The 121,896-nt window shown below is 34.5% G+C and overlaps 8 protein-coding genes and 1 long non-coding RNA gene across 14 annotated transcripts; 7 read left to right on the forward strand and 2 right to left on the reverse strand.

Moving 5' to 3' along the window:
* The first annotated feature begins 16,851 nt into the window (after positions 1 to 16,851).
* LOC144572172 (uncharacterized) lies at positions 16,852 to 21,107 on the forward strand. 2 transcript variants are annotated; one of them, XM_078321610.1, is made up of 6 exons: positions 16,852 to 17,029; positions 17,537 to 17,738; positions 17,923 to 17,999; positions 18,362 to 18,680; positions 19,166 to 20,059; positions 20,293 to 21,107. In XM_078321610.1, exons 2-6 carry the CDS (start codon positions 17,621 to 17,623, stop codon positions 20,928 to 20,930), a joined length of 2,046 nt encoding a protein of 681 aa, XP_078177736.1. In that variant the 5' UTR covers positions 16,852 to 17,029; positions 17,537 to 17,620; the 3' UTR covers positions 20,931 to 21,107. The 2 variants fall into 2 exon arrangements, with proteins under 2 accessions (XP_078177736.1, XP_078177737.1); XM_078321611.1 differs by lacking the exon at positions 16,852 to 17,029 and having other exon boundaries at positions 17,701 to 17,834.
* A 14,767-nt stretch (positions 21,108 to 35,874) lies between these two features.
* Positions 35,875 to 37,261, forward strand: LOC144572611 (metallothionein-like protein 1). Its single transcript, XM_078322252.1, has 3 exons — positions 35,875 to 36,035; positions 36,297 to 36,377; positions 36,931 to 37,261. Exons 1-3 carry the CDS (start codon positions 35,971 to 35,973, stop codon positions 37,022 to 37,024), a joined length of 240 nt encoding a protein of 79 aa, XP_078178378.1. The 5' UTR covers positions 35,875 to 35,970; the 3' UTR covers positions 37,025 to 37,261.
* Positions 37,262 to 48,937: 11,676 nt separating this feature from the next.
* LOC144572612 (DNA-directed RNA polymerase II subunit RPB1-like) lies at positions 48,938 to 57,678 on the forward strand. The gene is made up of 14 exons (XM_078322253.1): positions 48,938 to 49,175; positions 49,418 to 49,681; positions 49,881 to 50,183; positions 50,800 to 50,958; positions 51,053 to 51,214; positions 51,310 to 51,530; positions 51,626 to 51,767; positions 52,091 to 52,426; positions 52,583 to 52,869; positions 53,075 to 53,333; positions 53,740 to 56,774; positions 56,875 to 56,946; positions 57,041 to 57,097; positions 57,357 to 57,678. The coding sequence occupies exons 1-14, from the start codon at positions 49,092 to 49,094 to the stop codon at positions 57,457 to 57,459; spliced, it is 5,484 nt and encodes a 1,827-aa protein (XP_078178379.1). The 5' UTR covers positions 48,938 to 49,091; the 3' UTR covers positions 57,460 to 57,678.
* A 2,775-nt stretch (positions 57,679 to 60,453) lies between these two features.
* PRT6 (proteolysis 6) lies at positions 60,454 to 75,059 on the reverse strand. 3 transcript variants are annotated; one of them, XM_078322256.1, is made up of 19 exons: positions 74,628 to 75,059; positions 71,686 to 72,243; positions 70,823 to 71,317; positions 69,275 to 70,332; positions 68,676 to 68,816; positions 68,009 to 68,252; positions 66,987 to 67,715; positions 66,456 to 66,659; positions 65,465 to 66,111; positions 65,203 to 65,254; positions 64,316 to 64,901; positions 63,701 to 63,909; positions 62,864 to 63,399; positions 62,161 to 62,265; positions 61,992 to 62,058; positions 61,810 to 61,887; positions 61,338 to 61,406; positions 60,979 to 61,109; positions 60,454 to 60,674 (listed from the first exon to the last, which is right to left on the reverse strand). In XM_078322256.1, exons 1-18 carry the CDS (start codon positions 74,682 to 74,684, stop codon positions 61,035 to 61,037), a joined length of 5,910 nt encoding a protein of 1,969 aa, XP_078178382.1. In that variant the 5' UTR covers positions 74,685 to 75,059; the 3' UTR covers positions 60,454 to 60,674; positions 60,979 to 61,034. The 3 variants fall into 3 exon arrangements, with proteins under 3 accessions (XP_078178382.1, XP_078178381.1, XP_078178380.1); XM_078322255.1 differs by having other exon boundaries at positions 65,203 to 65,245; positions 69,263 to 70,332; positions 74,628 to 75,056; XM_078322254.1 differs by having other exon boundaries at positions 69,263 to 70,332; positions 74,628 to 75,056.
* Positions 75,060 to 88,842: 13,783 nt separating this feature from the next.
* LOC144572608 (uncharacterized) lies at positions 88,843 to 91,300 on the forward strand. 2 transcript variants are annotated; one of them, XR_013517758.1, is made up of 3 exons: positions 88,843 to 89,144; positions 89,662 to 90,102; positions 90,625 to 91,300. It is a non-coding gene; the product is annotated as an uncharacterized LOC144572608 (long non-coding RNA). The 2 variants fall into 2 exon arrangements; XR_013517759.1 differs by having other exon boundaries at positions 89,667 to 90,102.
* A 2,561-nt stretch (positions 91,301 to 93,861) lies between these two features.
* On the forward strand, positions 93,862 to 96,719 carry LOC144572614 (triosephosphate isomerase, cytosolic). Its single transcript, XM_078322257.1, has 9 exons — positions 93,862 to 94,016; positions 94,351 to 94,426; positions 94,555 to 94,678; positions 95,083 to 95,167; positions 95,321 to 95,453; positions 95,822 to 95,916; positions 96,023 to 96,101; positions 96,185 to 96,267; positions 96,514 to 96,719. The coding sequence occupies exons 1-9, from the start codon at positions 93,978 to 93,980 to the stop codon at positions 96,559 to 96,561; spliced, it is 762 nt and encodes a 253-aa protein (XP_078178383.1). The 5' UTR covers positions 93,862 to 93,977; the 3' UTR covers positions 96,562 to 96,719.
* Positions 96,720 to 98,264: 1,545 nt separating this feature from the next.
* Positions 98,265 to 102,333, forward strand: LOC144572429 (ternary complex factor MIP1 leucine-zipper protein (Protein of unknown function, DUF547)). The gene is made up of 9 exons (XM_078322013.1): positions 98,265 to 98,575; positions 98,874 to 98,990; positions 99,375 to 99,684; positions 99,870 to 100,257; positions 100,456 to 100,555; positions 100,636 to 100,695; positions 100,768 to 100,854; positions 100,929 to 101,036; positions 101,873 to 102,333. The coding sequence occupies exons 1-9, from the start codon at positions 98,459 to 98,461 to the stop codon at positions 102,185 to 102,187; spliced, it is 1,602 nt and encodes a 533-aa protein (XP_078178139.1). The 5' UTR covers positions 98,265 to 98,458; the 3' UTR covers positions 102,188 to 102,333.
* Positions 102,334 to 103,749: 1,416 nt separating this feature from the next.
* LOC144572615 (TCP-1/cpn60 chaperonin family protein) lies at positions 103,750 to 109,469 on the forward strand. The gene is made up of 14 exons (XM_078322258.1): positions 103,750 to 103,908; positions 104,506 to 104,567; positions 104,656 to 104,728; positions 105,293 to 105,358; positions 105,474 to 105,545; positions 105,629 to 105,697; positions 105,784 to 105,855; positions 105,946 to 106,019; positions 106,435 to 106,712; positions 107,089 to 107,473; positions 108,054 to 108,179; positions 108,540 to 108,644; positions 108,850 to 108,924; positions 109,010 to 109,469. Exons 1-14 carry the CDS (start codon positions 103,878 to 103,880, stop codon positions 109,196 to 109,198), a joined length of 1,677 nt encoding a protein of 558 aa, XP_078178384.1. The 5' UTR covers positions 103,750 to 103,877; the 3' UTR covers positions 109,199 to 109,469.
* Positions 109,470 to 110,181: 712 nt separating this feature from the next.
* On the reverse strand, positions 110,182 to 116,139 carry LOC144572617 (factor of DNA methylation 2-like). 2 transcript variants are annotated; one of them, XM_078322259.1, is made up of 8 exons: positions 115,451 to 116,139; positions 114,819 to 115,061; positions 113,893 to 114,169; positions 112,990 to 113,171; positions 112,565 to 112,654; positions 111,971 to 112,258; positions 111,122 to 111,337; positions 110,182 to 110,680 (listed from the first exon to the last, which is right to left on the reverse strand). In XM_078322259.1, the coding sequence occupies exons 1-8, from the start codon at positions 115,886 to 115,888 to the stop codon at positions 110,453 to 110,455; spliced, it is 1,962 nt and encodes a 653-aa protein (XP_078178385.1). In that variant the 5' UTR covers positions 115,889 to 116,139; the 3' UTR covers positions 110,182 to 110,452. The 2 variants fall into 2 exon arrangements, with proteins under 2 accessions (XP_078178385.1, XP_078178386.1); XM_078322260.1 differs by having other exon boundaries at positions 114,819 to 115,058; positions 115,451 to 116,026.
* Positions 116,140 to 121,896: the final 5,757 nt, after the last annotated feature.

Consider the following 121,896-nt stretch of genomic DNA (forward strand, 5'->3'; position numbering starts at 1 on the left):
AAAGTTCTTCTCTATTTTAGATAGGAAAAAGAAAGAGAGATTTTTATCTCTAATTAACTGGTGTTGGCAATGCAAGTTGTGACAACAATGTGCTCAAAAGTACCATTTCTCAGTAATGCAATCATGAGAGCTAGTCAATGTGGTATGTTTTGCTTCTGAAATGATGTTCTTGTCAAATGTATTATCTGGAACTAAACATTTCTAATTAATGGTATGCTTTGCAGATTCATTTAATTTTCTGGTCAACAATGGAAAACCTTGTATGCTCTCTCTCTCTCTCTCTTCAATTTAAAACCTCAATGCTATCTTGACAAAATAATGCTCAAAATTACTTCAAAAACCAGAAGGTGATGAAATAGATGTCTGATGTTCAATAATTTCTCCTCGCACGTGACTATAACCACATCAGTTTCAGTTTTTCATGCCGGTAAGGTAACATTAGAAACCAATCTGTGGCAACTGGGTAGAAGAGAAAAACATATAAACAAGGCGGAGAGAGGGAGGGAGATTACCGCCATTCCAACACCATCTCTGCACCAAATTCTTATGCCTCACATGGCCGATAGCTACGTCTCTCGGTGCTGGAACCCTAGCTTTGAAGCTCTTCGAGCGCTGGATTTCATTTTGAAAAAGAAGGCGAGCGGAGTGGCTGGCCGGAGAAGAGGGGATGTAGCTGAGAGGAAGTGGGGTGTGGTGTAGGGAGCGGCTGATTGGGGCCTGACAAGAAATGGCTGGGCGTGGGATCTAAGGGTTTAGCGTATGAGCGGGGAACGAAAATTTTGTGACGAAATATGAGAGGGAAATTAACAAATAGGAGGGAAGGTGAAAAAATTGGGGGAAAGATGAAACTCTGGATATGGAAAACCTAAGTTTGGCGGCTGCTCAGAGAGAACGAAGGAAATGAAAAGTTAGAGGTCAATAAAAAATTCATATACTCTTAGGTAACATAATATGTGTGTTTAGATTGGACCATGTGATCATCTTTATGCACTAATACTAAAGGATCCTATGCATTATCTACCGCCGGATCTGAATAGAAATATTATGTTACCTCAGAGTTTTGAGACTCTTTACTCACAACTATCAAAATGAATAAATCAAGACCATTCTTTACTTATCGGACGACATAGAAATTTGATATATATACTAACCACCCAATGTATGTACAGCAGTACGTATAAAAAAAAGTCAAAATTTTTATTTTTATTTTTTTTATATTTCATATGGTCAAATAATAATTATACATGACATTTTTATAAACTTTCATCATTATATGTCCCTTCAAATTAAGAAAGTATTTTTCGGACCGTTCATTTTCATGTGAAAAATTAACGGTCGATCTGCAATAAAATAATTCCAAATCTGTTTTAAAATGATCAAGGAAGAACATTGAACGTGACCAATATAAAAGTTTGGAAATTTTATTACCTATGAGTTTTGATCCAACACAAAATGTTTATGGCCATACGATGCTTCGATTTTCGATCAACTAGATGGATGGGTAAATAAATACATAATTTGATCAAACTTGAGTACAAGACAATAAATATAGTGCTCTTTAATTTAAACGGTTCCGATCAACTAAAAGACAACATATTTTCGTGCGTCTTCATTAACTCATGAAGCAAGAGTTTATGTTTCATATTTATACATAGAAGATGTGAGTCATATATGCAACATGCATGTAATACTATATAATGTAATGTGTCAAAACTATTTAATGAAGCAATAAACATGTCATAACATTAATTATTACATAAATTTCATTAATATAAATTCCGTCACAAAAATATTTTCTAAAATTAAAGTGGAATCTCAATGTTAATTGACTATATTTCACTAAATATTTTGACAAGTATTGACACATGTTAGAGGGACAAACAATGATGAAATTCTATAAAGTTAATAATTATAAGTATGGTTTAGTAATAAAAACCATTAAAAATTTGAATTTTTTTCATATTATTTGTAAAATTGTAAATAGTTACATAATACAAGCTATAGTTGTAATTTCATTATTCTTTTCTCAAAATACAAGTTAAATTTATTCCACTTGTACTATAAATTTTATTTGAATTTTTTCAGATTATTTGTAAAATTGTAAATAGTTCTAGAATACAAGTTATAATTGTATTTTCATTATTTTTTTTCCCAAAATACAAGTTAAATTTATTCCACTTGTACTATAAATTTTTTTTGAGATAAGATTTTGTAATACAATTTTGTTTTTTTGAGATAAAACTTTGTATTATAAAATATCCACAAATTTTACACCTTCATACATTACATATAATTATTATTCACATAACTTTGTTTAATTTATGATTAACTATTGTAGTTTTTCAGAAAATTTTCAAATATCCATACTTTACTACAAATTTTATTTAACATAAAACTTTGTCCTACAAATTAATTTTATAATTGAAGATAAAACTTAGAATACACATCTTATTTTGGACTTCCCTCCTAGTTTTTCAAGTCACGCACTCAAGATGTTTGATGATATGCTTGAGCTAACATATCCTCACTCCTCCCTCCAAAATTTTGGCAACATATCTCCTCATTTTGGATTCCCTCCTAATTTTGGTCACTTCCCTCCACCTCTTTTAGCTACCGCCACACCATTTTGGACTCCCACCTATTTTTTTGAGAACAACGGTGCATCTACTTGATCTCACATTTTCATTCAATTAGAAGGGCTTGCCATTGATCAACCTTAGAGGTGAGGCCGCACTTGATCTCAATTTATTGGAGAAGTCTGCCTCTCTCTCTATCCATGGTATGCTCTCTCTCTCTCTCTCTCTCTATCTCTCTCTCTCGCTGTCTCACAATTTGTGTCTTACACTTCCACTATGCCACGAGGTGTTTGATGAAATGCCCCATTGAATCACGTGCATTCGTAAGTTTGAGTAAATTTTGTTGCATTGATGCATGCATTTAAAGTGTTTGACAAAATGCCTGAACCAAAAATAAATTGAAGAAATCAGCCATCATCTATGTACTCTATTTCCAAAGCCCTTAATACCAACATAGACCAAAACTCATACCAAAACCAGAGAGGCTACATATTACACACGGAGTTATAGCATGTGTTATGTAGTTACTAGTCAACTAGCCCCAATATGATTATCCTAACTCATCTTCCATTGTCCTTAAACAAAATCATTTTTGCAAATGAAAACCAAACATGTCGAAAAAAGGATAAAACAAATGGAAGGTACAAGTATCCTAATGCTTTGTTTTAACTGTATGCTAGGTGAGATGCCCAAAAGATAGGAATTTTATTTTATTTTATCCTAATGCTCAGTAAAGTCTGTCAAACAGATAGGAATTTTATTTTAATTATATTTTGTTTAACATTTTGCACAATTTTATTCAGCTATCCTAATACTAGTGAAAAAAAGGTCCACATGAACATGACTTGCAATGGAAAAAAAAAGTGCAGCTAACTTCAAGATGGTCACTACCCTTGTTTCATTAGAGGGAACTCTTTACCAGATGCCTAAAGAGGTACATATTATTTTCAAGAGCTTTTGGTTCTTGGAACTACTTTACATCACTGGGCTATTTTGTAATTAATGCAAAAATCATTGTAAGTTAGTAAATATTATTTCTGAAGGTGAATTAGATGTTCTATTCTTGTCCTGTGATACGGTCCAATATATAAGCTTGAAATTGTGCTATCTTCTTTGCATCTCCTGTTAAGTGAAGTATTAGCTTGATTTGTATATTGATGACAAGGTCTGATTTGTATATTGATGGCAAGGTCCAATTGTGGACTGATTCAATCAGAGTTAAATTGTTGTGTTTTCTTTCAGCTAGATTATGATGGACTCAACAAGGTTTTTCCAAGACGAAATGCCGGATCATTCACTTGAGGTTTCAATTGATCAAGAATTTGATTGGAATGGTATGGCCCCTCAAATAGATGAGTTTGAGCTAGTAGAGGATACGATATCGCAAGGTTAGGAAGAGTTGGAGGACAACCCAATCGAGGGAGGTGACGAAGAGTTGGACATGGATCAAAGTGAGGAAGAGGAGGACAATCCAATAATCGTAAGTGACAATGAGTTTGGCATGGACCAATTAGGTGAGGATGAATTTGGTTTCTAGACCTCGATGTTTCCCATCAAGAGTTTTAATATTAGTGAATCAATATTTGTATGCGTGTTCTGTCAATTACTTTTGTATTGTTTGTACAATTTTTTTTGTTTCTCAATTGTTTTGGAATGTTTGTTCTAACTTTCAAAATTTAAGTTATCAAAATATTGAATTCTTATAAACTGTTGTTATTCATGTTGTTGTGATTTATACTAAATATATTCATTGAAAAAGGAGATATAAAATAAACAAAAATAAACTTGTCTCCAGGAATTAAACAGTTACAAGGGTAGTTCCATGCAATTTCATGAGAACAGCCAGTCCAACCTTTTGCATGCACATGGGGTTAGATAGTTGCATGGACCTTCAATAAAATATAATATAACTAGGGGGTTAACTAGTTGCAAGGGCATGGGGTTAAGTAGTTGCATTGACCTCTAATAAAATATAGTATCTTACATGTGGTTAAGTAATTGCAAGGCAATGATTTGGGGCTGTTGCATGGACCTCCAATAAATTATAATATCTTACCCTCGAAATGTAGTTGCAATGGTAGATATAAAACAGTTGCATGGTTGCATATCATACATTTGCATGCGATACATGTTGCAAGGGACTACCCTTGCAACAAGTTCCAGTCCTGGTCAAACACCATTTCTATTGCAAGGACCATCTCTACCTTGCAACAAACAGGTGCTCCCCTTGCTATAAGTTACGATTCTAGTAGTGTATGAAGTATCTGTCGAGAACTCTGATCATCCTTCTCTTTGGCAACTATCAAAATGAAGCTTCTCAAACCAATGAAACAATGAATGAAAACGAAGACCTTCGTACGATCATTGAGAATAATGCTATATGCTTAATTTAAACAGATTTTCTATTTTTTTAAAAGTTTGTAGTTCTGTTACTAAAATAAAGTTTTTTGTAATAATAATTTTTATTTTATGCTTGTATTAATATATTACAACGGCTATAATTTGTGACATGTTTAGCTCATATTTAATTATTTTGCCGTGCTATTTTATTGCTATATTCAATTGGTGGTCTATTTTTTTTTTTCTGAGACAAGCCCGTAGGCATCATTGCGTAAAAAAATTATAATTTGTTCATGCTCCATAGTACAAGAATCAATTTCTAGTATATACAAAAATACTATAGATTTTATACAATGTCATCCGTAAAGAATCAACCATTGAAAAATGTAATGGTCCGGATACAAATTCTCCCGATTTTTTTATTTATATCCAAAAAATAAATAAAATTTTAAAAAAATATCCAAATCCCGATTGAAATTCGAAAACTACCCAAACCAGTTATCCAATAACCGGATTTGGGATAAATGTCCGGTTAATCACTAACCGGAAAGTTGTGTGTGTGTTTTTTTTAAACAGAAATTTCTAATTTTTATTTTTTTGTATTAAAATATTAGAAATGTTGAATATATTTCTTTGAAAATAGATGGAATACAATATAATTTGATTTATTAGAAAGACTGCAACAAATAACCCGGATCAATATTTTTCAGGCCGGATTTTTCACGGCTGTAAGAAAAATTAATATATTTCTTTATGTGTTATTGGAAAAAAATAAAAATGCTTAGATTCTGAGTTATTGATCCCGGTTCAAAAGTCACTTCTATGTAATCTAGAAAATATTGTGATCCTTCTAGGACATTTAATTTATGAAAAGTTGTATCTATTTTTGAATAAAAAAATAAAAACTTGAAGTTATTTAATAATTGTTATTAAAAAAGAATTCTCAAAATAGATACAACTTTTTATAAATTAAATGTCCTAGAAGGATCACAATATTTTCTAGATTACATAGAAGTGACTTTTGAACCGGGATCAATAACTCAGAATCTAAGCATTTTTATTTTTTTCCAATAAAGAAATATATTAAATTTTCTTACAGCCATGAAAAATCTGGCCTGAAAAATATTGATCCGGGTTATTTGTTGCAGTCTTTCTAATAAATCAAATTTTATTGTATTCCATCTATTTTCAAATAAATATATTCAACATTTCTAATATTTTAATACAAAAAATAAAAAAATTAGAAATTTCTGTTTAAAAAAAAAATACAACTTTCTGATTAGTGATTAACCGGTTATATTTGTTGAGTTCGGGAATCCATTGACCGGTCATTTGTCCCAAATCCGGTTATTGGATAACCGGTTTGGGTAGTTTTCGAATTTCAATCGGGATTTGGATATTTTTTTAAATTTTTTTTATTTTTTTTATATAAATAAAAAAATCGGCAAATTCTCTCTCACCTCTTCACTGTTTGAAGCAAAAAAATTGCTGTTAAAATCTACGCTGGTTTACACCAATATTTTTTTTCATAGTAAGATATTTAATACCTTTTTGTTTGTAAATAATAAAATTTATATCAAAATAATTGTGTAAAAAAAGGTATAATATTTACTGATGATCATTCGATAAAATTAGTCTTTAAAGACCATTTGTAGAACCAACTAAGATCTCCAATTCAAATCACAGAGATCTTAAGAAATATATTTAAGTGAGTCACAATAAAGCTTTCAATTGATTCAATTTGGTTTTCATGACCGTTAGGGAATACAACAAGATTTTTCAAACTTGGAGCATCTCTATCCCAATTCCCAACTATTATATCCAGTCATTCAATTAAATCTAACACAAAATTCATGCATTAAAATTAAAGATTTTTTTAATCCTCGGAAGGAAACTATTAATCATTTTAAATCATATTTTTGACAAGTAATAAGATGAGATATACGAGAAAGATTATCAACTACATGCACTGTAAATTGATATGCACTAATTCAAAGATACGCCAAAGTGCAAATATTCAATTGAAATTCATGGATGGTAATATAAGATTTTAATAAATTTGGTAAAACTTAGACATCAGTCTGAAGGATGCATGCATGCAAGTGGGTTCTACAAATATTATTTTTCTCCTAGATCTAACATTTTAATCACACCATTTCATACAGCTTAGATCAAATTGTGTATGTGCACAAATTTGAATAGAATATATCAAACTGGTTGGAATTGTTGGTTGATGAATAACATGTATAACACTTTACCTACTGTGATTTTTTAATCGGCTGACAAGTCAAAACATGCATAAAAATATTATCTTTTAACCGTTCACATACTATCATAAAATTAAATAATTTAGATTTTATCTGAATGTACTGCTCACACAGAATAATAAAATCAGATGTTTAAATCCGTCATTTTAAATTAAATTGTACAAAATGAATTTTTAACTTTACATGGCGCTTTGACTTTTGTTGTGGAAATTGATTTTTAAATTACCGACGTCGAAGTACTTTTTGCAATATAATATAACTTAAAAAATAGAGTGAGAGCTAGAATAGCTAGAAAAGTAAATGAGAATAGAAAAAAAATAGTGATTTTTAGAGTAGTATGAAAATAATGTTATTTGAATTAGTAAAAATATTGTTTGGATTGTACATTTGGAATAGTGAATAGCTATAACCGATAAATAATAGTGTTAAAAAGTGCTAATTAAGAGGAAAGACAGGCAAATGGGGTCTTAAACAAATTGTCACGACATGGAGATAATAGAAGTGGTGTCAATTTTGTCATTTCAGGTCTGTGTTGGCAGAAATCCGAAAAAAAAAACATTTTTTTTCTCTCTCCACACTTTTAAATAGTAGCTATTCCAATATTTACAAGGAATAGAGAATAGCAGCTATTCTAACTATTATGAATAGCAAATTATTGTTTGGATGCACATTGCTATTCCGAATAGCTATTCTCGATTTTTTTTTATAAACCATAATTAATTAAATTAATTTTAGCAAAACAACATGATTACTTTTTTTTTTTACAAAAACCACAAGGACTGAATCTCCAATTCAGTCTCCAAATTTACTTTTTGGAGAGACCGAATTGGGAATTTGGTTTCCACATTTTCCTATGTTTCGGCCCCTGTTTCTGCCAGGAACAGTCCCTATTTTTTCGCATTTTTCTCTGTTTCGGCCCTTGTTTGGGCTCTGTTTCTGCCAGGAACAAGCTGTTTCATCTAGGGACAGCCCCTGTTTCTGTCAGGAACAACCCTCTGTTTCAAAATAAAGGGAGACTGAATCCCCAATTCGGTCTATAAAATAGTAAAATGTGGAGACTAAATTGGGGATTCGGTCCTTGTAGTTTTTGTAAAAAAAAAAGTAATCATGCTGCTTTGCTAAAATTAATGTAATTAATTATGGTTTATAAAAAAAATTCTCTATTCTCGAATAACTCCCTATTCTAATAATTCTGAATAGACATTTAATTTTCTCCAGTAATATCATACCGAAAGAGAAATGATCTGATCCATATAAAAAAAAAGTGATATCATCAGTTGCTTTCTTACAACGAGTACTGGCTACTTTTCAGCGAGGAATGCCTCCTTGATTTTTTTTACGGGAGATTTTTATCTGTTTCAGTACGGATGTCAAAACAAATACATTCTGCCTATTATTTTTCTTCAAACTTTTATTTATATTATAAATGATTTTTTCATTTTGTAAATTTTGAATTCATGACTTCTCATGTAAAAACTATATGTCCTTGATACTAAATTAAAAATTAATTCTCTCAAAACAAATATATTGTTCATCGTATCTGGCAAATTCAACGAGAAAAGGATTAAATTCTTCATTATTGCCTTTGAACTATCTATATAGTCACATAAAGTTAGACTATACTTAATTTAAAATTAATTTCAGAAGCACTGAACTTATGTAACTAATTTTGGTTGTTTTTTAGCGTTAAAAAATTTAAAAAATTCTCATACATCGCAAAAAAATAATTTCTGAGATGAACAAGAATTAATTTTTGATTTCGCCAAAGTGACGTTTTTTAAAAAAATATATTAAAAATATTTTTATTTATAAATTTGTAGATGAAATGACACCTACAATTTGAAATTGAAATTAAATTATCAATCTTATATCTCTCTTTGAATTGAATTTCTGCATGGACCGGAATATTTTAATTGCCATCATTCTCACTTGAGCAAATTAACATCAGAAATGGCCCCAAGAGTGGGAGCAAATCTTGACCGATTTGTGAGAGTGAGACCCAACGAGTCAACTTTTGACCGGTCTAGTCGAATTCATATTTCCTAAAGTAACTCAAATTTTGTTTTTAAATCCACACCGTCAGATCTTTTCTTGTACGAATATTGAAGAAATCCGTGCATTTCAATTTCACCTCGAGTCATATCATAACTCAAAATTTGAGTTACTTCAGAGAATCTGGACTACAAAGTCTGCAGTCTGCTCTTTTAGTCAACAATGGCATCCAGATCAACGAATGCTTTTCCAGAATTTATTCAGAAGCAACAGTAAAGTTCACACTTTTTAACTTTAAAATCCCCATTAAGATTTGTCACACTTTTTAACTTTAAAAATCCCCACTAAGGTTTGTCAGGGCCCAGTGTTAAGTATGCCGAATTTTTTATTAATAGAAATAAACTAAATTAAATATTTAAAAAGAACAATGATTTTAATTTTTCTCGAAAACTAGGTAGATCGGGCCTTTATAACCCGTCCCACCGGACGGGATTATATAACCCGTCCCGGTTAATTAAAGGCTTAACCAATATCACGGGAAAAAAAAAAACAATTGTCGGCCGGGTTTAAGCATCCCGTCCCACCCCGAAAAAAAAAAAAAAAAATTTCGCAGGCCGGGTTGAAGAATCCCGTCCCACCCCGTAAAAAAAAAAAAAAATTCGCAGGCCGGGTTGAAGAATCCCGTCCCAACCCGTAAAAAAAAAAAAATTTCCTGGACGGGTCCCGTCCACTAATTAACGCCCCGCTGAGCATCTATTTCTCATTCTCCGCGTAGTTCTTCTTCTCCACGCAGAAAGCAGAAGCGAACGTCAGAAGCGAATGTCAGAGACAGAAAGAAGTTGTTAATTGCAAAATCAAATTTCAAACAGGTAACTCAATTATATTTTATGTTATATTATTCAGTAATTTTTATAAAATAATTTAATTAATATTAGTTTTTATTAACATAATAATAATAGTAATATGTAATTTATTCATTATGGTGTAGGTTATGTAATTTTTATTTAATAGTATCACTAAAATGTTATCAAACTTAATTTGTTTTTACGTAACTATTGAACTTTATGTTTGTTCAATTAAATGATTTTGTTATTTTCTGATATGTCATTTAGTAACTCTTGTAGAATAATTTAATTAATATTAGTTATTATAATAATAATAATAATAATAATAATATGTGATTTATTTATTATTGTGCAGGTTAATTTATAAAAATAATTAATCATGTTGATGTTGAGAATTTATTTTGGTGGTGAAATACGACAGGGTCGTAAAGGAGTAGAGTATAGTATTAGTCCTCAATTTTCATTGAGTGTGACTGATGAACACGGTTGGTATGATGTGAAAGGTGAAATTTATCGCCAACTTGGATATTCCGAGAATGAGTATAACCTAAAAGCACATGCACGGGTTAATGTGGGTACAACAACCCGACGTTATTATGAGAAAATTGAAATCGTGTGCGATCAGAGTTGGAGAGGTATTTATATCCAAAGTATGCGTGCCCAAACCCAGTATACTTTTCTTGATTTATACATTGAGTTGGTTCCAATCATCGGTGAAATACAACCGCAGTTATTTGTTAATAGTATGGTACCAGAACCAAATTCAGAACCTCGACAGACCCAACATAGTGATAACTATGCGGGTCCCAATTTCTTTGAACCTTATCAGACACAACAAACACCGAGGCAAGACCCTCAACAGACCCAATATAGTGATAACTATGCGGGTCCCAGTTTCTTCGAACCCTATCCAACACAACAAACACCGAGGCGAGACCTTTATCTACATCCTTATCCCAATATGAACGAGTTGTCACCGTCTGTTCAGACAGAATACAGTAATCAGAATAGCCCATGGATCGATCCACCGGAGGCAGCTGATCCTAATGCTGATTTTGATGATGTGCCGCAAAGTGATGATGAAGAGGACGCTGACTCATGTGAGGATGACGCTGACTGGGATAATGAAGCTGATTCAGAAGGGGATGTCCGAGATGATACGTCAACACAATCACACCAAACACCACGCGTTCAGGCTGAACATTTTCCCATAAGTGACCGCGGTGTAAGTCACCCTGTGGCAAGCTTTAATGACACCTCAGCATTTCAACCCGCAGATGTCAACTTCTTCAGTAGGCCGAATCATGTTCATGATACACTTGCTGTAGGTAATGAGTTCTCTTCAAAAGAGGCCCTACAATTGAAAATAAATAGTTATCACATCAAAAAGAATATTGAAGTAAAAATTACGGGGAGCAATAGAACTAGCATGGTAGTCAATTGCAAGGACACGAGGTGTACGTGGCGTTTGTATGCTAAGTCTGGATTATTTTCATCTAAGTGGGAAATTAGAACAATTTCAGGACCACATACATGCCATGCTGATGCTTCTCGTACCGATCATGCACAATTAACTGCAAAAATTGTCGCCGATGTTATACGAGAAGATATTAGGGAGAATGTTGCCTTAACCATTAAAAGCGTTAAAGGGCTAGTCCGTAAAAAATACAAGGGAATCATTCCCAAATATAACAAGTTGTGGCGTGGTCGAGAGCTGGCAATCGCACAACTATTCGGTAGTTGGGAAAAATCTTACGACCTTCTCACTCCATTGTTGGAAGCAATTAAAAAAGACAATCCAGGAACAAAATTCGGAGTTGCGCACGAACCCACAGATGATCCAACAGAAAGGTTGTTTAAGGCAGCTGCGTGGGCTTACGGTCCGTGCATTGCTGCAGTGCCTCATCTCAGGCCAATCATTAGTATTGATGCATGCTTCCTTTCTGGTAGGTATCAAGGGAGATTGCTGATAGCGTGCGGTTACGATGCTGAGAACCAGTTGCTTCCTCTGGCTTTTGCATTAGTCGGGGAAGAGAGTTTCCAGACATGGGGATGGTTCATGAGGTGGTTTCGTCTGGAGGTAATTGGTAATAAGTTCATGTGCGTTGTTTCTGATCGGCACATGTGCGTTGTTTCTATCCATCTCTCGTGATAGTTGGGATTTATGTCTTGTGGCAAGTCAGGGATGTGTTCTGGATTATCACCGTCTGAGATGTCATCGATATTGTCTGGAAGATCGGCCTCCCTCAACATACTTTGCAATTTAGCTTCCATACCGTTGTCTCTGAGAAGGCCACAACTTGCTTTCAGAAAAAATTTTCCTATTTTCTTGAGTGCCCTCGATTTCGTCAATCCCACAGCTGCTGATATTATCTTTATCCCTCGTAATGTCTACAAAATAAAAAAAATGATAAGTCCATTGAAAGAATAATAACATCTCATTAATATCTTTAACTTATAAAACTTACATCACGTGTAGATTTCGGGGCACCGGGAATGTACCCTACTTCGCCAATCTCGTCTCTGTATTCTGGAATGGGATCATCAAGACCCTCTATGCACCGCTTTCCTAAGAAGATATTGAACATGCCATTTTCCTGGAACCAACTTCGATATCCCAATATGTCGTAATGACTCCAATACCCGGTTGGAACAACCAAGTGGTCTCCTGGATTAGATGCCTCATTTACGTAATTCTGGTGCACATTAGACCAATTTACTATGCCCACATTGGAACTGTGAACAAATTTATGTAACCGGCGTACCTCATCCTCGGGGAGCGGCAGTGGTGGCGGGAGCGGCTGTGCATACCCAAATTGCCTCATCACACGATCTGGATAATAATGCTCAATTATCCAAAAGTGCACAAGTGGCACACGAGCTAGCCATACACCCCTTTCGGCATTAACTCGTGATGGCAGCTTACACGGTATCTGATTTAACAATGCGTTGTAGGGCTCCCAATTTACCATGTAATCTTCGAGCTTCTGCAGTTCGTTGCGGAAGTAACTAACTCCACTCCGATTGTGACCTTGGCGATAATCATGGAGACAACACCACTTATCTCCGAATGCTGGACACTCTTGCTCATTTGGATTGGACCAATTTGGACTCCAATCATTTAAGGGACGAGGACGGCCGGTCGGTAAACGAGACCAACACCAATGTTGTAGAAGCACAGTTGGCCCTGACATAAGCTTTGTTTTACGCTGAACCGCAACACAAAGGCTTCTGTAGAGATAAGCTAGAACAGCCCCACCCCAGTTGTACTGTTCCGGGGAATCAAGATTTTCTAGAAATTGCAAATACATTGCCGGAACCGAATCTCCCGACGAATCAGCAAAAAACATAGACCCGAACAAATCGAGTACATACGCCCTTGTGTACTGCCGTATCTGCTCCTCTGTCGGCTCACCCGGGTTCGTATTTGGCATTGCAGCAAATCGAATACGCAACTCCTTCAAACTTATAGCATACCCAGAAATTGTTCGAACCTCTTGCGTTTCGTCTGGCCCCGATCTCTTTTTCTTTTTAAGCACCGCACTTGCGGTTCCATTTCCAAGAAGTCGATCCACTAAGATAGACCAAGTACGGTCTGAAGGACCTGTCACCGGTAACCCTACGATCGGCAGCGCCCAGAGACAAGAAACATCCTGTAGCGTAATTGTCATCTCTCCCACGGGAAGATGAAAACTGTGGGTCTCTGGTCTCCATCGCTCCACGAGACCAGCGAGGAGTGATGGGTCAATCTTTATGTGAGCCATTTGAGAAACCTGATACAAACCGAGACTAAGCAAGAATGGTTTGCAAAGGTCGTTGTACTTAATCTTAGTCCAGATACCTCGAGGGTCCACTCCTACATCTCTGTAATCCTGTCAATGTCATACAATTTAATTAAAGTAAAATATTGTAATTCAAATAGTTATATCATTCTATAAAAAAAAAATTTATATGATTCATGGAGTAACTTACAACATCATGGATTCGTGAGACCTTATGTTGGTCATGCGGCATCCATAATAATTTGCTAAAATTATTTGCTGACCATGCCGATTCAAGACCAAAATCATCATGTGCAGCTGCAGCATGTGAAGGGCCACCCGAATCACGACTAATTGACATTCTGCATGCATGATATTTAAAAAAAAAATAATAACAATCTAAATTTACTAACCACTAACATTATTAAATAAATTACTAAATTAAGCAATTACCTATGAACTCTAAAACTCACAAGAATAAATAAATTGAGAAATAAATAAAATACGAGTTGAATAAATTATCTAATTTATCACTTCTTGCAAAATACACTTACCAAACTAATAAAATGAAATCTAATTAATTCAATTTATTTTCATAATAGATTAGAAAAATAAGTACCTACATTACCTAAATTACTTGTATTACCAAAAAATCTAAAATTAATGAACTATGAACTTTTAGCCTAGAATATTGTCCAAATAATCCTATGAATTATTCATATCTAATAAATTGCAACTAATAATTGAGAGTAGATAGTTAATCTCAAGAATAATTAAAATAATGCTATCAACACTAGGGGTGTTCATAAACCGGGATATTAACAAATAAACCGGGGTGGTTCCGATCAAATTCATATTATATGAAAGTTCAATCGGTTCATCTATTTCGATTTTAAATTTTTACCATTTGAACAACCCTAATCAACACTCTTAATTCTATGCTATGAACTAATTTAAACTAAATTAATTTATACCATATCAAATGAGTTTAAAAATAAATCAATTTTTCCAAATTCTAAAACCCTAATTTATTAGTTTTTTTAAAATGCAATTAACAAATTAATAAAATTTACTATAATTCATAATTTGATAACAAATCAAAATATAAATTATTATTAATTAACAGATTTTAACACTAATTTATTTTAGTTATATATAAAAAAAAAACAAACCTTTAATGAGGAATTGAGGAATGGAGAAGCACAGCAGCCACCAAGGTGAAATCCGGACGGATTGTGTTAGTCCGTCCTTGAGCCTCGTCCGGTTTGGTCCGACAGTTCTTGCGGTTTGCGTCGCTGCTGGCTGGGTTCGACAGAAGGAAAAGGCAGAGCAGCGGGTGAGGAGAGCAAAGCGAAAGCGAAAGGGAAGGAGGGGGGTTTTACGCGCTGGGGACAGGACGGGGTCTCTTAACCCGTCCGGGTTATTTTTTTTTTTTTTTTTTGCGTCTGGACGGGACGCCTTAACCCGTCCGCATTTTTCCTTTTTTTTTTTTTTTTTTCCGGGACGGGTCTTCTAAATCCGTCCGGGTGTCTTTTTTTTTTTTTTTTTTTTTTTTTTTTATTACGGCAAAGGGTATTAGGATTAACCGGGACGGGGTATTTGGATCCGTCCGGTAGGACGGGTTTAGGCAACCCGGTCTACTTAGTTTTCGATAAAACTCAACAGTATTGTTGTTTTTAAATATTTAATTTCTATTAATAAAAAATTCGGGTTAAGTATGAATTAAGGAACAATATAATCACATTCACAAATATAATTTTTAAAAAAATACGCAGTTAAATCATTTATTAATTTTTAAAAGTTGCAGACTTAAAGTACAGATGAGCTTGTAAATATCTTTATAATTCTGTTTTATGCTGTCACGCACACCAGAGATGGCTGTCAGCACATGATTATGACCAAATCATGACTTGTCAATATCATGAGAATCTTTTTAAAGAAGAAAGAAAATTAAGTTCTCATCTTATACAAAAGTACGATGCATGTATATATTCCATGTCCAGAAAAAACGAAGGAAATTTAGATATATTATATGAGATTAATTATCAAATTCCAAATTATAAAAAGGTCGCCGTGCGTAAAAGATAAGGGTACGTTTGGGAGACACATGAATAGCTACTATTTCTGACGAGTTATTCAAAACACAACATGTTTAGATAAAAAAAAAAAAACATTATTCTCAACAAAAAAATAGTTCAAACTAGCTACTATTCCGTTATTCCTGTAAAATATTGAATTAGCTGCTATTTCGTCTTATTTCTTGATTCATCCGCACCTCCGAGAATAAAGAGAAAAAGCAACTCTGTCGTTGCTGACAACAACGGATCATATATTCATATTGCTCCCGTAAAATCTGAAAAGTAAATAATTGGATTGGCAAAAAGAAAAACAGAGAAAAAGCAACTCTGTCGTTAATAATCAACACTGGGAACAATTAATTAACGGAAAAGTCATTTGGGTCGTCAACTTTACCAACAGTCTTCTAGAAATGCGAATTTTGAGGTGATTTGATTTTTTTTTTTTTTTTTCCATTTGTTAAACACCAAACATAATGTCTGCATGCTCTAAATTCAAAAAAGAAATCAATAAACAGCAGATGCTCTCCATTTCTTTCCCACAAGAGAGCAACCAATCAGCGCATGTAAAGAAATGTTAAATTCTCCGACCGGAGAGGAAGAGATCACTAGCTGCCCACTTGACAACGGTCCAGATCCCCTGAAGTAACTCAAAATTTGTTTTCTGATTCTGACCGTCCGATCAGATCCAACCCAATCCGGCCTGAGGTAAAATGCACGGTGAATCTTTAAATTCGTGCAAATTCTAATCGGACGGTTGATATCCAAACTCAAGTTTTGAGTTACTTCAGGGATTCTGCTCTAATTGACAACTGAGCGGCGGGTTGTTGCGCGCCAAAGGATCATAAATCTATACCAACACCAATAACCAATTTAATCAAAGTATGTATATGTATTGACTACTAGTATTTGTTAATCATAAATAGGTTTTCTTCATTCATTAATTAAGCTCGTCGAAATGGACCAGTCGTTAGCCTACTTTTCAATTAAGGGGGAATCCACCATCGGTGGAATCATTCAAACACATGTTACACATCACCGTACGGCACTCAAGAGGAGGTAAAAGAGAGAGAGAAAAAGGAAACTAGATTAGAAAAACCTAAATTCCTCCAGATTATAGGAAGTTGTATCCCAATTTGTTGTTTTCTTGCCTCCTATCTTCCTCCGAACAAGGTACGATGCTTTCTTTCTTTTCTCTCTCTCTCCTTTTTTATTTGGAATAGACAGCTTTTTGTGTGTTTGACAAGTTATATAGGCTTGGTTTTAGCTATGACGAAACAAGGATATGTTTTAGTGGGTTTCAATCTCCCTTTTGATTCGAATTTTTTTGGAAATGACTCAAAATTATTGATCGGATGTACTTTTGGAGGCAAGAAAGCTAGAGGTAGATCGTCTATGATTCTAAACCACTCCCCCCTTTCTCTCACTCACACCCGCACATATTTAGTTCACAATGGATACCTATTTTGGATAATTTTTTTTGCCAAACAATTAGCGGATGTTGTATTTTGGTTGTTGGGTTTTTTGGATTAGTTGGTACGTTTTTTTTTAATTTTACTCTATAAATGGCAAAGGATTTCCGACCTTTCCTTCTTGTAAATTTGAAATATATTTAGATCAAAGGATTATAATTATTAATATTATATCTGTCTTTTTGCTGCTTGCTCGATCATGTAACAGGTTGGATAAAGTCGACTAAGATATATAAAAAGAAAATAGAAAAGGAATTTGGAATTAGTTTCGTGTGAATTAGTTGCTTATTTGATGGCGGGGCCATCATTACGACACCAAGAGTCACATGTGTATATGAGAGATTTCAGAGGCTGTAGGTGGGCCCTCCTTCAGTGGTTCGATTTTCAGCACAGACTCAAAATCATCTCAGGTACCGGATAAATTTGGGTTAGCTCAAATTCAATTAGAAAACCTTCACAACTACTGGCTTTAAAGTTTAGGGTACCAGTTTATAACCAACATGAAGGTACAGTTACAGTGATACTTGGTAATTATGAAAGATTAAAACATACAAAAACGTTATTGTGCTTATTAGAATGAATATAATTTTTCAGGAAGTAAATTTAAAGGCTCGGAAGTTCCTTTGCTTAGTCAAGAAGGCAATTCTACGGATATGGATAGTGACTCGAGTGTAAGTCTGACCATTTTATCTTTTCTTTAATTGGTACCAGTTGGTCCATACCGGTATGAAGAACTACTGGTTCAGTAACTATTGCTGGTAATGCATGTAATGTATGTATTTTTCCTGGTTTTGGTATTCACACCTGAAATATAGACTGCCTAACTAGACAGAAAAACAAATCTAAAAATTTTATTTATTAAAAAACAAATCAAGCACAAGTTCGGTCCCATTTATTATGTACTGGCAAACAATGAACTGGAATTGAAACACTTCAATTCATTTGTACCTAGAAGCTGGCTTAAATAAAAACAAAAGATTCTTGTACCTATTAAGAGCTGACATCTTCTCATGCTTGTTTTGCATTGTTTCAGACATCATCGAAGCACAGTTCCAGGAAAAAACCTTCTGGAAAACCAAAATCCCTCTTGAAATCCTTCATTCCAAAGAAGTTCTACCGGAAACAAGATCAAAAGCAAAAGATTCTTCCTCTGTCACCCCAGCTGTTGCGTACCATCTCCATACATCACTTGGAACCCAAAAAATCTAAACTATCTAGTACCTGTACCAGTACCAGTACCAGTGATAGTGTGAGTGGTAGTTCTCATGGCAATGTTGACATAATGGCAAATGATTCGTCTTCTAGGAATGAAGATGATTCTCTCTTACCAAGACACCTAAATGTGATTCAAGGTATAAATTCCTAATGATCCTTAGCTTGTACTCTAGTATTGTATTATTTCATGCCTGTCCCACCCAGTCATGTACTATTTGGTCTCAAATTTCGAAGTGTTATTAATGAACTTTATTTTATTGTTGCATGTTAATGTTGTTGTGGCATCACACTGGTACTAGTAAATACTAAGACGACCACATTAATCAGGAAAGCAATAGACTGGTCAATTTGTTGCTACTGAAAGCATTAACTAGAAAGTGTCAATTCAGTTGTCAGTACCAAAATTTGATTCCCTTATTTCAGAATAAGATCAATTGCACAATACCTTATTTCAATCCTTCTTTACGTTACCAGAATACATCACTTTTTTGCCTCAATGAATCACAAATTGTTTATTTGGTCAGTGCAATGTGCATACTAGTTCCAGAAGGTACCAATATGGTGCAGTTAATTTGAGATTGAACCAATCGCTGATGCTTTTCATTTCCTTCTCTCATTACAGAGAAAAATAGTAACAGGTCTTCCTCAGCACTATCCAAAATACACCCTGACTCGATGTCACCTTACACGAGCAACTTGGATGATGCAACCCGAAATGCCGAAAGCAACCAAAATAGGCCTCAAGTCACCAACAAAAGCATTAAGCAGATGATTACAATGGAGAGTGTGCTTCACAAAATCCCATACGGACAAAAGCTACCTGAACACTCGAAATTTTCATCAAATTTAAATCTCTTCCGATCTGTTTCAGTCACCTATGACCGAGAGGGCACACACAAGGTGATGAACAGATCGAGATCTCTCTCTGATTCAGTGGGTCGGTATTCTCAACTCCTGGAGTCTCTCTCAAGAGAAAGCACACAGAAAACCACACAACCTCGTTCAAGGCTGGCCACAGATCAGTCCTTCAAAGAAAACACAATGGCTAATAATACATCACAAGGGAAGGATCCTAGCAGCACACTGGAAACCGTGCCATCCGGTACCAAACTGACTAAAGACTGGCCCTTACAAAAACAGAACAGTGCAGTATTTTCATTACAAGCAACTGACTCTATCTCGAATGCATCAGAAACCGTGGTAGATGACACGAGGTTGACTAAAGAAGAGTCTTTCGGAGATTCAAAAGGTGCAACATGTGCATTGTCGAATGGGGTCAAATCTATCTCATTTGTACAAGATGTTGCAAAAGGAGTTGGTTCTGGAAGTGAAACTTCGGAGAGTTATGAGTGTGAAAATTTGAACTTGGTGAAAGAGAAAGAAGAATTTGCTGCTGTGCAAGATGAAGTAGGCCGACACATCAGTGATTATGAGATATTTCAAGAAAGCTCCTTGTCCGTTCTTGATTCTGAATTTTTGGATGATCCCATATCTTCGAAAATTCAAAACATGGAAGGTTGGTTTCCTGAGTTATTTCTATCCACTGGGTGGGCAAAACATTTCATATGCATTAAAGTTACTATATGCAATTATTTGGCTTATCATATTTAGGGCTCTTTATATAACTACTTTACAATCTCAAAAGATAAAATCAAATACGTAAGAACGTTTATATAGTTCCTGAAGTACTTTTCATTTCAGTATAATTTACTGAGTGCACTAACCTAAATCATATAATCTTGTATGCAGGTTTATATAATATAACAGGCCCTAATCTGAAGGATATTTCAGATGATTCTGAAACTTTTGGTGAAAGTGCAAATCCTGCCCTTGCCAATTATGATATTTTACCATCGCAATTGGTTCAAGAGAATGATGTTGAGCTCGACAACTTGGAGGACCTATTTGAGAATTTCGGGTTCAGTGATGGAGATTTCCTTGAAATAATTAATGTTCTTCTCCAAGAAGTACACCAAGAGAATGATAAAATACCTTTCGGTTATGATTTCACAAAATTTGATTATGATTTTGGGAGATTTGATTATGATGAAAACATGTCACTTGATCAAAACATTTTATATGCTCTAATTCACGAAACATTGCGTGAAAATCTTAACAAATATCTTGCAAATGGTACACTGGTATCATCTTACACCATTGTTCCAAAATCAAATTCATTGCAGAATGGTTTGATCAAGGATTTGGGGAAAAAACTTAGTTGTTATGTTAATTCAGAAATTTCTTTTAGTGGGAAGAATTTCATTGACGGTTCATTGCAAAATGATGGGTGGTTAAATTATCCAAGAGAGAGGGAACATTTAGTGGTGGAATTGGGAGATGAGATTTTTGATAGTATACTAGATGAGCTAATTTGTGAGGTTTGCTAGTTTCTTTTTACATTAGTCCTTTTTGTAATTATTGGGGATAAAATTCCCATTAGTTGAGTGGATTGTTTTGCGTTTGTATATAGAATTATAGATTATGTCATCCCAGGTGCTTGAAGGTGTATTATTGTATTGTATAACTTGTACATGAAATAAGCAATAGAAAAGGTTTGTTGTTTCTTTTCCTTGAATCTTCATGTACTTGTTATTAATTTTTTATTTTTTGTTGAGTTTGCTTTATTTTTGGATGAGAATGGGATGGGGGAAGCCTCCTAGTTGCTTTATATAGATTATGTCATCCCAGGTGCTTGAAGGTGTACTATTGTATTGTATGACTTGTACATGAAATAAGCAATAGAAAAGGTTTGTTGTTTGATTGTTTCTTTTCTTTGAATCTTCATGTACTTGTTATTTATTTTTTTATTTTGGTCTCAGTTTGCTTTATTTTTGGATGAGAATGGGATGGGGAAGCCTCCTAATTGGTATATCTTATTTGCCTCCTGCAGCAAAACCATGAAAATCAGAATTAATACTCCTGAATTGCCATTATCAATTAGTAAGATATTGGCAGTGCTGTTTTGACTTTGTACAACATACGAGTATGTTTTTTTTTTTGTTTTTTTTCATTTTGACTCGATTATTTGTGTGCTGCATGAAATCAAAACATCATTGTCAATATCTTTATTTACCCATATAGTGCCATTCTTCACTTTTGCTTTGTGGATTGTTATACTTTTGCCCAATTAATTTATCATTTAAGTTTGGGTAATTTGCCTTAAAAAGAAAAGCAAAAATTAAAATCCAGCGCTGGCTAGGTCGTCATAATAATCCAGCTCATTAATTTCAATCTTATGAAATCAAACTTATTAAGTACCGTCATAATATTCGCATGGGCCCAAATTTATGAAGGGGGCTGATAAGGAAAGGATTGCAATAAAATTTTCTAATTTCAGACGAGTCAATGATATGTATCACACTTCGGTTCCAAATCTTGTGATTATTCAATTTTTAAATCGTGGGACAAAAAATCGAACAATTTAAAACCTTTTCACTAATGCTAAATTGCTAATGTCGGATTTGAATAGAACTGCCGAGGATCAGTCCTCTTCTTCCTATCAAACTATTGCTATATAGAGCTTACAAAAATAATTCATAATAATTCGATAAAAAATATGTTTATTACAATTTCTAGCTTCTTTCTAATATAACTTATTTTAGTTCTCAAAAATAACATTTATATCTAAACATCAAAATTAACAAAAATTTATTACTACATAATAATAATAAATTTGCGAAAATTCAGTCCTTTAAGGTGGTGTTTGGTTGTGACTTAAAGCTTTTGAAGTCTAAATTGGTTATTCTAACTTAGGCCGGCCTATATTATTCATGTTTAGTTTATGTTTAGTTGAGGTCTAAAACTTAAAGCATGACTTAAGCAAGGAAATTTGAAGTTAAGTCATCATTTAAGGTTTTTTTTTTTTTACTTCCTTTACGTGCATATTTGATATTAATGAAAGTAAATTTAAAAAATTTCATCTTAAATATGAGACAATAAAATCAATTACCAGGCCAATAAGTACAATGCAGTCTCAATGCTATATGCTCAAACTTAATATCTGTAACATAAAATGGATTTCTTAAACTAGCCCTAAAGATATAAAAAGTAATTATATATATCACAACATATTCAATGAAAATTAATAAATTATACATTATTCTGATCAGATTTGTGCTTGAATTCAATTATCTAATCAAAGTTGAGAAAAATGTCATGATGCCAAAAAGGAGATATGTATTAAATTACCTAGTGAACAACTATAAAATCAAACTGGTATACCATGTACTAGTATATGGTTGATGTTGGTACCATACAAATACATCATATCTATCACACTCTAAGACAATTCGTCACGTATTGTTACGTAAGACATATGCACATCACATACATTATCAATAACAATATATATAAAGTCACATTTATTTCATAAGAAAAAAGTTTAAACAAACGATCACTGCCAACATGGATAGTAACACAAACACTGTCATACCGGTTCAATTTATTAATTATTGAATAATGGAAGAAAAACTACACAGCATGTGGCAATTTAGTTCCAGCCCAGAATTTTAGTTCCATGATTTAGTTCCAGCCCAGAAAAACTACACAACGTAAAAGTGAAACGGGTGAGAGATCGAACCTTCTCTCAGTGCATGATTTAGTTCCAGCCCAGAATTTTAAACCTTTATCTTTTTCTCACAAATATGAAAAGAGATAAAATGCATATGTTTTCTCTAATGCAAATGCATGTACTACTATTACGTTTATTTTCATATTCTTTTCATTTTCTTTTCTTATTTTCCTTGTTTCTCCGACCGCGGAACTCCTGCCAGACGCCGGAAGAAACCACTTAATTTTCTTGTTTCTTCGACCGCGGAACTCCCACCCGATGCCGAAAGAAACCGCCAACCCAACCGCGGAACTCCCGCCAGACGCTAGGGTTAGACCCGTGACAAGACCGCTTTCGCCTACAGTCACGTTAACGAGGGGTCCAGTCGAACACTAGACCCAATGTATACATCCCAATATGCAAACATATTGGCTCTTGTTCATTTTCCTTATTCGTTCATTTCAAAACACATTGATTCAATCACACAATTCATGCCATGTCAACACATCCTATTCATGCAAGTCCATTGGACAATATATGAATCAATTTATGTAATTTATTTATGTCTACTCAAGTCATACGAATGGTTTGAAAACAACATGCATAAATCTAACTAATGACATAATAATAAACAGTTGAATGACAAGATACAAGTAAAATAGTTTTATAAAGTCTAAGAAATCCACACCTAAGATCTGAATAAATTATTGACCGTCTCTTAAGTCTCTTAAATCTTCAAACATCCAACCTAATGAATAAACATATGTCTATTTAGAAATGTTTACTTACTCTCGTATTCTTATCATTTCTTAATACTTCTTATATTTATATTAACATGTTTATTATTTCTAACTTTTATTTTTCAGTTAATGTATTCATTAATTCAATATATAGTAAATTTGGGATTCTAATGTAGTAATATAACTTTATAATTGAACAACTTAGTATAAACTATTTGCTGGATTTATTTTTAAATAAGGAAGTTCTTAAATTTATATTTCTGAAATCTATTTTTAAACCAAAATTTCTACATTTATATTTGCTAAAAAAATAGTTTTCTATAAAATAGTACTGAATAATTATAGGTATTAGCTATTGACTTCAAAATTTTAATAAGAAAATATTTCTATTTTAAACATCGTCATGTATATAAATAAAGATCAAAGTATCTTATCTGTTTCCTTCCAATAAACAAAGTAGTTTGAAATTATTATAATGTTAATAATAATAATTAGTGAGTTTATAAAAAAAATCTACTTGGAGTTATCAAATACAAAAACATACATCATAATTAATCCGATCGACTTTGAAATCAGATCTTCATAACTTGATGAAAGGAACACGTTATAATAAACATGTGTCAAACTATATAATCAGAAGTAAATAATAAATTAAAGAGAATAATTCTAGATTTTATTATAATAAATAAATTATTATTAAAAAATATTTCAGATTATATTAGAGACATACAAATCATAAATTCTTACAATCTAAGAACTATAATTTACTCTAATTAATATTTGTTTATCATGTCTAAATCGATGAAATTTATACAACAATTATAATTAAAGTATCATGATTTTAGATTACCTTAAAGCATGAATATTTGGACCATAGAGGGAACTTCAATCAAATTTGCAAGAGTAAGATTTCTTTGGATTTTCTTGGGTCGGCGGCTGTGAAGAAATGGAGGAGAAATATGGAAGGAGGAGGGGGGTGAGAGAGATAAGTGTGATAGAATGAAGAATGAGTCTTTCTTTTGTCCAGTGTTCGAAATATAAATTTGGACGGCTTCTCAAAATAAATAGTAATTAGATTAAAATGGAATGAAATGAATTTTTTATCCAGCTTTCATGGGAGAGACGTTGGAATTTAAGTTTAATTGCTAAATTAATTATATTTAAGAAAGTGGCTAGCTGTATGTAGTTGAGGAATGGGAAAAGAAGTTTCTGAATCCTGTGCCTAATTGATTAATGCATGTATATACTTTCCTTGTTCGCTAAGGTATATAGAAGAGGTATGAGGCTGATACTAAAAGTAGGGTTGTTTCTCACTAAATGGTGTAGTGACTCGGTCTTTCCTTCCTGCATGCATGATCCATCACTTGTTGGCTCCAGATTTGAATTCGGGTGAGAAGAAGGTTGTGCCAGTGACAATAGTGACTTGAAACTGTGATGTGCTGTGTTTCGGCGTGTTCTGCCGTGCCAGCACATCAAAATTTTGAGACGTGCCGTGTTCTTAGCCGTGCGTATTAGCACGCGTTCCGGATACGCCGTGCACTATGTACCAGGTGGTCTTTCTCCTCCGGCAACACTCACAAGTTCACAACAATGTAACAGAACTCCATGCATGCAGTTAGTAAGTAGTATATGTACGTGGAGCTAAAAACAATGATTCTTTATCTTCTACCAAGTAATTAATTAAGCCACTTACTATGACTCTTTTTAAGTCCTGAACAAATCAGAAGTATATCAAAGTCTACTTAATATCATCTTCAAAAGTCATTGATCAATCGTTAAACTTATGAATAACATCCTCTTTTGTTCTCCAGAACACTGACATATTACACGGTATCACTACTCTTGTGTTTGTAATCTACCCATTTTCATTTTTATGTACAGAAGAGCAATTTGGAATCAAAATGAGATTTGAAGGAGATAATAAAAAATATTTTATTAAGAATGACGTGCCGATTAGTGTTATTAATTGTAGCTTTAAGATTATTACTAAATTATTAACTAATAGGCTTTTTTTAGTTTTAGATCCTCTTATAGATGATTCTCAAGCTGCGTTTATTAAAGGCAGATTAATAGGAGATAATATTATTAGTGCACATGAAATCCTTCATCAAGTTAGGTTATCTAAACAGAAAGGCATCCTTCTCAAACTTGACTTTGAGAAAGCCTTTGGTAAGGTTAATTGGATTTTTTTACTTGAGGTATTAGCTGCTAGAGGTTTTGGTAATCTCTTCATTAATTGGATTGGTGATATCTTACGAAGTGGACGGACTTGTATTTCGTTTAATGGAGAATTAGGTGACTACTTCCATTGTAAACAGGGTCTTAGGCAAGGTGATCCTTTGTCCCCTCTTCTTTTTAATCTTGTTGCTGATGCTCTTAGTAGGATTTTAAGTAAGGCTCAGTCGGCTGGCCTACTATCTAGCTTAGGTACTAACATTAAGGTTTTGAATTTACACTTTGCCGATGATACTTTATTATTTTTAGAGGCTAATTCCCTTATGGTTGAACGTTTGAAATTTCTTTTATTAGGCTTTGAAAATTTGTCTGGTTTGAAAATTAACTTTGATAAAAGTGAACTTATTCCCCTTAATTTATCCACTCAGAAAACTTCTCTTTTAGCTAGTCAATTAAATTGTAAAATAAGTACTTTGCCAATTACATATTTAGGAGTTCCTTTACACTGGAAAAAATTAGTTGTTTCTGATTGGTTTCCTTTAGTTGACAAAATAGAGAAAAAATTACAAACTTGGAAAGGTTCTTTATTATCTCTTGGAGGTAGGGTTACGTTATTAAATTCTGTTTTGACATCTATGCCCTTGTATTGGTTATCAATTTATAGAATGTCTGTCACCATTAGGAATAAAATTGATATAATTAGGAAAAGATTTATTTGGTCTAATGGTACCCCTGGAAGGAAGAGATATCATCTCATTAAGTGGTCAATTGTTTGTTTGCCTAAAATTCATGGGGGCTTAGGTGTTTTAAACCTAAATTACATGAATATTGCCCTCTTAGCTAAATGGTGGTTTAGATTTAAAGATCCAACTGTTGATGGGAAGTGGAAATCAATTCTCATTGCCAAATATAATCTCAATGGTTTAGATTCTAATAGTTTTTCATCTTTTTGGTATAGTATTTTAGATCTTACTCAAATATTTGATATGGGTATTAGTAGGGTTGTAGGCGATGGTTCCAATACTTCTTTTTGGTTCGATAGATGGCATGGCAATGGCAGTTGTGCTTTATATTGTTCTTTCCCTAATCTTTTTAGAATTATTTCTAACCCTAATATCACTGTAGCAAATGTGTTCACTAATTTTCCCTTTTCATTTCAATTTAATAGACAATTAACTGGTATTATATTTTCTGAATGGTTACAACTTTTAGGACTTTTTTCTTCTTATTCATTAAATTCATTATGTCCTGACAGATTATTATGGAGATGGAATTCGTCTGGTCTTTTTACTGTAAATTCTCTCTATAAATGGTTGTCCTTTCGAGGTGTTCCAACTAGTATTTACAATACTCTTTGGAAGGCAAAGATTCCACTTAAGATTAAGGTTTTTGTTTGGTTACTTAGGCACGATAAAATACTTACTAAATGCAATTTACAATCAAGGGGTTGGCATGGTACTGCTGATTGTGTTTTCTGTGGTGCCCCAAAAACTGTAGATCACCTCTTTGTTACTTGTCCTTTTATTTCTTCTTTATGGTCTTGGATTGGTAACCATAACAACTTTCTTTTTAATTATACTAAGGTGTCTGATCTTTGGTATTTCGATTATTGGATTCCATTAAAGGATTCACTATTAGTGGAACTGATTAGGGCTGCAACTCTTTGGATTGTGTGGTTAACACGAAATAAGATTTGTTTTCAAAATTCTCCTATACCTTCTATTAGGTCTATAGCTGCTTCTATTATTGCTTTAACTTCATTTTGGTGTAAGTCGCGCTTAGATAATTCTTATTTCAAGTTATCTATGATTATGCCTTTTGATGTTTCTTCTTTGCCTCAGATAGGGCCTCTGATAGTATTATCCGACACGGATGCACAGGACCAGGACAGCTCCCTGCTGGATTTAGACGAGGACCCTGGTCTTGGTTTAGAAGGGTTGGACCTAGCTGATTATTTGAGTGACAGAGCCGTTATTGATGCTATTGATTGTGCTGTTGGCCTTCCGCCCAGTATTTCATCTTCATCAGCTAGTGCCTCCTCTTCTAATGATATTGCCATTTTTGATTCCATTTAGTATTACTATTTCATGTTATGCTAGTATGCTTTTTGTTGTTAGTTAGTTTTTATTTTTTTTTAACTTTTTTGGTTATTAGGTGTCAATGGATTGTATGCTAGCACTTTATTTTGGACATGTTGTATAAATTTTTTGTTTCGTAATGAAACCGGTGGTAAAATACCACTTTTGTCGAAAAAAAAGAATGACGTGCCGAGCAATGTGACCTCACATATCGAGTTGTGGTGTAGTAATGACGTGTCGCACGACACAACTCAACATCATATATGGGACACTGCATGGGTTGTCTGTATGCAGGCACTATGGTGAGAACATAATCGGAGAATATTTTCCAACTCCAAAATTATACAAATACTGGTGTCAGAGACTTAGGCTGAGATAAGGCAGTACTAGTGGTGCAAATACTGTTGATTTGTGACACATGCAAAGGATGGAGGAGTTAGAAATTGACTTGAATTAATTGTGAAATAAGAGAGAAGTATACAATTTAATTTCTTTACTTAAGAGTACAAGTTAAAATTTTCAACTGAGGATACGTATTTCACTATTTTTTATTCGGGTCAATTAGGAGAATAGAAGGTTACTTAAGAGTACAAGTTAAAATTTTCAACTGAGGATACGTATTTCACTATTTTTTATTCGGGTCAATTAGGAGAATAGAAGGTTACTTAAGAGTACAAGTTAAAATTTTCAACTGAGGATACGTATTTCACTATTTTTTATTCGGGTCAATTAGGAGAATAGAAGGTTACTTAAGAGTACAAGTTAAAATTTTCAACTGAGGATACGTATTTCACTATTTTTTATTCGGGTCAATTAGGAGAATAAAAGGTTACTTAAGAGTACAAGTTAAAATTTTCAACTGAGGATACGTATTTCACTATTTTTTATTCGGGTCAATTAGGAGAATAGAAGGTTACTTAAGAGTACAAGTTAAAATTTTCAACTGAGGATACGTATTTCACTATTTTTTTATTCGGGTCAATTAGGAGAATAGAAGGTTACTTAAGAGTACAAGTTAAAATTTTCAACTGAGGATACGTATTTCACTATTTTTTATTCGGGTCAATTAGGAGAATAGAAGCAAGTTACTTAAGAGTACAAGTTAAAATTTTCAAGTGAGGATACGTATTTCACTATTTTTTAGCTAGGGCTCACTTCATTCTTAATTAAGTCGGAAGAATGAGTAAGGGCAAAATTGAAATTACAAATCTCAGCGCTCAAAAACTCAATTGGTGCGCTTAATATAGTAGTCCCTTAATCAAATCATATGCGTGAATTGGTCATCCTTTAAACAGTGCAACATTCCAATGAAATTAAGCCGATCAGTTCCCTTAATTGGGTTAAATAAATCTCTCTTCAAGTATAAGAACTCTACTATTTCATTCTTTTTTTTATAGTAATAATTATATTGGTTTAGAAATATATATATTTTTTAAGAAACATACTAGTGTTTTCAATATAAATATAATATGTTACGAAAAGACACATAATCTTTATTATTATAGTATGAAAAGAAAATATAACCGTAATTAATAATTACTCAATTTTTTTTTTTTCTGAACGTGACAGAACGTTACAATATCAGTACCTGACACTATCGAATTGGTACAGTATTGCTGGTCAGAAACAGCGACCTGCCGAGCTACATCAAATTAGCAATTTGAAATTCTCATCTAGATGTCGATTATTTATTGGTACAACTTTTGGATATGTATGTAAACATCAAATAAACTTAATACGACGCACGCAAGAAGGAGAAAAATCCAAAGAGAGATAGATAATAGATAAACAATTGACAAATGATTTTTTGTCTTGGAATAAAATACACATGCAATGAGTATGCAATCGGAATACTATCTCCGCAATTTAGATTTTTTTTTTCCACTCAATTTGCTAAATATCTCTACATTTTATTAAAATTGATAACAAACAACTACACTCACAAAATTTGACTTATCAGAAAAAAATAACGAAATACACTAACTCAATTTAATATAACAATAAATAAATAAATACACTAACTAAACTCAAAAATGCATTCTCCTGAATAAATTAGAGAGATTCAATTAGTTTAGGTTTGTTTAGACCGAATTAATTTTAAACCTATTTTATAATAAACCAGTCAGTTTAAATCTTATTTGGCAGAATAGTTGAGGCCTAAACATGAAGTGAGCGATCAAGATTAAAGAATAGAGAAATGTTATGGCCCCCGAGTCATCATATTCGAGCGCTTCTCCCAAGTAGTTTAATAGAAAAAAAAAATCTTTTAATGTTGTCTAACTTTCATTTCTAGCACTAATATCCAAACATTTAAAGTTATGTTTATAATATTTTAAAATATTACTCGCAAGCATTAAAACATCTATCTAAAAGTATTTCTAGATAGTTTTAACTCGTAACTACTTTTGTCTTCAAGGAAAATATATATATTCACCCACTTTTTTTATTTTTTCTCTGATCATTCTAATTAATTTTCTCAATGATCCGTGATGAATTTTACGAATATAAAAATATGAACGTTTTATATTCAATTTTATCTTTCAAATAAGATCTATAAAAAATACTTTTGAGTAATTTTGAAGTCATTTGTTTTTTTTTTAAATCCTCATGAGCACTTTAAATTTTCAAGTTTTTAAATTTCAGTCTACAACCATTAAAATTTTCAAGGCTTTGTGCATGCAGTGTTATTGTTGAGGTTTATATGCTTTGAAGTGTTATTGTTGAGGATTAAATTTTTTGTCCATGAGATTTATATGCTTTATTCTAGATATTTAAAGTGTTATTAATGAGATTTATACGTTTGTATATGTGGTTTATATGAAAGATTTGAAGGCTTATAGACAGAGGTTTAAATTTTTTTGAAGCAAAATAAAAAAACTGAAAATCAAAGAGATTTAAAGTAGTAAAAAAAATTACAACACAAATATAACTCAAAAGTTAATGTTCGTGGATCTTATTTGAAAGAGAAAATCAGATAAAAAATGTTCGTATTTTTAAATTCACAAAATTCATCACGGATCGTCGGAAAAATGGACGAGAGTGATTATAAATTTTTTTAAAAAAATTTGGTGAAATGAATGTTTCTGTTTTTGACTTGAAAACAAAAGTAGTTAGGAGTTAAAACTATATCGATTTAGAATTTTAATGCTTACAGATAAAGGTTTAAATGTTTGCAAGTAGCATTGTAAAATATTATAAATAAAGTTTTAAATATTTGAATATTAGTGCTGAAAATGAAATTTAGATAATATGGGATGCGCTCGTAAATATTTTTGAGGTCTAATTATGATGCTCCTAAAAGAATAGTTTTTCAGGCGGAGCGCTGCGCTCCTGTGCATTAATGGCAACCGCCTATCACCTTTTGAAGTGCTATGGACGAATTTGTTGTTGACAATTGCATCAGAAGATACTCCCAGACAAAGAGATACACCGACTGTACTGGGAAATTAATATGTATGACGGTTATTTTGGTACTTTCTGTTGCCGTAAAACATTCGATAAATTAAAAAATATATATATATATATGCCTGAAAACCATTTTTTATTTCAATAACATGTCACTAAAGCTAGGTGCTCCGTGCTCCTTTTGCAATTTTAATTTTTTTCGAGTAATGATTTTTTACAAATTGGCCTTCGGGCTGTGAATCACAAAAATAACACACGTAACACATGTCCAAGTTTGTAAAAAGAAGATGAAATTTTGGTACAAAATTGTCTGCGTCCACGTTGCAGGTTTAAATTAGATGAAAAAAATTATTTGTGAATATCAAAATAGTCGAGTGACTTAATCTCTCACTTTTACTTAATTAAAAAGAATTGTCTGCATCGGTAGCAAATAAAATTTATTTTCTTAATCACTTATGTCTTACAAAAATTAACAGTGATAACTACAATTTCTCATTATTTAATCAGAATTGTCGGGATCAAAACTAAAAATAGTCAATATTATATCTTGACGTTTTAGAAGGTGATTTTTTTTTTAAATTTAATTCAGATAATTCGTTCTTGGTCGTACAACTTGCATGTGATAATGATAGAAAGATCGCCATCACTTCTATTATTATAGGCTATAGCAGATCTAAAGATGTGTATAACATTAGGCCCCAATTAGAGTTGGCTTTTCATAAAAAAAATAAAAAAATAATAATAATAGAGTTGCTATTGAGTCGGATAGAGTCTGGGTATTTATTCTGTTCGGATCCGAATTTGAATCCGGTTTCATTTTAAATTGGAATAAAATTGATATTGGAGATTATGTTTTGTAATAGACTCTTCCGATCTATTAGTTTGGAAAATCTCTCTTCTTAAAAAAAATAATATTTTTCTTATTTTTCATAAACGTCATACATCAAATATTTTATTATAATATACATTAAAATGTTAGTTCTAAATCAAAATTAAATTCTTGATCGTAATAACATAATTATGTAGTACAATTATAAGATTAAAATAATAACTCTAGATTATGTTGGAATCTATCTAAATTAAAATAATATTCCACTCTTCCTCTATAATCCTCACTAATTATGTGTAACTTGTACTCATCTCCGCGTCAACTTTATAGATATAAATACTTTAAAGATAAAATATTAACATTTGAAAAATAAGATATTAATATTTTAATGTGTAACTTGTTATGATTATCTTTTTTTCAGTCCCCCAATCGTTCTCACATCAACCTTCCTCTAATGAAGTAGTGGGACCCCGTATCACTGCTACATCAACGTTCTCCAATTCTCCCTGTGTTAACCTTCCTCTAACAAAAATACTTGACTACATAGGTATAAATACTTCAGTACATAGATATAAATACTTGCAATACTTGATATTAATACTTTCATACGTCATTCAGTGTCATTTGTATATAATTAGAATATAATCGTAATATTACTGTGTAAAGTGTAAACAATGTGAATTTTATTAATTTTATTTTCAAAATTTATAACTTTGTCTGTGTTATTATTAGTTTAGGATATTTCATATTTTTATTTAGAGAAACTTGTGTTTTCTTAAACAAGGTTTTTTAAATGAAATCCGTCGAATTCATAAAATCCGATTGTCTAACTAAGACTAAAATTAAATGACTTTTATATTGAATTAATTACAATTAACAATTATAATGTAATTGTTATAAATCGGATTGACACTCTTAGTTAAATCCAAACCCGATCCGTTTTAGAAGACCTTGGCCCGTGGCCCGTGGGCGGTGGCCAGTGGTCCCCTCTTTATACAAATCTAACCCTATCCATCAAGTCATTAACAGTAATAAGTGCAAATACGACAACTGAATTCCTTGTTTTCTTTGAAAGTTCAAACATTGATCATTGCTTTTTACTGTTACTTTAGTCATTATAAATGTACGGATCATATTTTTTTCCAACAAATTAATGTTCAATTATTTTTGTCTCCTTTCGTTGATTAAAAATTTTAGGGTTTAGGGTTTATCTATCAATTATTTATCTATCAGAGGTGGATCTCTTTCAGCAACTCAAATAAATTTCAAAATAATTGTTAAGTACTCTTTATAAATTAAGATCTATAAAAATTTTAACTCTTATATTTCTGAAATTAATTTTAAAATTTATATTAAGTCACTTCAGTGATAAAATTAAAATGAGAAATAATTTCAGTCAATCATTTGACCATGATAGAGTTTATAAATGAGAAACTTTTCTGTATAGTTTCCAAATAAGAAACTCTTTCACATCCATAAAATTTGATTAAAAATTACCGCATCATATTAGAAACTTTCATAATACCAGAGATGTAGATGCTCTTATAAGAAGGGATTACACACCTCCAATTTTTTTGTTGATGTATGATTGATGCATAATTAATTAAATGCTTAGCATAATTAATTAAATGCTTAGCGTAATAAATTATTATCCGCATATAACAGTAGGCTTCACGAATTTAGCTCAAACATAAGATGTTTGGTCGGCGGGCTATTGAGAGTATAATGGCATGCCGTGTTATCATTTCGAAAACTTATTATATAGGCTTCAAACAATAAAGCTAAACATTTGTAATTGATACATTTTTACAAATGATGTGTTTACATGTAAAATTTATGAATTTTCAAATTCATTCAACATGAAATCAAGCGATCAATTAAAATTAATAAAATAAACAAGTATATTAAAATTAACTTATAAATTTATATATGAGGAGGGATCGAATGACACCCTTTTTTGATGATATCGGATGACACAGTGCATTTTCAAAGTCCAAACAGTCGATCCAAACCGTTCAACTTGATGGATATGTTAAAATGTGCTTGCAGATCAAATTTTATATTTTTCTGAATATTTTTACTATTTATTAAGATGGGTACAAAAATTCAACGGTCTGAATATAGCAATTTTGTTAAATACTTAATAAATAGTAAACAAATTCCAAAAAATGTAAAATTTGATCTGCAAGCACATTTTAACATATTCATTATGTTGAACGGTTTGGATCGACTGTTTGGACTTTGAAAACTTTGAAAATGTACAATATTATTCGATGTCACCAAAAAAGGGTGTCATCCGATCCCTCCTGTCTCTATATATATATATATTTTAGGCAAAATATCACTGCTATATAGCATTTGCATAGCAGTGTTATTTTATCACAAGTTTTAAAATAGTTTAGAATATCATTAGACGGTACTGTTACTATTCTACCAATATGATGGGAAGTTGCAATGTTACCAAACAACCTAATAAAATGACTTTTTAAAAGTGTGCCATACATTAGTAAAAGTTTATCCTAAAAATTTAACCCCTTCACAATTATAAGTCCTACAGTAATCATGAAAAAGATATTTCATAGAAGAAAGCATTGACAAGTTTTCTATCCTAATCTGCTAACTCTAAAGTCAAAAATAACAGTGAGATAACATCTTATCCTTTGACAAAGATGAATAACGTCTTTTTGTTGATTTTGATTTTTGGCGCACACGTTATCATTTTTTTTTTCAAACAAAAAATGTATATTTATAGATGTGGATGGATTGGAATAAATTCAATATTCAATGACTTATAGAGATGGATAAACTATAAGTTCACTCATCATTTTTTGTGAGAAACCAAGTTTAGAGACTTTATTCAAAAAAATTTATTATTTTTAATTTAATATTATGATTTTGTTATTAGATCGAATATTGGATTGGTTTATTACAGCATTATCTCGTTATAACAAATATAAATTTTCAAATAGCCATACTTTTTTTTAAGGTCGGTGGCAATTAAAATAGCCAAACTCAAGAGAGAGAAAACAAAAGGAGAGTTACACTATCATAGAGAATTCGTAGATATTTATTTTATCAATAACATTAAAAAAAATTATACTACTGCACGGAAATTAGTAACTTATTTCGTAATTCTTCTGATTATTTAGCGGTACAGATCAGGAGGAAACTGCTAGAATAATCAGGGGACATTATTGGAGACGTATATTATTTTACTTTTACCCTATTTATCGTGAGATATCTACCATCTTCTCGGGACACGTTTCAGGCAACCCGCATGGAGTGCGTATCCTCTGAGATATCTCAACTTTTGCGTGACCGACGTGTCCGGTGCCTATTCGGAGGTGACGTAGGGGGTCAGTATTATGTATTCTTTGAGATTCGTGCAGAACGTAGTTAAACGGTTGAGATTTACCATAAAGTCACGTAAAGTTTGAGATATCTCAGAGGATTCGAATTCACCCGCATGGACCCGACTGGATTAGAATTACACAATGCACCAAATCGTGACAAGTGGACGGTGGAGAATCTCTCTCGGGACCTTTGCCTCTATAAATAAGTAGTTCCCTTTCATCTCTCCATCAACAATCCGAGATCGATAATATTTATCAATTTGATCTATTCGGGTTTTGAGAAAGCAAGCAAGAAAGAATGTCGTGCTGTGGTGGAAACTGTGGCTGTGGCTCAGGCTGTAACTGTGGCTCAGGCTGTGGAGGGTAAGTTTGCAAAAATTTATAAATTTTGTTTGTTATTATTATTCCTATGAAAGAAATTCTGATCAACATTGAATAACCTTTTTATGTGTAAATTTTTGTCCCGATTAATTATGATGAATCGATACTGTGTAATTGCTAGATCTGATTGTAACATTGACTAATATTTCTAAACAAAATTTGTGCTTTTATAATGCTAAAAAATAATTGCATGTTTTGCTCGGTAAACTAAAAATTGGGAAAATTTGATTTGATTAATTGTAGATGCAAGATGTATCCGGATTTGGCTGAAGAGAGGAGCACCACCACTCAAACCCTAGTTCTCGGTGTCGCACCCGCCAAGGAGTACGATCTCTCTCCCTTTATTCCTCTAAAATTTGGGGAAAAGAAAATCCCCTTTTCTTGTGCTGGAAAAAGAAAAAAAAAAATTGTTCCTTGTTGTGTTAATTTTTGCATGGTAAAATGGCTCTGCCCTTTTGAACATACAACCAAAAACTTGTGGGTGGGGTTTTTCATGCAGCTCATATATTATAGAATTAAAATAGTGATGCATATGGTTCGTGTGCTGCATGAAACCAAAATTGATCTGTTAAAAATTTTACTCCTTGTCGAAGGGCCTTGGGTTTAAGGCGGGTTTAAGCCGTCCGATCTGTGTTAAAATGTGCACAGACGGTTTAGATCCACGATTCTGTTTAAATTTATGAAGTTTTAAATCTGTTTGTACAAATCTTAACGCATATCGGACGGTTTAAATTGGATACTTGATCCTACTGGTCAGACAAAAAACTGATAAGACGGAAAAGAACCAAGGAAACCTTTTGTTTTCGCTAAATTATGAGAGTAAATCTAGAAATTAAAAAGAAACAATGGGTTGAAGTTGCTGTATTTTGACTTGCAGGCAATTGGAGGGGTTCGAGGCTGTTGCTGGAGCTGAGGATGGCGGTTGCAAGTGTGGTCCCGATTGCAAGTGTAATCCTTGCAACTGCAAATGAGGATCAGGAAGAATCTAGAGACAGCGAGACAGCGAGACAGAGAGAGATTTTAACTAATGAACGAGATTGAGAGGAGTATGTTGGGTGTTGCGTTTCGTGTTTCGTGTTTGTGAGCGGGATTGTTGTAGGATCAGATGTTGCAATCCGTTTCTCTGTCGTGTGTTTGTTTGTGTGTGTATGTATGTATGTATGTTCGCGTGTTAGAAATTAGAAATAAGCTGTCGCCTGTTGGCTGTATACTCCTCTCTCGTTTTATTAAAAAACAATATGTGAAATAGTTATGCTGTTTACTATTGGAAGGTTTAAAATGAATGTGTTCAAATTAATATATAGTTTTTTTTATCACTTATATTATATTAAATTAATTTGAAATTTTAAAATGAATGTGTTAAAATTAATATATAATTTTTATTTTATTTTGATCACTTATATTATATTAAATTAATTTGAAAGTTTAAAATTTAGTATAATTTAAAAGTTCAAAATTTTCATATGTAGACTTAAATTATATTACATTAATTTGAAAACTAAATTTTAAAAGCTTAAAACTTTTATATGTAGACATTATGTAGATGAAATTTAATAGTTTAAATTCATTATTTGAAAATCATTTGATAAATTTTAAAGTTGAGTTTATAAAAAAATTGATAAAACTGAGAAACACTAGTTCTTCTCGCAATTATTTTTATTTATATTTTTAGTAAATTGAAAAACATAATATGATTAAATCTAACCTAACAGTTTAGGTAAGTTTAAATTATTAAATTTAGCAACTAGAAAATTATTGAACTTGCAAATATTGTTTGTTGACAATGAAAATGTCTAGCTTCTGTTTTTATTGCGCAACAATATCTCCTTTTCTTTTGTTTATTAGAAATCGAGCCTGATAATTATGACAAGTATTAATTAGTATCTGTGGGCTGTAGCTACTGTGTCATGAAATCGATGTTTGATTCAAATGTTTAAATTTTTTTGGAAGTCATCACTCGGAAAGTAATGAGAAAGTAAGTAGTTGTTTCTTATTTATTTTATCTCAGAGATTCGTATTTTTGTTATAAATATGAAAGGTGTTAGACACCGCATTCATCCGAAATAAAATTGGTTTTTACTAAGTTTGTTTTTAAAAAATATATTTCAACGAAATTACAAATTACAAAAAAATATATGAAAATATCAAACAATAAATACAGTGATTGAAAAGTAAGCCGAAATCAAATGAAATTTTTCACCGCATAAAGATTTTCATTCTTATTATCACAATTGCTTCTTTAATATTTTCGATGATTAGTTTTATGAGTTGAAAGACTTGCTTAACGGAAAAGTATGTCTGGTCCGTCTCTTATTTTTTTTAAAAGCTCTTAATATTGAGATTCATTTAGAGTATTATTGGAAAACATCTCTTTTTCTTTTCTCTTTGTGGGCTGTTAATGTCAATATTTTTTCTTTCTTTTGTGGGGCTTTATATATCCTAACCAACCATTGAATTTAAGTGAGGATGTAGAGGGGTATTTATAGGCTGATTTGGGGAACTCTCTGTGGGTGTTCGGTAACCCCTTCTTAAGATTCTTTAGACTCCTTAAAACTTTAATCTATCTGAACAATCTCTCCTTAGTGAGGATTAACTTTTACTCATTTTGCTCAAATTCCCAAGCTTAAGTCCCTCTTGCCACAATTCTTAAGGCACCATTTCTCTTGAATTAAGTCTACTTAGCACCTTTTTCTTAATCCGATTCTACCGAACAAGTGCTCCTTAAAACTGCTGCGCCACGACATTCTTCTCATCCAAAACTATTTTGACATATTAAATTACATTAGATTAAAATATGCAAAGATATCATTCAATTGCAATGTTCTTGGACAAAAATAAAAAGACCAAATGGTGAATAAAACTCTTTAATTGATTTATTAACCATTGATATTGTAAATAAATAAGTAGAAACATTGAAGCGAGAATTCCGTTGCAATCTCACTTCAATTCAGAATTTTATAAGAAATACTTTACCTTATCTCATGATTGTTTAAATTCGTTTGTAAAAAAAATATTTGAATGTTTAGATTTCCAATTCGATGAAAATTGCATAAACTCTTAAAATTTCAGCTTTCTGGTGTTTCGCAAGATCACAACTTTAATTTACTATGTTTAGAACTCTTACTTATAATGAAAATGATCAAGATGTCTTATTTTTTTTTTTTGAAATTTCATGGTAGAAGTTATTAGGAGTATTTGCATTAGCAAGTGTACCGATTTTTTTATTTATATCAAAAAAAATATATAAATTTAAAAAACTAACCAAACCTCGCATCCATTTCAAAAACTAAAACCGGAAAAAAAAAATTCGGTTTCAACATCAATTTCTGGAAAAAAAAAAAATTCCGGTAAATGGATATTAAAGCCAGAAAAAAAAATCCCGGTAATGAATTTCCGGAAATTTTTTTTCCGGTTTTAGGATTTTTTTTTTCTGAAATTTTTTTTTTTTAGGAAATTTTTCTTTTAGGATTTTTTTTTTCATTTCTCAATTTTTATAATTTATTTATTTTTTGTAATGAAGTATTGCAAATATTTAATATATATATTTTTTTACAATAGATGGAATACTATATAATTTGATTTATTCGAAAGACTACTACAAATAATCCGGATCAACATTTTTCATGCCGGATTTTTTACGGCCGTAAGAAAAATTAATATAATATAATATATGTATATGTATATATAATATAATATAATATAATATATGTATACGTATATGTATATATAATATAATATATGTATATATATGTATATATAATATAATATATGGAGATAGGCTAATGTGCTTCCATAAGCACTTGGCCCGAAGTGCTGCCACCCCATTTTCGATTTTTCAAAATCCAAAAAGTCGATCCGAACCGTTCATCTTGTTCTCCATATTAATATCTGCTTGGAGACCAAATTTTACATTTTTTGGAATTTTTTTGCTATTTATTAAGCCACTTTGAAAATCGCTGATCCAACGGTGGCTTTCCAAACAGTAAAATCAGGGGTTCACCGTTGGATCAGCGATTTTCAAAGTGGCTTAATAAATAGCAAAAAAATTCCAAAAAATGTAAAATTTGGTCTCCAAGCAGATATTAATATGGAGAACAAGATGAACGGTTCCGATCGACTGTTTGGATTTTGAAAAATCGAAAATGGGGTGGCAGCACTTCGGGCCAAGTGCTTATGGAAGCACATTAGCCTATCTCATGTATATATATGTATATATAATATAATATATATGTTAAAATGTGCTTGAATATAAAATTTTATATTTTTTTTGAATTTTTTTACTATTTATTAAGTATTTAACAAAATCGCTATATTCAGACCATTGAATTTTTGTACCCATCTTAATAAATAGTAGAAAAATTTAGAAAAATATAAAATTTGATCTGCAAGTACATTTTAAAATAACCATCATGTTGAACAGTTTGGATTGACTATTTGGAATTTGAAAACTTTGAAAATACCGATCGTTGAATGCCTACTGCTGAACGAAAACTTAAACTGAATTTTTGAGGCACTAAACGACGTTTTTTTTGAAATTTTGATGCTCCGGATGCCTCTCACGATGTCCAGGGATAACCCCCAAGGCAAAATTCAGATCCCTCTCGTTCTCCCCTTTCCAAAAAGTGGTAATTCGCGCAAATCCGACTTTCCTAGCCCAAGTTATAGCTGTTTAAAGTTTTTTTTAAAGCTGAACTTTGAAAATTCATAACTAACTGTAGAAAAATCCAAATAAATTGAAATTTGTGTTAATTCATTGTATTTTTTAATGACCTACATGCTAGTGTAATCACTTTTGTAGTTTGATTCTTGCATCGGTCCAGATTTGTTGATTTACCAGCAGAGGTCAAATTTGATATACACACACATATGATACATATATTATATATACATATATATACATATATTATATTATATATACATATATATACATATATTATATTATATATACATATATACATATTTTATATTATATATACATATATATATACATATATTAATATTAATTTTTCTTACGGCCGTAAAAAATCCGGCATGAAAAATGTTGATCCAGATTATTTGTAGCAGTCTTTCGAATAAATCAAATTATATAGTATTCCATCTATTTTAAAAAAAAATATTAAATATTTATAATACTTCATTACAAAAAATAAATAAATTATAAAAACTGAGAAATGAAAAAAAAAATCCGAAGAAAAAAAAATTTCCTAAAAAACAAAAATCCTAAAACCGGAAAAAAGTATTCTGGTTTTGGAACTTAAAACCGAAAAAAAAAATTCCGGAAATTCATTACCGGAATTTTTTTTCTCGGTTTTAATATCCATTTACCGGAAATTGGTGTTGAAACCGGAAAAAATATTTCCGGTTTGGGTAGTTTTCGAAATGGACGCGAGGTTTGGTTAGTTTTTTAAATTTATATTTTTTTGGATATAAATAAAAAAATCGGCAAGTGTAGCACAACACATCGATCAATATTTATAATTACATCAAACATAAGACTAAAACAATGCCCTACTAAAAATGCGTAAAAATGAGATAAAGTCTTTCATAAAAAATCCATATTAACATAATATAAGAAACAAATACAATAAACCAAACTACCAATTAATCTACTGAATTTGGTTTACCAGAACTTCCTCCAGATGAAACTCGTAATCCTTTCTACCAGTTGTCACTCATATGTTACGCATTCTCTTTTAGAAGAAAAGGTTATGGTTTGTAATGAAAGAAAAATAGGCGAAGTTACAAAAACATTCGTAACAAAATAAATCATGAGTGCAAAGAGTTGTGCATTGTTTTTTTTTAATTATTCTAATGAACTGTAATTTTGTTCTAAATATTTTTAATTAAATTATGCTCATTTCTCTTAAAAAATGAATTGACGATTTATTCATGGTGGCTATATATCAAAGAAAACTACACTAAATATTTTGAATTCTAATCGACATTAGTTTCCCAAGGCAAATCATTTTAAAATTTGATTCATAGAATGGATGCTTGGTGCAAATGTGAGTGCAGTTTGAAGTACAAGAATATTGACGACATTATTTTTTTTTCTTGTGCAACAAAAAATAAGTATCCATATGCATATGATTAAAATGTAAAAGTGCCCTAAGTTCAGTTTCGTTTTTCCCCCCTTTATTGCAAGTTGATGTGCCAATATAGATATGTTAATTTATTCTTAAAGGGTTCATTAATTGAACATTCTTTTATCTAGATGTTATCATAATGTTTCCTTCTTTTTCTACTTCAAGATCTTAAAAAGATCTTGAAATTAATAGTACTTATTAATGCAAATAATATCTCACATTTATTTTGCTTGTGCGGAGATAAACCAAGTTATTATTTATTTGCTTGAAGCATTGATGACAATATGATTCTAGGGGTGCTCATATAGTCGCGATGTATGATTACAAGCATATTCCTCAAAACAGATGGATCAGATACAAAGATGGCAATAATAAATGGCGCAAATGTGATATCTAAATAGTCAGTAAGCAATTTGATAATCAGAACATCATACAAACACATGGTCAAATTAACTGCCTAGCTTAGTTCACGGGCCATCAATAATAGTCAATATAAGCATCCCAACTCAAAATTTCATTTATTCCTTAATTGCATTGTTTTAGTAATCATATTTTTTTTTTCAATAAGTAAATATATCTGTAAAATTGGCGGTTATTCAACATACTCTGTACATTTATCTGTCAAGATCTGAATAAAGAGTGGAGTCAGACTTTCAACGGCCATTTTTATTAATAACCAAAAAAAAAAGTTTTTTACAAAAGTAACCCCAAAATCTGAGTTTTTTCAAATATAACCAAACCGCCAGGAACGCTGGCGGTCCACTTCTATAGCAGACCGCCAGGGACATGGGCGGTCTGCTAGGGACCAGACCGCCAGTGTTCTGGGCGGTCCGCTTTTTTTTTTTTTTTTTTTTAGAGATCTGATTTTATTTCTTAATATTTTCATTTGTGAAGTTTTAGTTTTTTTTTGCTTAGAGTATTTGCCAAAAAATAAAACATTTGATATATTTATAAGTGATGTCGTAACTCTTTATAACTTTCAATTGATTTGTCAGTTGGATATCACGAGTCTAAAGATAACACTAATTAAGGACTTGACCTTGATTCAAAAAATTTCAAGCTCTGACAGCTTGTTGATCTTCTTCTCTATATTTATGGTACTAAAACAATAGTTTAGAGATACCGAGGCGTGTGCAGCCGGACAGGGAGCTCAAAGGCAAAACAGCTGCTAGGTTCAGTCCCTCGGGGAAGAAGCATAAGAAATGATTGCAGTTTTTTTATGATGTATTTATTATGATTGCAGTTTTTTTATGATGTATTTTGGACTGTAGTATTATTATGATTGCAGTTTTATTTTATATTTCATGTTGGTTTTTTAAGGAACCACTTCCATAGCAGACCGTCAGGCACCTGGGCGGTCCACTAGGGACCAGACTGCCAGTATCCCTGGCGGTCCGCTAGCTGTCTTATAAGCACGCTTTCTCTCTCTCTCCAGCACACAGTCTCATTTGTTAAACCACAGAGAAGAAAGAGAGAGCGATTTTGGCGATTTTGAAGCGGTTTTAGGCGATTGCTACAGGTATTTTATTTTTTATTTAATTATTTTCTGTTTAATTTTTAATTAATAATTATTATACCGGAGTATGTAAATACTATAAATTACTCTTTAATTAATATTATAATTAACTTTTAAATTGCAAAAAATAATGAATCTATTATACTGTAATTCTTATGATTTTTTTTTAAAATGTAGTTTGTTAAGGAAAAAATGCTGGTTGCACTGTACGTGGGCAGTAAGCTAACTAAGGGTGTAGAGGGCGTGTATTACTCGAAAGATGCCTCATTCGGCTTGCAGGTTAATGAAAGAACCACATTTATTGAACTTAAGCAACTAGTATACGAAAAGACTGGTGTAAACCCCAACCGGTATGACTTAGAATTGGCTACCCGAATTGACACACAACGGGCTGGGGCGGGTAGACCTTACTTTGTGAGTTTTCCTATAACAGATGAGGAGTTGTGGAAGGCTGTGTACCAACAATTTGAGTCTAGGGGGGTCGCGATGATAGACTTATATTCCAGGAGGGTTCCCCAGGCCGGGGATAGACCTTTTAGTGCGGCTGGGGTTGGACCTTCTAGGGCTCCCCCTGCTGGACCTTCAGGTCATGAATTTTTTTCAACAAAGTCATCGTCTGAAAGGGGTGGATTTTCAATGGGACATTTGACACCAACTCTTTTCAAAAGAAGTACTGCATTACAGTGACATTTGGCAGCATGAGTACCTTTTTTGCTATTGTCCATCCTGTTCAACAGAACCACAAACATGGACTAATTGTACAGTAAACATATACTAATTATAAAATAATTACAAAGGAATGAAAAAAAAAATTACCTGTAGATCTAGTAGCCTAGAAAATCGTCTGAAATCGCCCAAACAATCGCCTGCGCTCTCTCTTTCTCCTTCTTTGCAGTGTGTGCTGGAGAGAGAAAATGTTGATTTTGTAGGACAGCTAGTGGACCGCCAGGGATACCAGCGGTCTGGTCCCTAGCAGCTGATTTTGTATTCGTGAACTTCACTTGTTAGACTATGTTAGACTATATTTATAAGTGATGTCATAACTCTTTATAACTTTGATGTAATTTGATTTGATTTGTCAAAAAAAAAATAGCAGACTGTTTCAATTTTGGATAATTTTGGGCGATTTTGAGGCGATTGCTACAGGTATAAGACCGTTTCGATGGAATTGCTTAGTTTTAACACTTGATTAGTTATAATTTGACGAAACAGATACGTTGTAATTTCAGAAGACCGTTTCGATGTAAAGCAGAAAAAACATAAAAACCAACATGAAATATAAAATAAAACTGCAATCATAATAATACCACAGTCCAAAATACATCATAAAATGCAATCATAATAAATACATCATAAAAAAACTGCAATCATCTCTTATGCTTCTTCCCCGAGGGACTGAACCTAGCAGCTGCTTTGCCTTTGAGCTCCCTGTCCGGCTGCACACGCCTCGGTATCTCTAAACTATTGTTTTAGTACCATAAATATAGAGAAGAAGATCAACAAGCTGTCAGAGCTTGAAATTTTTTGAATCAAGGCCAAGTCCTTAATTAATGTTATCTTTAGACTCGTGATATCCAACTGACAAATCAATTGAAAGTTATAAAGAGTTACGACATCACTTATAAATATATCAAATGTTTTATTTTTTGGCAAATACTCTAAGCAAAAAAAAACTAAAACTTCACAAATGAAAATATTAAGAAAAAAAAATCAGATCTCTAATAAAAATAAAAATAAAATAAAAAGCGGACCGCCCAGAACACTGGCGGTCTGGTCCCTAGCAGACCGCCCATGTCCCTGGCGGTCTGCTATAGAAGTGGACCGCCAGCGTTCCTGGCGGTTTGGTTATATTTGAAAAAACTCAGATTTTGGGGTTACTTTTGTAAAAAACTCTTTTTTTTGGGTTATTAATAAAAATGGCTGGACTTTCAAACTATAGAAGTCAATTATATAGATTTTCATATTAAAAATGAAAATCAATTTACAATATCCATAATATTTTACTTTTAAACTATATAAAAAACAACATGATGATAAACAAAACATATGTGAGATGTTACCTGCATCCGAGAGATACATGGAAATACTTATAATATGACTCTTGGATTTCGTCCAAACTTAATTAAAAACCGGAATACACAATTAAAATAGCTAGTCCTCATCATAATTTTGAATTTTATCTTAATTTTAGGAGATGTTGATGTTGTATTTGAAAAATATAATTTTCTTGTCATATTCTTGAATTTTATGTCAATTTTACGGAATGATATATTTGAGAAATATATTTTTCTTATCATATTCTTGAATTTTATTTTTAATTTTATGAGATGATGTATTTGAGAAATATATTTTCGTATTATATTCGTGGATTTTATCTTAATTTTACGATATGATATATTTGAGAAAAAATAATTTTCTCATCATATTCTTGAATTTTATCTTTTATGAGATGATATACACTACTAGAATTTGTTTTAAAACCGTGCGACGTTGATTGTTATTTGTGTATTATTTTTTTCAAATTTTTTATTTTTACTATTAAATAAAAACTAAAATTCAGAATTTTGTCAGAATTTTATTTTTTTAATACAAATGTAACGTAAAACGTCCACAATTTTCCTAATTTGTTCTCCAACTCACACCAACGTTGGTCAAACTTGGCGGGCTCCCCATTTTTTTGGGCCAGTTAGAATCAATAAAACCATTTGAATGGTCAAACTTGCTAATAAAAAAAAAGGTTTTGCGGCCACCCAATTTCTTGTCCCAGTTTCACAACGTTGTGTGTGTTCAAATAAAAAATTTCAAATTTTATAGTTTCTTGTTTATCATACTTTTTCTGGATAGTAAAAATAAAAATATCGGTATTTTTTTCTTCATGCTGGTTAAGAATTTTTTTTCATGCGTTTGGTTATCATACAATGTTGTCATAATTTGCTAAAAATGCTCAATTACTAGAGTGTAAACAGTCGGATACGAATTAACTGTTATAATATTTTAGATTTGGATATATATATATATATATATATAAAATAAATAAAAATAGATACAGATACGGATTGAATCGGATATCGGATAGATACGAATACATATATGAATATAACTTAGATAATTAAAAACAACATAGTGTTGGCAATTAAAATGTTTTCTAGAATAAAAATACAATTCGGATAAATAATGTTGGTACCGCAAATAATAATAATAAAAAACACAATCGAGAATTACAAAGAGAACCGAATTCGGATATTTTCTTCAATATTACAGCCCACCCAATTTCGTTTGTAAGTACGTATTTATTAAAATCAATATTTCTTTTAATCAGCGTTTGATAAAATATGTTAATTATGAAGTGCATAATATGTACTGTGTAAAATTCCCATACATGATGAATGAAATTGTTAGTATGCAAATTAAACCTCCTAAAATGACATTCATAGGTATTTGGTAGAGTAGCTAGGCGCTGCTTTCTATTCGGACTAGTGTTGTAAATAAGAGTATACATGTTCGTCGGTCAAACAAGGTATCGCTTACAATACTAATTCAGATTTTTTTTTTTTTTTTTTCTGAAAAAAAAATGAGTGTCAAACCTTTAAATTTCATACCTTGTTAACAATAGAGGATTTTTCTCATTCAAATTTTAAACTCATGATATTTTACATAGAAACTTCTTAGGTTAGTTTTTATTTGAACTTCTTAGTTCTCTGTGTTCTTAGTCCCAAAGTGGTACTGTCATACAATATCATCGGTACGTCATAGAAATAAGTATTTCCGTATATAGAATTAGTACTGCCGAGATATTATCGTGGACACCAGTAGTAATAATTTGAGGAATATATTTATAATATTTTTATCCTTAATTTCGAGCACTAAATGTATTGTCAGAATTTATTTCTCAAATTTAGGATAAATCATTGAAATAGTGTTTATTCCCAATGAAAAGTATGCAATTTCATATCAATTCATAATATAATATTTTTAATAGAAATGTATATATTTTTTGTCATCGAGATATTTTTTTAGAATTAAAAAAACTTAAGCGCGTCTTTAAAGTCCGAAACAAAAAATTTCTTCAAAATAGATTACCACAATACCACCCATTCACTTGATGCAAACTTCAACTTAGAAACATGTTACATGTAGTTCTTATTCACCCAAATAATATTACAAGAAAAAAGATGAGTTTTGCACATTTAAGACATGTTTTTAACTAGAAAATGGAATTATTTCCTAAGTAAAAGATAAGTGCATTTAACTGGGATAATTTTTTTTTTTTTTTTTTTTTGGCAACAATGTGATTTTAGGTTTGAGACCTATGCTGCTATGCAATTTCTAACATAAAACAAATTCCTTCAAGCTTAACTAAATAATATCTACTTGTTGCAAATAAGACAACAACAAAAAGAAAAGGTCTGGAAGAAAGATTGAGTTTTTGAATTAGATAAGCATGAAAATTGTACTTTTAATCCTTGAATATGTATTTACGCAGGTGTATAAATTACTAGGTAGAATTAGAGTCTTCTTTTAAGTTCACTATTTTTTTTTAACTCAGTTCTAAAATTTATCAAATTGATTTTAAATGACGAATCCAAACTATTAAAACTCATCTATCTTACGAGTGGTGTGTCTACATAAAAAAAAAAAAAAATCAACTTACAAATTAATTTTGTATAAAGTCAAGTGGTCAAAAGACGTTCAAAAAATGATTGCATTAAAATTAATTTATAAACATTCTAATTTTGACTGCTTAACTTTATGCTAAAGTAATTCGAAAGTTTAAAAATTTTTGCACGTAGAAGCATCACTCGTAAGTCATAAGGTAGACCGGTTTCAACGGTTCAGATGAAGAGTTTGAAGTCAATCCGATAGATTTTAGAATTGAGCTAACAATATTATTTAATTTTGGATGTCTAGAATACCATTGATTTAGATATTCAGAGTTGAGATATGGTTAAAGCATCCATTTTAATTAAATAGATCATCTATAATTACAAATTACAATAGATATTTTGTTATTCTATTAACATTTGTAGTTTCCGTAATTATTTTTCAATCAGTGTAAATATATATTTTTGGGTGTCTATCCCCGAATAGGCTGCTGTTATTCCGATGGAATAACATGAACCTGTTAATTTTCGTTTCGATTCACAGTTGAAAAAGTATTTTCATTGAGATTCGTGTATGAAAAATTTGAATGGTTGAGATCGAAATAAGAGCAGATATCTGCCCTGGTTAAGTCGGTTGGTCAATGTTCCTCTATAAATATACCATACAGGTATACAGCTCCGCTTCTTTTTTTCTTTTTCAAAGGAACCCTTTCTTTCTAGCGATCTTGCCCCCGAGTTAGATCGCCACTCTCTCTCCTTTCTACTGACCCCGTTGAACCTGTCGGTAGACTGATTTACCAATTGGGAACGATTGGGAGGGATTGGTGAGGCGGCCATGGATTTGCGATTTCCTTTCTCGCCGGCTGAGGTGGCGAAGGTTCAAATGGTCCAGTTCGGAATTATAAGCCCCGATGAGATAGTAATTCTCTTGCCCCCGTATAAATTTAGTATTTTGGACATTTTTCTTTTTTGAAATTGGCGGGCATGAGAGGGAGGGGATGTGAGAAGAGAAGGGGGGATTTTACTTATAATAAAATATTTGGACCTTAAGTGGAAGCTGGTACTTTGCCCATTCTGGCATTAACCTGTATTCTTTTTCCATGTTCCTTTTCATTTATGGTTTCTACCTTCTCTAAGAACAAAAAAAATAAACAATTGCAGAGACAAATGTCGGTGGTAGAAATAATACATGGTGAGACGATGGAAAAGGGGAAACCTAAAATAGGTGGCCTCAGTGACCCTCGACTTGGCACCATTGACCGAAAGATGAAGTGTGAGACTTGCATGGCCAACATGGCGGAGTGCCCGGGACATTTTGGTCATTTGGAGCTTGCTAAGCCCATGTACCATGTTGGGTTCCTAAAGACAGTTCTATCTATAATGCGCTGTGTCTGCTTTAACTGCTCCAAGATTCTAGCTGATGAGGTATGCACCTTATTTGAAGCGAACAATTTTCCATTTAGCTTTGTTAGCTTCTAAGGCCAAACAATGTGGGGGCATGGGGTTTGACAAGATGTAAAAAAATTGACTAAGAGCATTGCAGAAAATCTCAATTATTTGTTACAGAGATACAAACAACTGAGCACATCACAGTATGGTCTTATACCAATGTATTCTATTTCAGGATGACACACGTTTCAAGCAAGCCCTAAAAATCAGAAATCCCAAGAACCGTCTGAAACGCATATATGATGCATGCAAGGGCAAGAAGAGATGTGCTGGTGGCGATGATATTGATGTACAAAAAGAACAGGATGGAGACGAGCCAGTCAAAAAGAGCCGAGGTGGTTGTGGGGCCCAGCAGCCTAATATAACAGTTGATGGCATGAAGATGGTGGCTGAGTTTAAGGCACCCAAGAAGAAGTCTGATGAAAACGAGCAGCTTCCTGAACCGGTTGAGAGGAAACAGATTCTCTCCGCTGATAGGGTACTTTTCACCCTTTTCCCTTACGTGTCAGATTTCTATTGGCTCTTAAACATAGTATTTAGTTAGCAAACAGTACTCTTGTCCTTTCACAGGATAACATATAATTATGCCTTTTGCATCTGTGGCCCAAAAATTAATTTGGGCAGTAATCTTTAGGAGAAGAACCTGCATCAAATTTGATGTAGTGTTTCAACAGAGAAGATCACTGTAGATTTTAGCATGTAGTTTTATAGGTAAAAGGAACAGACTTGACAAAAGAACAAAATCTATGGTTTCCAAATTTAATTATTGTCAATAATGTGGAAAACTACAATCAGGGGGTTTTGAAATTTAATTATTGGCAATAAGATGGAGAATTATAATCAGGGGTTTTCCAATTAAATATTTGGAACTGAGTACAAACTATCCAGTCATTAACATGACCCTTTTTTCTTTTCTATGTTTTTTCACTCTTTCATCCTTCCATATTTACTTTTATCTTTTAAGCTGAAATGAATTTAACAAAATTCTAATGATATATGTTAAAATTCTACAAAGATTGACTGATTAATAAACAAATTGTATTTCCAAAGAGAAGTAATAACCAACTATGCATCTAATTCTTTTGTTAAAACAGGTTCTGAATGTACTGAAGCGCATAAGCGACGAGGATTGCCTCTTATTGGGTCTGAATCCAAATTATGCCCGGCCGGATTGGATGATACTTCAAGTGCTCCCTATCCCTCCTCCCCCTGTTAGGCCTTCTGTTATGATGGACACCTCTGCTAGGAGTGAGGTAAAATTATTTTTGACAAAGTACACAAAAAATGATATCGTTCTTTTTCATGTATATGTTGGTTGATCAAAATGGGTTATCTATGCTTGAGCAGGATGATCTGACACATCAGCTTGCCATGATTATACGGCATAATGAGAACTTGAGGAAGCAAGAGAGAAATGGCGCACCAGCGCACATAATTACCGAATTTGCTCAATTACTTCAATTTCATATTGCTACCTACTTTGACAATGAGCTGCCTGGACAACCCAGGGTTAGTAATTGCTGAAAAAAAAAAAAATTATTTTTGAATTCATGAAATGCATCTAATTTGTGGTGTACTGGGTTCTCTTATTTTTGCTTGTTCAGGCAACTCAGAGATCTGGGAGGCCAATTAAATCAATATGCAGCCGGCTCAAGGCAAAAGAAGGTCGGATCAGGGGCAATTTAATGGGCAAGAGGGTTGACTTCTCAGCCCGTACTGTTATCACGCCTGACCCCACCATTAACATTGACCAATTGGGTGTCCCATGGAGTATTGCTCTCAATTTGACCTATCCAGAAACTGTCACCCCATATAATATTGAAAGGTTAGATATGCATGCATGTGATGATGTAGCTTAAACTTCAATTCTGGACTATAACAACATCCTCATGTAATGCTCCCACTGTTATTTTCCTTCAGGCTGAAGGAGCTGGTGGAATACGGACCCCACCCACCACCTGGTAAGACTGGTGCGAAGTACATTATTAGAGAAGACGGTCAAAGACTTGATCTCCGCTACTTGAAGAAGAGTAGTGACCAACACTTGGAGCTTGGTTACAAGGTTGGTTTTCACTTCATAAAGACCCCCCCCCCCCCCCCCCCCCCCCCTTTTTTTTTTGCATTTTTGTCTATGGATTTTAGGTTTTGAGGAGTTTGACTAAACATCCCTGGAAAATTAGTAATATATCTGATCACCAAAAGCTTAACATTTGGCATGGATTTGGTCACTACTTGCCACATTAAGGCTTTGAGAGTGAGAGAAATTACCAGTAGGAAAAAGGAACGTAGTGCAGATGCATGTTGCTTAGTACATCTTTCTAAAGCTAAATTGCTGAGATGCAAAAATTCCTAAAACACATTGTTGTCTAATAATGTTTTGTACAGGTTGAGCGGCACTTAAATGACGGCGACTTTGTACTATTCAACCGACAGCCCAGCCTGCACAAGATGTCAATTATGGGCCATCGTATTAAGATCATGCCGTACTCCACCTTCCGCCTTAATCTCTCTGTCACATCCCCATACAATGCAGATTTTGATGGGGACGAAATGAATATGCATGTCCCCCAGTCATTTGAGACTCGCGCGGAGGTACTGGAGCTCATGATGGTGCCCAAATGCATTGTGTCTCCCCAGTCAAATCGACCCGTTATGGGTATCGTGCAGGATACGCTGCTCGGATGCCGTAAGATCACCAAGAGGGATACATTTATTGAGAAGGTGTCCATTTGTCTTGATATTCTCACAGCTACTTGATGCAATTTTTAGGTTTACTGTATATACAACCAAGAGGGCTTACTGATAGGGTAAAATATTCTTTTTCTTTAACGAAATATGTTATTCTGAAAATTTACAATTTATATGTCATTTTGGTAGGATGTCTTCATGAATATTCTCATGTGGTGGGAGGACTTCGATGGAAAAGTACCTGCACCGACCATTCTGAAACCAAGGCCTCTGTGGACTGGGAAACAAGTCTTCAACCTGATTATACCGAAACAAATAAATTTGATACGTATGGCTGCATGGCATAATGAGGCAGAGACGGGTTTTATCACACCTGGTGATACACTTGTGCGTATAGAGAAGGGGGAGCTTCTTTCAGGGACACTTTGCAAAAAGACCCTTGGAACTGCTGGTGGCAGTCTTATTCATGTGATATGGTTAGCATCTCAACAACATTTGTATCTTTTTGTACCTGCCTACCTACAACAAAATAATGCCAATTTGTTCCAATATCATGCCATTAGTTTCTACTGTACCATTGATCCTTGTATTGTATTTGCTAGGTGAATGGATCAATTTGCTTTGTTATTTCGTTAATTAGGACATTTAATGAAAACAAGTTCAATTGTTGTTTTTTTCCAGGGAAGAGGTGGGACCTGATGCAGCTCGCAAGTTCCTGGGACATGTTCAATGGCTGGTAAATTACTGGTTGTTACAGCAAGGATTCAGCATTGGCATTGGTGACACGATTGCTGATGCAGCCACCATGGAAAAGATTAACGAAACTATTTCGAAGGCAAAAAATGATGTGAAGGAACTGATCAAGCAAGCCCAAGACAAGAATCTTGAGCCTGAACCAGGTCGCACCATGATGGACTCTTTTGAGAACAGGGTTAACCAGGTGAATATCTTATATTATCATTTTATATATATTTGTTAACACTTTTTGGTGTGGCCAGACATTGGTTATCATGATTGTATTTCATTGGGCTCTTGTATAGATGTTTACTGTTCTGACCTTGCTGGTTCATGAAATGAGATGTACTGGTTGATACCCATGTATAGAAAATATTTATTTTATTGGTTAGCCTTTTGTCTTCATCCCATTCTAGTTGGGTTGTTTTGATTATTCTGGTTGGGCATATTTGATCGTGCAAGAAAAATCTGGAAATCAAATGGTAATGAGAGCAATTTTGGTAGAAGGTAAAATCCATCCTGTACAATCTCCTTATGGTTATTCAGGCTTAGTCTTCTTTTTTTATTATTATCTTTTCATGCCTAACAGTGAACACTATTTTTCCTGTCAGGTGTTGAACAAGGCTCGTGATGATGCAGGTGCTAGTGCACAAAAATCTCTGTCTGAAAGCAACAACCTGAAGGCCATGGTGACAGCTGGGTCTAAGGGGTCTTTCATTAACATCTCCCAGATGACTGCTTGTGTCGGACAACAGAATGTTGAAGGGAAGCGTATCCCATTTGGTTTCATTGACCGAACCCTTCCCCATTTCACTAAAGATGATTTAGGTCCTGAGTCTCGAGGTTTTGTTGAAAACTCTTATTTACGAGGTCTGACCCCTCAGGAGTTCTTCTTTCATGCTATGGGAGGTCGCGAGGGTTTGATCGATACTGCTGTCAAAACCTCTGAGACGGGTTACATTCAGAGGAGGCTTGTTAAGGCCATGGAGGATATCATGGTCAAGTATGATGGCACAGTGAGAAATTCTCTTGGGGATGTGATTCAGTTTTTGTACGGCGAGGATGGTATGGATGCAGTGTGGATTGAGTCGCAGAAACTGGATTCACTAAAGATGAAGAAATCAGCATTTAACAATGTTTATAAATATGAATTTGATGATGAGAACTGGAACCCTAGTTACATGCTTCCGGAGCATGTAGAAGATCTGAGAACTATCCGTGAATTCAGAAATGTGTTTGATGCGGAGGTGCAGAAGCTAGAGGCTGACCGGTTCCAGCTTGGTACTGAGATTGCCACAACAGGAGATAACTCCTGGCCCATGCCTGTTAACTTGAAACGGCTGATCTGGAATGCACAAAAGACTTTCAAGGTTGACATGAGACGCCCCTCTGACATGCACCCTATGGAGATTGTGGAGGCCATTGATAAACTGCAAGAGAGGCTGAAGGTGGTCCCTGGGGATGATTTTTTGAGCATTGAGGCGCAGAAAAATGCAACCCTACTCTTCAACATCTTACTCCGTAGTACCTTTTCGAGCAAACGGGTTCTGAGTGAGTACCGCTTGACTAGAGAAGCCTTTGAATGGGTTGTGGGAGAAATTGAATCTCGATTCTTGCAATCTCTTGTTGCTCCGGGAGAGATGATTGGTTGTGTGGCAGCACAATCAATTGGGGAACCTGCCACACAAATGACTTTAAACACTTTCCATTATGCTGGTGTGAGTGCCAAGAATGTGACACTTGGCGTGCCACGGCTGCGTGAAATTATCAACGTGGCCAAGAAGATTAAAACTCCGTCTCTCTCTGTATACCTCAAGCCAGAGATTAACAAGAAGAAAGAGCTTGCAAAGAATGTGCAGTGCGCACTGGAGTATACCACACTCCGGAGCGTAACCCATGCAACAGAGGTCTGGTATGACCCAGACCCACTTAGCACAATTATTGAGGAGGATGTGGAGTTCGTGAAGTCATACTATGAGATGCCAGATGAGGATATTGCCCCTGAGAAGATCTCTCCATGGCTTCTGCGTATCGAACTCAACCGTGAGATGATGGTTGATAAGAAACTCAGCATGGCCGATATTGCAGAGAAAATAAATCAGGAATTCGATGATGATTTGACGTGTATATTCAATGATGATAATGCGGATAAGCTTATCTTGCGTATACGCATCATGAATGACGAGGCACCTAAAGGGGAGTTGCAAGATGAGTCGGCCGAGGATGATGTGTTTTTGAAAAAGATAGAGAGCAATATGTTAACTGAGATGGCACTCAGGGGCATACCAGATATCAACAAGGTGTTTATAAAATCTGGGAAGATAAACCGTTTTGATGAAAATGAGGGTTTTAAACCAGGTCAAGAGTGGATGCTTGATACTGAGGGGGTTAACTTATTGGCGGTGATGTGTCATGAGGATGTAGATCCGACCCGTACCACTAGCAACCACTTGATAGAAGTGATAGAGGTGCTTGGTATCGAGGCAGTTCGACGGTCTCTGTTGGACGAGCTGAGAGTGGTTATTTCATTTGACGGATCTTATGTGAACTACCGGCACCTGGCAATTTTGTGTGACACCATGACATATCGGGGCCACTTGATGGCAATCACTCGGCATGGTATCAACAGGAATGATACTGGCCCACTTATGCGGTGCTCATTTGAGGAGACTGTTGATATTTTGCTTGATGCGGCAGTGTATGCCGAACCTGACCGCCTACGTGGCGTCACTGAAAATATCATGCTGGGCCAGTTGGCACCGATTGGTACTGGCAGTTGTTCCTTGTATTTGAACTCTGATATGCTCCAGAAAGCAATAGAACTGAACCTACCGAGCTTTGCTGAGCTAGACTATGGCATGACCCCAGCCCGGTCCCCTATAACTGGTACGCCATACCACGAGGGGATGATGTCACCAAGCTATCTCTTAAGTCCAAATATAAGGTCTTCGCCAATCACTGATGCACAGTTCTCACCATACGTTGGGGGCATGGCATTTTCTCCTGGTGCATCACCAGGATACAGCCCGAGCTCACCTGGGTACAGCCCGAGCTCCCCCGGGTATAGCCCGACTTCCCCTGGGTACAGCCCGACTTCTCCTGGGTACAGTCCCACATCCCCAGGGTATAGTCCCACATCTCCGACTTACAGCCCTAGCTCACCTGGCTATTCCCCTACTAGCCCGGCATATTCTCCGACTAGTCCTTCATACAGCCCCACTTCTCCAAGCTATAGCCCTACTTCTCCAAGCTATAGCCCCACTTCTCCCAGTTATAGCCCCACAAGCCCTAGTTACAGCCCAACATCGCCAAGTTATTCTCCCACCTCACCAGTGTACTCCCCGACATCGCCAGCGTACTCCCCAACATCTCCGGCGTACTCGCCGACTTCGCCTTCATACTCCCCCACATCACCATCATACTCACCGACTTCACCGAGCTACTCACCCACTTCACCATCATACTCACCAACAAGCCCCAGTTACAGCCCTACAAGCCCAAGCTACAGTCCAACAAGTCCTAGCTACAGCCCAACTTCACCGGCGTACAGCCCGACATCGCCAGGGTATAGTCCAACGTCCCCAAGTTATAACCCACCGTCACTTGCATATTCTCCCACAAGTCCGCGAATTTCCCCCAATTATAGGTGCATACTGCTAAACCTTAAATCTTAGTTTTCACATAGTACTTGTTTGACAATTCTCGTTTTCTAATTGGAAGAATAATTTTAATTTTGTTTTGTGCAGTCCAACTTCGCCGACTTACTCGCCAACATCACCATCGTATTCTCAGCCGAGCCCGACATACAGCCCAACCAGGTTAGAGACCCTAATATTTCCTTTACTAGCACTGTTCAACATTCCATTAATCTGTACATTGTTCCTGAATTATTGTTCCCACTTTTTTGTTCAGCCCGTACAACACTGGTGGGTCAAATCCGGACTACAGTCCCACCTCTCCGCAGTACAGGTAAAGTCTCTTCTATACATACCAGTACTATGCTTGCTGATTTTTGCACTTGCTTTCTTCGTGCTAATTGGTTGTCCTTCTCTCTTATTTTGTGTGTTCGTCAGGAGTTGTATTATGGTGGCTTTATATATTTATGATGTTAACCTCTTGCAGGCTGCAGTATTGACAATTTATATACATATATTTTCTTTTACATCTTGGTGCTCGAGTTATCAGTAGTAATACTAATATAATTTTTTTAATTTAAAATAAAAAACAGCCCAAGTGGAAGTTATTCACCGACTGCACCGGGGTACTCACCACAGTCTAGTCAGTTCTCTCCTCAAACAAATAATAAAGACGACGATGAGCCTGACTCGTAATCCAATCACAGACATGTTCAAGCGACGAGAGAGAGCGCTCTGCCTTGCGAAGAGATAAAGAGAAGACCAAAAGAGATATACCCTTATGATGGATGTTAAAATGAAAAACGTTTTGATACAAAATTCCTTTTGGTTTAATTAAATGTGCTGAGAAATTAGATGAATAAGCTAAATGATGGTGTGATTTAATTAGTTATGAGAGGTACTAATACTATGACATTTATTTGAATTATAATATATATATATATATATAGAGGTTGGCTAAGATCAAAGTGGTAGTTCCTGAGCTTTGGTGTTACCAATTCGTTTTTCAATTTTCAAAGCTCAAAATGTCGATTCGAACCGTTTAAGTTGATTTCTATATTAAAATGTACTTGGAGACTAAATTTTATATTTTCTGAATTTTTTTACTACTTATCAAGTCATTTTGAAAATTACTGATTCAACGGTGGTTTCTAATTTTATGAGAAATATCAAAACTTGTACCAAACAGTGCACTCTCAATATTTAAAATTTCCAGTGCTTGACCGTTGGTGTTGTACTGTTGTCCTGCTTGGGGAGCTGAATCATTTCTACTCTGGGTTAAATGGAGATCTTCTGCTTGTAATGAATGGAGGGGATCCTCTCTCCAGCAGCTTTCACCAAAATTTTTATTAATAGGAAATTAGTTAAATAAATCTCCATGAAAAACAAATCTGAATTTTTTCGAGAAAACGTGATTGGCCGTTATAGACTATCACAGCTAGGATTAGTCATACTAATCACCACATTTATTAATTAACTAAAAAAAAAAAAATTCCTGGCCGTGATTGATTATCACAGCTAGGAATGTTGCAGCTATTTCATTCAAATTCTTTCAAATGCAGTCATTTAACACTAAAAAAAATAAAAAATTCCTAGTCGTGATAGTCTATAACGGCTATAATTTTTTTAGTTAATTAATAAGTGTAAGTGCAGAGATTTACGTTAATTCTGGCGTGATAGTATATAACGACTAGAGGACTTGATTAACTGTCACGTTTTCCCTATATCTCGAAAAAACTTAGATTTGTTCTTCATTTTGGATATTTATTTAATTAATTTTCTATTAATAAAAATTTCGGCAGCTTTCACAGAGTAAACATTGGCTTTGTAAATTTTTATTTGGCTAGATGACCGGAGCTCTCCAGTACCTCCATTTTTCCTCTCAAAAGGTCTGAAGGAACGGGCACTTGCACTGGTGCGGATTTGTGTTTGTCTTGTGCCCAGCACGATTACGTTGAGTACATCTTAGTGGTTGGTTGGTAATATTGCTCTGACTTCGAGCGTCAGTGGTGAGTTCAAACAGCCGGCTATGGTGTGAACTGTGAAGTACTCACCGGGGTTGGTTCAGCAATGTTATGAACTAACTGGTGGCTGATTCCCCGAATTTTTTATTAATAAAAAAAAATATCGAAATACGGAATTTTTTTTGGAATTTTTTGTGATACAAGTAGAACGGGTTCAAATAACCCGTCCCATGGGACGGGACTAATTAATCCGTCCGGGTTTCTTAATCTAATTAACGCTAACAGCAACTTAGTCGCGTGAAAGAAAAGAAAAAAAAAAAAAATAGATCGGACGGAGTTATAAAACCCGTCCGAGATTTTCATTTATATTATTATTATATTATATAATATTATATTATGTTATATTATGATTTTATATATTATATTATATTATATTATATTTTTTTGTTTTTTATATTATATTATTATATTAATATACTTATATATATTATATTATGAGTAGAACTATGGTGTTCTTAAGCTCACCAAAGTGTTTGGTGAGCTTAACTCCAAAATCTATCAAATCGGTTTCAAATGACGAATTCGAACCGTTGAAACCCGCCTACCTTACGAGTGATGCATCTACATGTGAAAATTTTAAACGTTCGAATTAATTTAGTATAAAGTCAAGCGGTCAAAAAAGGTTAAAAAATGAATGCACTAAAATTAATTTATTAACCTTTTAATTTTGACCGATTGACTTTATACTAAATTAATTCAAATGTTTAAAATTTTCACATGTAGACGCATCATTCGTAAGATAGGCGGGTTCTAACGATTCAAATTCGTCATTTAAAACCGATTTATTGGATTTTGAAGTTAAGCTCACCAAACACTTTGGTGAGCTTAAGAACACCCTAGTTCTACTCATAATATAATAATATAATATAAAAAATATATTATATTATATAATATAATAATATATAATATAATATAAAAAATATAATATAATATAATATAATAATATAAATGAAAATCTCACATAGGTTTTATAACTCCGTCTGAGCTTTTTTTTTTTTTTTTTTGTTCTGTTCTGGACGGATTTTTCTATCCCGTCCGGATTTTTTTTTTCTTTTCTTCCACGCGACTAAGCTGCTGTTAGCGTTAATTAGATTAAGAAATCCGAACGGGTTAATTAGTCCCGTCCCATGGGACGGGTTATTTGAACCCGTTTTACTTATATCTCGAAAAATTCCAAAAACAATTCCGTATTTCGATATTTTTTTTTCTATTAATAAAAAATTCCGGGCTGATTCCTCTTTATAAATTTATTGTATAATTTTCATTTTTTTTTCTTAAATTCATTGTCAAGGTTGTCAAAAAAAACTATTATCGAGTGATTCCTTCTCTTTATAAATTATTAAATAATTAGTTATAATTTAGATCGATTTATGTTAATCATTTACTATGTGAAGCGTCAAGCGTGCTCCATAAATTAAACAACCTGGTTACTTAAAATTTAAATATAAATATCAAAATAAAACCATTAAATGTAATATATATTATTTTCTCTATATGGTCATAAAATATTATCACATTTCAAATTTTTTTTTTATGTGAATTAGTAGGTTGAAAAATCAACATTTAGAAATTATCCACATTAGCAACTTTTTTTACAATCTCTTAATGACTTAAAAGCCAACACGTTAGGCCTAATACATTACACTATTAATACACAAGTTAAACAGAAGAGCGATTGATTGAACTATTAGAGGAAATAACTTACTGGCAGATTCAACATTAACAAAGCTAACAAACAAGAAGAAAAAAAGGAAAAAAAAAATAAAAATGATACGCTTGAACAGTTTTATGTACATTTAACATGAAATCTTAAGATGGAAACACTTGAGAGAGGTTGATATGGAAGATCGATGTACAAACCTGGCAAGTACTTTCTTGATTTCTTATCTGAAAAAGAAAAAGAAAAAAAAAAGTGCATCTATTGATCTCAGTTCAAATTAGTATTCAATGGTTCTATTTGCACATGAACCATTACAGTTCAACAAAGAGAACAATTCTTTGTGCCGACAAGTAACAAAAAAGAACAATTCTTGTCAGTACCAATCTGGTGGACCTGAAGCATGGTGGTACCTATTGATGACATACCAGCCATGACCATAAACCCAAGAGGAGAGACTTGAGAAAATAATAATACAGTTCAACAAAGAGAAAACAGAAAAATAAAATGTTCCATGATCATAAAGTTTCATACCTAGAGAGCAACAGGTGCCTTTCCAGATTTCAAACTTCTCAGCTCTGTCCATGACCCTAGTCTATGGAATAGAGGCCAATAGTTGTCTGACGAAGCACTTCAGATGTGCGGTCAAGGCTATGAGATGCCACCTGTGAATAGCATTCAAGATTTGAAAATTTTATTATTCCCCTACACAAACCACAGAACTTTTGTTGTCCCAGACAGTATTTCTTCAACAAAATTTGTCTAGAGACAAACAGGAGCCAAGAAGGTAGATTTCCTTTATTTTGTAGGAGCCACATACTTTGTTTTTCAGGTGTATGTGCAATTTTGTTGTTTTACAGTGATATATGTGCATCTTTGGAAAAGGTTCATACCAGGTATGTTAGAGCAGCATATCTCTCTTCACTGAGATACAAGGGCCTTCCTCTATGCATGTCATGATCCTTTGTTTACAAAACATTACATAGAACAATCAACACAATAGTAATAATTATTACATCATATATAATAATTAGTAAAATAGATAAACAGAGTACAAAAGAAAAGTTCAGCTGCACAACCAAACAATTACAAAGCAATAAGGGTATTTGGAAAAATACAACCATATAAATATTAAAATTTGGACATTTTCATATTTGTGAAGAAAATTTGTCATGTCCATACAGTACCAGTCATCTCATAACAGTGACATCATGACCAAAATGGTTCCATACATCGATTACTCATTTGAGTGAAGGCATTGTGAAAATTTGAACCACTTTATGACTGGGTATATGATAATCTTGATTTCATTATGATATTTTCTTTTCATTTTATTTTCTATATATGATATATAAAAAACTTTACCTCTTCACCAAAAGCATCCAAGTAAGGAGATGGCCAAAAGGCAAGCCTTGCGGATCTTTGCAATAAAATTGTTGTTTTCTGGCAAAAATATATTAATACAAGTCCTTGTCAGAAACAAATGTGAGTACAAAAGATTTTTTTTCTAACAGAATCCAAAGAGAAAGAAGAGAAAATATACAAACCCTGACAAGCAGAAAAACACCGACACCGGCCCCACATGCTAGTGCATGATTCTGGCATTTACCAGCCCTAGAATAATAAAAAAAAAATGTAGAGCAACGAATTAAACTACAAACCAATAACGCATGGCCTTGTATTTCCAAGGAAAAAGAAGGTCAGCTCTGAAATTACCGACAACAAGATTTCCAGCTGGGGGAGCACAATTTCCCACACAAGAGGCATAGTGCAGGCTCGTCTGGTACATTGGCACACTCTGAGCATTGCTTCTTCACGTATCTGAAATTGTTAGTTCATCCAACACCCCACCAAAATAAATAAAATAAATATATAAATATAAGAAAAATAAATAAAAGGAAAAGGTTCAAAATATTACAATTTAAAAAAATTTATGAAAGTGCAACATGTAGGATATAGCCAGGGACAAATACAAAATAGAGAAATATTGATACGACAATTACTGGGATTTCTTTATGAGGGATCCAATTACACCATTTTTTGGTGACACCGGATTACACTATTTTCGAAGTCCAAACAGTCGATCCAAACCATTCAACGTGATGGATATTTGTTAGAATGTGATTGCAGATCAAATTTTACATTTTTTTGAATTTTTATACTATTCATTAAGATGGGTACAAAAATTCAATGGTCTGAATATAGCATTTTTGTTAAATACTAAATAAATAGTAAAAAAATATAAAATTTGATCTGCAAGCACATTTCAATATATCCATTATGTTGGACGGTTTGGATCGACTATTTTAACTTTGAAAAGTTTGAAAATTGAGTGTGTAATTCGGTGTCACCAAAAAAAGTGTAATTGGATCCCTCCTCTTTCTTTATTAGCATTGTCCTCAAATTCAGCAAAGATTACCTCTGAAGTAGATCCTGATAAAGTATTGGTAGCTGCATTAGCCTAAATGGGACGGCTGGTACACAATACAAGGGTGCCATGCTCTCAAAATTCTTAAACTCCTCACAGAAATGGCGGCACCATTTCAAGACTAAGCCATTCACCACCTCATCCTTCAAGATAGTCTCCAGTGGAGGCACTCGAAAGGCGGCCTCCAGTTCCCTCACTCCCTCTAGCTCCATTTTCACAAAACAAGCCCGGTCTAATGGGTCTCGCGACAGATTGAGGCCTGACCCATCCCAAATGGTGCAACTGTCATATAACGGGCCCTTGGCCGCTGTTGTCAGCATCTTGTGCAGCAAGGCACATCGACGAAGGAAAGGGAAGGTAAGGCGGCGAAGGTTGTCTATTGGGGAAGAAAATGGATCACACGAATTGGAGATGAAAAAGGTTTTTACAAAGTCAATGCTGGACATGGATTTCATTGTATCATGAATGGGATAATTGGAGAAGCATGATGTGTCGATGATTGAATGAGTGTAGCATGTGATCAAGGCCTACAAAAAGAAGAAGGATATTATACATTTGAGAAACAATCTCAATAGCAGTATCTTGAAGCTTAAACGCATTCAAGCTGAAGCAACCCTTAAGTAACCAGTTGAGCTTCACTTCAGCAATGAAGCTTAATAAAATTGAATTGTCCTGCAGGTAGACCTAAATCAGTCCACAATACCTTGACTAACGCACAATTTAGCCCAACTATTTGGCATCAAAATTTCTCTTGATTATACAATTAAGGACGGATCACTTAAACACAGAGCATTCGACAAAAGGGAAGCAGGAGTGATTGATGTTTACCTGAACTAGGCAGATGACATAGAAGAGGTGTACAAAAGGAAGGAAAAATTCATCAGAGGAGAGAAATGGCATGGGGAGGCAGAAGAGGGACCACAAAAGAGAAGAAAACGGGTCCCGAGATAAAACCGGATCTGCAATCAGCTTCCAGAACTGCATATCGGGATACATCTCTCCTTCACTTGTAGCCTCTGAAATTGATGCAAACGTACCTGCAGACAATCAGAATGGTTAGACCAGTATACTTTACCATGATTAGTAGGAGTGGGGCTTAGTTCTAGATTAAGGTTCAAATGAGGTAGATAAATACAGCCAAACACACTGCCTGGTACTCTACCTGTGATTATTATATGTTATTTCTTATGTGCTCAATATGAGTTCGATTTGATTAATATCCTTATTAGATTTTTGGAGCTTGTCTTTAAAATTCTGTTGGCACCAAGTCACGAAGGCTATATCCCGACCCAGATTCAACCAAAGTGGCCCAACATAAACCATAACAAACCAGTAAATTGCATGTTCAAATACCTTGCCTTTAGAAGTATCCAGCCTATACAGAACGTAAACACTAACAATGTGGAACAGTATCATAAAAAAAAAAAAAAACAATTCTCTCACCTCTCCTCTTGCTCATATCTGAAAGGTCGTTAGCCCCAGTCAAACCAAAACACACTGACCCAGCAAGTAACTGAAGGCCCTTGTGCCGCAAAAGCACTTCTGTGCATCTTAAGTTTCGAGCACCTCGAGCCACTCCAAACAATAGAGACAATATAAACCCACTTGAAGAATTTAATTCTCCATTCAGTGCCTCCACACTACTCTTCTTTCGGCCTCGAGCTGCTATCTCAGTGGAAATGATGGAGTATCGCATAGTGTCCCATAAAAAGAGTGACTCGCTCAACCGGTCATCTGAGGAGAACTTGGTGCTACTTTGGGGAAAGTATAGTGTAGCAAGCTTCTTGATAGAAGGTTCCAAAGATGGGTCCGGGGTTGTCTTAAGGATGCTGATAGTTTTTAGGAAGGATTCTTTCCCCACAGTTTTTGAGGCAGATTGGAGGAGAGATAGAGCAAGTGAAAGGGGGGAGGCGGCAGTACCAGTAAGTAGATTTGCAGGAAGCAGATGTGCAAATCTGGAGGAAATGTGCGGACTTGCCGGGAGGATGGAGTTTGCAAAGCGGCGGCATACTGGGCACAAGAGTTCACCCTAGAAAAAGAGAGAGACTATGCGTAAGAAAATAGCTTCTAATTAATGAATTCAAGAAACAATAGTTAGAATAAGCTTTATAGGGTAGAGACAAGGAGAGATTATGGCAATGACTGACAACTAAAATAAGCTTTTAAATTAACTCTTTTCTATAATCAGACTGCAGTAACTTAATAATTTATATCTAAGATGGAGAGGAAGGAAATTACTTTAGTAAATTAAATAGAGTAAAGGTAGAGATGCTTTCTTGACTAAAGACTTGCTAAAACAGGGGAGGGGGAGGGGTAGAGAGACGGATTACCATATCTGGATCAACTATGTGGCCTCCCTCAAAACCAAGTCTCCTGATAAATCTGAAAACATCATAAGAGAGCAATAAAATAGAATAGATTTTGAGAGTACTGGTCATGCGTTACATACACATAAAAACACCATGGCCGTCATATAGTGAAGAGTGCTTGAAACAAAAGAAAACCATAAGAGGATGACGAAACCAGAGCTGACTGTACTACATATCAAACTTGTCCAATTTTAGAAGATAAAATAAACAAAAGAAATCTTACCGTTGCTTGAGAGAAAAGAGGTACCGCTCATGGCACTCTTGGTGTACTGCATGGCCACATGATGATATGTGTACCCCGTCACTATTGACTGGACCAAACCGGGTTTTCCCCAAACCAGAGCTCGACCCAGTAACTTTCTCTCTCTTAGGGGACACCAGGCTTGTGCCGCTCTGCATAGAGAACAAGGCACTAGCTCGTAAACCCGCTGAGGGGCTTTTTGTAATTTTACTACTTTCATAATTCTTCGAGGCATCCCTCTTGAGGCATGCAGCATACACCCCAGAAACTGATGGACTTTTTGTAATTTTGCCCTTTTCAGTGTCACGGACGTCTTTACTGAGGTCCTGTAAGATCGAGTTGTATATCTCCTCTTCTATTGTGTCAAGAGAGTGAAACCCACTCAAACTAGGGTTCAGATTAGGATTTATGGTTTGAATGGGCGTCATAGCAGAGAGCTGTGGGGACTCATCATCAGAAGAAGGGTCTATTTCAAATGAGTATTCTTCTAGAGAGATACCCGAGCTAGGACTAAAGGGGCTATCAAGTTCCTCCGACGGATCTGAGGAGACCGACCCAATATCTGATGAGGTGGATCCTTCATCCCATGATGGGGTTCCTTTCTCAGCAAAGGTCAGAAGTTTTGATTTCTGGTTTAAAATGAAACATAGTTAAAGAAAGATAGTTTAGAATTCTACTTGTTGGTTATTATATAACAAGTAAAACAGCTAGCAAGGTAACTACAATTACATACCTCAAGAAATATGAACTTCAAAAACTAAACTCAGGACCACAACTGCTGATGTCAGTTATTATATAGTATGAACAATATGCTGCAGCATATAACTCATCCGGTACAGGTACCTTTTGATCCTTGACAAGTTGCAAGGATAAATTGCTTTTCATGTCCTAAATCATAACGGGTCCTTTTCCACATGCAACTACAGTTGATGTAGTAGAATTGCATGTACTTGTCATGCATAAGGTAACATACCTGGAGAAGAATGAGATAGCACAAGGGGCTCTGAGTAGAGGATGGGTCATGGCATAGAGAGCAAACAGGCAAGGGTTCTTCTTGTTGAACATCCACACTGCTGCTTTCGGCCTTCTCCTTGTCAGGTTTATGATTTTCTGTTGCCTCATCTCCTGAGCTCTTTAAGGTGTCCGCGAATTTTGATTGCTCGGCTCTCATTTTAGCCTAATATTTATTTAATCTATTTTAGATTTCTAAAGTGGATGACCAATCAAATAAATCTGGAATCTCATTATCTAATTATCAAAGTTTCTTATTATTCTGTCAGACCAGCAGTTCAAGTACCTACCACTTTGATCAAGTTTTATACAAATATATTTTTTGTTGTATTTTGGATAAACTAAGGGTTGATTCAGGATTCAAAATAAAAAATATAATGAAATATAAAAAATTAATTGAAACTGGAAATTGATGCTTCATGGTAGCAACCACAAAATAGCACATAATAGAATGAAGTTCAGTAAAAGAACAATTTTACAGCAATTTTCTTACCAAGATAGCAGCCTGGCGTTCACGTGCCTTTACCTTCTTATCTGAGTAAGAATCTGAACCCATGCTGGTCCTGGACGTCGAACTCACTCCCTGACCTGAAGGCCCCATCATGTCAACTATCAGATCTGGCATCACTTCTCTCACCACAGCCATACACTCCCCGCTCATTGCTGCAAATTTCTTCAACAAGTCCTCGATCAAACCTAGCACGTTAGAAAACTTGCCAATTCCATGTCCAGTTCCACTTCCATTTTCATTTTCTTCCTTGTACCTTCGCCTCAGCACACACAGCAACGAAACCAGACTTTGCTTTCGGCCAAAATCCTTTTCTGAGCCAAACTCCTCACTTGCATGTTTCAAAAAGGGTAATGATTCTGATCCCAGTTGTGATTTAGATTCCAATTCACAAATTTGAAGGGCTAGAGAGGTTAGGTGTAGCGCCACCACCAAAACATTTTCAGGTGCACGAGATACTGGTGCCAACTCGCCGCAAACTGAGTAGTACAACACAGCACGCACAATTTCTAGAGTGGCTGGGGCAGTGGCAATTTTGCGTATGTGGTTTAACGGGTTAAATACCTGGGTCCATTTTGGAATTTGGGAATTGAGAGGGGAGATTCTGCAAAACCGAAAGTATCTCTCTTCAGCGGCTTGCAAGTCTCGCGAGTTCCATCTCGGGTGATACAGGTCAAGCTCCTTCCAGTGCTCCTTTTTCAGAGAGTATTTGCCCTGGTGCATGTGAACAGTTTGTCATAATTCAAATGATTCAAATAAAAGTTAAAAAGGAATATAAGGATCACCAAACTACTGCTTTCCAGAAATTCTCTAAAGAAAGAACTGATTAGATGGAAATTCAGAGAAAGTCAAGACTCAAATTTTAGAATTATCATAACATGGCACAGCTCCAAGTCTCTCCTCCCCCCACCCCCACCCCATTTTTCTTATGACAACTGAGTTATTCCATTAACAAAACAATATACCCTAAAATTTATCAAAAGTATAAATCTATTATCAAAATATACCTGCTTCATCCCAGAAGGGTTTGAATAAACTGCAAGAGAATCAAGGACCTGCTGGAGATTTTTATTTTTCGAGAGGTCACGAGGGAGAGATTTAACCAGCTGACTGTGGGTGACATCACCTATGCATAATTTGTGAATTATCTCTCTCTTCAAATTCGCGACAGCTGAGAGGCCACAATATCGTCTCTCCTTCACTAGTTGTATTAGAAAGGTTAGCATCTCCTGTACAAGCACGGCCTCATACCTAGATAATAAAAGCAGCAAGGAGAAGTTAATCAAGTGAATTACAGACTAGCAGCAGTCAGGCCTAGTAACAAGATGTCCTTGTCCTATCTGAGCTTACTCCATAACATTTGAATACACCTTTTCTATACCTACATGTCAAAATTTAACCAAATTACTCAAACCTTTACTGTAGCAGATCATAAACAGGATCATAACCATATCAGTTGGCTGTTGGTATAGATTGATAGTGTTTTCTTTGGTAACTAAAAAAGTATCACGCTTGCTTAGCACCCCTGAAGATTTGATATCAAAATCAGCCTTAAGTAATCCATAATTTAGCAGGAATCACACAAAACAAATGAACAAATAAACAAAACAAGGATAAACAAACTTAAAAGGACCGGTAGTGTAAAATTATTTATTTAATATGGGAATCACATACTCATTTTGATCAGTAACATTTAATGAAGTGTAGGTGGAGAGGCCAAATCGCTCCTGTACTGTTCTGACAAAGGCATCAGCTGGGGCCAGGGCAGCACAGCATTGTAAAAGAAACAGATCCGCCTCCAACCCTTGCTCTAGCCTTAATAAATAAAAATACTTAACAATTATGATGGAAGCTTAAACCTAGCCTCACAATTATTGACTGAACAGACACAGTTCAGGCAAGCCTGATGCCTTAGTGGGTCCTGCTCATGGGTTGGATCAGGTCCCACCACTTTAGCTCTTAACTTTTTCCCCTCCTTTTTGTTAAAATAAGCCCCCAAATATCTCCAATTGATTGGTTCACAAGTTGGCATGCCAACTATATCAGCATCCTTCCCAACTGTCCATCCTTTTGGAAGTTACCCAACATAAAGCTCATCTCACATTGATTTATCGAAAGAGAGAGTAAACAGGGTCCATTATAGCCATTTTATAGAATTCAGAGGGCTTATGTTGCCAAGTTGTATTGGAGTAAGAATTGATCAAACTCATGAATACACAAATTTAGAAAAAGACTAAAATAAAATGTTGAGTTTACAATACCATTGCACCGACCTGTACCACTCAGCACTCAGTATCACTGCATCCCCATTCTTGCGCCACATGCCAGCCCGTACCTGTGCACAGAATACCCTAACCCTAAGCGGGTGTTCCATCAAAAGTGCAGCTAGACCTGGTGACCTGTAACCACCCAAAATCTGCCCAAAAAAGTTATCTTCGCTAGAATTTGGTTTGGCGTCAGGGTTTTGGCTGGACCCTCTTTCTCCGTAAGTCCACTTCATAGCTCTCCTTAGGAGTAGAGAAAGAAAGCGGTGCAATGGGATGTGAAATGAAATCTCTTGAGAGCTCACATCAAAGGCAACACACGGCCAGGTAGCCAGTCTGAACAAACTGGATCCTCCATTGACATCAAATTCTGTGCCCGGTTCATTATACACCAAAGTCCCATCTGATAGCTTACAAAGAAGTGTCTTGTTTTCAGTCAGACTAGGATTCACTTGGGTTCTCATGATGATGTTTTTTCCTTTCCCAATTTGCATGCGACCGAACCGACCAACTTTAATCGGTGACGAAGAGAGTGAAAAACTCGAACTTGAATCAGTATTGTGAGAGAGAAACTCGGGCTTCAACCAATTCTCAACTGCCTTGATGCATTCTAGAACAAGCCACAAAGCCGTGGAAGGGACTGGGGAACCCGCAGGATAACAGGCACCTGCATCACTCTCAGATAACAATCTCCCGACTTTGGCATCCCGGTGCATCCCCTCCATCATTGAAGAAGAACTCGCACAGAGTGTCACGTCCGTGAATTCTTTAATTTGATGAGATGAATTGCAAAATGCACCTTGAACTATTAAATTGTGTACATTGCCTATATATTGACCGAGCACAAAAGGCGCAGCTAGGTTTTCATTTTCATCCTCTGTGTGTATTGTAGTGACCCGTTTATGCGGATCCATAAATTGAAGGGTTTGAAGGATTTGGATCCACTTTGAGGAGATATCAGGTCGATTTTGGGCCAAGTAGACAGAGACCTCATCATGGGTCAATACATACTTGGTGTCGTCTACTAAGCGCATAATTAACTCATATTGGTTTGCCCATTTAATTGCCTAAAAGACAGAAGCAAATTATGGTTAATGAAAAGCTTGTATCTAAATTCTTGCTTGCAAGTGAGTACTTTGCCAAGATCTACTTTCATCAAAATACCCACCCATAATTAGGTTCAAGGTTATCATCTTGGATATTGTCAGGTATCATACCAATGAATTAGTCATCAGTAAGTACTTTGATCTCTCTCTCTACCTCTCTCTCTCATTATTTATTTGTTTGCTTGTTTGATTGCTTATTATTTTTCTTTTTGCAGAGAGGGGAAGGGAGGGAGAGAGGTTGCTACTGTGGCAGGTTGCTGTGATTAATACTTAGAATTTAGTTATCCCTGCCAGGTGCTTCCCTCTTAGTAACAGTATAAAAATTATAAATAAGCATCCACACTATTTATACTGTGCAAGGGGAAGGTCCAAATACCCGTGAAATTATACATTTCGCTCAAATTCAAATTCTCTCAAATTAAACTTTTAACTCGAAACAAAAAAAAATTACCTGTAAACGACCATCATCTACACAAGACACCAAAACATCTCTCAAGCACCCAACTAGGACGCCCAGCAAGTCAACTTCCCGTACCAGCCGAGGCGTCAGAGTTGGTACAGTGAAAATCTGCACAGAAAAGGTGGCCAACAATGGGTATTCCTCCATGAGCGACAATTCACCTCCACTGGGCCCCACACCTGATCCCCTGGTAATCTCACCCACTGTCACAGGATAATACCGCACAAAACTAAGAGCAAACTGGAACTTAAAGTTCGGGTCTGCTATTAATTTCAATAAAAGCTCATGCAGCTTTTTCACAACCGATTTTTCTAGGAGCTTCTCACAGCGTAAGAGGAGATCCAACAAGTCAGGTTGTGCATAAATGCGGGTCGCGACAAAGGAAAGGAGACTCTCACTTGAACTGCAGAACTCCAGTAGCATTTCCAGCACCGCGGTGGTTATGGTATTGGGGGAATAGAACCCAGAAGGTTCTGCAGATGCCACCTGACAATCATGGCAGAGAAAACAATTTAATGATATCCTTTCTTTTGACTTCTTTGTGCACTTGGGGGTACTGTTATGGTCACAACTGGTACTGGTATTGGTTCCTCAAAACTCCCTACATTATCAAATAAAAAACCTTTCTGGTACAAGACTAGTCCTCAGGACTCAGGACCACTATATGACAGTAATGAGCAGAGACCTATACTGCTCAGACACTGGACTGGTAAATAACAGTGCATGCTTGTCAGGCATCAGACCCTTAGTGCACCACTATTAATACATTTCCTAAAGTGGTCAGATACAAATCTATAGGTACTAACCAAAGAGTGAACTAACAGTACCATCTTTTCAGAATTCATAATCGATACCTTATCTTTCCAATAAAGCAATACAGCATCCAATACAGGCCCCACTGACAGGGCCAGCACTTGAGGCAATGGCTCTATCTTCTCAGCCCCCTGATGCTTATTGCAAAACCCCTCCCGTTTCCATGCAGTTATATCTCCACAGTCACAACACCCCCCTCCTGTGTACATAATTGAGTAATCATGGCCAGTGTGGTCCCCGTTCTGAAAACAAGGTACACAGATCGCACAGGTGGGGTCATGTTCGCAGGTCCGGCACCGATATGCCAGGTCATTGTGGCCCCACACCGAACCGCAGACACCTCGAGTGCCAGCTGACTTCTCAGCTAGGGTTTGAAGGGATACTTGTGGATCTTGCCTGAACATAAGCCACTGGATCCAGCATAGTGCAATAGTGTATGACTCGCTTGAGGGCTGAGGCTCTGATGAACCAGCAGAGAGGATGCAAGAGACAAGGGCAGAGACGATCTGTGGGTCGGTTGCATTGTTGGTGTACAGGAGAAGACCTTCGTAGCCCTTTTGTCTGAGGAATTCTTCTGGGACTCCAAATTCGACTAGTTTCTATAACAAAGTGATGGGGAATATTATCATGGGAAATACAAAATAAGTCTTGTATCAATTTTATTAGCTTAAAGTAAATGAAATCGGAATTATAGATTTTTTTTTTTTTAAATTAGAAATAGAACAAAAAAATGTCCATATTATACAATTGGGATTTAGATGAGGAGTCTGTGTCCCCCCATGTACCTGAGGTGCAATTTAAAATAATGAATGGCCCAGATTAATCCCAGCCGGACCAAACTCAATCCGGTACCTATTGAAACTATAGGGGTCTGTTTTGAGATTCGTGCCAAGTTAAAAGAATGGTCCGGATTTATCACCTGCACTCAGGTACCTAGGGTGATACGGGTTCTTAGGTGAGAGGGATTGAAAGAAGGGAAAGGGAAGCAAGAGGGAAGAAAGAACCCTACTATTTTGCTCCCGAATTCTAATTTAGTTGGTGCGTGAAGTTTAATGGAAGAGAAGAATGGGGTGAATCAGTCTATGCATTTCTTCAGGTTTCACTCACATCCCCACCCCTAATCCCGCCCCAAACAATTTTGGGTGTAACCAAAGAACCTCACAATTCTCCTCTCCTCCCTTTCATGTCCCTCCAAAACTCAGTACAGAAAAAGACTTCAGTGTAGGTTTGGTTCTGTGACAATATTGACCGTGACAGTTATGGTCTGACAGGACAGCCTCCATGCCAGACCCCCTAGGTTGCATTGAATAGTACAGTATCCAAATTAAGTGAAGAAATCCAACAGCAAAAGAGATCAGAATAAAGGTTGAAAGCCTGGTAGTGAACTGGTACATACCAAACCAGGCAACAAAGAGAACCAAATTAAATGGCAACAAAAACAAAAAAATATGCCACCGTTAAATATCACCAAAAAGATTTTCACCAAAAATATATCCTTAAATTTATAAACCAGTCTAATGAAAAAGCCAGGTAGTATTCATTAATGAGTCGATCAATATGCCACACCAGATTTCACAACACACTGATCACAGTTATTGTTTCTATCTGCTGTGTAACCACAGTTAGTGTAAATGAGGCTTGTAATGCAGAAACTTCCATTAGTGGAACTACAACCAGATGAAAAAGTGAGGCAGTATTCATGAAGAAGTTCCATCAATATGCCACACCTAATTTCACAATACAGTGATTGTGGCTTTTTGTTTAATCAATCTGCTGATTAACCACAATCAGTGTAAATGAGGCCTGTTAGTGTGGTAACTTCCATTAGGAGATACTGCTGGCTCCATTCATGTCTGATGCTCTTGAGGGTACAAAAGTCCATATGGCACATTGGCAACTAACATTGGAGAGACCCTAGTTGGCAGACAAAAACTACTAGCGAAAAGGGTCGATGATCTTGATGAACCACTTGTCTGCACAACTTACCGTTTGCTCTAGTTCTCGTCATCATTCGTGTCTTAGTTTTTACTTGTTTTGTGGATCTACTCATTTGTCATTTGCAATTAAGTGAATTTCACGTAGACACTTTTAGCGGTGCTAATTTAGTTCAATCTTCATCATTTGTATAGCCTAGATATTCTGCATTCAGTTACTTGGTACTTAATCAGTTTTCCATTACCATTTTGTATGTCATTATTTACACCGAACATTTATATGCTCAATGGTTAGTCATTTTCTAGTTTATTCTCCATCTGTATTCACTTCAATTGTAGATATTGTAAAAATGTAAGAATCTATTTCATCTTTTCTGATCCACCTCGAAACTCAGAAAAAGTATTCATTTTAGTACAAAATCTCCTGTATTTTCTCCGTATTTGACTAAAAGTCCATTAAAGATTCTAATGTTGGGGACTAGACGCTGCACTGACTTAACCAAACTAGGCAGCTGAGAGTATTATCTGACTAAAAAACCCCTTTTGACAGCTATGTACTAGATATCATGAACCAAAATCCCTAATATCATATTGATTGCACGGTATCAGATGTCTACTTGATACATAAACACAAATTCCAGAGACAGATAAAAAAAATGGAAGAACCAACAAAATACATTAAGTGCTCCTGACCAAAAGACTCGATTCTAATATTGCATTTCTGGGATCAGTCTTGAAACTAAATTAATTTATCTAACTTAAGTATACCCCATAAATGCACTGAAAGAATCCAATTTCACTCAGACTTAACTGAAGATGGAGTTAAAAAGATCAAAGTCATAACCAAAATCCCAATATTTTCCACAACCAAAATACAAAGGCCCCCCCCCCCGTCCCTCCCCCACCCACACACCCCTCCTTAACCCGATTCACAAATTCAAATCCAGTGATTAACAAAGGGCAAACGTGATTAAGAACTGAAGCAATAATTTTCACCGGCATAACACTTATTTGTCCTTAAACAAATTACAAGTACCAAACAAAGCTACCTCAATAATCCGATCATCAGTAGGGATTGGCGAATCTATCTCCATCATTCCAGCCATGGCACGAAGCCACAACGTGCAGTCCCAGTTACTCTTGCCCGATCGCGAGTTGCCTCGCCCCAGCCTTACAAGTAACAATTCCCCGACAGTTGTGTCCTGTTAAATTTACAGCAGGAGAGAGGATCCGATGCTTGGTCAGGGCCCCTTTTGTAGCAATTTTTAATAATTTTCAGGGTTTTTGGTGGAAATTAGCGGCAGCGAAGGAGAATCCAGATTTCTCCTCACAGTTGCTCATCTACTGCTCTTTTCTTAGGTAGATTAAATTGTTGGGCATTTGACATGTGTACCCTTATACATAGATATTGATTCGTATAATCGGACTGCTGAACGGGTACGCCGCCATGGAGTTACCGCCAAACATCTGGTTACCTGGTTCGAGCGAATATAACTTAAGAAAATAATAATTAAGATAATAGCGGCCATTTTTATTAAAACTCTTAAAAAAAAATTAAAAATAACCTTCCATCTAATTTTATTTTAAAAATAACCCAACCGCTTGTGGCTGGGGCGGCCCAAAAATCAAACGGACTGCCGGGCCGAGAGGCGAGCCAAACCAAGCCGACCGCCCCAGCCCGAAGCAGGCCATACGCTGACCGAACCGCCCCTGTGAGGAGCGGGCCACTATGTAAATTGAGTGTACACAACTCTCCACAAATTCGCATATGTTATTGGAAATCTCACAAAGTAAGGTCTACCCCCTACCCCACGTGAGTTGTCAATCCGTGTAGCCAGTTCTATTTTATACCTGTTGGGATTTATAGCAGTCTTTTCGTATATTAGCTGCTTAAGTTTCTGAAATGTGGTATTTTCATTAACCTCAAAGCCAAATGCAGCATCTTTCGTGTACTGCACGCCATCTTTACCATTTTGTAGCTTGCCGCCCACATACAGTGCAACTAACAATCTTTTCCTTAACAAATTACATTTAAAAAATAATTTTATAAGTATTACAGTAATTGTACAGTAATAATAGATAAGGATACAATCTAAGATTCAATTCAATCAATTTTTTAGTTTCATTTGAAAAAAAAATGAATAAATTGAAAAAAAAGATAAATAATTAATCAATAAAATTATTTATGACTAAATGAAATTAAAAAAAATTAAGAAATGGAAAACAATTAGTTGGTTTGGTTTTCAGTCAAAAATATGCTATTATAATGGGTACAATAATTTAATTAGAAAATAATTAAAAAAATACATGTTGCTACAGTAAATTACACAGTTACAGTAATTGTACAGTACTTGCAATGGTTACAGAATAAACTTTAAAAAAAAATACCTGTTGCTACAGTAAAATCGCCTCTCTCAAACAGTAAAATAGTCTCTTGCAGCAGGATCTGAAAAATTGATAATGGAGGCAGGAGAGAGAAAAAAACAATTAAATACACCTATAGCGGACCGCCCGGGGGGAGCGGTCTGCTATGCATAATGACCTGCCCCGCGAGGGGGCAGTCTGATCAGGGAGTGGCCCGCCCCATGAAGGGGCGGTCTGCTTGGTTTGGCCCGCCTCACGGCCCGATAATCCGATGATTTTTGGGACGCCCCAGGTCCAGGCGGTTGGGTTATTTTAAAAAAAAAGGAGATGCGAGGTTATTTTTAAAATTTTGTTTTTTTTGAAGGGTATTAATAAAAATGGCCGAAATAATGGTAACAACAATTATAAATATAAGAATTAGGGTATTTTAAGTTTATCAAGTTCTTTTGTGAATTATTGAAAATTATCTACTTTAGAAGCGATGGTTGCGTTTAGATGAATCAAGAATAGAGCTAATCTTGGGTTAGCTCCACTATTTTCAATTCTTGTTAATCCAAACATAAATTAGCAATTTGAGTTAGCTCATGAATAGCTCTATTCTACTAACCCATAAAAATGTTGGGTTAGCAAGAATAGAGCTTGTGGGGTTAGTGATATTAATAGAATATTTGATTCATCTCAATTATAATTAGTTTAAATATTAAATTAGTATTAAATAAAACATCTGATTAGTATTAAATATAATATAATATTAGATTAGATTAGTATTAAATAAACTATTAGTTTAAATATTAAATTAAATATAATATTATTTTAAAATGTAGATTAGTATTAAATAAATATAATATTAAATTAGATTAATATTAAATAAAATGTTAGATTAAATGTAATATAATATTAGTTTAAATGTTAAATGTAATATAATATTAATTTAAATAATAAATGTAATATAATATTAATTTAAATATTAAATAACTATAATATAAAATTAGATTAATATTAAATATAATATAATATTAATTTAAATATTTAATGTAATACAATATCAGTTTAAATATTAGATTAGTATTAAATAAATATAATATCTGATAAGATTAAATTATTATTAAATAGAATATTATAAAATATAATATAATATTAGTTTAAATATTAAATGTAATATAATATTACTTTAATTATTAATATAAATAAAATATAAAATATAATATTACTTTAAATATTAATATAAATAAAATATAAAATAACATATTACTTTAAATTTGAATTTAATATAATATTAATTTAAATATTAAATGTAATATAATATTACTTTAAATTTTAGTTTATTATTAAATAAAATATTATATTAAAATAATATAATATTAATTTAAATGATAAGTGTAATATAATATTAGTTAAAATATTAGATTAGTATTAAATAAAATATTAAATTAGCAATAAATAAATATAATATAATATTTAAATGAATTAGTAGTAAATAAAATATTCGATTAGTATTAAAAAATATTAGTTTAAATGTAATATAATATTAGTCTAAATATTAAATAAAATAAAATATTAGTTTAGATATTAAATGTAATATAATATTAGTTTAAATATTAGATCAGATTAATCACTATTTTATTTATTCTCTCCATCGCTATTCCAAACATACAATCCAAACGACATTTTTACTAACCCGAATAGTCCAAAGTTAGTGCTATTCTCAAACCATTCGGATTAGCACTATTCTCAACCACTAACCAAAAAATCGTTATTCTTACACTAATCCTTGCTCGATCCAAACGTACCCAGATATGTGTCTACACATGAAAATTTTAAATGTTGAAATTAATTTTGTATAAAATCAAGTTGTCAAAAAACATACAAAAATTAATGCATTAAAAATTAATTTATAAATCTTATAATTTTGACAGTGTAACTTTATACTTAACTAATTTAAAAGTTAAATTTAATTTAGAATAATTTATTTTATCTATTGGGATGTCAAATTACTTTTACCTTTTTAGTTTGCTCCTCTAATTTATAACATATGCTTCATGTTTGAAAACATACGTAAGCAAGAACTGATTTTTTTTATTAATAGAAAATAAATAAATAAAATATTAGAATAGGACATCATTTATGAGTTTTTTCGAAATATAGATAGATCGGAATCAATTATTCTGTTCAAGAGACAGAATTAATTATCCCATCCGATTTAATACACCTTAATCACAAAACTTAGCGGATAGAGAAAAAAAGTGGGACGGTAGAATTATTTCCATCTAAGTTATAAAAAAAAAAAAAGAGAATATGCGAACAAGTTTGTTTATACCGTCCGGAATTTGTTACGGGTCAATGGCACTTGTGTCATGAGAGTTGACAATTCAAGCGAAAGGTGAGCTCAATGTGCAACCAGCTACATATTTGGCTTGTCGAATATAGCCACAAAAAAACTGAAACATTGCAATAAAGCACCTGTTGACGACAAACTTTGTACAATAATTCCTACCGTCTGTTTTTTTTTTTTTTATAAGCCGCGGACGGGACTATTCTTACCATCCCGCTGTTCTTTTTTTTTTTAGTTTGTGTCCGACGGGATGTTTCCTTCCATCTGATTAATTAACATTGATACAAGATTAGCATCTGAATAAATCGGACGGGATAATTAGTTCCATCTACGGGACGGGATAATTGATCCCAATCTACCTATATTTTCAAAAAAATCAGAAACGATCTCCTATTCCGATATTTTTTTTAATTTATTTTCTATTAATAAAAAAATCGGAAGCAAGAATTATGAGATTTATTTTCATTTTATATTCCAACCAAACATGATCTTAGATCTCATAAACTCATACAATCTGTTATTTTTTAATATGTCAAATTTATGGGGTCCGTTGGAAAAAATTATACTACAATCTATTTGGTTGTACTTTTTCTTAGATTGTTTTTTTATATGAACAGCTAAAATACAATGTTTGCTGATAAGTATAACTAATGCTTTGTTAAGGACATCCTTTCATTAGCTGGAAATCTGACAGATTCAGTGCAGTACTTGCTTTCTGAGCCGTTCATTTTTATCTGACACGAAACTCAAAACGGACTTCCCCATATTTTAAAAAAGTTTCGAAATAATTTTGATCTGGTTGAAAATATTTCATCTCCTACGATATTCACACTGAAAATTTCCCTACTAGAGCCGTGTCGTTCGAACATAAAATAGTTTGAATGGAACCGGATAAGAAATAAAAAGCGGCACGCTGGAGCAGTCCGGTCTGTAGGCAAACAGAGGCGAAACCAACGGAAAAAAAGAAGAAGAAGAAGCATTGCTAAGTGCCAGATTGAAGTAACGGATCAGTCCGAAATTTTTATTAATAAAAAATATATTAAATAAATATCGAGATTAGAGAACGCTTTTGCGTTTTATCGAGATATAGGAAAACCGTTATGGTTTATCACGGCCTCTGGCCGTTATGGCTTATCACGGCCAGAGTTAGCACCTAATTAACAAGCTTAACCATTCTAACTGAACCATGAAAAAAACGGAAAAAAAACCCTGTCCGTGATAGATTGGAACGGCCAGAGAAAAAAAAAAAAAAAAAAAATCCCTGTCCGTGATGAACAATAACGGCCAGGTCCGAAAAAAAAAAAATTTGTTTTAACCTATGGCCGTGATGGGTTATCACGGCCAGCCCTTTTTTTTTCTTTCTGTCTCTGGCCGTGATAGATAGTAACGGCCAGGGTTTTTTTTCCGGTTTTTTTCTTGCGCGGTTCAGTTAGAATGGGTAATGATTAATTAAGTGTTAATGCTGGCCGTGATAAGCCAGAACGGCCAGAGGCCGTGATAAACCATAACGGTTTCTCTATATTTCGATAAAACACAAAAGCGATCTCTAATCTCGATATTTATTTAATATATTTCTTATTAATAAAAATTTCGGACGGATCAGTCGTGAGTATTTTTTTCTTCATTAGTGACGGAAGGGTGAGTGTGTTGAATTTATTATCAAACTCGTTGAATTTAATGTCAACATTGAGCATATATGTAATATAATTATAGATTGTTTACTGTCATATATGATTGTCAATTAAAGTGATCAAATAAGGTAATAGACAATTAATATATTCATTAGGATGTGGTCCATAAATGTATAGAACAATTTAGGCAAAGATCAAATCATTGATGGACTGATTTAGAAATTTGCAATTCAGAAATCTGCCTTTATGAAGGATTGTGTTGTCCGCACAAATATTGATGCAGTTGCATAGCTTTTAATGCGTCGGCATGATTTTTGATGCACAACACATTATACCTTTTTCAATTTGGCAGATAACCATAAATGTTATTATATATAAGAATTGGTTCCCAAGGCACAAGATAATCAAGAAAAACACATAAACTAAACATACATTTTTCTCTTAAGAAAAATACAGTTCTGTGTGTCTTCTCTTCTTCTTCCACCATCAAAGAATAGAGAAGAGAAATCCATTAAGAAATTTGGACATGATTTCTCAAGGGCCACACCTTGCTGTCTTGGAAGACTTATTCCTCGACCCGACAACAAAAGGCGAGAAGGACTTCTTGTCATTGAAGACTTGTCTCGTGCTCACGGAGACGGCTTGCTCTACTGTGACTTTGGTTATTCCATGACAAACGACATGGAATCATGTATTATGTTCCGTACTTATGATTTATGTTTTGGGTCTCTTTAGCATAGGACGGTTCTTAGGTTAAGGTGGGGAACTGTTTCTCCTTCCCCGGAGTGTAAGTGTTTGACCCCTAGATGAGATGTAATTGTTTGATTTCTAGATAAGACGTAATTATTTGGCCTTTATGATTCCCCAACAGAGTGGTCTCCCGTCTGTATACAGTAGGTACACCTTCACTTGTAGTTTGTATGTTTGTGTGATGATTTGTGTTGCTTTCTGTCTTCTCTTCTTCTGCCTCTCCTCTTCTCTCTGTTTAGAGGTGACTGTCATGTACTGGTTGATTCAATTCCCAATCCGGTTTGATTAAGTACATTTTCGGCTGATCAGTGACTGTCCTGATCCGGTTTAGATTCAGTGCTGTGATATGCGTACATAAGGCAACAATCATTATGCTTCTATCACTCCAATCAAGCAAGGATAACCCAATTGTGTTTTCACATGATGTACATACCTTGTACATTTTTATTCATTTACAGTTGTATGTTTTCACAGACACTCATTATCTAATTTTTTGTAACAATTAGTTTGTAACTATTTTGATCAATGCAATCGTCTACGGGGTTTTCAACCAAAAAAAAAAATGGTTTGAATGAGTACAATATCTCATCATTTTTAGCACGTAAGATTATGTTTATTTTTTTTTATAACAGTGGAATTATATTCCCCGATTTCCAATTAAATCGGACATCTGTGCACCTAGAGCAATACCTAGAGGCTTGAGCACATCAAAGCAAGATTATTATGTCTGAGTATTAAATTATTTTTTTACGGCAACTGTTCGCACAAAACAAAAACATAGGCTTCTTTTTTCTATTACGACTAGGGGTGAGTAATGAGCGAGCATGAGCGAGTTAGGGTATGCTCGTGCTCGCTCATTTAATAAATGAGCGAGTTGTTAAATGAGCGAGTGAATAAATGAGCGAGTCAGAAATGAGCGAGTTTTAAATGAGCGAGTTATGAGCGGCTCACGAGTTATGAGTACTAAAATTTAATAAATTGTCATAATTCAATTAAATAGAATAATAACAAAAAAATCAACAATATTACAAAAATAAAATAATAACAACATAAACTAACAATAGCATCAACAAACAACAATCAACAAAAACTAAAGCAGCACTAATAAAAATCTAACATAAATCCAAAAACATAAACTAACAACAGCACACTGTTTTGAGGCGTCTGTTTAAAAAAAAAAAAAAATGTATAAACTATGAATATTTGAGATTGAATGTGGCGGCGGGATTAGATGTGACAAATTTTAAATGAGCACGTTATGAGCGAGTTGGGTCTAGATCATGCTCGCTCGTTTAAAAAGGAGCGAGTTCAAGTGAGCATTTAGTGAGCGAGTTATGAGCGGCTCATGAGTTATGAGTAATTTACTCACCCCTAACTACGACCACCTGTCCTAATAATAAAAGCCTTTCGATATATATACTCCAGTAAATTTTTTATTATAATTCCAAAAAGCACCTGTCCTATCTGTATGGGCGGAAAAAGTGATTTTAACATAAGATATACGACAAGTGATTGTCGCCAGTCAGAAACGTCTTGAGATTGATTTTGTGCTGGAGAGTTGTGTTTTTGACTGGTCATGCTCATGCGCCTTCTACATCCTACTACATGGGCTACATGTAGAAATTCGTATCCTCTGCATTCAACTCAGATCCGTTCGATTCAGATTCATACTAATATTAAAGAATTTGTGCGTTATAAGTGTGAACCGGATTGATTCAAATTCTGATTACACAAACAATACATTAATAGCTGGAAGTGCGGAGAGGCTCTCCTTGTAGGCTTGTACAATATCAATTATCACCTGATGTAACTCAAGTTTTGAGTTTAATTAATCTAGACCGTCAGATTTAATTTGACACGGATATTAAAATAGTTTGTACATTCTAAAGAACTATATATTAATCTGGATTCTGATCAGACGGTCCATATTTAAACTCAAAATTTGAGTAACTTCAAAGGATCCGGACTCAGTACAGGTTAGAGGATAGAGATGAAGTAAAAATAAAAATAAACTTAATATAAGAGAACATAGTTAAATATTCTCGCATGTACTGTCTACAAAAAAAAATATATATATATATTTTTTTTCAAATAAATCATCCTGAAAACTAAATTGCAGTATAATTGCTTTAATATATAGAAATTCTTCCTGATTTTAAGATTGACTCTATTTTATGTACTTAATTATCAAATCTAAAGATTAAATTATAATAATTGATGTTTTCGTATTGTACATCATCTTACTTTGAAATTTTATTCGGACTCCGCTACTTGTGCTACCGATTGAGATAAAAAAAATAAAAAAAAGTGATTGTACATTTTTAACGAGTCAATCTATAATTATTTAATGCCTACCGCGGGCTCAGACCAGTTTATTGAATTGAATTTGGCTGTTCTTTTTATTAAAATATTTCTTTGAACTGAATTTGGCTGGTTTTTATTAACTTGTAAATTTTCATGGCGGCCCTTTTCATTTAATCGGTTTGTTTTTTCTCTTATTTGTGGGCGGGTAAGAAGACCATACTATCATAGGTTTCCCCGTAGCAATTTCGAATATAGTTGAGCATGTAGCGAATTACATCAGGTCATTTTGAAGATGAAATAAAAAACGGCATAGTTGGCCGTACGGGATTCGATGTAGGAATATAGAACACACAGGAGATAATTGCGTCACGACGGTGTCCGAACTTCATCTGTTACGCAACCAACTCGCATCCTCTGAGATATCTCATATTTTGCGTGACATATTGGAAAATCTGAAACGTTCAAATGCGTTCTGCACGAATCTCAAAGCACAAATAATACTGGTCTCTACGCTATCTCCGAATAAGCACCGGACACGTCGGTCACGCAAAATACGAGATATCTCAGAGGATACGCACTTCCATATCACGTGTTGTTGTAACCAAGTTATAAATTAATGATTTTAAAAATGATATATTTTTTTTTTTTGAAAACTTGGTAGTAGCTACCAAGGTTCGTGAGGTGGAATTGAATTCTCGATCTTTGGGTATAACAACTCTATGACATTTTTCTAGCCAATTGTGCTACCTTCCCTCAGATTTTAAAAATGATATCATCAGGGCATGTTAGGTGTCAAGAAGGGAATGAAAACGGAAACAGGATCTCAATTGTTGAAATGCTTTGCGCGTGGAAAAGAAAAATCCAATTAAAATTTGCAAAAATATCCATAAAAATTGCTTGAATGCGTAAGAAATTCAAATGAATGTGCAACACAGTCTACACAGCTAAGTTTTCCCCTGTGTTATACAGCTGGTTTCGTCTATTAAAGGGAGATGGGCAATTCTTAGAGGAAAATCATTTTATCTGGTAAATATTCAATGTCGAATAATTTCTGCATGTGTGCTTATTCATAATCATATTCGAAGGGAAATGCTTATTGATCCTTTGGATGTCGAAATGCAAGATGCCAACCTATTGCTAGAGGAGCTAGATGGTCAGCGAATTACACATATTGAATCAACGGATGAATGGACCAATTGGAGGGACACTTTAGCCCATGAAATGTTTACTATGTGGAGAAGCTCAGGAAATAATCACTGAGTCCATATGTTATAAGTTGAATGATATAGTCACTTTTCTATTTTGTCATTTTAGAAGTTTTAATGGGTATGAAGTATATGATTTATGTTATTTAGGTTCCAAGTATCAGTCACAATTCGTTATTTTATCTACTGGTTCATAGTGTGGAGCTGGTTTTTTTTCTACTGTTAAAGGATTTGTTTCTGGGGTTTTGGTAATAATAAAAATATTAGGGTTCCACTTGAAGTTGTGCATATCATTGTTGTCAGTTTTGTTTCCTTTTGACATTTCCTGGAGCAGACGGAGGATGGTACTGGTACCCGATACTAGTACGGTTCAGCGCATCAACCTACTGCTAGTACGCTAGGGAGAGCAAGACCAATGCATTTTGAGTTTTCTGATTTGCTTTTTTTCTGTATTTTTTTTGTTTTGCTGATTTCAATAATCTTTAGGGACTAATCTGCTAATTTTTATGTTTTTACTGCTTCGTTAATTTTCCCAAATATATTGGTTTATTTGTAATTTTTCTTATTTAGATTGTAGGTACAAACTATGTAACTACGAGTTATTAATCAAATGTTGGTATGCTGCCAACAAGATGTGACAGTATTCCCTGGAATGTGATTCCTTGGCATGTGCGAACCAAACATGGTAATAACATATTTTCTGGAATGCTGAAAGATAGCCATGCGTGAACCAAACTTGGCAATGACATATTCCCTGGAATGTGATTCCTTGGCATTACATTCCAAAGAATTTTTCTATTCCTTGGAATGATCTATAGCGCGAGCCAAACGCCCCCTTAGTTTATAAAAATTCAAATTCCAACAACTAATTTTTACTATACGACAGCCAGAAATTAGATCAGAATTTAATATTTTCGAGGCACAGATATCGTTACGATGAATTTGCTGTGTAATAAACGTGTACATTATGATATTTTTTTTTAGTCACCTATAACGGATTAGAATCAACTTAAAAAAATTCAATATTTTTTGCCGGTGTTGTCATCTCTTGCTCTATAAATATTAAGGATGCCTTTGGATGGAGCAAAAATAGCACTAATCCATCATTATTTGTTTGTCTTATATAGGTTAGCTAATTATTCTACTAACTCAATCAAAAGTTGAATTAGTTACTATTCTCAAATTTGAGATTAATTATGTTATTGCTCTATTCCTTATTACATCCAAACGTATTCTAAGTTTTTTTAGAATTACGAACTTAGTGTAGTGATACGAGTTTCGTTTCTCTACAAAGAGATCCTTTAATTAAGAGAAGACATGTAATCTTTTAACTTATTTTTCTATAAAAAGACCTCTGAATTTTCTTTGAATTTACATGACCTTCCAATCATCGTTCTAAAGTAGTTTTTTCAAAAATTTGCGTGCTCTCTCAATTTTCCTCATATAATTTTCATTTTTCATGAAGACTAAGATTTATTTCAATTTGTTCATTTCAGTTCTTAATCAATTAATAGGTTTAATCGGTTCGATTCGGTTCTATTTTTAAAAACCAAAAAAAAAAAAATTAATTTAGTCATTTTATTTTGGTTTGAACCGAATTGACCGTTTGAAACAACCCTACTTATTAGATCTTACTTGAAAAGAAAATATCAAATGTTGTAAGCCAAATCAATGACGTGTGGTCTTTGATATAATTTTGTAAAGGCAGTCATAAATAAATTCAACCACACATCTGAAATATTAAAAATAATATATTGACCGTGCTCCCCTAAAATATTTTAAAATATTGTTGGGTTTAATTCCCCTAAAATAATATCTTGACCATGCTCCCCTAAAATGATAAAATTTAATGTACGTTTCATACTTTCATCATATATTAAATAACTTAAAGTTCAACAATTTAGTATGAACAGTCCTTAATTTATCATCAACGACACTTAAATTGTATGAAAATTAATTGTTTGATAAGTGGCGCACCTATGCATAGTTCAGGGGAATGTTTCGCACCCCTTGATTTTAGAAATTTTAATTATAGATGTATATTGAATTTTAATTGTATTTTCATTTTTCTTAAAAAATTTACATAGTTTAGTCTCCCTCATTAATCGTCACATGTGTGCTTGTAGTCCGGTGGTTAGAATTTCAATTTATTATCGTAGAGATATATACGTGTTCAAATATAATGCAATATTAAAAAATATAATAGACATTTTAATAGATAATTATACAATAATATAATTAATTTCGCACACAATAAACAATTAATTTCGTACATTGAATTAGATGTCCTCCATACGCGATGTAACTGTAGGTCAGATTGTACCTATAGAAAATCACTATTTTTGAATAAGTTATAGATCAATATACTTTAATTTATATATTTTTCTCATAAAATTATATAAATATACTTGAGACATAAAACATTATAAAATCACGTATCATCCCGTGCTTCTACTGTTGTATTTTTAAATTTTTTATAAAAAATATTTATAATTAAAGATAATTATAAATCATATCTCACACTAAATTTAACCTCAACCTAATATAACCGACAAAAATGTGGACTCCGCTCTGATGCTTATGAATTCGCATTTAAAAAGAATGTTAAAATAACGTGTGTTTTTATATGTATGTTTTTTAATAGAATAATAGAAATTTAGCCTATTAACTGTCATTTAATTATCCATAAAAAAATATTTATCTGAATTTAGAATCTACAACATCTTATGTGTAAGAGAATTATGCAGAGGGGGGTTATTTTTTACCACCTATGAAAAGATCGTTCTTTTTGTATATTTGTTTTTTTTACTTGAGTTTAGGAAATTGCATCGTTTGTGAGTTGTGACTTGCGATTTCGATTTAAGCGCGAGATAGCACGGGGAATAGGAATTAGTAGGGACCTTTCTTGCTGGTCTTTTTTATTAATAGAAAATAAATAAATAAGTGAGTTGTGACAGAACAGAGATAAAATAAATCATCACCTCTAGCTAATCTCATCTCTAACTATGCAAACTCGTTAATTAAAAAAGAGAGTTCCTAAATGGGATGGTTCATCCCGTCCAGTACTGTTCTTTTTTTAGAAGAACAACAAAAGAAGATGAAAATAAATAAATAAATAGTATTGGACGGGATGAACTATATACCCCGTCCAGGATTTGTTTTTTAATTAGTGAGTTTGCGTGGTTAGAGATAAAATTAGCTGGACATGATGTAGTGAACGGGATAAACCATCCTGTTATTCCTATATTTCAAAATTTCGCTAAATTCTACCTCTATTTCATATTTTATTTATTTATACCTAATTTCGTCCCTAACTATGCAAACTCGCTTTTGAATGAGATAGTCCATCTCGTCTAATATTTTTCAATTTTTTGTTTTTTTAGAAGAACAAAAAAAAATGAACAATAATGTTCATAAACTTTTTCACCGGAACATCCCGTTATGAACACTTTTTGTTTTTAATCAGCGAATTTGTGCGGGTGGAGATGAAATTAGCTGAACGTGATGCAGCGGACGGAATAATTCCTTTCGTTATATATTTAGAAATTTCACCAGATTCAATTCCTATTTCAATATTTTATCTATTTATTTTCTATTAATAAAAAAATCGGACCTCTCTCGCCTTGAACCGTTGAACGGATAGAACCTTGGAAAAAGCACAGTTTGGTCGCATTAAAAGAAAATCGTTACAACACGTCGTTTTCTTTTTGACATCCCATACGATTAAATCAAATAGAATAACTAGCGAGAAAATAAATAAGTATCATAGAATAATTTCCGCAACTTGGGTCATATATTTTCTGTGTCATGTTTGTATAATTTCAACTTAGTTCTGTGCTGCCAGCCAGTCAAATTTAAAATCTTTCAAATTAGTCTTAAATGACAAATCTAAACCATTGAAATCTGTCTACCTTACGAGTGGTGCATCTGTATGTGAACATTTTAAACATTCAAATTAATTTAGTATAAAGTCAATCGGTCAAAATTAGAAAGTTAATAAATTAATTTTAATGTTTAAAATTTTTACATGTAAACGCATCACTCGTAAGGTAGGCGAATTTCAACAGTTCAAATTTGTAATTTTAAAGCTGATTTGATGAGTTTTAGACTTGAGTTCATCAAAAAACTTAGTGAACTTAAGAACACCTGGTTATGATACTGTATATGTTGTTTTGCATGTAGTTTTTTTGACGATTGAGTGTCGAAACTAAACGTTGTTCCGTTGCTTTCATTAATTATTTTCTAAATTGTAATGTGAAACAAATAATTTTAATTTAGTAACTCGGTCAACGTTTTCCTTCCTTTCTTTTTAATGTAAAACAAATAATTATAACTTAGTAATTCGGTCAACGTTTTGTCCCTTTATTTATTTATTTGTATTGCGAGCACATTCATTTTAAAATAACCCAATTGACAACTCAGTAAAATATCCATTATTAAAATCACCTCCCCACACATATTATAATACCTTAATTTTGAATACGGGATGAACAGTGCCACGCCCTCTCTTTGCCGTCTGATGCAAGATAGATGGCTCAGATCAATTTCCAGCTGACGTCAGCTGACGTAATTCGGCGGAAATCAAACTGAAAACCAATTTGGGCCTGGGCTGTTGTTGTTCTGACGTTAAATTGTCGCTGTGGCATTAAAAAAAAAAAAAATGGAAATATCACACCGTCTCTTCCGGAGAAAGATCTGCTACCTTCAAAATATCTAAAAAAAAAAAACCCCAAAATAGGAAATTACCGCTTCCTCTCCTCTCCAGTGCGCGCATACGGCCACACCTGGCGATTTCTCTCTCGCTGCGTTACACGTAGCACAACCTCGCCACGTGTTCTTTTCGCTGTCACTGCGTCCTTCGGTTGGCCTATATTTCTCCGGTGCTTCTGTCTCGCTGTCGGTCCTCTGTAGCCAGCACTGACCCTAATCTAGAGAGAGGACGCAATTTCCACCGCCGTTGGTCGTCGTCGCTGCTCCGAGGTACGGTACTACTCTCCTTATTCCAAACAGACGATTTGATTTTACACTAATTAAACACCTCGACTTTAGTTTGAGCATCGCAATTATGTCTTAATTAAAATATGTGAGGATAAATAAATTTGAGTTTTCACTTCATTTCTGTTGACATAAGGCAATATATTTTATACACTGATTAAGCCAACTCACAAAATTGGTCATTGTTTACCATTTTGAGTAATTATATTACAAAACAGCAATTTCGTGTGAAGTTGCAAGTGCAATCCTGAAAGCTTCAACATAATCAGATATCTTACTCATCCTTTTGTATCCTCAATCTGCATGCTATTCTCATCCCAATTATGAAGGTTGCTTTAATCTCTCAATGATGACATTTCTAGAGATTTTGGGGTTCCTTCTATTTCCATTATTTTCCACTTAAAATTTTGTCTATATGGCATCATGATTTGCAAATCTCCATGCCTCCATATTTTCGGATAAGGAGCTGAGTGTCAATTTTATTTAATTATCTTTTTTTCAGCATAGGAATGACAATAAGGATGAGTTTTGGAGGTCGTACCAGTACCTGAGGAGAAGCACATTGGCGCAAATGCCGACTGGAGAGGAATTGGTGAGAGGGGAGGAGGTGTGATTGATGTCCAATTTCTCCAACAGTGACAGATTCAGTTGCTACCCTCCTTCCATTCATGGCACTCTCATCAGCTCCCATGACCCATCCCTTCCCTTTCCCCATATATACGATCTCGAAGACGCAACCTGGATTGGGGAACACAACCTCCTAACGAAGAAGGCCACAATGCACATGCTCAACCACCTCCGTCTACCCTCTCCTTCCTCCGACATGGCCTTCTGCGTGCTCCACGCCTCCGCACCATCCAATCCCCTCCACGCGCTCCGTTTCTTCAAGTGGCTCCAGCCCTTGCACAATCCCCATTTTGCCCCTTTACCATACCTTAATCAGGTACTTTTCACTTCAATTTGTTCATTTGAATTCGCAATAATCAAGTTGAATTTATTTTAATCTAATTGAGTACAATTTAATCTTCATATATATGAGTTGTAAAATTTATTTCTGCAGTACATTTCCTTAATTTACAAATAATTCTTCATAAAAACCGAGTCATGCATGATTTTTTGAAATTTAATTTCAGAATTGGTTTGAAGTTTTAACATATTATTCTGGCTTACATTGCATGTTAGCTTATTAACCTAATTATAATAGGTGATCCTTTTGTTCTTATTAGCCTACCTGTGCCTACAAGACAAAACTTAGGGTTAGGCCATTGCTTTGTCCATACCTAAAATGTAATTACATTTAGAATTGCATATATAATATAGGCCAAAAGGTGAAATATGTTAATTCTGTCCACAATTTGAACTTTGGTTCAAGAAATCTACTTTTTGGATGTCTGTCTGTACCCAGTTTTAATTTGCATGCAAAAAATAATTCCCACTAAATGCTTACTAGAAATTGATAAAACAGAGGAAAGGATGAAGAAAGGGAAGTGTGCATGATCATGCCAGGTGGTCTCATGGTTGTCCACCACAGCAACACCCGAGCTACGTGCAGGATTGCAGGATTGATACCAGTACCAGTAATTGGTATAGTGACAAGGTGTACCATGAACACAGAAAATTCAATTGGAAGCGGTGTTGTAACCTACATTAAAAAAAAATAATTATATCCCTCAACTATTGAATTGTAACATCAGTTACATTATGTCACTATATCTACTCTTCAAGTTAAATATACTCTAGCATACCTTCCTTGAAACCCCCACTCCCCTCAAAGAACATCTCCTTCATCTCTTATAACTATTTTTTTTTGTGAAGAATTGTTTGTTCCCTATGTTCAGGTCAGCAGAGGTTTGATCCGAGCGAAGGCTTTTGTGCCAGACTTCCTAGGATCACCAAAAGAAGGGGATACCTCTTCTTGGCTGTAATTAATCAGCAATTGTGTGATATGCTCTATATAGTATATATTTTTCTTTGAGTTTGCTGTACCCTTTATGTTATTTTATTTTGTTATGCACAACTTGGGAAGAATTCTCAGGAGAAGTGCACATATATGCACAAAACCTAGGATGAAAAGAAAATAACATGGAACTTTGTTTAGGGAAACTTCTAAATAAAGATAAACATTGAAATTGACACTTACAGATTTGGATCTCACCTCTTCTTTGACATGAAAATGAATTTTTATTTTCTAATTATTTTTATTTCCAAATATTCGATCTGTGTTTACCATCTCGCGTCCCAGGTCTGCCTATGCAAAAGCCAAAAGACTATTTTGCAACTGTCATAAATTTACAAATTCCAAGGTAATATGCATGTATATATGTTGAGGGTTCTGGTGCCACAAGTTACTACTACCTCATTTTTGCATATTGCATTGTAAATATCTCTATCTGTGAATTATTTCATAGTCATGCAGGCCAACAGTGCCACAGAAGAATTGAATAGTAAAGCCAGCTGTGAACTGCGATAATGCTCTATCGCCTTGCCATAGAAAAATTGACAAATAAAAAGGTGATTTCTGACAACCAGTATTTCTGTACAGAAAGCCATTCATATCTTGGTAATCTGATTTCAAATTATCACCTGAAGAGAAGAAAAACTAACATTATTTTCAGATCTGGTATTCTGTTCAAGATGGGTTACCCTTATATTCTTAGGTGATTAAAAATTTAAAATTCCTCCATGTAACACTATTTGTTTTCTGCTAAAATGTTGTAAATACATGTATTGAAGATACTTGCAGAAGTTAAATTTTGCACAGATGCTTAATTTTTTTATAATTGTTCTTTTTATATCAGCTAAAATGTAATCTTCATAATGCCCAAGAAAAGCAGAATACGTATCCTCCCAGGTACCTAACTCAGGCAAATTACAAACGGATGGCCCATATTAACTCAGCAGAGTGGAAGTATAGGGGTTCCGTTTTGAGATTCGTGCCAATTTAAAAGAATTAATTTGGGTCGTCCGTTTGTAATTTGCTTGAGTCAGTTACCTGCGGTGATCTGAATCAAGCAAAGCGAGCCTGGAGGCTCAACTCTAGTATCTTAAATAAGAGGCAAATTGACGTTGTATTGGTGATGGTGAGTGTGTATCCTCTGAGATATCTCATATTTTGTGTGACCAACGTGTTCGGTGCCTATTCAGGGGTGACGTAGGGGTCAGTATTATTTGAGTTTTGAGATTTGCGCATAACGTATTGCAACGGTTGAGATTTTCCAATAAGTCACGCAAAATAATATCTCAGAGGATGCGAATTCGGTGATGGCAGCAATGGCAATTAATACACTCTAAGCTTGCCAGCTGCCTTAATGCATGCACACAACTGGAAGAAAAATTAAAAATACCTACAAAATGATTCACAAGGTGCACAAAAACTTTGTGTGTAACAACTGTATTTATTGCCGGAGTTCTATTTTCTTCAACTTGTAATAACTGTATTTCTTTCAAATTTCGATTCCAAATGATATATGTGCTGCAACAAGTAAAAAAAAAAAAAAAAGGGAAAAACCCTGTACGTCAACATACCCAAAAAAATCTGGGTCGCGGCGTAGCCGCAATAGATGAATCTAGTTGTTATCTAATTTAAACCGTCCGACCTAATTTTATTTATTTTGATCAATATAATCTTATAAGATGTACCTTTTTTTTATCTTAACTATCTGTATTTAATTGGACGATCATATTGAATAAATTTATATATAACGATATCATGTCATATTATGTGTTTTCTGGTTTTTTATTTTTTATTTAAATTTTTCTTAAGATTTTTTTTTTTGAATAAAAGTGTGAAGTCACTTCACTCATATTACCTTTCAAATTTAATTTATAACTAGAGATCACAATGTCGGTGACAAATTAAATTCGGACGCAGAGTTCTCAACACAATAAAATATCTACATTTTCGAAGAAATAAAATAATAAAAAATATAGTCTCTGACTTTCCGCTTACCAGCCGACGTTTGTTAAAAACCAACGGCCATCCACAATAGATCAAATCAGTGGCGAAACATTTTTTTTCCTTGTTTCTCTCTCTCTGTCTCTCTAATTTAAAAAGCGTAACAATTTCATTATATGGTCTTGAAACCGTTGATTAAAAGTTTAAAATAAAAAAGTGACGACGCGTCAAGCTTCCTCATTTCTTGTCTAATATATAATAGTTCCATCAATGGATATTCTTGTGACAGCTTGGCAACCAACATTGAAATGTTTGAAGTCTAAAAAAAATCCGTTTATTAAAATATAAACGAATAATGCACAAGTAATTATAATACGAAAAAGATTCTCTATCTCCAGAGTTTCGCCCAGATGGATATTAAAAAATTAAAATTATATAAAATATTTAGTGGGGATCTACTCGGACTGATCCATTTCTTTGTCGGATCCAATGTGGAGAATTTAACGGGGCCACCTGTGTGTGCCTATGTAATTACCAAATGATCCCCATTCATCGACGTCTGAGTCTTGAGTTTGATCACTAATCACACGGCCAGAAACTAGGGTCAATATTTTAACAGAGCAATTTTTGCTTCATACAATGCTATTTTGATTCTATAGTAATGCGCTGCATGAAACCCAAAACTGCTCTGTTATATTTTACGCTAGTTTCTGAGCGTGCGATTGAACCCGGTTATCCAAACTCAGACGTCGATTTATAGGGATAATTTGGTAATTACATAATTGAAAGTTTATCTCTCGTAAATCCCATTTTTTTTATATAGGCTTCCCATCCATGTCCTTTCTTCTCCACCAAGCACCCAAAATCTATTGATCGCAAACGTAAACCTCTCGATCTAAAGAAATTCCAATTTTTTTAAGAGAATGGGCCGGAAATTCTGCGTTGGTGGCAACTGGAAATGCGTACGTTTATTTCAATCTTTTATTTTTACCAGCTAACATAATCCGCTTACTCGATGAAAGTTTCTTTTGTTCCATCGAAATTCTGGTGCAGAATTTAGATCAAGGTAGACATAACAGCTGGGTCGTTGTAAAACTCCTATAAAAAAGTACTCGTGTTCTGTTTTTCAAAATAAATGCAACTAGTAAACTTGATTTATACGAGATCTGGGACCAACTGTCCATCTTGCATGTAAATCGTAAATCTAGGAGAAAAATCATATATTTCAGAGATACAATCGTAGTTGAATGTTGGTGTGCTAGTATTTAATCCCCTATTACACTTTTATGTTTTCAGAATGGAACACTGGAGGAGGTGAAAAAGATAATCTCCATTCTTAACTCTGGAGATGTTCCTTCATCAGATGTTGTTGGTATGGGAACTCTATGAATTATTTCTTTTCTAAGAACTGCTTTTTCTAGTTTTGTGATTGTAGAAAATAGAGACTGATAGTTTCATAATTTTGCACTTATAATTGAATTTTTTTATCTACTCTTCTAGAGGTGGTGGTAAGCCCTCCATTTGTGTTTTTACCACTGGTGAAAAGCGAGCTTCGTCCCGATTTCCATGTGGCAGCTCAAAATTGCTGGGTCAAAAAGGGTGGTGCCTTTACTGGAGAAATCAGGTCTGTTTAAAAGGATATAAGATAATTTGAACATCTAATTACAAACTGCACAATTTAAGTCCTTAATTATATGATACAGAAGGAATTTGTGCAATCAGATTTTCTGTTGTTGCATGTGGTGCATATCCTTATACTTTTTTGTTAGTCATACTCATATACTCAATGTATTATAACATGTGGAACTATTATTAGTAGACTGTAGAGTATAGACAGATGGATCAATAATTTTCTTACAAAGTTCATCTGTACAAGTTGACATGTCATTTTTGAGTCTGAAACTGATCTACACAGCAATACTTTATAAGCCAAACCTTTTATGAACTAACTATTGCCTTTTCAAAACTGTACTTGTTATTTGACCTCAACTTTTTCATACTCTTACTATTCATCTTCTAAAAATGCAGTGCTGAGATGCTTGTGAATTTGGGCATCCCATGGGTCATCATTGGTCACTCTGAGAGGAGAGCTCTTTTGGGAGAAACTAATGAGGTACTGCCTTTTAAATATGAAACAGGTTTCACATTCCTTCAATTTTTTTAACTTTTTACTTTAATTTTACGTCTATAGATAATGTAAACCAAAAAAAGACTGAAGTGCTAAATGTTAGCTTGGTTTTGGTATTTTTTTTTTTTGCTCTTCTAGTTTGTAGCGGATAAGGTAGTTTATGCCTTGTCGAAGGGATTGAAGGTGATAGCATGTGTGGGTGAAACTCTAGAGCAGAGAGAGGCTGGGTCAACCATGGATGTTGTTGCTGCTCAAACCAAAGCCATTGCTGGTATGATGCCATCTTATTATTATTGGTGTATTTTTTATTGTTCTTTGAGGAAGGGACTTCGCCTGTATGTGTGCAAAATGTTAAATAGCGTGTACACTTACCAGCTCATTTCTTCGCCTGCAATAAAATGTACATGAAAACTATTATAAACCCTTTAAAATGTCTCTACCTGCCCGCCAATCTGTTTCTCTTTACATAAAATAAGAATTATGGTTGGTCTTCAGGTCTTCTGAAGGGTTTTTAGTAGAGAATGGGGGTGATTAATTTGCTTAGTCACCTGGTATTAAGTTAGTATGAAAAGTAAGAGATGCAGTTTCATATTATTGTAGCAATAATAACTCCTATTACTCTTTTCCGTTCTATTTTAGACAAGATCAGCGACTGGAGCAATGTGGTGATTGCCTATGAGCCGGTGTGGGCTATTGGCACTGGCAAGGTTGCTACACCTGCCCAGGCTCAAGAGGTATCTTCTGTTTTCCATTTTTATCTTTTTATAATAACAAAAATATGAAATGCATTACTCTTTTGGTGATCCGAATTTTGGTTTCAATCTTTCTTAAAATGGAAAGGTGCATGCCGCTTTGAGGAGCTGGCTTTCAACCAATATCAGCGCTGAGGTTGCTGAATCTACTCGCATTCAATATGGAGGTATGTTCAAACTTATTCAAAGATTATTTAGCTAGATAGTAAGCTAACATTTTCTAATTCTTTGTTCTTAAAAATAAATGTAGGATCCGTAAGTGGGGCTAACTGCAAGGAGCTGGCAGCTCAGCCTGATGTCGATGGTTTCCTTGTTGGTGGTGCTTCTCTCAAGGTACTCCCCCCTTCTCTTTCCCTCTCTCTCCATGTGGGTACAGAAGTAAAAGAACTTCTAATATCTGGATATGATACTGGTAAACCCTTACTGCTATGTACTGACTACCCTAGAGATACCTAGCTGGTAATTTGTCAGTTCGTACCTGACCGATACCTGACTGTTGTGGTATCCAGCAGTAAACATCACCAAGAAAGATGAGCAATATTCTGAACTTATTTATCTTTCCTTTTTTGTCTCTTTCAGCCTGAATTTATTGACATCATCAAGGCAGCTACAGTGAAATCTGCCTAATGCTGAAGCCTTGTTCTGTTTCAGAAAAGAGATGTTCTAAGTATTTCGTAGTGTGATGTTTTGTTTCTATAGATTTTCCTGGTGTATCTTCTCTTTTGACTTGGTTTTTGCCTGAGAGATACTTTTGAGTTTAATAACAGGCAAATAATAATTTGGTTGAATCATAGAGCTCTCCAGTTCCTTTTTGGCGATCAGTCTTACTTGAATGGCAATTTGCATGTTTTACTGGGATATTTATGGATGATGGAGACATCTAGGACTAACAGTGTTTTGGGCTTTACTAAAGATCTTTGCTTGTGTTTAATTTCCCCTAAAATGGATGGGATGCCTTTGGCAGTATTTTTTTTACTGTATTGACAATAAGTTAATCAAATCACGATTGTCTAATTTTTTTAGTACAAATTTGACAATGCATCAGGAGTTGTTAAATTTAGATTGCTGTAAATGGTTGATGAACAATAAAACATGATCCAAGCTAGGGTGTGTTAGCTTTGCTCTAAACCATCTACCGATTTCATCATTTTTATATGCATGTATATATACTTATAATCACACCTAATGTGTTATATTTAATTTGTGATTGTCAATGAATAGCTAAGATATAAATTCGGATAAGTTATTTCTACGGAGAAATGAGGGCTTTTTTTTTTTCTAAAAAAAATAAAAATAAAAGAAAAATGAAATTTGCAGCTTCCATGTACCGTTGCTCAAATATGTACGACATTTGGCATAAGTTCATAACACTAGGATGCCATTAAATGCTTTCAAATTGCGTCGGTCTAATGTGCAGTAGCCGCTTGTGATTAAAAGCAACTCATGGGATGCATGCATGCTTATGCAGAGGTCATATGCTTGGATTTGAATTTAGGTGGTGCACGCAAGATTAACATGTCAACTCGTATAAACTTTATTCTGTCGCTTTCTCTTAAGATGTCATTACCTAAACTATTATAAACAAAGAGGAAAAAGAAAGTAATTTCATACTATAAATAGATATATGATGAACCAGATAAAAATATGAATAGTGTCGCGCTTACGTCTATTTAAAATTATACAATTTATTCAAATTTTAAAAGGACCGGTTTAAATTTATTTCCTATTAATTTAATTTCAAATTCTACAACAAAGAAGTACTAAAAGATGTGGAAAATATTTCCAGCCGTTACAGTTTGTTTAACAAATATATTATATCTATAGATAATACCTAATAAGTCATCTTAAGCAAAATAGCTTTTAACATATACACATGATTCACTCCCTAAAAAAAACATTAAACTAAAAGTAACCAGCATATTATTGCTCTCATACGCTAGTTATATACGTATATTTTTTCTTTAAGGTTAGTGACTTTTATATACGTATTTAAATGACAACAAATGTTGAAATAAATTAAGTGTTTACAAGAATAATTTTGGTTTGAAATAAGTAGCTTAATGTTAAAAATACAATCAGACGGTCATATATATTTTAAAGACTATATACCAAAAACGATTAATTTAATAATAAAAACAACGAACATATTATTAAATATATCACATATCTGTTAAAAAAAAACTAATTACCGAATACATTAGAAATGAGTATAAGGTGGAAATATGGCCTTCATTTTTTCTAAAATAAATTATAATGGTATGTAAGCATAATTGCATATGAAAATCGACGACAGATAACCACCCCTGTAGTTTTCGTTAATGGAGGTAACCAAAGCTTCCCCAATTTATACACACACCCATAACAAAAAAGGGAGAAAACAAAATAAACCAGAAACCAAGTTCAAGTATTCCCCAACATCTCTCAAGACAACTTGATTGTATTAAGAAACATTGAGAACCTTAAATGAATTCACCTCTAGCCTTGCTTGCCACCTCTTCACATTAATGTTTCTATATTTGAATTAATGCACATACACCATCTTGAAAACAGATATATTCACCGTTACACTTCTATGAAGTTCAAGTACTTCCTCATGAGCAGAGAGGAGAAGCATCAAAGGAGACTTGAGCTTGAACTTGAGGTATGTAAATGTAATATATGTTTGTGTTACTCACAACTCTTTACTTACATTAACCATATTTAATTTATGCTAAATTAATATGTTTTGTGATAGTTTTTTTCCTTAACACTGCGGAATTGTTTGCATTTGATATAGCATACAACTTTTAATCCAATAGAGCATCGTTAATTTACTTTTTAGCGGGATACACTTTTCCCGACTTTAGTAGCATAAACTTTAGTTGCTGCAATCACACAAATACTGTTGTCGCATAAAGTTTGAAACTTCAAAATTTACATATTAGAAGTTTAAACTTTAGGTGGCCGAGTTGCAAAATACACTGGAGAAGGAACAGAGAGTGAATCAGATTCTACAATGCTCATTACAAGGCCGGCTTGTGTGCCCGTCATGCCTCTCGTCATTGGTCCCTTTGCAGGTGCGTCAATTTTTGTTAACAGTAATTGGATATCCAGTTAGCACTATTAGATATGCAGCAATTATATTTAATTACTTTAATCATTCACTGCGATTAACTTTAACTACTTCGGAATATGCAGCAAACATGGGAATATTATGAATTTGATAACACACCTCTTATCTGTAGACAGTATGAACATATTATATTTTCATTTTCTCATCTGAGCTTAATTACTATGAAATTGTTTTTATAAATGTCCATTTGTACATAATCATCATTCTGTACATTGTTACTCTCTGAGATGCAACTGCATGCTCATTTCTATTTGCTTTCAGTAAAAAAAAAAAGAAAAGAATAATTCCAGTCTCTCTAGAAATTACTTATGCAGTAAAACCAATGTAGGTACAAGTACTACTTGCAGAGCTAGCAATGGTGGAAGAGGAAATAATCTACCTGGAGAGAAAGGTGGATGATTTGAAGCTATGCTTACATAGAGAGAGAAAACAAAACAAGGAATGGAGTTTGCTCTGGTGGCAGAGGAAACAAAAGCACCATTTCCTATGCGGTTTAGGTACTAAAAAGGACATAAGAAGAGATCAAGACATGCCACTTGTACCGAGTTTAGCATGGGGTGAGAGGTTTTTTGATCATGGAAGGAAGGTTTCTTTTGATTTGGTGTCTGATAAGAGCATCTCTTGTGCAGATTTGATAGGTACAAGATAATTAAACTTTGTAGCATTGGACGAAAATTGGTGCAGGGACTCTTCTTTTTTTCCTTTCAAATTATTAGTGACATGATACTTAATAATGTATGAAGAGGGTTTAAAAAATAACATCTAATGATGCATTTTATTAAAAAATATTATGAAATTAAGATCCTAATTTTGGATGTGTCAGGGCAGGAGATGGACAGACCGAGAAGACGTAGCAAATCAGGTTGCAGCAAGTCAAGTTGCAACATCAATTTCCTAGAGGGAGAGAGCAACACAGAGCAGCCAAGCAAATTATCTGAGGAAATAATCAAACTCTTGATAAATATCTTTCACAAATTAAACAAGAGCACCGAGCAACTTGATTATGATTCTAATTCAAGCCCTAAACTTAGCATCTCATGCATTAGCTCAAAAAGCATTGAATTTAAACCTTCTCCAAGCAACACCGGTTTGTCCAATGCTGATGATGCAATGAGAAACGATAACGGTTTTAGCAGATTTATCAACCTTACGAGCGATTCTTTTGATATAAGCCGCATTGCCTTGTACATTGCACAAGTAAGAAGATTGAGGTATGTGCAATTATATACTGAAAGCTAGAACTGAATATTGCGTTTTTAACTTCATATGTCAGCCCACGCACTCGTAAGGAAATTTACAAGATTCTGAGACAAGTTTCGAGAAATGTAAAAAAAAAAAAAATTAATAGATGGCGTAATTTATGTAATTTATCATAATTTTTTTGCTTTTTTTTTTTAAAAACAATGCAGAGAATTGATTCAAAGACTTAGTTTTGTCGACTTGAGCCTAATGACATATAAGCAAAAGTTGGCATTTTGGATCAACATCTACAATTCCTGCATTATGCAAGTACTAACACTAAACTCCATTTTCATCAATACATTTACCAAAAAAGGGTTATAATTGGTAATAGATAATTTGTTTGATAGGCATTTCTACATCACGGGTTACTGCCATCTCCTGATAAGCTGCTTGGATTGCTAAATAAGGTGAGAAACTTTACTTTCATGATTAATTTGAGGTTATAACTAAATTAAAGTGTATTATTATTTTCTATTTAGGCTGCAGTAAATATAGGGGGAATTGTACTGAATGCTCTTGCAATTGAACATTTCATCTTAAGACAGTCTTCTTTTGATACAAATCCTGTAAGCAATCTATGTGCAAATATTTCTTTTCTCGGTTAACTAGAAAAATGCACTAATAAAATTCATTTAAAAAGGGTAAATTGGATGAAAGGAAAGGATTTTTACGAGATGCGTATGGACTGGAGTACCCCGAACCAAATGTCACATTTGCCTTGTGCAGAGGCAGTCGATCTTCACCAGCAGTAAGTAATGTATCTTTCTCATTGTAGTTATAGTTAATCATATATGCCACAATAAACTAAAGAAACTAATTAACAAAATATGTTACTTTTTTTTAGTAAAGAAAAAGCTCACCACCTCCTTTTCATTAATCCTAGTTAGTCTAGGGTTTGAATTGAATAATAAAATATATGTATACAACTATACATGCATTTCAACCTTTTTATAAGGACAGTATAAGCAATATTCTGAGTTCTGACAATCTACCTATTGAGGCTTAAGCAAGGTTCACACTCGTTGATATTTGCATTTTACATGGGAATGTTAAGAACCTCATGTAATACATCAAATTTCTGTTAATTATGAAAACTCATTTTATTTTCTGAAATTACTGTTGGAAAGTAAAAAGGAAAATTAGATGTCCTAATCCATCAGGCAACAGCCTTTATTTATAGGCTGAAAACCATGCTTCATCAAATCCTTTGATATATCCTTCTATAATTAATTTGCATCATCAAATCCTTTGATATATCCTTCTATAATTAATTTGCATTATCAAATCCTTTGATATATCCTTCTAAATTAATTTGCATCTCAAGGCAATTTCCTGCCTATTCAAGCCCTCCAGCTAAATCTCCATATCTCATTCAATCCCAAATTAATTTACAGTATATATTTCTATATATTGATCAATCAATTTACCTTGATTGATCAATTACCTTTTGTGATGGCAATGACCATATACAACTCATAGCTGCAACAATTACAAAAAAAGGGGCAAAATGCAAACCTCCTAACATCTAACAGCAAATTAACAATCATACATCTCTTTAATTCCTTCCTATGCTTGCATATGCAGTTGAGGGTGTACACCGCAGAAAATGTGACGCATCAGCTAGAGATTGCAAAAATAGAATACTTGGAATCATCGATAAAAATTGCCGGGAGAAGAAAAATTGTCATACCAAAACTCCTCTACTGGCACATGCGGGATTTCGCAGATGATATGGAGTCACTGCTAGAGTGGGTCCACAGCCAATTACCAAAACATGGATCGCTCAAGAAAGTAATAAAAGAGCTGTTAAGCAGCAACTCAAAAGTAAAATCGCCGCTTTTAAAAGCTATTGAGATAGAGCCTTATTATGCAGAGTTTTGCTACTTGTTACCTATTTAGAGATATAAAAAATGAACAGTTGTGTTTTAATGAGGGATACTGGTATGTACAACTGAACCAATAAAATCTGGCCAATGAAGAGGAAAAACAAGGGCTTGTTAAATGTAATATTTCAGCTTTATTTGATCTGACTTTTGTTTTTTGTCGGTTGTTCCAGTTCCTTATCATTTTCCTTTGGGTTATTAATTTTGGTTTGAACATCAATATGTCCAATATTTACTAATTAACCAATTGGAACAACCTCAAATTTTGTCTCAAGCTGTTCTCAGACGTGGGATCAATGTTAGAAAATCCAAACGGAATTCAAAAGATTTCAAACTAGTAAACAACTAATATACCGAGTACCAATGTTATCATAACTGGACCGGTTATTAACCAGGTTGAACTGTACTGTTGAACTTTTTTTTTTTTAAAATATAAAAATATCACCTATATTGATGTATTATAGTTATAAATAAACTGTGAAAAAGATAGATCTACAACTTTATTGGAACCTATAAACATAATACCTCGTATCTCTTATATTTCTGACGAATTTAAACTAAGAACCACAAAATATATGTTCCTTTTTTCTGTCTTAATTATAATACTCATACTTAAATAATATATGTTGTAACATAATTCACAAAAAAATTATTCAAATACATATATTAAATATTTAAATATGAAAGTATCTTAAATGACCAACATAAATGATAAATCAGAGACACAATATTAGATGCCTGAAATGACTTCTAAATGTACCGGACAGTATGAATAAAGGAAAGAGATCTAAATAAGATTACATGGCAGATATTGTGAACTTATTTGCTTCAATAAAGGAAAGAGATCTAAACAAGATTACATGGCAGATTTTGTGAACTTCCCTTATCAGCTTCAATAAAGGAAAGAAATCTAAATAAAATTTCATGACAGATTTTGTGAACTTCCCTATCTTATTTGCTTCAATAATGGAAAGAGATCTAAATAAGATTATATGACAGATTTTGTGAACTTCCCTTATTTGCTTCTAATAACGTGCTTTGATTACGTTGCTTAAATAAGATTTTTTTTTTTTTTTTTGTTATTTAAGAAATGCCATTAATTATACATGAACCACTATTGAACCGTGGGCTTTATGGTCCACTGGATCTGGTTTTTTAGATAAAACGGCCGGGTTAACTAAAACTTTCCGATTCAATTACATACCCGGTTTATTCTGACTGGACCGAAACCAGACCTAATATACCTGGAGACTAAATTTTATATTCTTTTAGAAACTTTTATTATTGTTTTAGATAGTTTAAAAATCACTGTTTTTGGATAGTTGATAATATTTTAGATCAAATAATTATATGGAGATCCAGATTAACAGTTAAAATATTAAAAATAGATATATGAATCCGTAATATGCGTATTACCGCAGCCTTAAACTTGGGTTTATATACAATATATATAGACCGCGCTTGATGGTTCTCTGGGCCGTGCAACCCTAGTTTTTGACAGATGTTAGTTTACTCTTTTTGTAAAGGCCCAACAAGCGAGTAATACCATTTGCAAGGATACAAGCGCAATAATAAGCTTTTACCGGGAGAGAATACAATAGGTGTCGAACGAACCCTCGCGAAGAACCTTTTCAAAACCCTTTCTTTGCGGCTCCTCTCCTCTCGGCGTTTTTCTCTATTTTCTCTTACCGCTAGCCAGGCCAGCCATGGCCTTAAACGCTCCAGTTCTCGTCTTGAGTAAGCCTCCCGCTCTCTCTCTGTTATACGAGTTATTTCATTTCATTTTTAATGTTGACACATCCTCGGTGAAGGACGTCTGCACGTCTTAGACTGAGATCTAGTCTGTTGCATTTTGGAACCGCTTCTTGTTTTTTTTTTTTTTTGGTTCTATTTTGCGATTTTACATTGAAACGAGCTTCGTAATCACACGGACATAACCCTTCAAATGGTTCAAAACATGATCAGGCGATTTAGATTGTTTTCCGTTATAAGATCTTCGTGTTGCGCAACTTTTGGCTTCCTGTTTTTCACTTATCTGAAAAACCTTAGATCTTGCATAGAGACTTGACAAGCCCACCTTTTTGTACTACTAGATCCATAAAAATAAAAATCTGCTTCGTACTTATGGGAATGTGTACCTTTTAGACCTATCTTACAATGTTTGTTTGGGGGCCTATTTCTAATCAGTATTTTTAATAATATAATAGTCGGACTATGCAGCAAAAAACTAAGAAAAAATGTATTGCTTTATACTTTTTAACTAGATAAGTTCAACTCTTCTAACGTAGTTTTTTACAATATGTTCTGAACATTATTTTTCTCTTACTTGATCAGAGGATTCATTGAAAAGAGAATCTGGTGCGAGGGTTCAACATGGCAACATCCAAGCTGCTAAGGTTTCAATAGAGCCCTCTCTCTCTCAGTTTTTTTGTAGACTTGATGTTTTGGTTAAATGTTTAATTGGTTTGAATTTTGGTTGTACAGGGGGTGGCTGACATCATTCGTACAACATTGGGCCCCAGATCTATGTTGAAGATGCTTCTTGATGCTAGTGGAGGTGAGTCCCATGCACAGAGAAACACAAACTCTTATATACACAAGCGAGTACCAAGCACATGCGAGTATGCAAACACAAATTAAAAAGTTGCATATCCTAAGAAGACAAAGGCTTGTTCATTAGTGGTGTACTATATGTGCTGGAGAAAGTTTCCTGTGTTTTAGTCATAATTTCTTTTGTACCTAATTTTGTGTTTTTTTTTCTTTGACAAATTACACATGACATGACTGACTTTGCATCTTTTTTTGCAAACAATCCTGTTCATCAAGGCAAGTTTAAGTCAGATGAAACTAAATGTTACATAAATTTTTGATACTAATTAATTAGAGGCTTTTATTCATACAATTTATGTAACATGGAATGCAGCTTGCTGTTTCCTTTGCATGATTTCAGTTTAATTTGGGTTCAGGGAAAATGCTCAGCAAACAATGGGGCAAACCTTTTAATTTTTCATAAAATATACTTATGCCGTAACTGTAAGCTGTTGTTGGTGTTATTTTAAAAGAATTTTGTTATTATTATTGTGCTTGCTTTTCTAAATTTAACTTACTGAAATGGAAACAGGGATTGTTGTGACAAATGATGGGAATGCAATTTTGCGTGAGTTAGATATAGCGCATCCTGCTGCCAAGGAAAGCATCATTAAAATCTACACTTTTTTTTTTGTCAAGTGTTAAATTTGAAGCGAGTATCTTTTACTTTACCCTCATTTGATGGATTTTTTTTTTAATTATTCTGTAATTTCAGTCAATGATTGAGCTAAGTCGCACGCAAGATGAGGAGGTTGGTGATGGTACTACATCTGTAATTGTTCTTGGTATGTCATTACTATTTTTTTTAAATGAGAAACTATAGCTGTTTTCAAGAAAAGATAGTAATTCCTTTGAAATTATGTTATAGCTGGAGAGATGCTCCATGTGGCACAAGTATTCATAGACAGGAACTACCATCCTACTGTTATCTGCCGAGGTATTAGCATTCCATTTGAAGATGTATCTCATGCCTCATTCTTTTTTTTATGTTAGTGCTAATATCTTTTTTCTTATCCCTCTTAGCTTATACCAAAGCTCTAGAGGATGCAATTGCAGTGCTTGACAAGATTGCTATACCAGTTGATGTAAATGACCGTAAGTGCTGACCTAATTAATTGGTACCTTTTTTATTTTTGTTCTTATCTTTAGCAACATAAAAATTATGTTTATAATTTTTTTTTGCAGACGCATCAATGCTGGGCCTAGTTAAAAGTTGCATTAGCACCAAATTTACTAGCCAGTTCGGTGATCTCATCGCTGTCAGTGCTTATCTTTTTTTGTTTCTTTCATATATGTGTGTGTGTGCTTGTGCATTTGTGTACACTGGTGATTAGTCCGTGGTTCATTTATAGCTTAGTTTCTAGAAACCTGGAAATCAACCATGCCATGTTTGCATTTTTGTATTTCTCATATTCTTTTCTAAAACAAAGCTGTGACAAAAGTAGGGCTTTGTGTAGGACCAGAGCAACCTATCCCCCTGCACCCCATAACCTGCCCCCACCCATTTAAAGGAAAAAAGAAAACCATACAATCAGGAAGGTAGGGTGACTAACAGTACAATATTTGTAATGGTTTATCCAGAGTACTTCTGTGTATGTTATCTTAAAATAGATTAGACCATATGACCATATATGGTGTATACAATAGCTAACTCTATTAACCACTTTATTGTAGGATCTTGCAATTGATGCAACCACAACGGTAGGTGTAGACCTAGGTCAGGGGATGCGTGAGGTTGACATTAAAAAATACATAAAAGTTGAGAAAGTGCCCGGTGGCCAGTTAGAGGACTCCAAAGTTTTGAAAGGAGTTATGTTTAACAAAGACATAGTTGCACCAGGGAAGATGCGTAGAAAGATCATCAACCCCCGGATTATGCTACTTGATTCCCCATTGGAGTATAAGAAGGGAGAGAATCAAACCAATGCCGAGCTTATGAAAGAAGAAGACTGGTGTGTTGAGATACCTTATTTTGATAGTGTTTTCCTGTGGATATGCTGTTGAGCGGCATGATGAGTGTGGTACTCTGGTACTAGCCAGAATGAAGTCCAAATTCTAAAGACAAAAAACAAGTTAAAACCAGCACTACCAAAAAAAAAAAATATTCAAGGAAAGATAAGAATCTTAAATCTAGTGTGGAAACCCTACTTGATGAGTGCAAAACAAGAATGAAAACTAGTCGTCATTTTTGCAGTATTTGTCTGCCCACCACTCCACCAGCACTCCTATGTGTTTCCTTAATGTGAAATATAAACATATGGCTTTTTCTTTTTTTGTAACTTAATGAAATATATTGTTTTGCTTTTGGTATTCCCTTTCAATTTGAAGGGAGGTGCTTTTAAAAATGGAGGAAGAATACATTGAGAACTTGTGCGCACAAATCTTAAAATTCAAGCCCGACCTTGTCATAACTGAGAAAGGGCTAAGTGACCTGGCATGCCACTTCCTCAGCAAGGCTGGTGTCACTGCAATCCGACGGCTCAGAAAGACTGACAACAACCGCATTGCTAAAGCATGTGGTGCTACCATCGTTAACCGACCCGAGGAGTTGCAGGAGTCTGACATCGGGACTCGTGCAGGTTTGTTCGAGGTTAAGAAATTTGGGGATGAGTTCTTTGCTTTTATTGTTGACTGCCAGGACCCAAAGGCGTGCACAGTTTTGTTGAGGGGTGCAAGTAAGGATTTGCTAAATGAGGTTGAGCGAAATCTTCAGGTATGGTGCATGTAACATAACTGAGGTTTTTTTTAACCATATAGATATAGATTGGTTCTCAACCGTATCTGTCTTTTGCTGGTATGATGTTTTCTCTTTTTTGTGGATATGGTTTATGTTTAGGGTGTAAATTTTAGGTATGAATTGGTCTTTTTTGAGACTTTATGTGACTGGTAGCAGCAGCAAAAAAAATATGTATGTTTGTTCGGATTTTTGTGTCTATTGGTTTACCTGTAGATCAGTGTGAATTAGGATGTTTTACTGTGAAATTGGTGGAACATAAGTTGGTTCCATGCCGAGCTATTCTGATGTTGGGCGTTTTTATGAAGGTTTTCTTCTTTTGTTGGTTTATTTGTGGCCTTAGTTCTTTTTCATTAAGGTTATTATTAAAGCACATGCATTGATTTCACTATAATGGTGCCTGTACTCGTCAGTTGCTCATATGATACCGCTATAAAATCTATTATCTAGTTTGTTACTGGCACTGATGTATGGCATCAGTTGTGCTGTCACCAGTTTAGCAATGAGTTTCTTATGTTCTGCTGAGAGCTAGTTAATATAATTTTCGGTGATATGACAGGATGCAATGGCAGTTGCACGCAACATATTGAAGAACCCTAAGCTTCTGCCTGGGGGCGGTGCAACCGAATTGACTGTATCAGCTTCTCTCAAACAAAAGAGTTCTTCAGTTGAAGGCATTGAGAAGGTAGTGTACCATATAACCATATTACATAAAACCGGAGCTGTTGAACTTAAAATGGTTTGGAGATTTACGTACACAAGTGCAACACAAAATATGTCAAACATCTTGTGCAGTTAATGAGATATGGCTTTTGTGTTGCTATATAATAGCTTGGATACCAATGTACACTCTTTTAGTAATATATGTTACGATGGCTTACTCAAATTGTCCCTCTTGTTTTGCTGGGATATAAATGGTATTCTTGAAGTTTTTCTGGTTATTAACAGAAGTGACTTCAAAAAAAGAAAGCTAATTAATTGAAAATATTTAACTAGTTCTAGTATATTGTTTTTACTTGTTAACCTTTTTCATTTGAAATTTTAGTGGCCTTATGAAGCAGCTGCAGTAGCTTTTGAGGCGATACCTAGGACCCTGGCTCAGAATTGTGGATTGAATGTCATTCGTACCATGACTCAACTCCAAGGAAAGGTACGATCGATATTGACATGTGAAGTATCAGTGCTGGACCACTGGCACTAGCTCTCTCTTTTTGCTTTTCTTTTCTTTTTCTGCAATTAATATTGAAGTAAAGGCATATTAGTTCTTTTTAATGTTATTTTCTTAATAGTTTCTTTTTAAGTTTTAGTTTTTTTTTCTGGCTAATTAGAGATGAATTAAATTTTCTTGATTGTAGCATGCTAATGCTGAAAATGCATGGGTCGGAATTGATGGTTGCACTGGTGAGATGGTCGACATGAAGGATAGAAAGGCAATTCCTCTCTCTCAAGTTATTGATATACAGTTAGGACTTCAATAGGTTTATTGTTAATTTTATCCTGTTCAATTTATTGCAGATATGGGACTCATACAATGTGAAGGCACAAACATTTAAGACAGCAATAGAGGCAGCATGCATGCTTCTACGCATAGATGACATTGTTAGTGGAATAAAGAAGAAACAGGCACCTGGTGCGGGCGCCGCACAAAAGCCGACAATTGAACAAGAGGGGGATGCTGATAATGAACAAATGATACCTGAGTAACCAGATATAACGAAGTTGTTTTTTATTTGCTATATATCAACCGATGCTTTCCAGGATTTGTTTTCTGGGAAATTTTGCAGGATTTGTTGTGGTTGGTTAGGTTTCCTTGATTAGGCTTTTCTGAATGGTTTGTTTAAATTGGGTTAGGCTAGATCTACATTAGTAGATTATTTTCTAATGTTGTTTTCTCTCTAATGTTTTTAATGTTTGAACTTTTGGTTATGAACTGTGAAGTAAATTCTCTTTTTCTTGTTTGAAACTTTGAATTTCATACGCTATGCATTTGTGTAAACCTGGTTGCTCTATTCTTCGTTGTTGCAGGTTGTAATTAGCAATTTTACCGTATTCTGAAAATGTTTTCCGAGTATAAGATGGAACATTATGGTATCGTGTTGGTCTCTTGTTGACTGTGTGATTGTGAATTTGAGAGATTCGTTTTGGTGAATGAGTTTGTTAAAAATGATTTGGATGCATCTGCAGAAGGCAGAAGCAACTGCTACGAATTCAATGTTTCTGTAGCCGGTTGTAATGATTGGCTTCTAATTAGAAACGTCATCAGTCAGCTCAAGCAACCCTGCTAAAGTTCGCTTTTCCAAAAACTTTTGAACTAAAGAATGAACAATTAATATCGAGTAATCTTTTTTTCCCTTGAATATTGTTGAATGAGGTCCGCTTACGCTTAATCATTACAATGAATCATCAGTGAAAATTTTCAATTTTCAAATTTTCTTTCTCAATAGACATAAATGTAATGTTCTCCTACAGTACGCAGATCGAAAAAGAAGTGTTACCCTCTTTCACCTCTTTTCTTTTCAATACCCAAAGGGATATCCCCACAACCCCCAAGAACCGAACATCATAAAGTCTTATTCGAGTAACGTGATGTCTGAGATTAAGGTTATTATGTTGCTTTGGAATAAATTGCAATTTAAATTAAACGTGTAGTAGGGAGTTTGACAAGCATGAGTAGGCACATAGTTCCATTTTCAAATAGAGCAAATTTGACTGAATCTCCCAATTAACAAACGGTAGATTATGGAACACCAGAGAAGCCAATAAAAATAGCACTTGCAAAGTTTGGCTGTGAACTACTTATTTATACATCCACTTGCCAATAATCAGCTTTAATACAAACCATCCATGGCATAGCAAACTAGAGCACCACACGGGGCCATTACCTAAAACATCCTAACAAATGCCTCAGATGTTAAAAAGGTACATAATATAATAATAGGGTTAGAATAGAAAACTGCACTACGTTCGCGGGCGCTTGTTTTTCCACTGTCTGATGATGTACTGGAGCACCTCCTTCAGAGTTGCTTTCCGGCCTTCCCTGAAATTCCAGAGCTCTTGTACCACATACCGGCCACTCGGGTTGTACTCATTCAGCTCTGCCAGAGCTGTTTTTACAGCATTGCACACATCATCTCCAAAGTCCAGCCAGAGGCTGCGCAACTGGGGGTCATCTTCGTCCACCACTTCCTGTAAAATGAGTAACATGCAAATCAAAACTATTGGTATTGATATCATGCATGTTGGAGGAGGCACATAGGGATCTTACATTTTTTGTAGGCTACTTGCGCACACCTGTCAGGTGTTCAGAAACTGGTAGATACTAATACAAAACATGAACAGCATGCAACAGTACTAGACCTTCCTGTACCAGTACGTACCAAAAATCTGAGATTGCAATTATTAAGATCAAAGCCAGCTGAACAAGTATACTGTTCCAAGAAAACCAGCTCTTCAATGTCAGATATTTGGTAAAGTACCAACCAAGAACCATATCGGTGTCTACCTCCTTGTCAGATCTTTCAATATAAACAGAAAGTCCAGAAGTTATCAGATTACAAACACACCAATTGACATCACTCAAAACCAAACAACCTTTTACATGTAGCGGGTGTAACAAGTATAGTTTACCTTTGTTACTCCACCAATCTCTACTCTTTTGTAAGGATGCCATGCTGGTTTCTTTAATTCCTCCTGCCATTGTGAAATTAACTCGGCTGCTCTCATTTCAGCATCTTCATAGCTACACTGTCTCTTGCAAGCAGCATGAAAGGGTTTTTCATCCAGCTCCCCCATTCTCTTTATACCAATCAAGGTCTTCTGCCCTGACAATATATCCTCTAATCCCTAGATTTACAATACAAACCGCTGTATTAACAAGAGCCAATATTCAGCAATTCCAAACACGCACATACACGAGACACTCATAAGGAAAATGAATGTATTTACATGTCAAAGTGCAAATGCTATTCTTGTGATTCTTTAGGCATGCATCTGAAAACTACTCAAGGAGTAAGCAAAAATATTTAGAAACTGATAATGCTTAACAAAAGCTCACCCATCAAATTAGATACTATGCTGCTTCAAGATTGTTTTGAGGCACAAATCAAACCCAAATATGAAATTATGTGTTCAATCAATCCAAACCAAGGAAAAATTTCCTGTGCACTCCAACAAAATTAAAAAAGACTACCAAATGAGAAGATTTCATGTGCCCCCATAAGAAATTAATTTATTAACACCCAGGACCCTCCTTTTTTGGCTCACTTGTACCAAAAGACATGGTAAGATGAGGGATTGTTTGTGCTTTTTTTTTGGGAGAATAATGAGGCAAAGCAAGAGGCATAGTGCAATACTTTGCTTTTTCTTCTTTTTTCAGTAGGGCATCTACTGTTTTGTAAATTTTGAGGCAGCTAGCATCGCTTTTCATATTTTAAATTTGTGCAAAATAGTCACACAAAAAAAAGAATAGGCTCGCACCGCAATGAGTTCTTTACGGATATCTTGTAACTCATCATTTCTCTGCCTCTCCTTCTTAATCAAGTCTCCACTTAGATCCTCCAGCCGCTTCTTCTCCAATTCGAGCTTATCATTTAACTTTGCCATTTTTTCATGGATTGCCTGGTCAGTCTCATCTCCCTCGCCTTCTAGATGCTTCATGACCTTCAAAGTACCATTCAATTGCTCAATCTCCAGTTCAAGCTCCTGCTTCTCGTACAGTTGCTTTTCCAGTTGTAGCAACTTGGCAAATGCCTCCTCCTTTTCTCTCTGTTTCAATTTTAAACGAGTTATTTAATTTACAAAATCGTCAAATGCATAAAATACAACACTGCTCGTCATCAGGTTTCAGCTATTCGTTTCGATTTTACTCTCTAAGATATGCAAGTAAAATCCAGACATAGTGGGCTTTGTATGATTATATAGCAACAATAGCACAGATGGCCTTACAGGTCCAAGACCAGGTGAAGGCGAAAGATTGACCAAGTCTTAAAAAGTCAGAAGCAAAAGCTGTCGGGTAAGGTGTTTCCAAAAAAAATGGAAAGTAATTGCACAGAGAAAGAGGGAGGGAGAGACCTTCTGGTCCTCGACAAGCTTTAGAACTTCTTCATCTGCTCTTTGTTGTACCATACTGGCCATCTCTAGTGAGCTATTCTCCATTGCTGCCTGAAATGGAGAAAGAAAGCCCATTAATAACTGAGCCAATAACGTCAGCTCAGTACATAGCATCCCTGCAGCAATACCAGTGATCAGAAATACATCAGTAACACTTGTGATGTCAGACAACTCACCAGCATTTGGTATGGACACAGTGTTAACTGCTAGGATAATTTATGCTTGATACAATTTTGACCTCTTCACTGGACACCTTCCAGTAGTTTCAGCTCACAGCAAGAACAATTTTTAAATTGACCACTGGAAATGATAACATAAATACCAAGTTCTGGTGAAGTCTAGGGCAGTTGCAGTCCCTTGTGCTTGTGTAACTACATACATTATACCTTTTGCTTCTCATCGTGCAGCCTCCTTTTGTCACCTTCACTGGCAGCCTCCAATCGATCAAGCTCACGGGTACGTGATTCAATCTCCTTTTTCTTGTTGTCAAGATCATGTTTCAACTTTTCATTCTCTTCAAATATCCTATGTGCGCTTTCCCTTGCTTTTCTTTGCAAACTTCTCATTTCTACACCCAGAAACATAAACATTACAATACTGAGTGAGGCTACGGTATGCATAGCGCGGATTGGTCCGTATTACGGATCAATATTTTCATTTCAGCATGATTTCCATTTGAACATGTGCTTGCAGACTAAATTTTATATTTTTTAGAATTTCTTCACTATTTTTTTAGATAGTTAGAAAATAACTACTTTTGAATGGTCTAGAATCTTAGATCAAGTGATTTTCTACCTATCTAAGAAAAATAGTAAAAAAAAAAAATCTAAAAAATGTAAAATTTGATCTACAAGTACATTTTCATATAAAGATCATGTTGAACGGTTCAGATCGATTGTTTGGACTTTGAAAATGATGATATTGATCCAAAGTAAGGACCAATATGTGCTATGCATAGTACCGTAGCCTCGTACTAATTTCATATATGAGAAATACATGCTTCAAACTTTTTGGGTAAGTTCTAGATTTAGTTACATTAAAAAATGTCAACAGCAAATGAAACCGACAGGACCATACCATTGCTGAACCAAATTGTGGCACAACCGGTACAGCTAAATAGTATGCCAGGCATCACCAGTGCAGTGCTAGTGCTAAACGCAACAATTATTATAATAGTTAATTTTAGCTACCCGTGTCAGTATATTACACCAAAAGATCAAGTACAAAATTTCAGACTATATCTCAAAAAAATAAAAAGAACACTGGTTTTGTAAGAACTGGTAGTTTACCTTCATTGTAGGAATCATGGAGCCTCTTTTTATCCTCCTCCAAGAGTGCCATCTGCAATGCTGTCTCATTAAATTTCACCTCTAAGTCATACAAAAATCTGTTTTTGGCCTCTATCTGGCTCGCCAGCATGGCAACTGTTTTAATGGTCTCCTTTGACCCCTGCTTCGCCACATCATCTACTGTTCTTAACTCCAGCTCCTGTTTCCCCCTTAGATAATTCCCGACAATGTTTTGTCCTCTATAATCCTCCTCCCGTGTAATCCAACCAAACGCCCCCTAATAATCAGGTAACAGTTAGGTTTTAGGAGGAAGAATAGGGAAGGAAAGGAGAATCTATGCCAAAGAATTTACTAACACTCTATTAGCAAATAAAATCCAGCACATCTCACTATTAGAACTATTTTAACAATTTCGGAAAGCTGCAAATAGTGCCTAAAAGTTACAGAGATGCGAATGGTATATTCCATTAAATATTTACACGTTTACTCCTTTACCAAGCATGCAGTGTCCTGATCTGCCAACAGTTGAGATTGAACATTCCAAGGCACTTGACCTTGAATCATCTGACAGATGATGATACCACCAATTTCTATTTCTTTTTTGCCCACCTCTACAAACTGAACTCCTCACCACTCTCCCCTTGCATCTTCCAAAATTTGCTCAACCATATGGAAATGCAATCGAGTTACAGGAGTTCATGCCAACTATAGCACTTACAGAAAAAACATAGTTTACCCACTGGAGATCAAATATCAGCAGATTTGGTACTGTCCTAAACATATATTTTTTTAGATTTCTTACTAATTTCTTCAGTTTGGGTACTGTTCTAATATCAACATAAGTTTGTTTACCGGCTTCCATGTATCTTTATTATTTTCTTTTGCTAATGTACTGAATTTTTTAATTTACATCAGTGCTGCATTACCTCTCCAAAAGGGTCAGCTAGAAACTCTTTCTTGCCACACTTCTTGGCCCTGAAATAGTTTTCAAATGCAATGGCGTCCTTGAATCCACTCCAGTTATCCTGGAATCGCACAATAATTGCGCGCTCATGCAATGGGACAATTTCTTCAGGGTTGAAGCGGGTTAGGTCCTCATTTACTAGATTTGTAAGAACCCCTGTCCAGGGCCACACAAAGAGCTCTTCATTTGTCTGCTGGTGTGGCTGCTGCAGGTTACAAGGGGGAAAGGAGCGTTACAAGATGCCAAGACCTTATGTCATTGTAAAATTGATGTCGCAAAAAAGTTCTCAGAATTGATTTTCTTCAAAATGTATCTGAATTACATGCATTGTGCTGTGGTATAACTAAAATTTCATGTTTTTTCAGTTAAGTCCATGAGATAGCCTGTTTTTTAAATTTGTTACTTCCATAGCCTTTAGCTTCAACATCTACTGTACCTTCATTGATGCAATCTGGCTCCTACCTTTCATTCTACAATCCTGAATTTGCCACTGTCCGACAATTCCAATTTAGTTTGCTGACTGTCCCCTGAACATTTGGTGTATGAAAAAAAAAGAAAAAAAAATACAAAGCAAAAGAACAGCAATATATATACCTCATTCTGCTCAATTGGCTGTGCACGACTGGTAGACGCTTCAGCAGAGAAGCTGGTAGCAACCTTACCGTTACTGGTACTAATCACGACACTGGTTCCATTACCTATATCTGATTTCAGATACCTTGCAAGAGCTCTGTGATGGGCTACCTCTCTCGGCTTCCTTCTCGAGCTAGTAGTTGATGCTCCCACTCCAGTTGCATGCGCCAACAGATCTTTGTAAGTGTAACTCCGTTTCTTCTTCCCGGGACAGTACGGACACCGGTAGGTGCTGTCCGGGTTTACTACCCGTATCTGGGACCCGACTGGAGCGGATCGGAGCTGTAGGTATGATTTCTTCTCGTAGACTTCAAGATCCGAGTCGCTCAGCTCTGATTCTTCCGACTCGGATTCGGATTCAGGATCCGAGGCCGAGGGATGGTCCGACTCCTCCGGCATTAAATAGTGTGTAAATGTGAAAGAGGGGATTGAAGAGGGAGAGGCTTCTTCGATACGCGAGAGAGAAAAATGGGATAGTAACGAGGAAAAGTAGGGGATTGTTAGGGTTTTAGGAGGGTTTGATCGAAGAGTGTTCAGTGTTATCTGAGTATGTTTTCTTCTTTGTTGTGTTATGTGTTATGGCGCCACGACCACGAGTACAGATGATCAACGATCCAGATGGCAAAGTTTGATGACAAGTGGCAGACAACATTTCTCCTGCTCTTGGACATGGTGTAAAATATAAAAGCGGAAATGAGGTAAAAGCACGTTTGGAGTGTACTGTGTAGTGTGTACAGTATTTATTATATCTGAAGTACAGTCCATTTACTTTGAGATCAATAGTGGGCGTAGAACAAGGCCGATTCTTTTATTAATTGAAAATAAAAATAAAAAATATCGTAAAAAGGATCATTTTGCTAGAAAATCGAAATCTAGGAAAAACTGGTTTATCCTGTCCAACTACATTGTCTGGGATAAACTATCATGTCTCATTAATTTTGACTCTAATTAGCGATTTAACTTAAACAAAATATCTTAGACGTGATAGATTATCTCATCTAACAATATAGCATTTAAAAAAAAAAATGCATTCTCTTAAATGAAACCAAACAAAAAACATATGCTACAGTACTAAATGGGATAATCTATCCAGTCCAAGATAATTTTTTTTCCTACTTAGCGAGATTAGCGAAGCACTAATCTGGATAGGATGGTTTATCTTGTCCAAACACTGTAGCTGGACGGGATAAACCATCCCGTTTTTCCTAGATTTTGATTTTCCAGCAAAACGATATTTTTTATTTTATTTTCGATTAATAGAAAAATGGGGAATTAGGGTGTGATAAGCCGAAATTGTATCTATTGAAACCTAGGGTTTGTTATGTAAATTAAGCCAAGTTTTGATTAAATTAGATGTGATTAGGTTAGAAATGTCCAAAAGTTCAAGTTACTGCCCTAGTTATGTTTGTTCTACAGGTAATCAAGTGTTTGGAGCTTAACGAAGCAAAACGGGTGAGTTAGCACGAAGATTGGAGCTTCTGGCAACATTCATTGCGGCTCGGAATGGATCCATTGCGGCCCGTAACCAAGCAAGCCAGAGCATTTCTGCACATCCATTGCGGCCCGCAACCAAACTCATTGCGGCCCGCAATGACCCCCAGAATTTTTCTGCGCAGTCTGTTAACTTCCTCCATGCACTGCGGCCCGCAATGAATGTATTGCGGCCCGCAATTAGGTCGGTTCAGGGTCCGAATTTGCTATTTTTGGTTGGTTATTTCTAGGTTTTGGAGGAGTTATAAAAGGGGGACCTGTAGAACAGATTGAGTACGTTTTTTAGGCAGAATTTCTGATTTTAAACAAGGAAAAGCAAAGGGAAAGCAAGAAGAGAGAAGAAGGAAGAAGAGATCATTGATCAATCGGTTTTATTATTTTCTTTCCTTTGGAACTCTTTTATTCTTTTGATTTGATTTGTATCTTAGCCATGACTGGCTAAGGGCTTTTCTAGGGTTGGTTAGGGTTGTACTTGAAACTTTTGTTATGATTTAGTTGGTTTTATTTTATATATTCTTGTTCTTTGTTATGATCTATTCTTTATTTTAATTGATTGTGAGGACTTAATCGAAATCACATGAAACCTTAGGATTTGGTATTTGCAATTGAGAAATTGAATATTAGGTCCAGACCATAAGGAAGAGAGTATTTGATAGGTTAAGTACCGAGAGGTGATGCTTGTCTTATACGGGCTTTACCTAATAGTTTAGAAAATTGTGTCAAGTACCGAGAGGTGAAAGATAGTTTTCTAGATTAATTGGGACAGTAAGAACTTAATGACTTTAGATTAGAGTAGCCAAGTACTGAGAGGTGACGTTTATTCTAATTTAAAGATGGTATTAATATAGAAATATCACTTTGTACCTACAACACCAAATTGTGCCTTCATAAACATAAGAACATAAATTTATAAACCAATTAGTCGTGACATTAGTGGATAGGAACCCTAAGAAACCCTAATTTCTCATACTTGATAAAAATCAGATTTTGCTTTAAAGACTTAGTTTAATTCAACTTAATCACAATCAAACCAACCTTTGAACAAACAAATTCCTTTTTACTTTCTTTTACTAAATTAAATTGTTAGGTTAGAGTTAATATTCCAACTTGTCCCTGTGGAGACGATCCCTAAGTACTACTTGACAAGGTTGTACACTTGCAACCGAATTGAGTATCAATTAGGATTTATTACTTGTATTGTAATAATTCATATCAGGGTGTTTCTAAATTTATTAAGTTTTTTCTGTGAACTCAGCTCTAAAATCTATTGAATTAATTTCAAATGACGAATTCGAACTGTTAAAATTCGTCTATCTGTTTGCATGAAAAAAAAATTAAATTTTGTATAGAGTCAAGTGATGAAAAACGTTCAAAAAATGAATGTATTAAAATTAATTGAGAGAATTTCATATATACCACTCAAAAACTATGAAATTACGTATTTACTATCCAAATTTTTGTAATTACATATTTATCATCTAAAAATCTAATAGCTCACATATTTATCCAATATAACTTTAGTATTTATCTTTTTTTTGAAAACCTTCGCAGAAGCTGCGAAGTCGTGAGGGAGAATCGAACTCTCGACCTTTGGGTACAATAACTCTAGGACTTTTTTCCTAGCCAATTATGCTACCTCCCTTTTCTCATAACTTTAGTATTTATCAAAGAGTAGAACTAGGGTGTTCTTAAGTTCATCAAGTTCCTTGGTGAACTTAAGTCTAAAATTTATTAAATCGGCTTCAAATGACAAATCTGAACCGTTGAAACCCGCCTACCTTACGAGTGATGCGTCTACATGTGAAAATTTTAAACATTCGAATTAATTTAATGTAAAGTCAATAGGTCAAAAAAGGCTCAAAAAATGAATGCATTAAAATTAATTTATTAAACTTCTAATTTTGACCAATTGACTTATACTAAATTAATTTGAATATTTGAAATTTTTACATGTAGATGCATCACTTGTAAGGTAGGTTGATTTCAATGATTCAAATTTGTCATTTGAAGTCGATTTGACGGGTTTTAGACTTGAGTTCATCAAAGAACTTGGTGAACTTAAGAACACCCCGGTTCTACTCTATATCAAATATACCCAAAACTCATATTAATTATGTTTAATTTTCTTAAAACTTTAATTAATCAAGGATTAACTTAGCATCCTCTCTTTCTTTTCTTATGACCGTTCTCCTTTGTACTCAATATAAAATATTAAAAACAAATATTCTAAACTGAGCCGGTAACAAAACACAGATTCTTAGACTCAATTACTACTTTGATAATGAGTTACGATATCAACGTCGAATTCAGTACGAGTTGTTTTATTGGAAAAGTTTGAGTGGCTACCTTGTTTTTAGATATTCAAGCTGGAGCTGAAATTCCAATATCCGAGCTTGCTACCCTCTTTTCTCTGAGTTTCAGCGAGAGAAACGAGATGAGAAGAGAATTTCAGCGAAAATAATAAAGTTACGTCCAAAAGGACGGGAGGGAAATATGTGCGCAAAAGATGAAGGGCGGAGAAAGAGAAGAGACTTAATAACTTGTTAATTATATTTTATAAATGGCCAATTAATAGACATAAACAGACGTTTTTTATAACACTGATCCTCATCATTAACTAAAAAAAAATCTTTTGATTTAATGCATCTAAATCGTCTGATCTACTTTAAGATTCGTGCGGACTAGATCCATACTAATATTAAAGAGGCTCTGAATTATAAGCTGTAGTCGGGTTGGCTCTTTTTAATTTTTTTTTTTTGGTATCATTCATGACCCTTAGGTCTTACAACTGTTCCATCATCAGACAACTACTTAAATTCTCAAAACATAAATCCAAACCCTGTCCTATCCCAACCCACTGATCTTCCCAAATTAGCTAATAGATGAGCCATTTGCAGTTTTGTATCATTCCTGTCACAGTGAATCGCACAAAGTTGATTACCACTCAAATTTTGTAGTTGCCATGCCTCACACACTTCATTAAAGAATCTCCAATCATGAATAATTGGTTGCTTATGAGCCATGGAGTCAACACATTCCAAAGAGTCAGAGAACATATAACATTTTTCCCCTGATAATTGCAATAACATCCTATAGCCCTCCAACACCGCAATTGCCTCAGCATGGCTAGCAATAACATTCATTGCCTATACTCGTTTTGAAGTCCATTGGACCACCTTCCCTTGAATGAGAATAAAAAATCCGATACCTGATAACCCATCTGGCGACCAAGACCCATCCACATAGCATATTGGAGAGTTAATTGGTAACAGTTGCAATTGGGGTCCAAGAGTAGCAACAGAAGTTGGTGGTTGGCGTACCGGTAAGCTACAGTGAACCGTTTGGCAAACAAAAAGGATCTCCTTGTAGTACTTGAAACATGTTGTGAAGTTTTGCTGCTTTCCGCCAATTACCGTCTCATTTCGTATCCTCCATATTGCCCACGCCATGCAAATAAATCTCGTTAGATCCGTCTCAGCCAGGGCTGTCATAAAAATGCGAGAATTTCCTTGAAAGAACCCTGTAGCTGATCAGATCTCAAACTTAGAGGCGATGCCAACCACACGGCCCTTGAGAAGTTGCATGAAAAGATCATGTGTTCAATGTTATACCAAAAAGGTATAGTACAAAGTTTCAGTACAACGAGATGTACCTTTTATCCCTAAATACACTTTCGGTTCAGATTGCAAGTGCACAATCCTATCGCGTAGTATATTATCGGGTATCGATCCACAGAGAGTATGGTTAATACTTAGTTTAAACTTTAATAATTAATTTCAGAAAAAAAGAAAAAGAAAAGAAAAGAGAGTACAATAAAATAAATGGGGAGTTTTGTTCTAATTAATCCTAAGTTTGGGTTCAATACCCGAAAGGGAGGAATTTAAAACAATTAAAGTAAATAAATGAAAGAAATATTGGTTTGTTTTCTAGTTGAGGAGATCTAGAGGCATTCGGTCTACAATCTCTTGCTAATTCTATCTATTCGGTATTTGTTCAAATTCATGTATGATTTGATGAGGTTTCTAACCTAAAGTGTTAAAAAGGGACACGGTCGTGAATTAATAACATGCCTAGATAATTTCGGACTTCACGGTCGTTATTCACCCTAGTTATCTAGACCCATTGAGCTCTTGTTAGCCTATATTGACTAATTATTGACACAAATATTTTGGTAGGTTGGGTTAATGTTCCTCGAATTTTAGGTGCTGTCACCATCCTAAAGGGATATTTAACAATCACGTTTACACAAAATACGAATCAATACTTAATCAATCTAGGTGTCCTAAGTAGGGGTTTGACTTCACGGTCGTTCTTCACCAAACCCTAACCCTTAATTTCTATAGTTCCGGTTATGGATATCAAAGTACGGTTGCTTCTAACCCAAAACCTAAGATATTTGTGTTCATAATTTGATATTCTCCTCTCATCCTAACTTCTTTGGATCCTTTGCATAACAAAGAAATTCCAAAGCGGGACTAGTTCGATTTCAAGTACTAAACTATGTAATCAACACAAATGATAAATCACAAAAATTAACAATCAAATATCATAAAACAATCATAATAAAAATAAATAACCGAATAATATACAATTAAACAAATTCATGCATTGATCTAAACTCCTAGAGAGAAATCTACTCCCTCATGGAGAGATCCATTACAAAAATTGGCAAAAATAAGAAGAAATGAAATAAAAAAAATGATTACACCCTTTCTTGGATCAAAACCCTCAATCTTGCCAACTTCTTGCTTGAATCTCCTTCTTCTCCCTCCTTGAAAAGCTTTCCTTAGCTGCAAAATTTTACGCTAAGTGTGTATTTCCTTGGAAATGGACATGCACCAAGGGGTGAGAGAGATGAGAATGAATGTTGTGTTGTATGGGAAAATAACTCCTCAATTTATAGCCAACGACTATGT

Source organism: Carex rostrata, chromosome 20 (assembly GCF_964058835.1).
Source record: "Carex rostrata chromosome 20, lpCarRost1.2, whole genome shotgun sequence".
Lineage (NCBI taxonomy): Eukaryota > Viridiplantae > Streptophyta > Magnoliopsida > Poales > Cyperaceae > Carex > Carex rostrata.

Bases quoted from the DNA above. Each gene is read 5' to 3' on its own strand.
- LOC144572172 (XM_078321610.1), top strand. From the start codon at position 17,621: ATGGCGGGGCCATCATTACGACACCAAGAGTCACATGTGTATATGAGA. The intron at 18,000-18,361 runs GTAAGTCTGACC...GCATTGTTTCAG, and splicing joins ATATGGATAGTGACTCGAGT to ACATCATCGAAGCACAGTTC. The intron at 18,681-19,165 runs GTATAAATTCCT...CTCTCATTACAG, and splicing joins ACACCTAAATGTGATTCAAG to AGAAAAATAGTAACAGGTCT.
- LOC144572611 (XM_078322252.1), top strand. From the start codon at position 35,971: ATGTCGTGCTGTGGTGGAAACTGTGGCTGTGGCTCAGGCTGTAACTGT. The intron at 36,036-36,296 runs GTAAGTTTGCAA...GATTAATTGTAG, and splicing joins TGTGGCTCAGGCTGTGGAGG to ATGCAAGATGTATCCGGATT. The intron at 36,378-36,930 runs GTACGATCTCTC...TTTGACTTGCAG, and splicing joins GGTGTCGCACCCGCCAAGGA to GCAATTGGAGGGGTTCGAGG.
- LOC144572612 (XM_078322253.1), top strand. From the start codon at position 49,092: ATGGATTTGCGATTTCCTTTCTCGCCGGCTGAGGTGGCGAAGGTTCAA. The intron at 51,768-52,090 runs GTTGGTTTTCAC...TGTTTTGTACAG, and splicing joins ACTTGGAGCTTGGTTACAAG to GTTGAGCGGCACTTAAATGA. The intron at 57,098-57,356 runs GTAAAGTCTCTT...AATAAAAAACAG, and splicing joins CCCACCTCTCCGCAGTACAG to CCCAAGTGGAAGTTATTCAC.
- PRT6 (XM_078322254.1), bottom strand. From the start codon at position 74,684: ATGGCTGGAATGATGGAGATAGATTCGCCAATCCCTACTGATGATCGG. The intron at 63,400-63,700 runs GTAAACATCAAT...TTCTTTTTGTAG, and splicing joins ATGTCATCTGCCTAGTTCAG to GCCTTGATCACATGCTACAC. The intron at 61,407-61,809 runs GTAAAGTTTTTT...TTGTAAACAAAG, and splicing joins TGGATGCTTTTGGTGAAGAG to GATCATGACATGCATAGAGG.
- LOC144572614 (XM_078322257.1), top strand. From the start codon at position 93,978: ATGGGCCGGAAATTCTGCGTTGGTGGCAACTGGAAATGC. The intron at 96,102-96,184 runs GTATGTTCAAAC...AAATAAATGTAG, and splicing joins TACTCGCATTCAATATGGAG to GATCCGTAAGTGGGGCTAAC. The intron at 96,268-96,513 runs GTACTCCCCCCT...TGTCTCTTTCAG, and splicing joins TTGGTGGTGCTTCTCTCAAG to CCTGAATTTATTGACATCAT.
- LOC144572429 (XM_078322013.1), top strand. From the start codon at position 98,459: ATGCACATACACCATCTTGAAAACAGATATATTCACCGTTACACTTCT. The intron at 100,696-100,767 runs GTGAGAAACTTT...TTTTCTATTTAG, and splicing joins TGCTTGGATTGCTAAATAAG to GCTGCAGTAAATATAGGGGG. The intron at 100,855-100,928 runs GTAAGCAATCTA...TCATTTAAAAAG, and splicing joins CTTCTTTTGATACAAATCCT to GGTAAATTGGATGAAAGGAA.
- LOC144572615 (XM_078322258.1), top strand. From the start codon at position 103,878: ATGGCCTTAAACGCTCCAGTTCTCGTCTTGA. The intron at 105,856-105,945 runs GTAAGTGCTGAC...TTTTTTTTGCAG, and splicing joins ACCAGTTGATGTAAATGACC to ACGCATCAATGCTGGGCCTA. The intron at 108,925-109,009 runs GCAATTCCTCTC...AATTTATTGCAG, and splicing joins TCGACATGAAGGATAGAAAG to ATATGGGACTCATACAATGT.
- LOC144572617 (XM_078322259.1), bottom strand. From the start codon at position 115,888: ATGCCGGAGGAGTCGGACCATCCCTCGGCCTCGGATCCTGAATCCGAA. The intron at 114,170-114,818 runs GTAATGCAGCAC...CCTGATTATTAG, and splicing joins TAGCTGACCCTTTTGGAGAG to GGGGCGTTTGGTTGGATTAC. The intron at 113,172-113,892 runs GTAAACTACCAG...TTCTGGGTGTAG, and splicing joins CCATGATTCCTACAATGAAG to AAATGAGAAGTTTGCAAAGA.